Genomic DNA, 144,179 nt, shown 5'->3' with positions numbered 1-144,179 from the left:
TTTCCTCTCAACAATATATTCCAAACCAGTGGACTCCATCAGATAGGCATAGAGACGTTTGCCTTTCAGCACTCGCTCCACACCCTCATCATTGCTTTTGGTAAAGACCGTCATATCCGATTCCATTGCGGCCCACATACGTTGATACGTTGTGAAATTGGATTCCTAAAAAAAACGAAGGGACATTTTTAAGAAGTTCCGAAGGTGAGGATAAAGGGCACAAGCTCACCTTGAAAAAGTTCATGGTACTGCCACCCATAACAGCGCCATATTTAATTTTATTTTGGGCGGCCAAATCCTCGGCCGATTTAATTGAAGAACCCATGCGGGACATGGTCAAAAAGGCAGCCAGATTGGCTGTATAGGAGTTCAACATCATCAAGGCGAAGAACCACCAAATGGCGGTTACCAGGCGGGTTGACGAGGCTCTATAATAAAGAAGTTTTTGTGAGATCCAAAAGACCATTAGGCGGGTTAAAAAAAATACTGAAGCCTTAAAGGTCCATAGGCGTGGATTATCTAAAGAATTTGAAGCAGGGACTTAAAAGCTCACAGACATGGATTTTTTAAGAATTTTTCGACAGGAGTAAAAGGTCCATAGGGATGAATTTTCCAGAGGGTAAAAATGTAAAAAACAATAGGTATAAAGTCCAAAATTTAAATTAGTAGGAGATTTATGGGAGTTGGTTCCAAATCGTGTAAAATTACATGCTAGTTCAGACCACGGCTGCTGAATGACATCGTGTCATATTTCATTTTAGTTTAGACACATGCCACGGCTCCAGTTTGTAGCATAGACACGAATCAAATGTGGAACTGCAGTCACAATCTTATGATCGGTAGTAAAGACACACATCTGGTAGGTGCTGCCGATAATAATTGTAGTAAAGGGTGAATCACAACTGGTGGTCCATGTCTAAGCTACAAATACGAGCTTGAGAGGGAGTTGATTTTTTAAATATTTTTTTCCGAGGCCTATACAAGGCGTGGATTTTTCAAATAATTTTTTCCGAGGCCTACACAAGGAGCAAGGCCTATACAAGGCGTGAATTTTTCAAATAATTTTTTCCGCTGCCTACACAAGGCGCGAGGCCTATACAAGGCGTGAATTTTTCAAAAAAATTTCCCGAGGCCTACTCAAGGGGTGGATTTTTTGCAGGGCCTTCAATTGCATTAAGTGAGGATATTTAAACAACGTTTACTTACTTCGGCAAAATATCACACCCTTGACCCATAATCGAACCCATTGTCAGCCAAGTGGTGTTGGTGATGGTCCATAGATTTTCATATTCCTCCGGCTCCTTACAGGGATGGGGATTTTCCCAATCCTCGGGTGCCATGCGAGCCAAAAAGAATAGTAGCAGGGATACACCTAGATAACCTGTAGCCATATACACCCATACATCCTTCGAAAATGGTAATAAAAATGAAAAGAGATTTGCCGGTTGGACCTCAGGTTTCATATACAGAATACTAATGCCCAGGGTCATAAAGGGTGGCGTGAAATCTACAGCCTTGCGGCGGGCCGAAGTCATGGTCAAGTCACAAATACCCAAATCAGCATTCTGAAAAAAATTACGGATTTGAATTTCAGCTCCAAAAAATTACCCATCCTCTTACCCCATCCAGTAGCTGTCCCACCAGGCCATCCCACTTTTGGGTCTGCTTATTGAATCCACCATAACGGCCATCCGGAGCCAAATGAAATTCGTATTTGAAATTCAAGAGACGGGCAATATTGTCGATCAGATCCAAGCTGTAGCCTTCATAGCGGGCATTGCCCTCAAGAATCTCGCCATCCTTGGCTTCTCTGAAAAGAAAAAAATCCAATAATTAAATAATGTTGGTGATTGATTTCCATCGATACCCACCTCTCCATTAGAAATGGTGCTCCCAAGCGGGACGTAATAATAAAGGTTTTATTCTGCAATTTGGCCCCCACACGTTTGTCGCTATCATCATCGGCACCCAGTAGACTAAAGCCATTAACCGGATCCCAGGTGGATAAATCCAACAGCCCTGTCTGAGTCACCTCCAGGCAGCGAAGGGTGAAAAAACTCCTCTGGCCATATTGATTGAAGTCGATGCGACCAGTAAAGGCTTCATCGGAGCGCTAAAATCAAAATAAAACTAGAAGTTAGGAGACTTCTAAATCCACGCCTTGTGGCCTTTGGTATCCTGACAAAAATTCTTTAAAAATCCACGCCTTGTGGCCTTTGGTATCCTGACAAAAATTCTTTAAAAATCCACGCCTTGTGGCCTTTGGTATCCTGGCAAAAATTCTTTAAAAATCCACTCCTCATGGTCTTTGGTATCCTGGCAAAAATTCTTTAAAAAATCCACGCCTAATGGCCTTTGGTATCCTGGCAAAAATTCTTTAAAAAATCTACGCCTCATGGCCTTTGGTATCCTGGCAAAAAGTCTTTAATAAATCTACGCCTCATGGCCTTTGGTATCCTGCCCAAAAATTCTTTAAAAAATCCACGCCTCATGGCCTTTGGTATCCTGCCCAAAAATTCTTTAAAAAATCCACGCCTCATGGCCTTTGGTATCCTGCCCAAAAATTCTTTAAAAAATCCACGCCTCATGGCCTTTGGTATCCTGCCCAAAAATTCTTTAAAAAATCCACGCCTCATGGCCTTTGGTATCCTGCCCAAAAATTCTTTAAAAAATCCACGCCTCATGGCCTTTGGTATCCTGCCCAAAAATTCTTTAAAAAATCCACGCCTCATGGCCTTTGGTATCCTGGCAAAAATTCTTTAAAAAATCTACGCCTCATGGCCTTTGGTATCCTGCCCAAAAATTCTTTAAAAAATTCACGAAGTAAGGCCTCACTTACCGCCTTGATAAATTCCAAAATCCTTCTCCCCTGAGGCCATGGACGATTTCGTCGACAGGCTATATCGGGTGGGTTAAGTTCCTCAACAATCTCCAGTTCTGCCAGGCCTTTTACAAACATCCAAACAGCATCGCTAAGCAGGACCATGTTGGTCTAAAAAAAATTCAAAATTAGGATCGAGATCTGACCTCTTTGTGAATTTCCCACCTTAATTTGTGTCACATCCACCCTATAAAAGTTCCCCTCCCTCTTCTCACGCTCCTCCCAATCCCGAACCAGATTTCGCAGCTGATAATCGGTGGGATCCATTAGCCGTATAGTAGTTATATTGGCGCCCACATTTTGGATTTGCTGCAGATCCAGGGTATGGGTATCCAAGGTGGGTATGAAAATGCTCTGAAAAAAATAAGCAGAGGATAAAATCGCAATTTAAATGAATCCTCAACTGACCTGATATTCTCCCAACATTTTCAGCTCATCGGCCTGTTTCAGTATCTCCAGTATCTTATCGAGAGAACAATGCAAAATCATACAGTTATCGGTTGAGGTTTTGATACTCTTCAAGAAGGGCCTATAATCGGAATCATCTGGCAATTGTTTGACCGTGGTGGGATTGCTACTTGGCTCTCCTATTTGCAGAATATCCTGCAGCTGTTGTAGTTCCTTTTCGGTTTCATAGACCACCGTAAAGGAACGCCAACCAAAACTCTGCACCGTCTCCGACAGACCCTGGGAGAATTGCAAATTATAGGGGTGGAAATTCAAGGACATACTTCTCAGCGGTTTCTCATCCAAGGCCTCACTGGGTGACCACTCGAAAGTGAAGTGGGGTATTTCCAGGGTGTGACAAATCGAAGCGACGATATCTGGAGATAAAAAAGGGTTTAAAAATTATTTTAAGGATCATCAAAAAGGCCTTGGATCATATATATAGGGCGTGGATTTTTTAGATAATCTTTTTCAAGAGGCCTATATAAGACGTGGATCTTTCAAATAATCTTTTTCTAGAGGCCTATATCAGCCGTGGATCTTTTAAATATTTTTATACCCTTCACCACATTGTGGTACAGGGTATTATGTTCCTTTTGAGAATATGCATAGAATCACTTTCTAAGTCGATTTATGCATGTCCGTCCGTCTGTCCGTCTGTTGGTGTTAAATTGTAAACAAAGCACAGGTCACATATAATCCGATTTGGATGAAATTTGGTACAGGTCAGATTTATATATAGCTCCCATATATATTTTCGTCCGATTTTATGTAAATGGTGCACCAATGTCCCAATATATTCTTCGATTTGCCCGAAATTTGGAACATCTTACTGAATTGAGTCTAGAATGATGTGTGCAAAGTTTCGTGAAAATCGGTTCAGATTTAGATAAAGCTCCCATATATATTTTCGTCCGATTATAGGTAAATGGTTTACCAAAGTCCCTATATATCTTTCGATTTGCACGAAATTTAGCATAGCGTACTGAATTGAGCCTCGAATGCAAAGTTTCATGAAAATCGGTTCAGATTTAGATATAGCTCCCATATATATTTTCGTCTGATTTTACGTCAATGGTGTACCAAGGTCCCTATATATCCTTCGATTTGCACAACATTTGGCATAGCGTACTGAATTAAGTCTAGAACGATGTGTGTAAAATTTCGTGAAAATCGGTTCAGATTTAGATATAGCTCCCATATATATTTTCGTCCGATTTTATGTAAAAGGTGCACCAATGTCCCAATATATCATTCGATTTGCACGAAATTTGGCATAGTGTACTGAATTGAGCCTAGAATGATGTGTGCAAAGCTTCATGAAAATCGGTTCAGATTTCGATAGAGCTCCCATATATATTTTCGTCCGATTTTACGTCAATGGTGTACCAATGTCCCTATATATCCTTCGATTTGCACAACATTTGGCATAGCGTACTGAATTAAGTCTAGAACGATGTGTGTAAAATTTCGTGAAAATCGATTCAGATTTAGATATAGCTCCCATATATATTTTCGTCCGATTTAAGGTAAATAGTGCACCAAAGTTCCTATATATCCTTCGATTTGCACGAAATTTGGCACAGCGAAATGAATAAAGTCTGGAATGATGTGTGTTAAGTTTCGTGACAATCGGTTCCGATTTAGATATATCTCCCATATATATCTTCATCCGATTTAAGGTAAATCGTGTAGCAAAGTCCCTATATATCTTTCGATTTGCACGGAATTTGGCACAGCGTAAAGAATAAGGTCTGGAATGATGTGTGTAAAATTTCGTGAAAATCGGTTCCGATTTAGATATAGCTCCCATATATATTTTCATCCGATTTAAGGTAAATGGTGTACCAAAGTCCCTATATATCTTTCGATTTGCACGAAATTTTGCATAGCGTACTGAATTAGGTCTCGAATGATGTGTGTTAAGTTTCCTGAAAATCGGTTCAGATTTACATATAGCTCCCATATATATTTTCGTCCGATTTAAGGTAAATGGAGTACCAAAGTCCCTATATATCTTTCGATTTACGCGAAATTTGGCACAGCGTAATGACTAAGGTCTGGAATGATGTGTGTTAAGTTTCATGAAAATCGGTTCAGATTTAGATATAGCTCCCATATATATTTTCGTCCGATTTAAGGGGACCCCCCCCCCATTCTCGGGGTCAAAATTTTTGTTGACTTAATTCCAATCTACACTAATTCAAGAATGTCCCTGCAAAATTTCAAGTTAAAATCTCAAGAACTCTTGAAGATATAGCCTATTTATTGTGTCAGTATCAAGTGACGGCTGAAGGGCTTCTCAAACTTTAAACGCGTTTTTCTCTAAACATTTTTTTGCGAATGGCGGGCACGATAACTCAAAAACTAATAATCCAATCGGTTCCAAATTTTGCATCGTTTCTCTGGGAGTGTATAGCTCTCGTATGAACTAGGATAAAGCCAATCGGTGAAGATCTTCCTTATTTTTTAACTTGGTTTTTGGTAAAAAATCGGCGATTTTCCAAAAATATTTTTTCAAAGGTCCGCCATTTTGTTAATTTTAGAGCGAGGTCAATAATCCTAGTTCATACGAGAGCCAGACATGTACTCTTTCAAACACCGTTGGAATTTTCGGATTCCGATGTTCCAGTGAGGAGTTATCATGCCCGCCATCAAAAGTAAGGACTTTTCTTTGATCACAAAAAACAACAACAAAACAACAACAAAAAATTTTTGTAAATTATTTTTCTTCCTTTTTAAATCTTCAAATACATATGTGCAAAGTTACAAACCTTAAAAAGCATTGGTATTCATTTACCAGCCCATTTAAAATCTTAAAAATAAAAAATCGAGAATGGGGGGGTTCCCTTAAGGTAAATAGCCCACCAAAGTCCTTATATACCTATCGATTGGCACGAAATTTGGCACAGAGTAATGAATAAGGTCTGGAATGATGTGTGTTAAGTTTCGTAAAAATCGGTTCAGATTTAGATATAGCTACCATATATATCTTCATCCGATTTAAGGTAAATTGTGTACCAAAATCCCTATATATCTTTCGATTTGCGCGAAATTTGGTTTTTACTAATTTTTTAATGCCTTTTTTTAACTTACCTGAACCACTCCCTTGTATGGGCCCAAATATGCCAATGACACCCTGGGAAATTAAATTACATGCTGAAATTCGGAAATTTTTGTTATACATTTCACAATTAGCTATGTAAGTGTGTGTGTGTGTGCTCAACTTACCTGCCTTTTCCATTAAAAAACTATCCTCAGCATTGGCATAGACCACAACACCCTCCAATTCGAAGCTGCGCTCATTTATATTCGATCTATCAATGGCCGAATGGAAGGCTATCTCCAGATCATCCTGAGGAGCATCCAAAATTATGCCTAAGGATAAAATTTCCATTTTTAGGTGCTGAAGAATTCGAACTTTCAAGAAATTTCCTTACCAATGTTAAATTTAGGTTTGGCCTTGACCAAGATTACGAAAATTAAATAGAGGAAAATTTTGAAAATCTGCATTTTTGAAAGGTATTTTTTTGGGATTTTTTTTTTAATTTTTAAATTTTTTTTTTTTAAATTTTATTTCACAATTTTTTTCGATTTTACATTTTTTTCACCAAATAATTTTTTTATGATGATGTAAACTTTCGATTTCTTCACTAAAAATTTTTTCTACCGTCTGCTGCTGCCTTGCAGCTGTGTGACCGATCGACAAAATAATGTTGCCTCGTCTAAGGCCTAAATTTAAATGAATTTTTTGGTTTTGTCTTGATTATGCTGCCGTTGTTGTCTTGATCAAAATTAATTGACAAAATGCACTTAAAGTGAATTAAATAAAAAATAAAACGAAAATGCCAAAACGGCGAGGGAAATCCGCACAAAGCAGAACGGCAAAGGAAAAAACATGAAACAATGACCCAGAAATCCGCATTTGCTTGGTGTGGCCACCCAAAACCCTTTTTTGTTGTGATCAGCATATTCTAAATAATCAAAGGCAACAACAAAAACAACAACAACAACGAACGGAATGCATTTGGCCAAGGTCCAAAAATCCCCAAACCTCCAACCAACCATCAGAACCCCCACCTCCTCACAATGAATAAAACCAAAACATAATTTATTTTCTCTTTAATTACTCTCACAGAAATCCTCTCCCTCTCTCTCTCTCTCCCTCATATCTTCTTCCTTATAACATGATCATAGAACACCACATGACCATATCTCTCCGAAAAATGCATAGATCGGCTGCAATTTTTACTATATTCCGGCTTATCGATATCGACACAGACTCGCTTGTGATCACCTTTATGCATAAAAATCAAACCATAATGGACATCGTGCTGGACCAGATAATTATCCGAATCATTGTAGATCACCACTCCCTTATGCCAATCGAAAAAACTCAAGTCGCGTGGATTCGGTTTCAATTTCAAACGTTCGGCAAAGACGCCAGCCCAATCGGTGCAATTCTCCTCCTGTAAATTTGCCTCATGCAGACTTTGTTCAAAATCAATATAACCGGATATTTCGAAACCGGTTTTCAAACGGTGTTTCACGAAAATTATTGTCTGGAAGAAAAACAGAAATTTTTTTGGAAATTTTAAATTTTTATAAAAATATATTTGCGGAATAAAAACTAGTAAGGAAGGTAGAAAAGTCGGACTGGGCCGACTATATGATAGTCTTCACCACTTTGGGTTATCGTACATATGTATTCTTACAAATGCATGTCAATGTTCCCTCGAATGAAAAACTTCCTTCTGAAGGGTATATAGGGACTTTAGTGGACTATTTACCTAAAATCGGACGAAAATATATATAGGAGCTATGTCTCAATCTGAACCGATTTTCACGAAACTTTGCACACATTATTCTAGACTTAATTAAGTACGCTAAGCCAAATTTCGTGCAAATCGAACGATATATAGGGACTTTGGTGCACCATTTACATTAAATCGGACGAAAATATATACGGGAGCTATATCCAAATCTGAACCGATATTCAGGACACTTGACACACATAATTCTAGACCAAATTCATTACGCTGTGCCACATTTCGTGCAAATCGAAAGGTATATAGGGACTTTGGGGCACTATTCACCTAAAATCGGACGAGCTATAACTAAATCTGAACCGATTTTCACGAAATTTTACACACATCGTTCTAGACTTAATTTGGTACGTTATGCCAAATTTCGTGCAAATCGAAAGATATATAGAGACTTTGGTACACCATTTACATTAAATCGGACGAAAATATATATTGGAGCTATATCCAAATCTGAACCGAATTTCAGGAAATTTAACACACATCGTTCTAGACTTGATTCGGTAAGTTATGCCAAATTTCGTGCAAATCGAAAGATGTATAGGGAATTTGGTGCACCATTTACATAAAAATCGGGAGAAAATATATATTGGAGCTATATCTAAATCTGAACCGATTTTCGGGAAACTTAACACACATCGTTTTAGACTTAATTTAGTACGATATGCCAAATTTCGTGCAAATCGAAGGATATATAGGTACGTTGGTGCATCATTTACATAAAATCGGACGAACTTATATATGGGAGAAATATCGAAATCTCGACCGATTTTCCCAAAACTCACCACTCATCTTTCTAGACTCAATTAAGTACGCTGTGCCAATCGAGTGATATATAGGGACTTTGGTGCATCATTTACATAAAATCGGACGAACATATATGGGAGCTATATCGAAATCTCGACCGATTTGCCCAAAATTTAACACACATCGTTCTAGACTTAATTTTGTACGCTATACCAAATTTCGAGCAATTCGAAGTATATATAGAGACTTTAGTACACCATTTACCTTAAATCGGACCAAAATGTATATGGGAGATATATCCAAATCTGAACCGATTTTCCTGAAACTTAGAACACATCGTTCTAGACTTAATTCGGTACGTCATGTCAAATTTCGTGCAAATCGAAGTACGTATAGAGACTTTGGTACACCATTTACCGTAGATCGGACGAAAATATATATGGCAGCTATATCCAAATGTGAACCGATTTTCACGAAACTTAACACACATCATTCTAGACCTAATTCATTACGCTGTACCAAATTTCGTGCAAATCGAAAGATATATAGGGACTTTGGTACACCATTTAACATTTCTCAAAAATTTCGTGAAGATTGGTCCATAACTGTGGCCTGTATTAAATCGGGCGAAACTATATACGGGAGCTATATCTAAATCTGAACCGATTTTCAGGAAACTTAACACACATCATTCTAGACCTTATTCATTACGCTGTGCCAAATTTGGTGCAAATCGAAAGATATATAGGGACTTTGGTTCACTATTTACCTTAAATCGGACGAAAATATATATGAGAGCTATAACTAAATCTGAACCGATTTTCACGAAATTTTACACACATCGTTCTAGACTTGATTCGGTAAGTTATGCCAAATTTCGTGCAAATCGAAAGATATATAGGGACTTTAGTGGACTATTTACCTAAAATCGGACGAAAATATATATGGAAGCTATGTCTCAATCTGAACCGATTTTCACGAAATTTTACACACATCGTTCTAGACTTAATTCGGTACGTTATGCCAAATTTCGTGCAAATCAAAAGATATATAGGGACTTTGGTACACCATTTACCTTAAATCGGACGAAAATATATATCGGAGCTATATCTAAATCTGAACCGATTTTCAGGAAACTTTGCACACGTCATTCAAGACTTAATTCAGTACGCTATGCCAAATTTCCTGCAAATCAAAATATATGTAGGGTCTTTGGTACACATTTACCTTAAATCGGACGAAAATATATATGAGAGCTATATCCAAATCTGAACCGATTTTCACGAAACTTGACACACATCATTCTAGACCTAATTCATTACGCTGTACCAAATTTCGTGCAAATCGAAAGATATATAGGGACTTTGGTGCACCATTTACATTAAATCGGACGAAAATATATATGGGAACTATATCTAAATCTGAACCGATTTTCAGGAAACTTAACCTACACAACTAGCACGCCCGATTAGAGGTCAGCAGTACATTTTCCTTACACTGAGATATTTTCCGAATATCTCTAATATTCGGCACTTGTTCATTTCCATTCCCCGTGGTTTGTGTTGTGATGTTCGGTTTATGGAATACAAATTTTGTCATTTTTCACACAAAAGTCAGAGTTCATTTGACCCGCTAAATATTGATCGATCTTTATCAAAACAGGCATGCTTATTCTTCGGCCCGATTCCCTTCTCCATGTAAAAATTCGCGATGTTCGAGCCATAATTGCGGCCTCTAGAACGACCAGAGAATCAAACAAAAATAAAGTTTTAGTCCATTTCATCCCCTAACCGATTAACCGATCTTTACCAAAAACAATAGGAGTCTTCATTGACCAGAACATCATCCATGCTAAATTCCGTGAAAATCGGCCCATAACTGTGGTACCGTTTTTACAAATTATAATGGACAGACGGACGGACGGACACACATGTCTAAATCAACTCATTTAGTCGAGGTATTACGATCGGTATGCTTAAAAGTGGGTCTAGGAACAATATTTTGAGGCGTTGCAAACTCTTGGGGCTGCACAATGTTATAATACCCTGACAACATAGTTGTGTAGGAGGTTTCCAAAACCTCCCTCTGACCCCCCAACTCAAACACCCCCACAGTGGTTCATATAAAATTCAAATTGTACCAAATTTAGTACCATTTAGTACCCATAAATAATAATTCCTTAAACTTAATCCTGAATCTCCATTCCTACACCCCTACAATGATCCTGACTCCAAATTTCATTGTCCCCGTTCTATCGGTTCACCCAAATCCAAATGGTACCAATTATAGTACGATTTAGTACTTTTCGTACACAAAATTTCCAAAGCTATGTACATATCCCAATCCTACTCTCCGGTGGTAATTTTTTTATTTAAATTTTCATGATTCCAGCTCGATGTGTACCTCAAAATTCAAATTGTACCAAATATAGTACCATATAGTACTCTTTGTACGCATGAGTACACGCTTTCAAAACCATCTCCTTACATCAACCCTACTTCTCAACCGACCGTATTCACATTTCAAATTTCAATGTTTTAGTTCTTTCCCTTCACATGCTACGAAATTGTACCAAATTTAGTACATTTTAGTACTAAAAAATCCTTTGCTACATCTATTCTACACTCAACGATGTCGATGGCACTTAAGCATAATTTTACCGATATCATTTTCTGCACATTTGCCCGCTCCCTCTGAGCCATTTCTATTAGCACCGGATCCGTAGATTTCATGCCATCACTAAAAAATATTGTCGACTTCTTAATGGGCCATAGCGACTCCTCGACCGCAGCCTTGTGTTGTTCAAATTGTTCCGGCGTATAAATTTCAGCTGTCGAACGATAACCCAACTCCACCAACATGCGACAAAAGCGGACATTTCGTATAAACCTTATATCACTTCGCGTGACAAAGGTGTCCAAATAGTCCTCATAGGTGGGACAGTCCAGCAGGAACATATCCTGTGCTATTGTACCGGTCATCATGTAGGATTTTTTTTCGAAAATAAAAAATTGAAAAAATTTTGAAATTTGAAGTTTGAGAAAAAAAAAATCTTGACAACAAGAAAAAATTTAATGTTGAAGGGACAGTGGGACAAAGGGGTGATTTTTTCCTAATATCCTCATTATCAAATATTAATGCCTTTGATATTTGGAGGGCGTTGGAGGACCCTCCTCCAATTGCCATTTTATTTATTTCCCCATCGTGTTTGTTTATTATTTACAATTAGCCATTTTTTATTGATTTCAAATCAATTAGCCATCAAATCGTTTACACAAAATTTTAATGGCCACATTGAGAAGAGTGCTTCTCCGAGGAACCCACCTCAGAGTGCGCTTCCTCGAACAAGATCGCATGTAAACAAATTTCGCCATGTCATAACAAGTAAACACATTTTTATGAGGAATTTTCATGTTTCATTGAAAAATGTTTGTTGTTACAGGGCCAGAGTATACATTTGGGTTTAATTTTTTCCTACCAAAAAATTGGTCGGATTTTTTTTTAAGTAAAAAATGTTCGGAATTTTTACACCACAGGGTATTGTGACTTTGTGCATGTACAAAGTACAGGTCGCATTTTTGATTCGAATTGGATGAAAGTTTGCAAAGCTCATTTATTTAGCCCAACGACGAACCCTACTGAAATTGCGAAAAATCGGTTCAGATTTAGATATAGCTCCCATATATATTTTCGTTCGATTTTAGGTAAATGGTGCACAAAAGTCCCTTTATATGGTTCGATTTGCACGAAATTTGGCACAGCGTAAAGAATTAGGTCTAGAACGATGTGTGTTAAGTTTCGTGAAAATCGGTTCAGATTTAGATATACCTCCCATATACATTTTCGTCCGATTTTATGTAAATAGTGCACAAAAGTCCGTATATATCCTTCGATTAGCACGAAATTTGGCACAGCGTACTGAATTAAGTCTAGAAAGATGTGTATTAACTTTCGTAAAAATCGGTTTAGATTTAGATATAGCTCCCATATATGTTTTCGTCCGATTTTAGATAAAAAGTGCACAAAAGTCCTATATATACTTCGATTTTCACGAAATTTGGCATAGCGTATTGAATTAAGTCTAGAATGATGTGTTCTAACTTTCGTGAAAATCGGTTCAGATTTAGATATAGCTCCCATATATATTTTCGGCCGATTTTAGGTAAATTGTGCACCACAGTGTCTATAGATCCTTCGATTTGCACGAAATTTGTCACAGCGTACTGAATTGAGTCTAGAATGATATCTGCTAAGTTTCGTGAAAATCGGTTCGGATTTAGATATAGCTCCCATATATATATTCGTCCGATTTTAGGTAAATAGCCCACCAAAGTCCCTATATATCCTTCGATTTGCACGAAATTTGGCATAGCATACTGAATTAGGTCTAGAATGATATCTGCTAAGTTTCGAGAAAATCGGTTCGGATTTTGATATAGCTCCCATATATATTTTCGTCCGATTTGAGATAAATGGTGTACCAAAGTCACTATAAATCTCTCGATTTACACGAAATTTGATATAGCGTACTAAATTAGGACTAGAGTGATGCGCGTTAAGTTTCGTGAAAATCGGTTCAGATTTAGATATAGCTTTCATATATGTTTTCGTCCGATTTTATGTAAATGGTGCGCCATAGCCCCTATAATTCTCTCGATTTCCACGAAATTTGGCACAGCGTACTGAATTAGCCCTGGAATGATGTATGCAAAGTTTCGTAAAAATCGGTTCAGATTTAAATATAGCTCCCATATATATTTTCGTCCGATTTTATGTAAATGATTCACCAAAGTCCCTATATATCCGTCGATATGCACGAAATTTTGTACAGGGTACTGAATTGAGTCTAGAATGATGTGTGCAAAGTTTCGTGAAAATCGGTTCAAATTTAGATATAGCTCCCATATATATATTCTTCCGATTTAAGGTAAATGGTGTAGAAAAGTCACTTTATATCCTTCGATTTGCAAGAAACTTGGCATAGCGTACTGAATTGAGGCTAGAATGATGTGTGTCAAGTTTCGAGAAAATCGGTTCGGATTTTGATATAGCCTCCTTACATAGTTTTGTCCGATTTTATGTAAATGGTGCACCAAAGTCCCTATAAATCTCTCGATTTGCACGAAATGTTGCACAGCGCGTTGAATTAGGTCTAGAACAATGTGTGTTAAATTTCGTGAAAATCGGTTCAGATTTAGATGTAGCTCCCATATATATTTTCGTCCGGTTTTAGGTAAATAGCGCACCAAAGTTCCTATATATCTTTCGATTTGCACGAAATTTGGCACAGCATACGGTATTAAGTCTAGAAAGATGTGTGTTTAATTTCGTGAAAATCGGTTCATATTTAGATATAGCTCCCATATATATTTTCGTCCGATTTTATGTAAATGGTGCACCAAAGTCCATATATATCATTCGGTTTTCACGAAATTTGGCGTAGCGTACTAAATTAAGTCTGCAATGATGTGTGTTACATTTCATGAAAATCGGTTCAGATTTAGATATAGCTCCAATATATATTTTCTTCCTATTTAATGTAAATTGTGCCCAAAAGTCACTTTATATCCTTCGATTTGCACGAAATTTGGCATAGCATAGTGAATTGAGTCTAGAATGATGTGTGCAAAGTTTCGTAAAAATCGGTTCAGATTTACATATAGCTCCCATATATATTTTCGTACGATTTTATGTAAATGATGCACCAAAGTCCCTATATATCTTTCGATTTTCACGAAATTTGGCAAAGCGTACTGAATTAGGTCTAGAACGATGTGTGTTAAATTTCGTAAAAATCGGTTTAGATTTAGATGTAGCTCCCATATATATTTTCTTCCGATTTGAGGTAAATAGCGCACCAAAGTCCCTATAAATCTCTCGATTTGCACGAAATTTGGCATAGCGTAATGAATGGATTCTAAAATGATGAGTGGTAAATTTCGTAAAAATCGGTTCAGATTTTTTAAAAATTATTTTTAAGGCTCTACAATAAGGCGTAGATTTTTTAAAAGTTGAAAATTATTTTTAGGGCTCGTCTACAAGGTGTGGATTTTTATACGCTACACGACTATGTTGTGAGGGTATTATAGCTTTATGCAGCCCCAAGAGTTTGTGACGCCGAGAAATTTTAGTCCTAGACCCACCTTTAACCCTTTCAGTGTTTTTGTCGAATATATTCGACATTTAAAATTACTCTCTTTCTTTGCGATTTTACGGTTATCCTATGTACCGTTACAATTGACGTTTTTGTTTTTGCTGAAAGACAGACAAAATTGTCCGAGGGTTAAAATAAAAATTGTTTTTTTTTTTCTAAACTCTGCGCCTTTATATGATCTAAAATTTTAAATTTTAGATTTTTATTCCGACAAAAATTTTTTTTGACACTGAAAGGGTTAAGTATATTGATCGTCATATCTCGACTAGCTGAGTCGATCTGGACATGTGTGTCCGTCCGTCTGTCCATTATAATTTGTAAACACGATACAGGCCACAATTATGGGCCATTCTTGAAGAAATTTTGAATGTAGGATGGACTCTGGCCAATGTAGACCCCTATTGTTTTTGGTAAATATCGGTTAATATCTAGGGAATGAAATGGACCAAAAACTTTTTTTGTCTGATTTTCTGATTGCTCCAGACGCCGCAGGGGATTGGGCCAAAGAATAAAAATCGGTCAATATTTAGCTGGTCAAATGGACCATGACTTTTGTGTGAAAAAACGCAAAATTTGTATTCTATGGCGTATATATTTACTCCTGAAGGACACATACCCTAGAAGCCGATATCCGATAAAGGAGTGGTTGACCTTTAACTTGATACTAATTATATTACCGTATGTACTTGGATGTGGGAGTTACACTTAAATATCTACATGTGCTTACGTATTCAGATATTATTCAGTAACGCATTACCACACTAGATGACTGAGAAATAGAGCTGATCACTTTGACATTTTTTATGAGGATCCAGGTATGGCCTATAATTTTCGGTGATGATCAGAAAAAAAATTTGGGATGAAATGGACCGAAAATATAATTTGTGTGTGTGTGTGTGTTTTTTTTTTTTTTGAGTCGATCTATAAGCCACGATCGAAAGCCGAACGTCACAGCACAACCCACGGTTAAAGGCAACTGGACAAGTAATTAGAAGGGCTGTACTCAGTATTAGTAATATTCGGAAAATATGTCAGTGTAAGGAAGAGGGCAAGAAGATGTAACAATCACGAAATATTGCCCAGTCTCGGAATAAAAATCCGCAGAAAGTTAGAGTTGCGTGGGAGTTGTGTAGGGTATCGTATGGTCGGCTTAGTCCAACTATACTGCTCCGCTCACTGGTTTAAAAATTATTTTTTTTAATCATTGACCAAAAAAGTTGGCCGAAATTTTCGACCAAAACCCAAATTAAATTATTGAAAATTGGATTTTTTTCAGTGAGTGAGAGGCCAAACAAAGAAACACGGCGAGTAAAAAAAACACCAACAACAGCAACCAGTCAAAACATATGTCTGCTCTAAAACCGCACACGAGCATCCAAACATATGGACAAACAATTTATGAGTTTTTACAAGAGTTTTTCCCCAAAACGAAAACAAAGCGACAAAAATATTTTCTGATGTTTTTTTTATCTTCTTCTTCATCGTTCGTCAATATTTCTGTTATGAATGCCATCCCGCCGCCAATGGTGCGATCCACCCCCAACCCCAAAAATAAAACACTTTAAAAATTTGTTGTTGATCCAAGAAGTAAAACTAATGACGAAGGCGACAATGAGCAACAACAACACCATCGTGAAAATATGAAAATGGAAAAAATTGTCTTAATGGACAAAAAAAATCATAACGAAAAAAAGAAGAAGAAAAAATGACGGAAAATATGCGGAAAATTCTTCTAAAACACAAATCAGTTGATACGTTAAAGGCGACAAGTTTGGACGGCATTTTTTTCGGGTGTGTGTGAATCGAAAAATAAATGAAAAGGCATTTTTCGAAAGGCCAGTGCATATTTCTCCATTATTTCGTTTTGAGAATAATGAAAATTTAATTTTGAAAAAAAAGAAATATTTTTTACGTAATAAAAATCTATAAAAAAAGTTTTTACAAATTTAAAAAAATTAAAAAAAAAAAGTATTTTACATTCGAAAAAATGTAGACAGTTTTCTCCATAAAAATTCTAAAAAATGCAGCTTTATTGGTATTGGTGTTATCTTCTCTTAATTCTCTGCAATACTCTCAAAATTTCACACGAATTGGTGGTGGAGACCCGGACAACTGTCAAAGTGGGTAAGCGAAAAACAAAACAAAATTTTTTTTTGAATTATTTTTTCCAATCAAAATATAAGGCGTGGATTTTTTAAATAATTTGTTTTCAACATCTATATAAGGCGTGGATTTTTTAAATAATTTTTTCCAACATCTATATAAGGCGTGGATTTTTTTAAATAATTTTTTCCAACATCTATATAAGGCGTGGATTTTTTAAATAATTTTTTCCAACATCTATATAAGGCGTGGATTTTTTAAATAATTTTTTCCAACATCTATATAAGGCGTGGATTTTTAAATAATTTTTTCCAACATCTATATAAGGCGTGGATTTTTAAATAATTTTTTCCAACATCTATATAAGGCGTGGATTTTTAAATAATTTTTTCCAACATCTATATAAGGCGTGGATTTTTAAATAATTTTTTCCAACATCTATATAAGGCGTGGATTTTTTAAATAATTTTTTCCAACATCTATATAAGGCGTGGATTTTTTAAATAATTTTTTCCAACATCTATATAAGGCGTGGATTTTTTAAATAATTTTTTCCAACATCTATATGAGGCGTGGATTTTTTAAATAATTTTTTCCGGCGATCGTGAGCAACAATCTCCTACAGATGTGGGTGTCTTGCAATCTGTAGTCGAAGTAGATAGCTACAAGCACTCAGCCTTCGGGCGACACCAACTCTGAGTTGAGGAACCTCAGGGGAAGAGCAATCTCGACCCAGCCTTCAGAGACAGGAGGAAACTCAACTTCGAACTCTGAGTCTGTTCATAATAATCAGACAATCATAACCGTCTTGGAGAGCCGGAAGAGAAAAGAGGCTGACAAGATGATAGAGGAGGTGAGGTGAGGATATCGCCAAACTCACAACCAGGAAGAAGCAGTTGTCTGGGGCACAAAGGCGCAAGTTGGCCAGAATGAACCGGATGAACAAAAAGGGCGAGATACAGACAAAGGCTCAAAAGGATAAGCCTGAACTTCCCTCCACTTCTGCGGAAGCGGTAAAGAGGATAAAGTCTTCGGATGAGCAGGCGAACCAGAACCAGTAAATAAAGTCCTAAAGTCGGACGGGGCCGACTATATGATATCCTTCACCACTTTGGGTATATTCAAAAGATGAATCCTAACAGACGTCGCATTTTTGAAGCACCATTAAAATGAAATTGGATCCACAAAACATTTCATTCTGCAACCGATACTATTTTTTTTTAATTTAGTCCGATGTAGAACCTATATCTAAATATGAACCGATTTTCAGGAAACTTAACACACATCATTCTAGACCCCATTCATTACGCTGTGCCAAATTTCGTGCAAATCGAAAAATATTTAGGGACTTTTGTGGACCATTTACATTAAATCGGACGAAAATATATATGGGCGCTATATCCAAATCTGAACCAATTTTCAGGAAACTTAACACACATCATTCTAGACCTAATTCATTACGCTGTGCCAAATTTCGTGCAAATAAAAACATACGTAGGGACTTTGGTGGACCATTTACATTAAATCGGACGAAAATATATATGGGAGCTATATCTAAATCTGAACCGATTTTCAGGAAACTTAACACACATCATTCTAGACCTAATTCATTACGCTGTGCCAAATTTCGTGCAAATCGAAAGATATATAGGGACTTTGGTGCACTATTTACCTAAAATCGGATGAAAATATATATGGGAGCTATATCTAAATCTAAACCGATCTTCAGGAAACTTAACACATATGATTCTGGACCTAATTCATTACGCTCTGCCAAATTTCGTGCAAATCGAAAGATACTTAGGGACTTTGGTGGGCCATTTACATTAAATCGGGCGAAAATATATGCGGGAGCTACATCTAAATCCGAACCGATTTTTCCCAATTTCAATAGGGTTCGTCCTTGGGCCAAATAAGTGACCTATGCTAAATTTCATCCAAATCGGATCATAAATGCAACCTGTACTTTGTTCACAAAAATACATGGACGGACAGGCGGACATGCGTAAATCGACTCAGAAAGTGATTATATTCATATTCTCAAAAGGAACCATGGGTCTATCTCGATTCCTTTTGCCTGTTACAAACATATGCACAAAGACATAATACCCTGTACCACAGTGTGGTGAAGGGTATAAAAAGAGCTTCCCGTCGATCGATAGTAAGAGAAAGCCAAGTCAAACCAACGTCAAAGGAGACTGCCACGAGATTCCACTGACGAGGGAAGACGAAGCTGGTTCTTGTATCAGGAAGGCGAGCGCGGAGTCGGAATCTTACGCAAAGACCGGGAATCCCAAAAGGACCAATCGGTATTTGCGAAAGAGGAAGATGACAGCAACATATGGTAAGCAGACGCCGTCTTATGCCCAGGTTGCCAGGAAACGCTATCGAGACGAGCTCTGCTATGCAGTGGAGACCCATAAGGAAGTGTTAAATACCGTCAACAGCAACATCATGGAGTATCTAAGACAAGGAGGGGGCTCTATTGATCTGGATAGCTGCGCTTTCAAAGGGGAGTATCTAATGCTGGTATTTGAAAATCCAAATAACATAGAAGCCCTGAGGAAGATAGTGGCAGGCATTGGACCCATAGATGGAACAATGAAACTCAAGCTGGTGAGGAAAACAGACATTCCTCAACTACAAAAGGCTACTGCCTTTGTCAGAGGTTGGGGCAGCGACTTCGACACGAAACGCATGCTCGAGATCTTCATCCTACAGAACAAGACACTGCATGTGAAGAAGTGGGAAGTCTTCCACAGGGAAGAGAAAGAAGAAGGGACTCTCCTTGTGTTAGGCTTGGACAGGTCTTCAATGGAAAGTCTGGCTAAGACCAAGGGCAAGGCGCACTACGTGTCCAATGCCGTTTATTTTAGAATCGGGAAGGCAAGGATTGGAGACGATGAAGCCAATGAAAACAGCGAGGGGAAAGTACCCAGCAACAAAGAGGAGGGAGCCAAGGAGAAGATCACGGACTGCCAAGAAAACCGGTTACTGGAGGACAATTGATAGAAGTTATCCAGATTAACCACCATCGGAGCGAGACGGCAACCCTGACCCTGATGGAACAAATAATAAAAGGTAAAATACACATCGGACTAATCAAGGAACCTTGGACAATTAAAAACAGGATCTCTGGATTAAGGGTCTCTGGATTGGACATGTGGTGGTATCATCCACCCCTCTTTCCAACCTAACCTAACCATATAAGTAATATTTTATAAAAAAAAAACGATTTCACCCCGAAGTTGAATATTTCTTCGAACGACTCTTACTGTGGGATCGTGAACGGGATCTCGAACGTTTAGAGCATTTCGATCGTTTGGAAACCTTTAAATGTTTCGAATGTTTGGATTGCTTTGATTGTTTCAATTGCTTCGACTGGGATGAAGAACGTCGGGAGGTGGACCTGGGAGCCACTGTTCGTGCGTATCGATGAGATGCGATTCGATTCGATTTCTTCGTGATTCAAACTTAGCTCAGCTTTAAAGGCCTCACCGGGTGTAACCTGAAAATGAAAAATAGATTTGTTTAAAAATTTGGGATTTGTTTAAATCCCCCTGGCTACCTTACCTTCTCCCTCACCGCCACCTTTTGTACATTCCACAAAAACTCCAAGATCCCTATAATAATGGCCAACACAATGCCACCCACCAATACCAAGAAAACACCACCCAATTCGTTCAGAGAAAACTCATCAACATCGATGACCTGCGGATCGGTCTCATCATCATCATTGGTGACATTGTGATTTTTCCACCATTTCTTTTTCAGCTTATACAGCTCATTCGTTTCGCTCAGTTTCAAAATCGAAACACTTATATTTGTAATATAATCGGCGCCCAACTGTACAGTCAGTCCATAATGTTTCTCATCAATTTGATCTCCGATTTGTTGGAGATGGCAATCCCGTTCGGTACTTGTGGTCTCTATCAGGAAGCCATACTTGCCCTCACCTTTCCTCATCCGTTCCACACCCTCTTTATTGGACTTCGTGAAAGCCGAAGGTTCGAAGGATTTCATTTGATTTCAAGCCTTCTTATAATTCGTCAGATTCGACTCGGAAAAGAACAGGTGCTGCCACCTTCCAGGGTGCCAAATTTAATTTCATGTTGATCGATCTCATCCTCCAGGCTCTCGATGGAGGGTTTAATTTCATTACTCAGGACGGCAGCCAAATTGGCGGTGTAAGTACTCAACATCCTTAGGGCAAAGAACCACCACATGGCGGTGAGCATGCACATGGGGGCACCTCTTAAAGAAATCGGAGAAAAAAAGAGATGAGGCCTGAAAATCTCCTGAGGCTGAAATTCTTACCTTGGCAGCAAATCACAACCCTGCTGCATAATGGAACCAATCATAAGCCAGCAGGTGTTACGGGTTCGCCACTTATTTTCTAATACTTTGGGATCCTCGACCAAGGGGTTGGGGTTCTCCCATTCATGGTGGGAAATTCTGTAACCAATAAAAAATTATTTTTAAAAAATCCACGCCTTTGTTAGGGTGTCCAAAAAAAATTCTAACGAAATTTTTTTTAGGTGCCCTATTTTTCAGCGGCGAAGATCAAACCGAACTGGCCTTTGATGAGGCCATACGCCAGCTAAATAATCAAAAATTATTCGAGCTACAGTTCGAAACCATAAAGCGGTATGTGCCGAATGAGGATGATAGCTTGGTGCTGCAGCAGTTGAGTGAGTAAAAGATTCGAACTTTGAGAAAATTCAGGATTTTTTAATCGTTTCCTCCCTTCCAGCCTGTGAACTGCTTGCCCAGGGTGTAGCTGCCATATTTGGCCCCAGCTCCAGGGCCACAACAGGTATAGAAAATTTCAAAATATAAAAAAAGAAATAATAACCTAATACCCTCTGAAATTTTTTTCCAGACATTGTTGCCCTGATAGCCAACAATGCCGGGGTACCCCATCTCCAGTATGATTGGGATATACCCATCGATTTGGAACAGCGTCGCCTCAATCATCAAATGTCTGTCAGTGTGGCCCCAGCCCTGCAGTCTGTGGCCCGTGCCTATTTGGATATTATCCGCAAAGATTATAAATGGAAGAAATTTACCCTCATCTATGAAACGGAACAGGGTAGGAGGACATTTTCCAAAACTTTTTTTTTTGTGAGAACATTTCGATTTTTATTTTTTTTTTCAGGTCTGGCCCGCATCCAGGATCTCATGAACATTGCCGAAGTGAAGAGAGAAAATATCAAGATACGAAATCTAGCCGATTATCAGGATGATCTGCGGGTGTTGTGGAAGGAAATTGAAGAAGATTTCCATGAGCAGCGGCTGATAATGGATTGTGAACCGGAATCACTGGTAATTCTGCTAAATCAGGCCAAGGAGTTTAAGCTATTGGGACCGTTTAGGGTAAGTCCGCAGAACTTCGTTATAGAGATAGGAAGGGAAATTATTTGACTCCTGACACGCCAGACCTTATTTGACGCTCCCTTATCTACTATTTCTCCTCTGTCTTTACCAGAATTGGTTCTTAACCCATTTGGACACCCATAGTTCGGGTCTGCTGCAGGCCAATAATGCCGATTTTAAATCGAACATAACCTCGGTGCGTATCAAAGGCGTCGATGCCAATCCATTTGAAAGGAAGAAGACCCGAATAACAGAAGTTGATGTAAGTTGTATTTTTTGGAGAGGTTCTTAAAGGGTTAATAATTTTTATTTATTTTCCCTTTTAGCAAATTTTGGGCAATCAAACCATGCAACCCACTCTAATGTACGATGCTGTGATCCTCTTTGCCAATGCTGCCCGAAATGTTATAACCAGTGGCAAGGATTTTGTGGAGCCCACAGGCAGCTGTGAGGCGGAGGGTTTATATCCATGGATATTGGGCAAATATATTGTGGGCGAGATGAAGAGGGTGAGTCGGGATGAAATTTTTAAAAAATAATATTTTTTTGAGACTTAATATAGGTGTGGATTTTTTAAAAATATTTTTAATTTTTTTTCTTCAGATATCCGAAGACGATGTTGAGCCACCCTTCAAAACGGAAAATATGCGTATCGATGAGTATGGCCTGAGGACAGAATTCAACCTGGAGATCTATAAGCCCACAATTAACGAACCCTTGGCCACATGGACCCCAGATGGCAATATACAATCGGTGCGACGTGATTTCCAAATCTCCTCATCCTCCTCGGCGGCCGTGCAGGATTTTGCCCAAAGTCGTAGGGTCTACAGGGTGGTCACCCATTTCGAGGAACCCTATTTTATGATGAAGTGGGTGAGCAAATAGCCTAGAAATTTATGGAAAATTACATTAAATCTCCGAACGCCTCCGCCTTTAGGGAAGATGCCGAAAATTTTCGTGGTGATGAAAAATATGAAGGATATGCTGTCGATTTAATACAAAAATTATCCGAACTTATGGAATTCGAATATGAGTTTGTTGTGGTCAATGGTAATGGTAAATTTAATCCGGTGACAAAGGAGTGGGATGGGATTATGAGGTCCCTGATAGATCATGTGAGTTGAAGAGGAGGGGGAAGAAATTATGTGGGAATGATTTTTCCGATTTTTCTTCTAGCGTGCCCAAATCGGTGTCTGCGATCTGACCATTACCCAGCTGCGCCGTAAATATGTAGATTTTACAGTACCCTTTATGCAGCTGGGTATTAGTATCCTGTTTTATAAACCCGATCCGGAGGTCAAGGATATTTTTGCTTTCTTACAACCCTTTGCTAAGGAGGTGTGGATGTATGTCATCCTGACGCAATTGGTGATGACCTTGGCATTTGTTTTTATGGCCAGGTAAGGCGTGAATTTTTTAAACATATTTTTTCGGAGGTCCTAACAAAGGCGTGGATTTTGATTTTTTTACAGAATTTCCCACCACGAATGGGAGAACCCCAACCCCTTGGTCGAGGATCCCGAAGAATTGGAAAATAAGTGGCGTACCCGCAACACCGGCTGGCTTATGATTGGTTCCATTATGCAGCAGGGTTGTGATTTATTGCCAAGGTAAGAATTCCAGCCTCAGGATATTTTCTGGAGATCATCTCTTTCTATTTTTTCTCTCATTTCTGTTAGAGGTGCCCCCATGCGCATGCTCACCGCCATGTGGTGGTTCTTTGCCCTAATGATGTTGAGTACCTATACGGCCAATTTGGCTGCCGTCTTGACAAGCAATAAAATTAAACCCTCAATAGAGAGCCTCGAAGATCTAATCGATCAACATGAAATTAAATTTGGCACCTTGGAGGGTGGCAGCACCTCGCTGTTCTTTTCCGAATCGAATGAGACGAATTATCAAAAGGCTTGGAATCAAATGAAATCTTTCGAACCTTCAGCCTTTACCAAGTCCAATAAGGAGGGTGTGGAAAGGGTGCGAAAAGGTGAGGGCAAATATGCCTTTCTGATGGAGACCACAAGTTTGTCATATAATACGGAACGGGATTGCCATCTCCAACAAATCGGAGATCAAATTGGTGAGAAACATTATGGACTGGCTGTGCCGTTGGGCGCCGATTATCGCACAAATCTAAGTGTTTCGATTTTGAAACTGAGCGAAACGAATGAGCTGTATAAGCTGAAAAAGAAATGGTGGAAAAATCACAATGTCACATGTGATGATGATGAGACCGATCCGCAGGTTATCGATGGTGATGAATTGTCTCTGATCGAATTGGGTGGTGTTTTCTTGGTATTGGTGGGTGGCATTGTGGTGGCCATTATTATAGGGATCTTGGAGTTTTTGTGGAATGTTCAAAAGGTGGCGGTAAGGGAGAAGGTAAGGTTGGCTGGGGATTGAAAAAAATTCAGAAAATTTGAAAAATTATTTTTTTTTATTTTCAGGTCACACCCGGTGAGGCCTTTAAAGCTGAGCTAACTTTCGCCTTGAAATTTTGGATTACCAAGAAACCAAATCGCATCTCATCGATACGCACGAACAGTGATGATACAACCTCAAGGGCTTCAAGGTCCACCTCCCGACGTTCTTCATCTCAGTCGAAGCAATCGAAACAATCCAAACATTCGAAACATTCAAAGGTTTCCAAACGATCGAAACGCTCTAAACGTTCGAGATCACGTTCACGATCCCACAGCAAGAGTCGTTCGAAGAAATATTCAACTTCGGGATGAAATTATTATTTTTTTATAAGACCTCAATTTTTGACTAATAAAAAAAATAAATTTAATTTTTGTTAATTTTTCAAAAAAGTGGTTTTGATTTTTTTTTAATATTTTTTGGAGGCCTTGACAAAGGGGAGGATTTTTAAAAATTGGCATTTCTTAATCCAGAAACCATATTTTTATAAATATATGGGTCCTGAACCAAGGCGATGTCCACTTCAGAGTTCGTGAGGGAGTAATTCGGCGGCTTCGGCCTTGCATTGATGCAGATTAATCTGCAGGATGCCCAGACTTTGCCGCTTTCCTACCCATATTGAGTTTCGGTGGATGTGTTCAGTCGAAACCGTACCCATCCTGAACCGAAGTTAAAATTTCCCTCGCGCTCCTACTTGAGATACGCCTCCCCCGGTGGATCAACTGCTACTCTTGCGACCATCCCTCCATCCTCGTTACAAGGAGTTAGACTGACAACGGTCCAGCTCGATGTAGTGAAGCTGGCATTTTGCAGCGCCAACATTTTCAGCAGGAGTTCCTTGTCCACTGAAGGTGGGGAACCCTGGTTGGGATCTCGGATAGGGAGGCCGCAGCAACATTGGCTCCTTCCCAGAGTACGATCACGGATAGAGTGCACCAAAGCCGCAGCAAGGAAATTGGCTTGTTCATTCCACCCTTCAGAGTGCACCAAAGCCGCCTACGGTTTTCACAAGGAAATCCTTAGATTTCTTGTTCAGGCAGTTGATGACTTTGATACCCTTCTGCATGAAGGCACTGCCAAACTAACAATCCCCTTGGTCCGACCCACAGACGATGTCCGACCGAAGAGCTCCTTCAAAGAGCACCCAATGACTATCACTAATTCTGCCATGAGGATCAGATTTGTCAATGATTGCCACTTGAAGGTCTTCATCAGCGGCTACCTTGGTCGGTCTGTCATATGGCTTACGCTGTCTTTGGCTACGAACCTTGCAGTTTGCCTTTCCAGAGGAAGTTGATGTTGTTTTCTCAGTACTACGCTGTTTCTTCGCCGTTTGTTATCCAGCGACAGCCGCATATGAGGAAGAAGGGTCAGCCAGACGAGGAGTCATCGTTTTCTTGATTGAAGGTTGTGGACCTTCTGAAGAGGGGATGCGCTTCACAGATTTGCTCTGTGGGGCGGAGTTTGCTCTCCCAGTAGACGATGGTTCCTTGCCGGACTTTCCCTTCTTCCTACTTCGACAACTAGTGGATCCACCCAAAACTTTAGCTTCACCTTTGTCGCTAGGCGTAGAATTAGGCTTTGAGGCAGAGCCCTACACACGTTGATCACCCTTATGGGTGAAATTTTGCTTCGGGATGTTCTCAATAGCATGTTTCTGTGTCTTTTGACCTTTTGACTTTTGATTAGAAGTCGGCTTAGCACTTTTGTCAGAGAAAGTGGGCTTCGCCGATTCTACCACTTTGAGGCATATGATGTAGAAGGGTCACCCAAACGAGAAGTCATCGTCTTCTTGGGTGAAGGTTGTGGACCTTCTGAAGAGCGGATGCACTTCACAGATTTGCTCTGTGGAGCGGAATTTGCTCTTCCAGGAGACGATGTTTCCTTGCCGGACTTTCCCTTCATTTTATTGCGACCACTAGTGGATCTACCCAAAACTTTAGCTTCACCTTTGTCGCTAGGCGTAGAATTAGGCTTTGAGACAGAGCCCTACACAAGTTGATCACCCTTATGGGTGAGATTTTGCTTCGCGATGATCTCAATAGTCTTTTCCTGTGCCTTTTGACTAGGGTTCGGCTTCGAGCTGAGCTTCAGATCAGAAGTCGACTTAGCACCTTTGTCAGAGACAGTGGGCTTCGCCGATTCTACCATTTTGTGCGGGCAGTAAAATTCGGGAGGGAGATCCTCTCCCTCTCGACTTCACGATGGTGAGCGTGGTGGGGTGTACCTCCCTCTCCGAAATCAAATTCGCGGCTCGCCCCACGAATTTTCGGAGATACGAAACAGCACGTTTTTAGTGTTTCGAATCAGCTACTACTCCCCAACATTTGAGCCGCTGTCCGTTACTAGAGACAGTGGGCTTCGCCGATTCTACCTGTCCATCTCGAGTTCACGATAGAGAGCGTGCGGATAGATTCTTTCGAACAGCGTTACGAATCTCATCTTACCCTTGATGAGGTGTACCTCACTCTCCGAAATCAAATTCGCGTCTCGGCCCACGAATTTGCGGAGATACGTAACAGCACGTTTGTAGTCTTTCGCATCAGCTACTACTCGGTCCTTCCAATTAATTTGAGCAGATGTACGTTGCTGGGCATCGTCGGACATCGCCTCGCAGATTGCCTCGTATGTTTATTGTCAGCAAGTGCCGACACAGGACCTGTTGTAGTCAGACTTGAAGTCGGTCGGTCAGCAGGGTCTGCGCTTCATTCGCTAATACTACAACCATCCCCCTGTCATCTCGTCATCAGTTAGGGTAAGATTCAGTAGCAGTTCCTCCGGAACTTTACACGAAATTTGGCATAGCGTACTGAATTAAGTTTAAAACGATGTGTTTCGAATTTCGTGAAAATCGGTTCAGATTCCGATATAGCTCCCATATATATTTTCGTCCGATTTTAGGTAAATGGTCCACCAATGTACCTATATATCTTTCGATACGCACGAAATTTGGCACAGCGTAATGAATAAGGTCTAGAATGATGTGTGCGATGTTTCGTGAAAATCGGTTCAGATTTAGATAAAGCTACCATATATATTTTCGTCCGATTTAATGTAAATGGTGCACCAAAGTTCCTATATATCTTTCGATTTACACTTTGGCATGGCATACTGAATTGAGTCTAGAATGATGTGTTGTAAGTTTCGGGAAAATCGGTTCAGATTTCGATATAGCTCCCATATATATTTTCGTCCGATTTAAGGTAAACCCGGTAGTACAAAATGAAAAAATTCGCTGTTGCAAACATAAATTTACTGTGAAACAAATTCATTTCGGGGGGCCCAGCCCCCCTTGGACGCCCCCTTCGTAAGTCCATGGCTCCCATATATATTTTCGTCCGATTTAAGGTAAATGGAGCTCAAAAGTCCCTATATATCTTACGATGTGCACGAAATTTGGCATAGCGTACTAGAACGATGTGTGTTAAATTTTGTAAAAATCGGTTCAGATTTAGATATAGCTCCCATATATATTTTCGTCCGATTTTACGCATGTCCGTCTGTCTGTAGATGTTAAATTGTAAACAAAGTATAGGTCGCACTTATCATCCGATTTGGATAACATTTGGCACAAGTCACTTATTTGGCCCAAGGACGAACCCTATTGAAATTGGGAAAATCGGTTCAGATTTAGTTATAGCTCCCATATATATTTTCGTCCGATTTAAGGTAAATGGTGCACCAAAGTCCCTACATATCTTTCGATTTGCACGAAATTTGGCATAACGTACTGAATTGAGCCTAGAATGATGCCTGCCAAGTTTCGTGAAAATCGGTTCAGATTAAGATATAGCTCCCATATATATTTTCGTCCGATTTTAGGTAAATAGTGCTCCAAAATTCCTTATATCTTTCGATTTGCACGAAATTTAGCACAGCGTAATGAATTAGGTCTAGAATGATGTGTGTTAAATTTCCTGAAAATCGGTTCAGATTTAGGTATAGCTCCCATATATATTTTCATCCGATTTTATGTAAATGGTGCTCCAAAGTTCCTTTATATCCTTCGATTTGCACGAAATTTGGCATGACGAACTGAATTGAGTCTAGAATGATGAGTGGTATGTTTCGGGAAAATCGGTTCAGATTTCTATATAGCTCCCATATATATTTTCGTCCGATTTTATGTAAATGGGGCACCAAAGTCCCTATATATCCTTCTATTTGCCCGAAATTTGGCACAACATAGTGAATTAGGTCTAGAATAATGTGTGTTAAGTTTCGGGCAAATCGGTTCAGATTTAGATATATCTCCCATACATATTTTCGTCCGATTTAAAGTAAATGGTGCACCAAAGTCCCTATATATCCTTCGATTTGCACGAAATTTGGCATGGCGTACTGAATTGAGTCTAGAATGATGAGTGGTAAGTTTCGAGGAAATCGGTTCAGATTTCGATATAGCTCCCATATATATTTTCGTCCGATTTTAGGTAAATAGTGCTACAAAGTTCCTTTTTATCCTTCGATTTGCACGAAATTTGGCACAGAATAATGAATTAGGTCTAGAATGATGTGTGTTAAGTTTCCTGAAAATCGGTTCAGATTTCGATATAGCTCCCATATATATTTTCGTCCGATTTTATGTAAATGGTCCACCAAAGTCCCTACATATCTTTCGATTTGCAGGAAATTTGGCATGGCGTACTGAATTTAGTTTAGAATGATGTGTGTTAAGTTTCGGGAAAATCGGTTCCGATTTCGATATAGCCCCCATATATAGTTTCGTCCGATTTAAGGTAAATGGTGCACCAAAGTCCCTATATATCTTTCGATTTGCACGAAATTTGGCACAACGTAGTGAATTAGGTCTAGAATGATGTGTGTTACGTTTCCTGAAAATCGGTTCAGATTTCGATATAGCTTCTATATAGGACAATATGAAAAATTTAGTATCGGCTGCAGAATGACATGTTTATGGATCCAATTTCATTTTACTGGTCCTTTAAAAATGCGACGTCTGTTAGGATTCATCTGTTGAATATACCCAAAGTGGTGAAGGGTATCATATCATCTGTTGAATATACCCAAAGTGCTGAAGGGTATCATATAGTCGGCCCCGTCCGACTTTACTACTTTCCTTACTGGTTTAAAAATATTTTGGGGGGAGATTTAAAAAAATTATTTAAAAAATCCACGCCTTATGTAGCTGTGGAAAAAAATTATTTAAAAAATCCACGACATTTTCCATCCCCACAAGAGCGTATCGACCTAGTGAGGCAATGTGGGGGACAAACATATTTTGTCGAAATAATGGAAATGACGACAAAACGCCAGACGCTTACCAATACACAGACACGGGAGAAGACACCTTTAGAAGACTTTTTTTTTTATTTAAATAAAATTCCAAAATTTGTTTAAAGGAAAATGAAAAGAAAACAAAACAGAACAGAACAGAACCACAACAATAAAACGCCATCTAAGTTTTTTGTTGGCTGTCATGCCTGAGGGCAATCGTCCGTGGACGTCATCACTGAAGAGACAGACACCCTCAGTCTAAATACGCCATGCTATGTCGATGCTGGACAGTGATCGGTGCACGCATTAAGTGCTGCCTTGTTTAGTTAACGCACGGATACGGATGATGTTGGATCGCTACGAAATTTTAACGGGACGATAAGAAATCGACGAGACGAAAATAAAAAAAATAAATCTATAGAAAAATATTTATGTCGATATTGTTGTTGTTGTTGTCGTGCGTAAAACAATAGTTTTTTGGCTGTGGAAAAAAAGTTTTGAAAAAAATATAAAAAAAATATTTAAAAGAAATTTAAATCGAAAATTGTGAAAAAGTGAGTGGAAATTTATAAAAAGAAAAAATTATACAAAAATTTATTTTTTTTTAATTCAAAAAAATATTTTTAAAAAATGTGAAAAATATCTCCAACTTTCCCAAAAAATATTTTCAAATGAAAAGCATGCTGTTCTAATGGAAAATTCTATGGAAAACACAACCACATATGTAAAAATCAATTTTCAAAAATTTCCAAAAAAAATAATTAAAAAAAAATTCCTCATGAAATGTGAAATTTGAATTTCGAAAAAAAAAAAATTCCCGTGAAAATGAAAGTGTTACTATTTCACCTAATATTGTTCGGAATTTTTATCTGCGAAGCCAATTTTCAAAAATTAAATAAACAAATATTAAATATAGGTAAGGGGATTCGAGGGGAGGTAATCATCCATTAGTAGTCCCCTATAATAATCTGCCACCCTCAATTTCCAGGTGCCATATTTTTCAAAGGTGAATCCGAATTGGAATTGGCCTTCGATACGGCCATCCAAGATATAAATTATCTAAATCCAGAATACCAATTAGAATTTAATCCCATCAAACGGTATTTAAGTGAAGATGACAGCATTATTTTGCAGGAGATGGGTAAGTGATTTGCAAGATACTAATTGATGAAATTCAATAGCTTTTGGATATTGGGGTGTAGTGAAAATATAAGAAAACAAATTAATGGCATTTTACAAAGGCCGTGGATTTTTTAAAATTTATTTGTAAGGGTCATCGATAAAGTGTGGATATTGAAAATTATTTTTTCATGGGTCTATACAAGTCGTGTACCGTTTTCTTGCGAACACTGGTATACCATACATCTCTGTTTTACCCGCAATACCCGAATATACACACAGTTAGAATGAATTCTACGTAAGCTAGAGTAAACACTGGAATAAACTAAGTTCACATGATTTCCAAATGCCTATCCAGAAGAACACCTAAGCACATATGTTTGTCTACAAATTCAATCTGGTTCTGATTTAAAAATACATGAGGGGCTGAAATTATGATTTGCCAAACAAAATCGCTTCAGTTTTACTTGGATTAATTTCAAATGAACTTGTAACGACAAGTTTCCTCTGGTTGCTGGGATATTCTCGCGGGGATAGGGTTCTTCACAGAAAATTTATAATTAAATGACCGAGAGTGAAAATATGTAGTTTCAGCTTTCAAATTCAGAATACTTCGCTTTATTTACTCTTAATATATATACATATATATATAGATCTCCTATACTTAAGTTATTAAAGTCTCCAACGTCTGCTGGTACTGCTCCGATACGGCTGTTGGTTTTACAGGAACTCGGGTTTGCTGGTTCTGGTGATCCGGAGTGGGTTCCGGTCCTTGCTGCTGCTGCAATAAGTCTTGACGTTGTCCAAGGTTTCAACAACCTCTCTATAAAGGCCCGCGACGGCTCTTTATGTCGGTTTTCTCAACACTTTCCGTTCTATAAAGACACACGACGGCTCTTTATTTCGGTTTCACTTAATATCCAGGCCCGGATGTTTATTTTGGGTTTTTCGTTTAAAATCACTTTAGGTTATATAAAGGCCCACGGCGGCTCTTTATTTCGACTTGGTTAATCTTGGTTAATTCACAATCACTATTTCACACTCACCGATATTTTCTCTATTTCTCCGCTGGTGATTTATCCTATTCTCTGCTAGCTTGACCGCTCCTGCTCGCTTGACCGCTTGCCTCTCCCTTTTATACACTCGGTCGCAAATTTCAGGATGCTTCCAGCCGCCTTCACGACGTCGAACCTCTGCTGCCGTATGTACTCACCTCATAATTACCACAATAACCATAACTCTTAAGTACTCTGCACAGACAATGACCATCGATACCTTTAAACTTCTTCATAAAATGTCTTCTCCTATACCTCCACAATGTCTTCAGACCTGACCAAACTAACATCTTACTTTTTTACTTGGCTGGCTTGTTACAGAACGGTTGTTCCATAAGCCGAGCTTAAAAAAGATTTCCAAGCGCGTCGGTCTTGTGCGCAAATCCACCAATTTGGAAGACCACGTTCCAAGATGTTGTTTTCTACTTGGTTTTTCCATCTCATTCGTGGCCTTCCCCTTCGCTTTTGAGCTGGGGCATTCAACAACATGGCCTAGCCACCGTAGTCGCTGCAGCTCAATACGACTGACTATATCGATGTCCGCGTATAAATTGTAAAGCTCGTGGTTCATTCGACGCCGATCTTTCGGAGAAATTTTCTTTCAAACACCCCAAGAGTTGCCTCATCTGCTTGCGCAAGTACCCATGCTTCAGATCCATATAATAGCACGGGTAGTACCAGTGAATTTGTTCTGGCGGGAGGTGGCCTTGTTTCTAAGTGCTTACTTAGACCATAGTAGCATCTGTGGGCCATCACTATCCTTCTCCGAATTTCAAAACTGATATCATTCGTTTTGTTTATGGCGGTACCAAGGTATATAAAATCTTTGACTACCTCGAAGCTTAACTTCTCATGTTCCACAGTTGGTCCGAGTTTGATCTTCTCGCCGTTTACTGCCAAACCCACTTTGGCAGACTCCTTCTCAATTTGTTCAAATTTGGCTGTTACCGTTTTCAGTGTTCTCGCCTACGCCGAGTAGGCGAGTAACATGTGTTGTTTGGTGTACAGAGTGACATATCTGTTCACTTTTGCCTCTCGTGTGACCTTTTCCAGCAGGATGTTAAAAAGGTCACACGACAACCTTGTCACCTTGTCTGAATCCTCGTTCGGTATTATAGGGCTCCGAGTGGTCCTTTCCGACTTTAACTGTTGATCTTGTACCAGTTAAAGTTATCCTGCATAGCCGTATTAATTTTGCAGGAATGCCAAACGCAGACATGGCTTTATACACCTCTGAACGGATAGGGCTGTCGAATGCGGCTTGTCGATGGGTTTTTCGTTAGTTTTTTTTTTAGGATTTGGTGTAGCGTGAAAATCTGGTCAATGGTGGATTGTCAGGCCTGAATTTGCCAGGCATTGGTATGGTCCAATAATGTCATTGACCCATTGGCCTCAGTCGTTCACAATGTACGCTTGATAGCACATTATATGCGACAGGAAGGTGACTTATTCCTCTATAGTTGGTACATAACGACTTGTGTTCTTTTGTTGTGCACGGGACACAGGATGCTGAGGTTCCAATTATTGGGCATGCATTCTTCTAGCCAAATTGTACTAATCAGCTGGTGAATGCTCCTTACCAGCATCTGACCACCAGTCTTGAATAGTTCGGCTGATAACCCATCGGCACCTGCTGCTTTATTGTTCTTTAGCCGATTTATTGCTATTCTGACCTCATGTTGGCTGGGTGGTATACACTCTATACCATCATCTCTTATTGGTTCTGGGGTATCATCTTCACCGCCACTATTTGCAACCAGAAGTTTTTCAAAATGCTCCTTCCAGATCCTCAGCACACTGTCTGTATCTGTCACCGGGTTTCCTTCTTCATCTCTACAGGAGGATGTGTCAGCACCAAAACCTTCGGTTTGGTGTTTTACTCGTTGGTAGAATTTTCGGACCTAATTCTGACTCCTGTACATCTCGATTTGCTCACGTTTTTCTTGTTCTTTCTTGTTTTTTCTGAAAACACGTTTCTCCTCTCTCCTTTTCCCCCGATAATTCTCCATCACGTTACGTGTTGCTACAGTCTGCAGGGTTGCCCTATACGCTGCGTTTTTCACATCAGTAGCATTACGACACTCCTGATCGTTCCATGGGTTTCTTGGTGGTGATTTTGCTGCAGTTTGTAGGGAGTGGGCAATCTTTGCCATTGTGCTTCTATACTATTATCGGGACAAGAAGTGTTTTCTTCAAGCAGATGGGTAAGTTGAGCGGAGTAGGCCTCGGCTACCTCTTGTGTATGCATATTTTTGACGTCGAGTTTTCGTGTTGTGTTAGATCACACCTTTGCTGCTACATTAAGACGGGTGCGTACCTTGGCTGCCACAAGGTAATGGTCCGAATCGATATTAGCTCCTCGGATCGATCGGACGTCTAAAACACTGGATGAATGTCTTCCGTCGATCACAATATGATCAATTTGATTTCTCGTTGCTTGATCAGGAGAAATCCAGGTGGCCTTGTGTATATCGAGATGCTTGAATCTGATGCTGCTAATTACCATATTTTTTGCTGCCGCGAAGTCAATCAACCCCATGCCGTTGTCGGATGTTTCTTCATGGAGCCTGAATTTTCCGACGATGGGGCCAAAGATATTTTCCCTTCCGATTTTTGCATTAAAATCTCCTAGCAGAATTTTAATGTCATGGCCAGGGCAACGGTCATATGCTGTCTTTGGTCTGTTCATCTTTATCTTCGATCGGAGCATGGGTGAAAATGAGGCTGATATAGAAAAACTTCGCTTTTATACGGAATATAGCAATTCGCTCATCTACTGGAGTGAATCTGGGGACGAGGTCTTTTATTCTCCTGTTAGCCATGTATCCGCAGCCAAATTCATGTCTCGTGTCATGACAGCTATAATACAGGACGTAATCGCCTGATTTACTTACGCCTGTCCCTTTCCATCGCATTTCCTGTAAGGCAATAATATCGGCTTTGCACTTCTTGAGTACATCCGCCAAAGCGGACACTGCGTATATTCTGTACAACGTGCAGATCGTGGTCCTGTATGCGTTTGTAGGGGTCGTCAACATTAGGGGGGTTTGGTTTTCTTTTTCTTTGCATTTTCATAGTAGATTGGGGTTTCCCGAGTGTGGGCAACTAACCCGACGCCTCAACCCATTTTTTAATAGTTCTTATGGGTGCAGTCGCGGCACATATTAGTTCACTATTTCATCGGGTGGTGAAAATAGGTACCCCAGCTGGCACCACCGGAGGTCAGTGTCCACAATTGAGATGAAAGAGGGACCAACATAAGCCTGGACTTCGTCATGTTAAAGCCAATAAGAGTCCTTGCTTGGTATCTCTCAATCCCCTACGCCAGCGAAATCTACACGTGCAATATTTCTTTCACTCGGCTGTGAATCCACACTTCTATTCAGGCATAGCGTTGCCAGATTTTTTTAAGTATGTTTCTCAAAAAATTCACGCAATTTGAAGATTTTTTTTAATTTTTTTTCATTACACCCTAATACTCATTTTTAAATATCTTTCTTTGCTAAGTTTAAAATTTCATTGTTTGTTTGTTTTTTCCCTTCTCTTTTAGCCTGCGATTTGCTGAATAATGGGGTGGCCGCCATTATTGGCCCAAGTTCAGCTACTAAAAGCGGTAAGTTTTTTATTTATTTTTAGTTCGGAAAATGGTGGGTGTTTTGGACGGAAAGTAAAATAAACATCGAGACTTAATTTTATTTATTTGTCGTCACACGATTTTATTATGCCGGTGTGGTCATAATTTTGTCTGGTATCAGTCAATCAAAAAATATTGGAATTTTTTCCGCATAGAAAAAAAATCGGTAGAAAATTTTTTTCGCATAGAAAAAAATTCGGTAGAAAATTGTATTCGCATAGAAAAAAATTCGGTAGAAAATTGTATTCGCATAGAAAAAAATTCGGTAGAAAATTTTTTTCGCATAGAAAAAAATTCGGTAGAAAATTTTTTTCGCATAGAAAAAAATTCGGTAGAAAATTTTTTTCGCATAGAAAAAAATTCGGTAGAAAATTTTTTTCGCATAGAAAAAAATTCGGTAGAAAATTTTTTTCGCATAGAAAAAAATTCGGTAGAAAATTTTTTTCGCATAGAAAAAAATTCGGTAGAAAATTTTTTTCGCATAGAAAAAAATTCGGTAGAAAATTTTTTTCGCATCGAAAAAAATTCGGTAGAAAATTTTTTTCGCCTAGAAAAAAATTCGGTAGAAAATTTTTTTTCGCATAGAAAAAAATTCGGTAGAAAATTTTTTTCGCATAGAAAAAAATTCGGTAGAAAATTTTTTTCGCATAGAAAAAAATTCGGTAGAAATTTGTTTTTCGCCTAGAAAAAAATTCGGTAGACAATTTTTTCGCATAGAAAAAAATCGGTAGACAATTTTTTCGCACAGAAAAAAATTCGGTAGAAAATTTTTTTCGCATCGAAAAAATTCCGGTAGAAAATTTTTTTCGCATCAAAAAAAATTCGGTAGAAAATTTTTTTCGTATCGAAAAAAATTCGGTAGAAAATTTTTTTCGCCTAGAAAAAAATTCGGTAGAAAATTTTTTTCGCCTAGAAAAAAATTCGGTAGAAAATTTTTTTCGCCTAGAAAAAAATTCGGTAGAAAAATTTTTTTCGCCTAGAAAAAAATTCGGTAGAAATTTCTATCGATATGGCAATTCCCTCCCCATAAGTGTGACCAGCTATAAACAAATGATCACATGTACACGCATTTGTATGTGTGGGCGTAAAATGAAAACATCAACAAAATGTCATTTTATTTATTTCCCCCATTTCACTTTGTTTCCACTTTTCTAAACACAAACAAATTTTCCGACTTGTTTTCCCCCTCAATTGTATTTCCTTTTCGTACAATGATCCCACCGTGGAAACCACAAACGAAGAAACATTGACGAAAGACAAGCAATAATATTTGACCCAAATTCGGAACATCAAAGGCGAAGGAAAGCACACGAATTAAAATAAACGAGAGAGAGTAATTCCGAATAATGAATGAAATTCTCTCCCTTCAGAAAATTCCTCTCTCTCTCTCCAAAATTTTATTTTCCTCTCTCTCTCTCCCTTTCAGACATTGTCAACGTTTTGTGCAATCTGACGGGGATACCCCATCTGCAATTCGATTGGAATGGCGAAGAGACGGACATGGTTCAGAGTAAATATTTCTATACGATTAATGTGGCGCCATCGGTTAATGTTTTGTCGCAGGCCTACTTAGACATTGTGAAAAATAATCCACTGAATTGGAAAACATTCACCATTGCCTATGAGACCTCATCGGGTGAGTGAGTCATGAGAGAGCGGGAGAGAGGAAAATCTCTTAACAAGTTTTTTCTCTTTCAGATCTATCCCGCATGCAACACCTGTTGGCCTGGAAACAATTTCACAAGTCCGGCATCAAGTTGATACCCTTCAATCGTAACGATGATCTTCGAATTCTCTGGAAACTTATAAAAAATTCTCGAGAGAGAAATGTTCTGATCGATTGTCCGGCGGATATGGCGGTGGGGGTAATGCAGGAGGCCATAAATTTTAATATGACTACGTCATTTAATGTGAGTAAGGAAAAATATAGAAAAAAAAAACTTTTTCGAAATTCGAAAAATAATTTCGAAATTTTTCGAACTTCGAAAAAAGTGGGAAATATTTTTTTCTTACACATAAAATAATTTTTTTTTCAAAATTCGAAAAAAAAAATAATTTCGAACATTCGAAATTCGAAAATAGTTTTTCTTACATTGAAATTAAAGAACTTTTAATATGACTACAAAATTTTAATATGACTATGTCATTTAATGTGAGTAAGGAAAAATATACAAAAAAAAATTAAAAAAAAACTTTATCGAAATTCGAAAAATAATTACGAAATTGGAAAAAATTTCGGAAATATTTTTTTTCGAAGTTCTATAACATTTTTTCTCACACAGAAATAAAATTTTTTTCAAATTTCAAAAAAAATTATTTCGAAAATTCGAATTTTTTTCTTCGAAATTCGAAAATATTTTTTCTTACATTGAAATTAAAGAACTTTAGAAATTTGAAAAATTTTCGAACTTCGAAAATATTTTTTTATATAAGAAAATTAAAAATAATTTTTGGATTTCGAAAACATTTTATTTTCACAATTAAAAAAATTTGACTTAATTTTTTAAAAATATTTCTTGGAGGCGTGGATTTAAAAAAAAAAAATTTTTTTGTGGCGTGGATTTTTTTAAAAATATTTTTTTGAGACTTAATTTTTTAAAAATATTTTTTGGAGACTTAATTTTTTAAAAATATTTTTTGGAGACTTTTTTTTTTGGCGATTTTAATTTTTTTTAAATATTTTTGGGGACTTAATTTTTTAAAAATATTTTTGGGAGACTTTAATTTTTAAAAAATATTTTTTGGAGACTTAATTTTTTTTGGAGACTTAATTTTGAATTTGATTTTCGAAATTCGAAAATATTTTTTCTTACATTGAAATTAAAGATCTTTAGAAATTTGAAAAATTTTCGAACTTCGAAAATTTTTTTATATTCGAAAATTAAAAATAATTTTTGGATTTCGAAAACATTTTTTTTATAATTAAAAAAATTTGACTTAATTTTTTAAAAATATTTCTTGGAGACTTAATTTTTTAAAAATATTTTTTCAAGGTGTGGACTTTTATTTTTAAATAAAAAATATTTTTTTGGAGACTTGAATTTTTTAAAAATATTTTTTGAGACTTAATTTTTTAAAAATATTTTTTGGAGACTTGATTTTTTAAAATTTTTTTTGGAGACTTTATTTTTTTTGAAATATTTTTGGAGACTTAATTTTCTTTTAAATATTTTTTAAGAATTATTTTTTTAAAAATTAATTTTTTAAAAATATTTTTGGGAGACTTTAATTTATTAAAAATATTTTGTGGAGACTTAATTTTTAAATTTTTTTCCTCAATTTTTTATTCTTACCCAGAGCTTCTTCTTTACAAATTTGGATACCCATACAAGTGGCTTGCAATCGCTAATATCGGACAAATTTCTATCGAATGTTACCAGTGTTCGGCTGCGAAGCTATATACCTCCGCCCCAGCATAGTGAAACAGATGTTTTTGATCCGGGAGAAAAGGACTCAATTCGCAGTCTGAAGCAGCAGAATATCTACGATGTCCTGGTGCTATATTATAATGCCCTACAGCAGACCTTTCAACCGGATCCGATACCTCCACCCGAAGGCTCGTGTATGGGTGGTTTTTGGGAATCCGGAAATGATGTCATCGATCGCATGAAAAAGGTAGGAAGAAATTTCACTTTCTTGAGAATCATTTCCAACCTCCAACTCGCTCTCTTCCCATTTTCCAGATGAATTCGAAACACATTGAACCCCATTATAAGACCCAAAAAATGCTCCTAAATCCGCATGGCATACGTGATGACTTCAATTTGGATATCTACGATGCAATGATCGATGAGACCTTGAGTGTCTGGAATAAAAATCATGGCCTTGTGCCCTATGACCATTTAATAGCTAATATGACCAGGAAACCGGTGAAGCCCCGCAAAAAGGGTGATGATGCAGAGAAGCAAAAGAAAAAGGTGAAATATACCGTGGCCACGAGGATTGGAGAACCCTATTTTATGATTCGTGAAGAGCCCGAGGGGGTCCATTTCGAGGGCAATGATCGTTTCAAGGGTTATGTTGTCGATTTAATTTTCGAACTTTCCAAGGATCTACATTTCGATTTTGTCTTCGAACCAGTGCCGGATAATAAATACGGGTCCTATGACCCGGTCACCAATGAATGGGATGGTATTGTTAGGCAGTTAATGGATAATGTAAGGGTGTTATGAAATAAATTTCAATATTTTTTCAAAATGAATTCCAATATTTTTTCAAACTTTAATTTTTCCCCAGCAAGCTCAAATGGGCATTTGTGATTTGACCATAACGCAGGAGCGTCGAACTGTCGTGGACTTCACGGTGCCCTTTATGCAGCTGGGTGTACAAATTCTGTATTCGAAACCCCCACCTCCGAAGAAAGAATTATTTCAATTTCTCGAACCCTTCTCGGTGGAGGTATGGCTTTGCCTGCTGATAGCCCTGCTGCTGATGTCGCTGATTTATGTTTTGCTGGCCAGGTAGGAGAACGGACATCTCAATTGAGGGAAACTTTTTGAAATTGTTATTTCCGATTTTTAGATTTACCCCCGAAGAGTGGCAACCACAGGATGATCCGAATTCCGTGCAGCTGGTCTGGTCACTACGAAATTCCCTGCATTTACATATCAATTCGGTGCTGCAAGTGGGATGTGATATTTTGCCAACGTAAGCAAAATTTTGAAATTGGAATAAAATTAATTTCGAATTTTTTCGAAGCTCAAAAAAATTATCTTCGAATTTTTTCGAAGTTCAAAAAAAATTAATTTTGAAAATTTTCAAAGTTCGAAAAAAATTATTTTCGAAGTTCGAAATTACGAATATTTTCGAAGTTCGAAATTTCGATTTTTTTTTTTTTTTTGAAGTTCGAAAAAGATTTTCCCCAAATTCATTCGAAGTTCGAAAAAAATTTTTTCGGAAACAGTTTTTTTTCGTATAGAAAAAAAAATTCAAAAACAATTTTTTCCGTATAAAAAAAAACTATTATTTTCTATAGAAAAATTCGAAAACAATTTTTTCCGTATGGAAAAAAATCGAAATTAATTTTTTCCGTATAGAAAAAAAATTTGAAAACTATTTTTTTCTGTATAGAAAAAAATTCGAAAACTATTTTTTTTGCGTATAGAAAAAAAATCGAAATTTTTTCCGTATAGAAAAAAAATCGAAAACAATTTTTTCCGTATAGAAAAAAATTCGAAAACCTTTTTTTCCGTATAGAAAACAATTCGAAAACAATTTTTTCGTATAGAAAAAATTTGAAAACAATTTTGTTCGTATAGAAAAAATTCAAAAATATTTTTTTCCGTATAGAAAAAAAATTGAAAACTATTTTTTTCCGTATAGAAAAAAATTCGAAAACTAATTTTTTGCGTATAGAAAAAAAATCGAAAACAATTTTTTTTACGTATACAAAAAAATTCGAACACAATTTTTTTCCGTATAGAAAAAAATTCGAAAACAATTTTTTTCTATACGAAAAAAAAATTCGAAAAATGTTTTTTCCGTATAGAAAATAATTCGAAAATAATTTTTTCGAAATTGGAAAATGTTCGAAATTCGAATTCATTTCCAAAAAATTTTTTGTTTACAAATAAATAAAAAATGTTTTTCAGTGCCAATCACATGCGTCTCTTTACGACCTTTTGGTGGATCTTCGCCCTGCTAATGGCCCAGACATATTTGGCCAAGATGACCTCTTTTATAACCGCTTCCAAAATGGATGGTACCATCCAGAACCTACACGATCTGGTGCAGCAAAATAAAATACAATTTGGCACCATCAAAGGTGGATCGACTTCGCAATTCTTTTCAGAATCGAATGAATCGGAATATCGTTTGGCTTGGAATAAAATGAGAACCTTTAAACCAGAGGCACTGACCAAAGACAATAAAGAGGGCGTGGATCGGGTGCGACATAGCAAAGGACGTTATGCTTTCCTATTGGAGACCCCCAATCTGCAGTACTATGCCAAGCGGCATTGTGACCTTATGCCGATTGGAGATCCATTCGGGGAGAAATTGTACGGGATTGCGGTGCCATTGAGTAAGTAAGGGGGTACCCCTGGATATGGGATCCATATAAGGTTTTTTGTTTTCTTTCAGATGCCCCCTATCGGTCCGAACTGAATGTGGGCATATTGAAGCTCAGCGAACAGGGTTTCCTCTACAAATTGAAACGTGAATGGATTTTCAATAATAATACCGTGCTGTGTGAGGATGAACACAGCGGCAGCCAGGATGGTTCCCAAATGGATATGGAAACGCTGAGAGGCGTATTTCTTGTCCTGCAGTTGGGTATTGGTGTGGCCCTGGTTATTGGGGTGGTGGAATTTATTTGGTATACCTATAAAATGGCTGCCAGGGATAGGGTAAGTTCGAGGCCTTTCCTTATAGGAAGATTTTCACTTAAATGCATATTTTCAGATCCATCCCAAAGAGGCCCTGAAAAAGGATTTCCAATTCTTTTTGCGATTTTGGATTGAAAGGAAACCCCTGACAATGTATAAACGCCATGGTTCAAGTATCCAGTCTAAGGGTTCTCTGCTGCCGGCTTCAACGACCACAGCCACAACAGGAAGTACGTCAACGGAAAAACAAAAGAAAAAAGTCAAACGCAGAAAGAGAGGGGAGCAGTCGGAAAGGGAATAGGGATTCCGCTACTTTCCTTTTTTTTTACTATAAGATTTGTACATACATATATAGACAATTAATGTGATTTAAATATAGTTTTTGAATAAATGGAATTTTTAGAAAAGATATCGAATATCAAAAATATTTTTTTTAATCCACGCTTTGTATAGACCCTTTGAAAAAATTATTTAAAAAATTCACGTCTTGTCGATGACCTTTGAAAAAATTATTTAAAAAATTCACGTCTTGTCGATGACCTTTGAAAAAATTATTTAAAAAATTCACGTCTTGTCGATGACCTTTGAAAAAATTATTTAAAAAATCCACGTCTTGTCGATGACCTTTGAAAAAATTATTTAAAAAATTCACGCCTTGTCGATGACCCTTAAAAAATTGACCCTTGAAAAATTTATTTAAAAAATCCACGCCTTGTCCCAGTTTCAGCCATAGTTTTTAATTTTAGAAGGTTGGTGTCAATGGAAAATATATTCTAAATCGAATTTCATTAGGAGTCCTTGACTAAGTTTAAGCGGAATATTGACTCGATATATGAAAAATAAATATATTTCAATTTCGAACATATTAATGAACATTTATTAAATTTTAAGGTTATGTGTGTTTGAGCTAATTTCACCCATAATTTTTAAATCTAGAAGATTGTGGCCAATGGGAAAGATGTTCTTCATCAAATTTCATTAGGAGTCCCTGACTAAGTGTAAGCGGAATATTGACTATATATATGAAAACTATATTAATTTAAATTCGGTAAATATAACAGAAATTTGTATTATCTTGAATTTTGAGGTTATTTCAGTTTGACTCAATTTGACCCTTAATTTTTAAAACTAGGTGGTAGGTTGCAATGGGAAAATTTTTCTAAATCGAATTTCATTAGGGGTCCCTGACCAAGTGTAAGCGGAATATTGACTCTTTCTATGAAAAATATATCAATTTAAATTTCGAACATATGAAAGTAAATTTATAAGTTAATGAATTTTAAGGCTATGTGGGTTTGTGCAAATTTAACCCATAAATTTTAATTTTAGAAGGTTGTTGTCAATGAAAAATATGTTCTTCATCAAATTTCATTGGGGATCACTGAACAAAAGAAATCGAAATATTAACTCTATATAGAAAAAATATATAAATTTTAATTGGATATATATGCATTTTCTTGGAATGTGTTATTGACTAATATATATGAAAACTATATCAATTTAAATTCGGTAAATATAACAGAATTTATTTGCTTGAATTTTGAGGTTATTTAAGTTTGTCTCAATTTGACCCCTAATTTTTAATAATAGGTGGTTGGTGTCAATGTAAAAATTTTTCGGAATCAAATTCCATTTGGGGTCACTGACCATAAGTAAACGAAATATTGACTCTTTATATGAAAAATATTTCGATTTAAATTTCGAACATAGGAAAGAATATTTAAAAGTTCATGAATTTTAAGGTTATATGAGTGGTAGCAATTTGACCCATAATTTTTAACTTTAGAAGGTTGCGGTCAATGGAAAATATTTTCTTCATCAAATTTCATTAGGGGTCTCGAACATCGGAAAGTGCAATATTTACTCTATATATGAAAAATATATCAACTTTAATTGGATATACATGAAAGGAAATTTACATTTTCTTGAATTTTGAGGTTAAACAGGTTTGTGCCAATTTGATCCATAATTTAAAATTTTAGAAAGTTGGTGTCAATGGAAAACTTGTTCTACATAAAATTTCATCGGCGGTCACTGTACAAAAGAAATTGAAATATTGACTCTATATATGAAAAATATATTAATTTAAATTGGGTAGATATAAAAGTGGATGTTTATTTTCTTGAATTTTAAGGTTAAGTGTGTTTGTACCAATTTGACCCTTAAATTTTAATTTTAGAAGGTTGGTGTCAATGGAAAATATGTTCTTCATTAAATTTCATTAGGGGTCACTGAACAACATAAATTGAAATATTAACTTCGCACATGAAAAATATATCAATTTAAATTGGGTAAATATAACAGAATTTATTATTTTCTTGAATTTTGAGGTTATTTAAGTTTGTCGCAATTTGACCCCTAATTTTTAGTATTAGGTGATTGGTGTCAATGGAAAACTTATTCTACATAAAATTTCATTAGGGGTCCCTGACCAAGTGTAAGCGGAAAATTTACTCCATACAATAAAAATATATTCATTTAAATTTCATTAATAAAAAATTGTATTTATGTATTCTTGAATTTTGAGGTTATTCCGGTTGGTCCCTATTTGAACCATAATTTTTTATATTAGGTGGTTGGTGTTAATGGAAATCTTTTTCTATATCAAATTTCATTAGGGGTCCCTGACCAAGTGTAAGGGAAAAATTTAATCTATATATGACAAATATAGCAAATTAAATTTCAAACATAGGTATTTTCTTGAATATTGAGGTTATTTGGGTTGGTGGCAATTTGACCCATAATTTTCAATGTTGGAAGGTTGGTGTCAATAGAAAAGAAGTTCTTTAGTAAATTTCATTAGGGGTTTCCCCACAAAATAAATTAGAAAATTGAGTCTATATACGAAAAATATAATAATTTAAATTTCGAAAAAAAATATAATTAAAACAAATTTTTTGTTTTTTTTTTCTTTCTCTTTTGTTTGTCCTTCATGAGATACATATATCAATTTATTGCATTTGTTTCTTTTTTTTCAAGTTTGGTTCACACAGTTTTACTTAAAATTTATAAACTAATTTTGGAATATACATGCATACATGTGTAGCGTCTATTGTGATGTTTTTTCTTTAATTATTTAATTTCTAGTTTTATTAAGGTACATTGACATTGATTCCAATGGAAAGAAAGAATATCTATGGCTAAGAATTATTTTTATCAAAAAAAAAATTTTAATTAAAATGGAATGATTTCAAAAGTTTTATTTTGAATGGGGATTGTCACAAATTTTGGGATGATTTTTAGTTTTTACGAAATAAAGAAATTTTTATTTTATTTAGCAAAGAAGGAACAAAAGTAATACCTTTATAGGCTAAAGGCCTTCTTATTATCTTTCTATAGAGGAGAGTTTTTTGTTTTAGTACACAAAATAGTTATTCTTCTAAAATATTTTTCTTTAATATTATTATTGTGTTTTTTTCTAATTTAATTTATTTTTTTTATTTTACACTTAAACATTAGTTTTTTTATTTATTTTAATGTGAAAAAAATTATTAGTGATGAGAGAGTATTTTCTTGTTGACTTTTAATTTCTAAATTGCAACTAATTTGAACTTTATTTGTCATAAATGTTTTAGAATATAGAAGGGGGGAGTAGTAATAGTTATAATAATAATATATTTAACTAAAAATATAAATATATATTTTTGTATTAAATAAATGCTAAATATAAATTTTAAACTAACAATATATATAAATATAGTATCGACAATGTTTATGTTTAAGTATTTTTTTAATGTAGAGTTTTTTACATTTTTTAAATTTTTTTTGGGAGGGAGATACTTTCATTTTTAATAGTTTTTTTTTGTTTCATTTTCTTTTTTTATTTTTAACAAAAATAATTAATAATAATAAATAAAACAATAGCCATGATTCAAATCATTATCATCAATTCATAAAAGAAATAGAGGTCGGTATTTTTTTTGTAAAGCAGCAGCTGCAGCAATCATTTTAAACGTTGCATTTTATTAGCTGTACTTGTTGTTGTATGGTTAGTTGTTGTCATTCCGGATTTCTGTCAATCTTTGGCCGCTATGGCCACTGGGGGGAATTGTCGTTCATCGTACAATTTAGTGGGCGTGTCAATGGCATCACAAAGTTTTCGAAATTTCGCCGAATCTGCTGAAACATGATAGAAAATAAAATTTAGTTATTTTTTTTTTTAATGCCAAAAATATACCAAAAATTAAAATAGGTTTGTGCCAATTGGACGCACAAATCTTCAGTTTAGCAGGAAGTTACCAAAGGAGAAGAAATTATATACAAAATTTTTTTAGGGGTCACCTAACAAAAAAAATCAAAAAGCTACTCTATATCAAAAAATATGTAAAATTAAATTTTGTATATAAACCTAAATAATTTATCTTATTAAAGGTTTCAAATTCATATCAAAATTGACTCAATACTTCAGTTTAGCAGGATGGTGTCAAGAGGTAACTTTTTCTCCATCAAATTTTACTATAAGTCACTGAACAATCGGAACCCAGATTTATGATATATAAAGAGATAATAGCCCCAAACAAATTGTATTTATAAAAAATATTTTGAGGTTATGTGGTTAGGATCAATCTGACCCTTTATTTTTCATCTCAGAAATTTGGTGTCAATGGAAAAACTATTCTAAATCGAATTTCATTAGGAGTCCCTGAACAAAAGAAAGTGAAATATTTGCTCCATATATAAAAAATACTCCAATTTAAATATGAAAAATAAAAAAGGAAATTCACATATTCTTGAATTTCAAGGTTATGTAGGATTTATTAAATTTGAAGCTAAATTTCTAATGTTAGAAGCTTGGTGTCAATGGGAAAGATGTTCTTCATCAAATTTCATAAGGGGTCCCTGACCAAGTGTAAGCGGAATATTGACTCTATATATGGAAAATATATCAATTTTAATTGGATATATGTGAAAGGAAATTTAAATTTTCTAAAATTTTGAGGTTAAGATTATTTGTGCCAATTTGACCCATAATTTTTAATTTTAGAAGGTTGGTGTCAATTGAAAATATATTCTAAATCGAATTTCATAAAGGGTCTCCGAACAAAAGAAAGTGCAATATTTGCTCCATATATGAAAAATACTCCAATTTAAATATGAAAAATAAAAAAGGAAATTCACATATTCTTGAATTTCAAGGTTATGTAGGTTTTATTAAATTTGAAGCTAAATTTCTAATGTTAGAAGCTTGGTGTCAATGGGAAAGATGTTCTTCATCAAATTTCATAAAGGGTCCCTGACCAAGTGCTAGCGGAATATTGACTCTATATATGGAAAATATATCAATTTTAATTGGATATATCTAAAAGGAAATTTACATTTTGTTGAATTTTGAGGTTAAGCTTATTTGTGCCAATTTGACCCATAATTTTTAATTTTAGAAGGTTGGTGTCAATTGAAAATATATTCTAAATCGAATTTCATTAGGGGTCCCCGACTAAGTGTAAGCGGAATATTGACTCTATATATGAAAAATAAATATATTTAAATTTCTAAACACATTAAAGACAATTTATAATTTCTTGAATTTTAAGATTAAGATGTTTTTATTTGGGGTCACTGACCAAGTGTAAGCGGAATATTGACTCTATATATGAAAAATAAATATATTTAAATTTCGAACATATTAAAGAAATTGTATAATTTATTTTGAGGTTATGTGGGTTTTTGCTTATTTGACCCATAATTTTAAATTCTAGAAGGTTGGTGTCAATAGAAAATTGATTGTAAATCGAAATTCATATGGGGTCTCTGAACAAACGAAATTGAAATATTTACTCTATATGTATATGAAAAATAAATTAATTTTAAATGTCTTCTTTTAAAATTAAATTTATATTTTCCTGAATTTTTAGGTTATTTCGATTGGTCCCTGTTTGACCCATAATTTTTAATTCTAGAAGTTTGGTGTCAATTGAAAATTTATTCTAAATCGAATTTCATAAGGGGTCTCTGAATAGATGAAAACGAAAAATTGACTCTATATATGAAAAATATTCAAATTTAAATTTGTTAAAATTTACAAGGGAATTTATTTTTTAATTTAATTATTATCAATTATATACGATTATAGGTAGACAAAAGTAAGTATAAGGAGCTAACGGATGGGTGTGGGGTCAGTCAATACACTTCTCCAGTTTATAACATACTAAAAATATTTTCAATTTTTTTGTGTTTTTTTTACAAAGATCAAATCATAATATGAATCATGGGGGTTTTACATTCTATTATTTATAATTACAAGAACAAAAACAAAAAAGTAATCCTTTAGGCCATAATACCTGTAAGAGTATTCAGCCCGGGTTCGGTACCCTTTAATATGCTGGCATATGAATTATCTGTTGAAGGATCCGGATTTTCAATGATAACACTAACACTGCTCATAGAACTTGATTTGCTATGCGGCGATGAGGAGGCCGAATCCTTGGAATGTGGTGATGTATCGATGGCAGGTGATACCGATGCATCCGATGCTGAGAATCCTGCCGAAGGATTGCTAGTTGGTGTTGAGGGTAAATTTCCCGAAAAGGAAATTTTATCCATGCTATCGGAGAGATTGAGTTCTGTAGGAGGAGGGAGAGAGAAAAAAAGAAAAAAATTATCAATCAAATTCCGATGTATGGACAATTGATTCCCACTTACCAATCACACCCTCCAAAGTGTAGCGTAAATCATGAACCTGCAATAGCTTACAAGGACCACCCTTTTCGCTATTGAATTCGTGAATATATAGGAAACCATCTTCACAGGCCAATAGGAGCCGTAACTCCTTTTGTATGCGTGCCAAACCACAGACATGTTTGAGTCCCGGTTGACCCAATACCGCTGTGGCAAAAGCCCGATCTTGACTTAACACATCGCCAATTTGTGAGGGTATTAAATATGAAGACATAGCCTTGGATAGATAACCGCTCATGGACCAGGAGTTGCTGGAGGTTTGGTTTGTGGCGGAATTCGGTACAGGGGCAGGTGTTTGTTGCTGCTGATGATTGGTGGATGGAGTGGTTGCCGAGGAATTTTCATTATTTGTACTTGATGCCGAGGTTGAAGAGGTAGAGTTTGTAGTGCCAGATGTGGATGTAGTAGTTGCAACTGGGGCCGGGGATTTTTTGGAGTCATCTAAAAGAAAAAGTAGAATTGATTAAAAAAAATATTTCAAAATTTGAATCTCCATCTCCATTCCAACTTACCTATCGAAGCCTTCCTTTCTGCCGCCTCCACGGCCTTTGTGTCAATCTTAAAAATGTGCACGGTCTCCGTATTCGATGAGGCACACAAAAAATCCCCTGTGGTCGAAAAGACCAACGAGGCAATGCGAACACATCGTTTCACACCTCTCCTAAATTCCTGGACCTTTTGACCATTCTTAACACAAAATACCCTTATCACAGTTCCTCGTTCCGAGGCAGTGGCCAACAGAGTCCCACTTGGCGAAAATGCCATAGCCGAAAGGGCCGTATCATGAGCCTTAATTGTCAGTCCCGTTTTCAGTTTATTGGCATTGAAAATTCTCAACTCTCCACTGGTCGTACAAATCGGAAATGCCAAATGGGAATTTAACGACAGCGAACATAGACCCAATTCATTCGGAGCAATATTTTCAATGGAATGTAAAATTTTCATATCACGAATATCATGAATGTGGATACTTTCGGCCAGGCACACGACGAGGCGATAACGATTCATACGAACGCATAGAATATCCGATGGATAGACACAATTACAAATATCCTGTTTCTTTTTGAAATGTAACATTTTCAAACAATTCGGTTTTTGTTGAGTGACCAGCACTACCAGCGAACTATTGAAGAGCCTCTCCACAATTCGTATTTGTTCGGAATTTTCTTTGGCGAAAATCTCGTCGATTTTATCGCTTGCATTGATCGAATACAGGCGAAAACCATCATTGCTCAGGACCGAAATGGAACTGCAAAAGAGAGAGGGAGGGAGAAAGGAATAAATTAATAGGGATTTTTTTTTTAATTGAAAAAAATACAAATTTTTTTTAATTGAAAAAAATACAAATTTTTTTTAATTGAAAAAAATACAAATTTTTTTGAAAAAAAAAATACGATTTTTTTTGAAAAAAAAATAAAAATTTTTTTGAAAAAAAATACGAATTTTTTTGAAAAAAAAATAAAAATTTTTTTGAAAAAAAAAATAAAAATTTTTTTGAAAAAAAAAATAAAATTTTTTTTTAAAAAAAATAAATTTTTTTAAAAAAAAAATAAATTTTTGTTGAAAAAAAAAATAAAATTTTTTAGTCCTCATCTAATGGTAGCTCATTTTTTGATATTTTTTTGGGGACACTTTTTATCCAAATCCGTTGAAATTTGGTTTTAAAAAAAAATAAATTTTTTTTGAAAAAAAAAAAAATAAAATTTTTTTTGAAAAAAAAAATAAAATTTTTTAGTCCTCATCTAATGGTAGCTCATTTTTTGATATTTTGGGGACACTTTTTATCCAAATCCGTTGAAATTTGGTATATTGGGTTATCATTGGTTTACACATTTTCCCACCAAAAATTATCCATATTGGCCTATGTTTAAGGGTAGCTCACATATAAGGGTATGGCAGAAATTTCGATATTTTGAGGAGATTGAGCACGTTTTAAAAGGTTATTGGCCTTAATATTGATATTTTGGGTTCTCATTGGCTGACAAATCTACCCACGAAAAAGTATGAATATTGGAACATTTTTCGGTGTAGTCCAGTCTCATATTATGGTACCCTCATTATTCGGGCACACTTTTTCGATATTTTAGGAATTTGGGTAATATATCATTCAAAATTGATTGTTATTTTCGATATTCTACTTTCCCATCAGACCAATTTATACACAAAGGCTACGCTCGTCTTTTTTGGTTCAAGTTCCCCAGGCCTACTTTCCAACCTAAGTGACCCCCTAAAATATACAGTGAATATTTTGTTTTGTAGAAGGGTTGGGTTCTTCCTACCATGAAAACAATTCATCCCCTAAACGAACTCCTTGGTAATTTCCTGTCTCCTCAAATTTATTCAATTATAGCCCTCTCGGGCTTGCAAAAATTGCCGTAGTGGACGGTATTTCACGTCCCCATGGCGGGGTATTGGTTAAAGTTTTCAACTAGCAATAATCGCACCTCGGTAGAACCTCATTGGTTACGATATCGCCTCTGCGCAAAGCTAACTTCACCATGCACAAAGTGAACATGTTAAGGCAGGCGAAATGCAGACTGAATGAGAATTATACGTGAAGACAAACAGATTCCAAACAGCACAAAATACACTGAACTACACGAAATGTATACAAAGGCATGTATGTACATGACCACAACGAAGCATAACGCACACACACATCAACATTAACATAGCAAAGAAGAAACAACAAAATAACGGCAAACGAGGGTTGTTGATTGTGCAGCCAACCAACCAAGCGACCAAAACAAAGCTGAGCAAGACCCAAACAACAACAACCAGTCAACCAAGCAAACAATCAAATGTGAGCTCATCAAACACACTCACACACACACACACACACAGAGAGAAGTGTGCAGAACAATAACAACAACGACAATAAACAGATGATAGCTAGCAAACAACAACAAACAGATGAAGGTATGTAGGTATCTTCATATTGCCATGGAAAGTAATCGAAGAAAAAAGAAACAGCTGTTGTGCCATGAAAAAACAAATCACGAATGAAGGAATGGAGAAAAACAACAACAAAAATAATGACTATAACAATCAGCTGATATATCAACTGAGTAGAACAGCAGGCTCGGGCAGAGAATAATAAATTCGCGTTGCATTGTCGATGTGTGTGCGTGTGTGTGTCAATGGGTTTTCAGTTGTTTCAATTGAATGTGCATGAGAGTATGCTGTTATTTACTTTCGCAAGAGAGAGCACGCGTGCGGGGTTTTGCCTGATGTGGGAGTAGAAGAGAATTGTAGCATATGGTGTATTCATCACCGATATGACTTTCAGTTAAATCAAGGGAAAGAGGGAATCAACAACAACAACAGGGATGTTCCATATATGGCACAGACATGGGGCAACGTCAGAGATGGGATATTTATTACATTATTACATTATGTTGGAAATTTATGTACCATGTGAGGACGACCTTTCTTGAGCTATTTTTTTTAAAGAAACAAATTCAGGAGATTTCAGAGAAGGTAAAAAATTTACAAAACTTTTTGAGGGCTATTTTTCGTATAGACTTTGGCGCCATTCTTTTCAAGATGTAAAAAATTCACAGAGTCTTACATAAATTTTTGCAATAGAAAACAAAATCGGAAAGCCCTTCGACGCCATTTTTCAAAAAAAAAAAAAAAAAAAAATGGAAAGCCCTTTGGGACTATTTTTAATAAAACAAAATTTGGAGAGTCCCTCTGGGTCATTTTTTGCTACAGATAAAAGTTCGGAGAGCCCCTTTAGGGTTATTCTTTTCGAAAAAATCGCAGATCTCCGTAGGAACACTTTTTCTATGATAAAAAATTTGGGCCTCTTTTTACAGGTTATTTCTTTCTATAGAAAAAATCGGGAGAGCCCTTAGGTGCCATTTTTTTCTATAGCTAAAAAAAATCCGGGCTCCTTTCGGCTATTTTTTCTATGAAAAAAATTGGAGACCCCTTTTTCTTTGAAAACATTAGGAGATACCCTTTCAGGTTATTTTTTCTATGAAAAAAAATAGGACAGCCCTTTTCAGACTATTTTTTTATAAAAAATCGGAACGCTCATAAAGCTTTTTTTCTATTAAAAATAAAAAAATAGAAAAAATTTGGAACTTCTTTCAATCTATTATTTTATAAAAAAAAATAGAAGAAACCCTTTCGGATTATTTTTTTATAAAAATAAAATCGGGAGGTCCTTCAATACATATTTTTTTGCCTTCTTCTTCTGTGGAAAAAATTCAGTGAGCACTTTCTATAGAGAAAGAATTCGGAGAGCCCTTTTTGGTCCTTTAGGACCATTTTTTCTGTAGAAAAAAAATGGAGAACCCTTTGGGACCATTTTTTTCTATAAAAGAAAAAAATCTTAAAAAACGGAAAGGCCCTTTGGGGCCAATTTTTTTAATAAAAAAATCGGAAAGCCATCGATTACAGGCTATTCGTTTGAAAAAAGAAACCAAAATCCTTAAAAATATCGAAAATCGATTATTGCGTCGTTTGAGGTCTACATGGAAATATAGACCGACTCTGCTAATTTTTGGTCGGTAAGATTTCCATCTGATGGGAAAGCAAAATATAATATTAAAAAAAAAGTTGGTTGAATATAGAAGGCAAATTCCGTAGGATATAGAAATTCGGAATGTATCCTTATATGGGTGTCGTCTATGCCTAAACGTGGATCGATATTGATACTTTTTATTGAGGAGATTTTCTACCCAAAGAGAATGCAAAACATAAAATTTCAGCCATTTTGGTTGAAAAACATGTCGGAATTTTTCAAAATACCGAAAATAGGAGGTTCCGTTATATGGAGTTTAAACCAAAAAGTGAACTGATAATCATAATTTTTTGTAGGACAATTTGTTACTCAATGAGAACACAATATACCAAATTACAGCCACATTGATTTTAAAATGTACCCAAAATACCGAATAATGAGGGTGTCGTAATATGAGGACTACTTCAAAAAAATTATCCAATATTCATAATTTTTGGTGGCAAGATTTGTCAACCAATGAGACTCCGAAATACCAAATTACGACCAACTAGTTTGGAAAACATGCTCAATCTCCTCAAAACATCGACATTTCTGACATACCCTTATATGGGAGCTACCCTTAAACAAAGGCCAATATAGATAATTTTTAGTGTGAAGATTTGTCAACCAATGATAACCCGAAATACCAAATTACAATGGATTTGGATGAAAAGTGTGCCCAAACTCCCCAAAATAACGAATAATGAGGGTAACGTACTATGAGGACTACATCGAAAAATGTTGTAATATTCATAATTTTTGGTGGGAAGATTTGCCAAGCAATGAGACTCCAAAATACCAAATTACGGCCAAATTGCTTGGAAAACGGGCCCAAATCTGATCAAAATATCGAAATTTGTACCGTACCTTATATGGGAACTACCCCTAAACATAGGCCAATATAGATAATTTTTTGTGGGAAGATTTGCCAATCAATGATAATCCGAAATATCAAATTACAACGGATTTGGATGAAAAATGTCCCCAAATGTGCCAAAATACCGAATAATGAGAGTACCGTAATATGAGAAGTACAACGAAAAATGTTCGAATATTCATAATTTTTGGTGGGAAGATTTGACAACCAATGAGACTCCGAAATGCCAAAATACAGACAATTTGGTTAAAAAAACGTGCTCAAAATTCGGACATTTGGGTGGTACCAATTAGTACACTGAGTACTAAATAACGTACCCACAATAATATGGTTGCCCACCTCTGTTATTTGCCATTTTACTAATTGATATTTGCAAACAAACAACCACCCAAAAGCACTAAAAACGATTAGAGCGGAATGGGTACGTGACCTGACTAAGATGAGTGGAACATCTGACTACTAGTGGGGCACAGTGGGCTGAAATTAAATAAATTTCTATTTTAACTAATTTATTATATTAAATTCTTCATATTTAAAAAATGTTTAACGATACCAACTAATCGCTTGGAAAACACCCATTAATTACCCTCCTCTATTTATGACCCTCAAAACAGTTCGAAAAAAATTAATTCTGCTTAGAAGTTCAATGGCATTCAAAACCAAATAACAAATTGATTTTTTTATAATTTTTAAAGGTATTGGAAAAAAATGCATTTGCCGATAAGACGTTAGGCTTCTAAACCGAACAAAGAAACAAAGGGGCTATTAAAAATTCTAACAAATATTTTTTTTTTGTGCTAAGCAGGTTGGGACAATCAACCTGCATTTTGGGCAGGGCTGCCATATTTGCCGATTTATCGGCATTTTGACGATTTTTCACTCTAAAAATGGAAAATGCCGATTTTCCGATTTTTGCCTCAAAATTGCCGATATTTCAACAATCGACAAAAATTGTCTAACTTTTTAATTTAATACGGCGTTACCATACAAACATATAAAATTGGCAGCTTTAATCATTATAACTATCGACGACTCCCCGCAGCCGTTTTCAATGGCTTAGAAATCTGCATTGTTTGACAGCATTGTACTCTGTCTAGTTTACATTTTACATCGAATGAGGCAAATCTTTAGACTCCGAGTTTAGGGAGTTAAACTTTCTGAATTTTGAAGAAATTTTTGAAAATGCAGAATATAATTTAAAAAGTTTTTGGAAAAAAATTTCCGACTCCAATTTAGCTTTTCCAGTTTTGTCTAAATTTGTACAAAGAATTATGGTTCTTCCACAGATCTACATTTTTTGTAGATAAATGAATCTTTTATGTTATTTTTTTATACAGAATTGAATTTGTTATCTTTTTTTAGTGTAATAAAAAAATATTGATTTGTTATAAACCAAAAAAATATGAATTTACTTATAAATTATATGCTTCCGATTTTTTGCCGATTTTTTAAAATACAAATGCCGATTATGCCGATTTTTTTCTGAAAAATTGACGATTTTTCATGAAATTTATCTGGCAGCACTGATTATGGGTAGGTATTTGATAAGCTCATCGAATATTAAATAAAAACAAATTGAAATCTTTAAAAATGCAGCAGGTCACTCGGCAGAAGAGGGTTGGGTTTAAAAGTCAGGGTTTATCGTAGAGAGAATTTTCAAAGTCGAACAAGAAATTGATTACAAGGCGGCATAAAGAAATGAGTCAGAATTAAAATTTGTAACAAAAAAATCATTTCAATGAAATTTGCTATAAAAAAAATTTTAATGAAATTTGCTATAAAACTTTTTTTTAAAAATTAGCCAAGAAAAATATTAAAAAAAAATATCTATAAAAACGTAATTTTGAAACAATTTATAAAAAAATATCAAAAAAATGATATAAAAATTAATTTTAAAGAAATTTAAAATTCAATTCAAATACTAAAAGAAATAAATCTCAGAAATAAATTCCTACAAGTTTTTTTTTATATAATTTTGTATAACAAAATTTCCACGAAATTCACTATAAAAAAATTTCCACGAAATTCACTATAAAAAAATTCCACGAAATTTACTATAAAAAATAAATTTGGACGAAATTTACTATAAAAACTAAATTTCGAAGAAATTTCCTATTAAAAATAAATTTTGAAGAAATTTCCTATGAAAAATAAATTTTGAAGAAATTTCCTATGAAAAATAAATTTCGACGAAAATTTACTATACAAAATAAATTTCGACGAAATTTATTATAAAAAATAAATTTCGACAAAATTTACTATAAAAAATAAATTTCGACGAAATTTACTATAAAAAATAAACTTCGACAAAATTTTTCCATAAGAAATAAATTTCGACGAAATTTTCTATAAGAAATAAATTTCGACGAAATTTTCTATAAGATATAAATTTCGACGAAATTTACTATAAAAAATAAATTTCGACGAAAATTACCATAAAAATTAAATTTCACGAAATTTACTATAAGAAATAAATTTCGACAAAAGTTACTATAAAAAATAAATTGCAATGAAATTAACTATATAGAGGAAATAATTTCAATCAAAATTTCTTTAAATTTACTATAAAAATAAATTTCGACGAAATTTACTATAAAAAATAAATTTCAATGAAATTTACTATAAAAAAATTACAGTAGTGTTGGCGGGTTATTTGGGATACCATTTGTATTTTGTTTTTGCAAAATAGTCAGGCTTAATCCCAGTTTGTTGTTTTTATAAAAAACAACTATTTATTAGTGGGGAATGTATGGCATTGTCCGCCGAGGGGTAAGGCAGGGAAGACTATAGTTTCGGATCAGTGGCAAGATCCGAAACTATAGTCTTCCCTGCAACAAACTGGGATAAGCCTGACTATTTTGCAAAAACAAAAAATATAAAAAAATTATTTTAAAAAAATTTGCTATAAAAAATTAAAAAAATGGCTATAAAAATGTAATTTTGAAAAAATTTATAAAAAAAACTATATAAAAAAATTGTATTAAAAATGAATTTTAAAGAAATTTGATATAAAAATTTAAAATTTAATTCAAATACTAAAAGAAATAAATTTCGAGAAGTTTTTTTATTAAATTTACTATAAAAACATAAATTTCCACGAAATTTACTATAAAAATTAAATTTCGAAGAAATTTCCTATGAAAAATAAATTTTGACGAAATTTACTATAAGATATAAATTTCGACGAAATTTACTATAAAAATTAAATTTCGAAGAAATTTTTGCCATAAGAAATAAATTTCGCGAAATTTAATACAAAATTGTCGACAAAAGTTACCATAAAAAATAAATTTCAATGAAAATAAACTATAAAAAAAATAATTTCAATCAAAATTTCTTTAAAATAAATTTCGACGAAATTTACTATAAAAAAATAAATTTGAATGAAATTAACTATAAAAAAAATTAATTTCAATCAAAATTTCTTTAAAAAATAAATTTCGACGAAATGTAGTATAAGAAATAAATTTCGACGAAATTTACTATAAAAAAATTTCATTGAAATTTACTATAAAAAAATAAATTTCGAAGAATTTTACTATAAAAAAAAATAAATTTTGAAGAATTTTGCTTTATAAAATAAATTTCGACGAAAATTTTATAAAAAATAAATTTCGACGAAAATTTTATAAAAAATAAATTTCGACGAAATTTATTTTTTACAGTAAATTTTGTCTAAATTTATTTTCTACAAAATGATTTTTTTTTAGCAAATTTAATCGAAATTTATTTCTTATAGCAAGATTCGTCTTAATTTATTTCTTATAGTAAATTTCATTGAAATTTATTTTTTATTGACAATTTATTAGAAATTTTAGTAAGTTTTGCCAAATTTTATTTTCTATATAATTTTTTAAATCCTACGTTTCAATCACACCCTTTCGTAACACCCTCTTCAATATTTCTGTATAGTATGTATATGTGTGCAATCATTTCACCATTTAAAAAAAATCGATTTTTTCCATTACTGGGCAAAATAGTGATTAACGTCTCCAACAATAACAACAACAACCCTAACCACAACCACCCTGACCACGACATTGCATTGTGGAATTACGCCAAATTGTGATAATGAAATCACGTTAACAGAGGACAAGGCCTTCTCACTCAGTGGGGTATAGGAGGTAGAAAGTAAAACAATAACCTAGACATAATGACTGCCTGTTAATGTCAATGAAACTTTTTACCTGAATTTCAGAATTTTAAACAAAAACATGACTAAGCCCTAGAATATTGGGGAAGGGGTCAATAGTTGTATTATCTTCGAATATAGGTTATTAGAATATAGGTTATTCTAATAGAAATCGTACGATACGACGAGCTATTGTGTTTTTTTACTAGATTAGATTATTTGAAAAGATTATAATGTCCAAAAAAAATCATTATCTCATAAAAAAAAATCATTATCTAATTTAAAAAAAAATTTTGGCTAATTGTTTAATATGCCAAACATAATTTGTTTTTTTTTTTATTAACTGAACAAAAAAGCTGTGACGTACGACAGTATTGATTATTTTTTTTATTTGTTATTTAAACCAAAGACGCAATATTGACTTGTTCTAATGGAATTAATGATTCTTAAGAAAATGCCAACAATTTCCGAAGAATTTTGCTGAAAAAGTAAATTTCGACAAATTTTACAAAAAAAAAAGTCTAATAAATTTGCTATAAAAATAAATCTTTTATAAAAATTTTAGTATTTTTTTCACGAAGCTTAGCAACATCATTCTAGACTTAATTCAGTACACTATGCCAAATTTCGTGCAAATCCAAAGATATTTAGGGACTTTGGTGCACCATTTACCTTAAATCGGACGAAAATATATATAGGAGCTATATCCAAATCTGAACCGATTTTCAGAAAACTTATCATTCTAGACCTAATTCAGTACACTATGCCAAATTTCGTGCAAATCGAAAGCTATTTAGGGACTTTGCTGCACCATTTGTCTTAAATCGGACTAAAATATATATGGGAGCTATATCTAAATCTGAACCGATTTTCACGAAACTTTGCACACATCATTCTAGGCCTAATTCAGTACACTATGCCAAATTTCGTGCAAATCGAAAGCTATTTAGGGACTTTGGTGCACCATTTACCTTAAATCGGACGAAAATATATATGGGAGCTATATCCAAATCTGAACCGATTTTTAGGCAATCTAACACACATCATTCTAGACCTAATTCAGTACACTATGCCAAATTTCGTGCAAATCGAAAGATATTTAGGGACTTTGGTGCACCATTTACCTTAAATCGGACGGAAATATATATGGGAGCTATATTTAAATCTGAACCGATTTTCAGGAAACCTAACACACATCATTCTAGACCTAATTCATTACATTGTGCTAAATTTCGTGCATAGCGAAAGATATATAGGGACTTCAGTGAACTATTTACCTAAAATCGGGCGAAATTATATATGGGAGCTATATCTTAATCTGAACCGATTTCCACGAAACTTTGCACACATCATCCTAGACTTAATTCTGTACACTATGCCAAATTTCGTGCAAATCGAAAGCTATTTAGGGACTTTGGTGCACCATTTACCTTAAATCGGACGAAAATATATATGGGAGCTATATCTAAATCCGAACCGATTTTTTCCAATTTTAATAGGGTTCGTCCTTAGGCCGAATAAGTGACGTATGCCAAATTTCATCCAATTCGGATCATAAATGCGACCTGTAGTTTGTTTACAATTTAACATCTTCAGATGGATGGGCATGGACGGACATGCATAAATAAATTAAACAAAAACATTTTTTGTAAATTTTGTTAAAAAATTTTTGATAAAAATTTTGAAAACTGATTTCTGAAAAAAATAACTAATTTTTTCCAAAAAAAAAAACTATTCGTTCGAACAAAAAAGGCATTTTTTACAGAAAAAATTCTGAATTTCTAAAAAAAATTTATAATTTTTTTCGCACCACCCTGTATGTTTATTGTTGTAATTTTTTTGCATAACCTCGTATTTGCCCCTATAGTTCGCATTTTATTTATTTATTTATTTTTGTTTTTTGTTTGTTTATTTATTTGTTGTTGTTTTATTGTTTACCAAAACACGTTTCAATACCAGGCCATAAACTACTGCGGAAACAATAACAACAACAATAGCAAAAACAAACTTTATAATGATGATAAACAATATGAATGCGAAATAGTTTTAAAATGAAAAAAATACAATAACAACAACAAAAAAAATATTTGGAAAAAAATTGCAAACAATTTTTGGGGGACAACCTAAAAAAATGTTTTAATTAAATAAAAAAAATTAAAAAAATACCAAAATAGAAAAACATTAAAAAAAATTAAAAATATTTGAAAAAAAAAATTTGCAAAAAAAAGTTTGAAAATAAAATATAGAAATTAAATTTAAAAAAATATAAATTAAAAAAAAAACCAAAATATAGCCTACCAAATTACAGCCGATCAATGTGATCAAAACCGGCCAAGCTTTATAATTTTTTTTTGCCCAATGAAACATCTAAATACCAAATTACAACTAATTAATTTGAAAAATGTGTTCATACTCCCCAAAAACCGAAATTTTGGAGGTTACGTTATATGAAGGCTACCCTGAAACTTGGGTCAAAATTGATAAATTTTGGTAGGAAGATTTGAAACCAAATGAGAACCCAAAATACCAAATTACAGGCAAATTGGTGTAACACCCTGCCTATATTCCTTAAAAACGGAAATTTTCGAAGTTACGTTATATGGGAGTCTACCTTGAAAATTCGAACAATATGGGTAATTTTTGGTAGGAAGATTTACCAGCTAATGGGAATCCAAAATACCAAATTACAACCAAATCGTTTGAAAAATGTGCTCAAACTTCACAAAAATCGAAAATTTGGAGGTTACGTTATATGGAGGCTACGATGAAACTTGGTTCAAAATCTATAATTTTTGGTAGGTAGATTTGCCAGTCAATGAGAACCCAAGATACGAAATTTCATCACATTTGGATGAAAACTGTGCCCAAACTATCCAAAAACGGAAATTTTTGAGGTTACGTTATATGGAAGCTACTTTCAAACTTGGGTCAATATTGATAATTTATGGTAGGAAGATTAGTCGTCCAATGAGAACTCAAAATACCAAATTACAACCAAATCGTTTAAAAATGTGCCCAAACTCCCAAAAACAGAAATTTTGGAGGTTACGTTATATGGAGGCTACGTTGAAACTTGGCTCAAAATCGATAATTTTTGGTAGGTAGATTTGCCAGTCAATGAGAAACCAAGATACGAAATTACATCACATTTGGATGGCAACTGTGCCCAAACTATCCAAAAACGGAAATTTTTGAGGTTACGTTATATGGAGGCTATTTTCAAACTTGGGCCAATATTGATAATTTCTGGTAGGAAGATTAGTCGTCCAATGAGAGCTCAAAATACCAAATGACAACCAAATCGGTTGAAAACTCTGCCCATACTAACCAAAAATGGAAATCTTTGAGGTTATATTATGGGGGGTGGACTACCTCGAAACGTAGGTAAATATTGCTAATATTTGCTAGGAAGATTTACCACATAATGATAATCCAAAATACAAAATTATAGTCAATTCGGTGGAAACCCCTGCCTATATTCTCTAAAAACGGAAATTTTCAAAGTTACATTACATGGGGTCTACCTTGAAACTTGGATCAATATCGATAATTTTTGGTAGGAAGATTTGCCAGCCAATGAGAATCAAAAATACTAAATTACAGCCAATTCGGTTGAAAACCCCTGCCCAAATTTCACAAAATCGAACATTTTGGAGGTTCCGAAATATGGAGACTACTTTGAAATTTCGCTCAATCCTCATAATTTTTGGTAGGGAGATTATCAACCCAATGAGAATCCAAAATACCAAACCAATTCGATTGAAAAATGTGCCCAAACTATCCAAAAATGGAAATTTTTGAGGTTACGGAGGCTATCTTGAAACATGGGTCATGTTGATAATTTTTGGCAATTTTCTTTTTTTATATGAGGTGGACATTCAAAATGTCAAAGTCGATCGATCAGGTATTTTATATGGTGGCTATGCCAAATGCATTCAGGTTGGATCGGGTTGGACAAGGTCCTGAGACATAACGAAAATGGGACGTGAACTTTATATGAGTACTATTGTGGGACTTATATTTAAATGATGTGTTGTGCAGACGTTTTATTTATCCACCAAGATCGCGGAATCGAAAATTACAGCAACTTCGTATAGCAAAAAAATATAGTCATGATTAGTCATGCGCCTAATGCACCATTAAATATACCTATAAAGGGGATATACATATATCTTTATATGGTAGCTCTAGCCAAAGAGCGATCGACATATATAATTTTATGTAAGGAAGGTTTTCCAGCGCCATTATGAGACCCAAAATATCGAATTTCAATAACAAAAAAATATTTTTTTGTTTTTGTATAACAACCTTATTTACTATCTCAATTTCAAAACAATAACAAACGCTTCGAATACTACTATCTCACGGAATATTTAAAAATAAAAAATTTTGTTTTATAATTCAATGTTTGACTTGAATAACAAATAAATAAATAATAATAAAATGCAGCGTGAGCACTTGCCAGCTATTCACGTGATTCCGAATGTAATCATCATTACCTCCTCCTCACTGATTTACACTCACTCATCAAATATTATTACTTCCTACTATTTGAACAAAGAAAAAACGTTTTTGCAGTTTTACAACAACAGTAACAAAATAAGCTAGAGATTACATTTTTTAATGCCTACCCTCTATCTACACACCTTTGGACGGTAAAAAGTTCATTAATCCTTGGCCGAATGAGTTGTTGACACAAAGAAATTGTTGACAATAAAATTTAATAATTTATTTATTTATTTTTAATCCAAACATCAAATTACAGTCCACTATCCTCAAAATATCGAAATTTTTGAAACATAGGTCAATATTGATAATTTTTGGTAGCAAGATTTACCGCACAATGAGAATCCAAAAATACCAAATTACGGACAATTTGGTTGAAAACCCGGCTCAAACTCCTCAAAAACGGAAAATTTTGATGTTACGTTAAATGGGAACTACCTTGAAACTTGGGACAATATTGATAATTTTTGGTAGGAAGATTTACCGCACAATGAGAATCCAAAATGCCTAATTACAGTCAATTTGGTTGAAAATCCTACTCAAACTACTCAGAAATTGAAATTATTGAGGTTATGTTAAAAGGGAGCTACATTGAAAAGTGGGCCAATATTTATAAATTTTTGTAGGAAGGTTTACCAGCCAATGAAAATCCTTAATACCGAATTACAGCCAATTCGGTTAGAAAATGTGCCAAAACTCGCCAAAAATGGAAATTTTTGAGGTTATGTTATAGAGAGGCTATCTTGAAACTTGGATCAATATGACTAATTTTTGGTAGGAAGATTTGCTACCTTAAGAGAACCCAAAATATCAAATTACAGTCAATTCGCTTGAAAAATGTGCCTATACTACCCAAAAACGGAACTTTTGGAGGTTATGTTATAGGGAGGCTATCTTGAAACTTGAGACAAAATTTATAAATTTTGGTTGGAAAGTTTGCCAGCCAATGAGAACCCAAAATACCAAATTACAGCCAATTCGGTTGAAACCCATGCTCAAACAAGCCAAAAACGGAAAATTTAAAGGTTATGTTATATGGGGTCTACCTTGAAACATGGGTCAATATAGATAATTTTTGGTAAGAAGATTTGCTACCTTAAGAGAACCCAAAATACCAAATTACAGAAAATTTGGTTGAAAACCCTACTCAAACTACCGCAAAAATTGAAATTATTGAGGTTATGTTAAAAAGGGGCTACCTCGAAAAGTGGGCCAATATTTATAAATTTTTGCTATGAAGATTCGGCAGCCAGTGAAAATCCAAAATATTAAATTACAGCCAATTTAGTTAAAAAATGTGTCCAAACTAACCAAAAATTGGAAATTTTTGAGGTTATGTTATATGGAGGCTACCTTGAAACTTGGATCAAAATTGATAATTATTGGTGAGAAGATTTGTAAGGTAATGAAAACCCAAAATATCAAATTACAGCCAAATCGGTTTCCCAATCACCCCAAAAACGGATGTTTGGAAGCTACCGCTCTATGGGAGCTACCTAGAAATTTGTTTCAATATTGATTATATTTGGTAGAAAGATTTGCAACCCATTGAGAACCACAAATACCAAATTACAGACAATTCGGTTGGAAAATGTGCCAAAACTCCCCAAAAATTTACATTTTTGAGGTTATGTTATAGGGAGGCTATCTTGAAATATGGATCAATATGAATAATTTTTGGTAGGAAGATTTGCTACCTTAAGAGAACCAAAAATACCAAATTACAGTCAGGTTGGTTGAAAAATGTGCCCATACTACCCAAAAACGGAAATTTTGGAGGTTATATGGGGGCTACCTTGAAACATGGGTCAATTTGGATAATTTTTGGTAGCAAGATTTGCCAGTCAATGAGAACCCAAAATATCATATTACAGTCAATTCACTTGAAAAATGTGCCCATACTACCCAAAAATAAAATTTTAGAGGTTATGTTATATGGAGGCTACCTTGAAACTTGAAACAAAATTTATAATTTTTGGTTGGGAAGTTTACCAGCCAATGAGAACCCAAAATACCTAATTACAGTCAATTCGGCTGAAAAATATGCCTAAACTCCCCATAAACGGAAATTTCGGAGGTTACGTTACATGGGGTCTACCTTGAAACATGGGCCAATATTGATAATTTTTGGTAGGAAAATTTTGTACCCAATGAAAACCCAAAATACCAAATTACATGAAATTTGGTTGAAAATTTAAGATTTCTAAAAAATTGTATATGAAAGTAAATTTCCATTTTTTCAATATTTCGCAATTTGTTTTATTACAATTTTTTTTATTTCTTTATTTTTGTTTTTTTTTCTTAGGGAGAAGAATTCTGTTTTGTTTACTCAACTTGTTTTATTAGAAAAAAAATGCTAACCCTTTGTTCGCTTTTAAATAAAATAGCTACGATGGGTGCATGTATGTCTGTCTGTATGTTTGAAAAAGTTGTTGGACAAGAACGTCGGACGCAAAAAAAAAATAATTATTTTTTTATTATTATTTAAGAAGCCAGTAAGCTTCCCGCTGAAAGCTATTCAAACAAAAAACAAATGCTGTTAAATAATGAAATTGCAAAAAAAAAAACATCCGACACTCTCGAAGCAAGAAAAAAAATATTTGCACAAAAAATTAATTATGGCAATTTGTTATGGGGAAGGAAGGGAGAGAGAGAAAAGAGGAAATAGAAAAGCAGAGGGTGTTGAAAAGTTGAATATGATGCTTTGGATGTAATAAAATAAAAATTGCTGCTTCAGACCAAGTTTTTCATATGGACCTATGGTGATTATAAGAAATTCTATTAAAGACGGGATCTTAAAGGCTTCAATCTCTATAAACTCATTAAATTAAATTTGTCCACTTAATTATTTCTTTTTTTTTAAAAAATATATATATTCCAATACCCCCATTTGTTTGTATGTATTCCCCACCCCTCCCCCCTTCCTTTTCAGAATCGATGTACGATTTTTTATATGTCTGTGAACGATTATAAACCAGCTGTTATTTAATATCTACATAAATACACCACTTATTGTTGTTATTAGATTGTGGGCTGATATAATATTGTGGCAAATGGATGGAGGGAGTGAGGGAAAGGTGCGGAATATAGAACAAAAGACTGGCTAAAGATTAAGAAATGATTTGCTGATGATGATGATTTCACATCATTATAAAATGACGCAGTGGTAATCTTAAAATTGCGATATGATATGATAGAGCTTAGTAAGGCAGGGAGAAGATATATAGGATAAAGCTCTAAAATTTTGCACAAATATTGATATTAATCTTAGGAGGTGCATCCGAAAATGTCCCTTTTTGGGAGATTGGGCACAGTTTTCAACCGAATTGGCTGTAATTTGGTATTTTGGGTTCTCAATGACTGAAAAATCTTGCTACCAAAAATTATAAATATTGACCCAAGTTTCAAGATAGCTTCCATATAACATAACCTCAAAAATTTCCGATTTTGGGGAGTATGGACGCGTTTTTTCAACCGAATTGGCCGAAAATTGCTATTTTGGGTTTTCACTGGCTAGCAAATCATGCCACCAAAAATAATCAATATTGAACCAAGTTTCAAGGTAGCCTCCATATAACATAACCTTCAAAAATTTCATTTTTGGGGATTTCATGCAGGGTTTACAACCGATGTGGCTGTATTTTGGTATTTTGAATTCTCATTGGCTGGCAAATCTTCATACCAAAAATTATCAATATTGACACATGTTTCAAAGTAGCCTTCATATAAATTAACCTCCAAAATATCCGTTTTTGAGTATTTTAGGCAGGGTTTTCAACCGAAATGACTGCAATTTGGTATTTGTGGTTCTCATTGGATAGAAAGTCTTCCTCCCAAAAATTATCAGTATTGACCCAAGTTTCAAGGTAACCTCTATATAACATAACCTCCAAAATTTCTGTTTTAGGGGAGTTTGAGCATGATTTTTTAACCGATTTTGCTGCAGATTGGTATTTTGGGGTTTCATTGGCTGGCAAAACTTCCTGCCAAAAATTATCAATATCGACTCAAGATTTATGGTGACCTCCATATAACATAACCTCCAAAATTACAATTTTTGGTTAGCATGGGCAGGGTTTGGTATTTCCGATTCTCATTGGCTGGCAAATATTGCTACCAAAAATCAATTATATTGACCCAAGTTTCAATATATCCATATAACCTAACCTCCAAAATTTTCCTTTTTGGGGAGTTTGAGCAGAATTTTCAACCGAATTGGCTGTAATTTGGTATTTCAGGTTTTCATTGGCTGGCAAATCATTCTACCAAAAATGATCAGTATTGGTCCAAGTTTCAACGTAGCCTCCATATTACCTAACATCCAAAATCTCCCTTTTTGGGAATTTTGGACACATTTTTTAACCGAATTGGCTGTAATTTGGTATTTTGGGTTCTCATTGGGTTGAAAATCTCCTTACGAAAAATTATAAATTTTGTACCAAGTTTCAATTTTGTACCATTCAACATAACCTTCAAAATTACGTTTTTTTTTTTTTTGTTTTTGGAAACGAAATGCCTGTAATGTGGTATTTTGGGTTCCCATTGGCTGGCAAATCTTCCTACAAAAAATTATCAATATTGTCCCAAGTTTCAAGGTAGCCTCCATATAACGTAACCTCCAAAATTTCCGTTTTTGGCTAGTATGGACAGGGTTTTCAAACGAATTGACTCTAATTTGGTATTTGTGGTTCTCATTTGCTGGCAAATCTCCTTACCAAAAATTATAAAAATCGGTCGATTTTTTTATTTTAGATTGAAAATAATTATTTGTTAAACCCATTTGTGTTGGGTTGGAACCATCGGAAAACCTTAATTTTTTTTTTGTCAGCTGTTGGCTGTTTAAAAATTCAGGTGAATCACCCCTAATGACCTGTGATAATGACAACAACCACGACAATCAATCTGAGGGGGTGCTTGCTTGGCACTAGGAGATATCTCCAACAATTTGTAATATAATCCGTCAATGTGTTGTCGGACTGATGGTGGATAGGATAGGGTAGGTGGTGATAGGGGGTAGGTGAAGAAGCCTGCAGTAACACAACCACCACCAGCCACCTTGTTTCCGCTGCCAACCCTTACCCAACAGAAATTCCATGTAGTCAGTCGGGGTTACAAAAAAAAACAACAACCATTTCTCAAAACAACGTAATAACCTTAAGTTTTTTGCCTTCGCGTTGTTGCTGTAGATTCACATAAAAATCGCATACACACATACTCGTCTATATATGAGTGTATTTAACAAATATCAAGGTCACACACAGTATTAGAAAACTTAAATCATCATCATTAGAATCGTATTACAAAACTGGAAAAATTAGCAAAAATATTATTTTAAAATTTCAAAAAAATGTTTCTGATAGCTAAGAATATCGAATAACTTACGTAAAATCTTGATTAAAATTCATTTCATAGCCCCCTTTTTTTGAAGAGGACACTGACGATGAAGTTGGTGTTCCTGTTGTTGTTGTGGTGATGGAATTGCTTGAAGACGACGACATTGTAGTATACCAACAAAAAAAAAACAGAAGATGTGATTTTCCTTTTACTTTTTTTGCAGTGGGTTTTCGTTTTCCTTTCTATTTTTTTTCACTTTCAATTTCAGATTTCACAAAATTTTGGTATCAGCCTTCAATCAATTTTTTTTTTTGCAATTAAATATTATTTATTATGCCCCGGAATAACTTGTCAATTTGTAATTCTTCTTCTACTAGTTGTTATTGCTTTTATTATTGTTTGTTTTTGCAGATTTCTCCTCAATGACAGCAGCAAATTCTGTTTTAAACTTCACTTTTCAACTGCACTTTTACAACTGTGGCACACAGTGAACTAAAAAAACAAAAACAACAAATCAACTTCTAAACAAAAAACACCAAACACAATTTGTTTTGTTTATTTCTGTTCTTTTGTTTGTATTTTAATTTCGTTTCGTCCGTTGCGTTGCGTTGTTTTCAAACCATTCGTTGTCGTTTTAATTCTGTTCTGTTTTGTCTATTTAAATTCTCATTTGGTGTATTATTACTGCTGCTCTCCGTCTCTGCTAACGTCGCCGTCATCAAGTTGTTGTTGCTATTTGCCCGTTTTGCGTCAGAGTAAAAAAAAATGATTGTGTTTTTTGTTTTGGTTTAGTTTTTTGCCTTGCAATTGTTGTTGTTGTTACTGCTACTGTTATTATTGTTCTATACTCTTTTCTGCTTCTCATTCGTTTCTTTGTATGTACTTTGTTCCGTGTTGTGTATTATATTTCATTTGGCTTGTTTTGTTTTGATTTCACAGTTGCAATTGACATTTAATGAGATAGGGTTATGTAGATCGACTTTGGTACTAATCGACAAATGATTTTTTTTTTAATAATTTAAGGGCAACAAACAATAAAAAGGGACAGAATTTGTAGAATTGATGGGATTTGGGCAATTAATGGACAAAAAATACAACTCTGATATTTGAATGTCACCGGCTTTATAGTCGACGAATAGGTGGAATGTGTCGATGTGTTTTTCGTGGGTTTTTTTGCAGGATTTGGCGCAGAGTGAAAATCTGGTCAATGGTGGATTTGCCAGGTCTGAAGCCGCATTGGTATGGTCCAATAATGTCATTGACCATTGACTCGTTAACACAGTACGCTGGATTGCACTTTATATGCGATGGGAAGGAGACTTATTCCTCTATAGTCGGCACATATCGTCTTGTCGCCTTTTTTGTACACGGGACACGGGATGCTGAGATTCGAATCATTGGGCATGCATCCTTCTAGACAAATTGTACTAATCAGCTGGTTCATGCTCCTTACCAGCATCTCGCTACCAGTCTTGAATAGTTCGGCTTGTAACCCATCGGCACTTGCTGCTTTATTATTCTTCAGCCGATTGATTGCTATTCTGACTTCATCTTGGCTAGGTGGTATACACTCTATACCGCTACTATTTGATACCAGAAGTTTTTCAAAATTCTCCTTCCAGGTTCTCAGCACGCTTCCTGTATCTGTCACCAGGTTTCCTTCTTTATCTCTACAGGAGGATGTACCTGCACCAAAGCCTTCGGTTTGGTGTTTTACCCGTTTGTAGAATTTTCGGACTTTTTTCTGACTGTTGTACATCTCGCTCACGTTTTTCTTGCTCTTTCTTTTTTTTTGAAAATACGTTTCTCCTCTCTCCTGTTCTCCCGATAGTTCTCCATCGCATTACATGTTGCTACTGTTCGCATGGTTGCCCTATACGCTGCGTTTTTCATATCAGTAGCATTACGACACTCCCGTCTATCACAACATAATCGATTTGATTTCTCGTTGTTCGATCGAGAGAAATCTAAGTGGCCTTCTGAAGTCTGATGTTTCTTCATGGAGGTTAAATTTTCCGACGGTGGGGCAAAATATATCTTCACTTCCGATTTTTGCATTAAAATCTCCTAGCAGAATTTTAATGTCATTGCCAGGGCAACGATCATATGCTGTTTCATATGCTACGCCACCCAGGTATTCCTGGTTATCATTGGGTAGAGAATTTTCCTTTTTCGCATCAACTACTTCTCGGGCCTTCCCAACATTTGAGCCGATGTCCTTTTCTGGGGTCTCGACAGATTACCCATCGTCGGACATCGCCTCCGTCGCAGATTGCTTCTGAAGTTTGTCGGCAGGGTCTGCGCTTCATTCGTTGATACTACAGCAATCCCCCTGTGTAGACTTGGCTGGGATCATCGTGGTGTCCAGCTCATCATCAGTTAGTGTAAGATTCAGTAGCAGTTCCTTTGGAAGCGTATCCCCACATTGCTCTTCCGGTACCAGTCTGTCTAACTGGTCGAAGAGTTCCTTACTTTGCTCCTGTAGACTATCGCGGATAGTGTTTAGAGTCCCGTGTAGGTCGTCACCTCCCATAACTACAGTCCTGTCAGCCAGAGACTGATTTTCATCAGTCTTGACATGCTCATTTGCCAAAGGAATAGCCGGTTCGGGTAGCCCTCATATAATGGCACCCCCGAATATTCGGTATTTGGACATTATGGACACTCTTTTCAACCGAATTGAAAGCAATTTTTTTGTTGGTTTTGCACCCGGTGGATATATCCTCTATATAACGGTATCACTCATTTCCAGTATTTTGAGGATTTTGGTATTTATTCAGTACGTTGGGGGTTTTGAACACGTTCTCAATCTTCCTACAAAAAATTATCAATATAGGTTAACGCTTAACTACAGCTCTCATGTAATAGTACCACCGCATATTCTCTTTTATCATTCACTTTCTAATTAAATTGTTTTTTTGTTATGATAGGTCAAGAGATTATAATATACCCCCCTCAAATATTTTCTAATGAACACTGCTCATTTATATTTATTCAACACAAATGACGAAATACATTCCTGATGTGAATGTAGCATTACTTTCTAGTCTTCATGTTATCAATTCACTGTGCATTACCCAATTGGAAAAGCGCCGCATTGCCATTGCCGCCATTTGCTATTTAGTGTGACTCGGTTCTTTGACTGCAGCTGCTGTGAGGGTATTTGTAGTGTAAACAATACTGTTCTCATTTAATTTCCATCCCACCTCATTCGTAATATTTCGGATATAACATTTTGAGTTCATCTTTATCGAAAATTTTGTCTTCACAACCACAGTAAAACGATAAAAAACGCTTGAAGTTGTTGTGGATTGCGCTTTGGAGTTTTTGCGTGCGTTAACGAGATAACATAAAAAAACGCTTAACGCGACCATTCTGTTTAGCCCTAGACTTTTCAATATGGAAAGTCGATTAATTGATTAGTCTAAAGTCGATTTACTTATGCCGATGCCTTGCCGCCGTTTGCTATGTCAATTTAGTATGACTCGGTTCTCTGTGTTGGCCACAACACTTTCTTCTTCGATTTTGCTTTTTTTTGTTTTACTTCTCCGATAGAGTTAACGAAAAATTACCTACGAAAATTAAATAAATATTAAAACAAGTGCCTTTATTTATAACATACAATAAATAAGTAAAAAATTTAAGCGCAATTATTAAACAAATAACCGAAAAAACGTAGTAGTGTAACCAAAAAAAAACAAACGCGGCGCTAACACGTAAAGAGAAAAACCAAACCAGCAGCAGACGACAATAAGAAAAAGAAAAAAGTCTTAACCAGACGAACGAGACGAGGAAAAAAGCAGTAGTGTAGAGTAGTTGTTGATTCGGAAAGAAAATGTAAATGGAATTCTGGTGACGCTGCTTAAGAATAACAAGAATTCAAGTTAGAATCGGCCAGCAACGACAACAAAAAATACCACAATTGTTGCTGCCGCTGTGTTAACGTGAGATTCTACCAAAAAAAAAGAAAGAAAGCAACAGCTAGAAGTGTTTTTTGTGGTGTTACGTACATTCCTATATATGTATGTAACTAAGTGTGCGTGTGTGTGCATGTTTAATATTGTGCTGCAGCCAGCCAGTGTTCTTTAGAAATTTTGTGGATTCTTGCCGTGATTCTTAACGTGAACGACACGAAAAAAATAATAGAAATAAAAAAGCCTTACAACAACAATACAAACCACAAAAAACAAAATTCTTCTTGTTTTCTTCATTCAACCTGGAGCAGTGGAAAATCCAACAGCAACACCGTTTAAAAAATGCCATTAAAATTTCTCAAGAAATGTCGACAATATAATGTGACATCGAAAAGTCTTTTTGTTATATCGGTGCATCATTTATTGGGTGAGTAGTGAGAGTGACAATGAGTGTGTGCGTGCGTGATGTTGTTTGCTTTTTTTGTTTTGTTTGTGTATTTTATTTCGTTTATAATGAAGAGATCAATCAATTTGCTGTAAATGAATTGTAATAATGTAGAGGAGGGAGGGTGAGAGAGGCAATAAAATTGTTGAGTGTGGGCGGGGGGAGTTATGATGGCATATGCCATTGTGTCTGTCAGTGTGCACGCTCAAGTATCACTTTGCAATGCAATTAATTAGTAGATGGAGTACTGGGGCTAATTTCATTACTATTCTCTCATTACATTACATTTGATTGTTGTAGATTGTTCCCACCAAGAGCTCTGCTGGCAAAATTAAGGAATGTCGTCTGATCATGTTGTTGCTTACAGTCCATTTATTGTTTTTGTCATTACGCGCCATCCATCCATCGTTCCACTTGACTTTCTTTGTTGTCGTCATCGAAGGGCTAGGGAGAGCGTAGGTGTATGAGAGACAGAGAGAGATAGTTCATTGCTTGCTATGCCATTTTTTTTACAAAAGAACAACAAGTGCATTGACGCGCTTAATTTTTCTTGTTCACCTCTCTCTCACTCTCTCACAAATGCCGTTTGCTTTGTTTTGTTGTTGCATGCACTCCACACAATTGTGTTAAACTAGGCATGCTTACCCATATACGCTACCGTAACTGACGATCGATTGGTAACAATGGTGGGCAAAATTTCTCTTAAAAAATGTTTAAGCGAAATTAAAAACATGAATTATTCTTCGGAATTCATTAAATTTAATATTTTTAAATCATAAATAATATCCAAGGGAGTTCAAAAAATAAATGCATTAAAAATTTTTCGGAAAAAAATTTCATTAATGGTTATTTTTGTTTTAACATCAAAAAATGTTAAGAGAACGCATCAACGCTGGTGTGCAAGTCTGCCCAACTATGATTGGTAAACACATTTTCTCTTTATTTCTCTTTACGTCAGTCGTTTTTTAATGTGAATTCTCAGTTACGCTCGCACACGCTTGCTCTCAATTTAATTTTGCCCAACACTGTGTTAAACTGTGTTGCTGCTGTTACATTGTTGGGCATTTGTCACATTGCAGTCAAATGGCATGCATGCATGATTTGGATAAAGTTGATTGGTTTTGCTACTTTCTGTAAATGAATTGATCTATTTCAAAGTCTTTTGTTGCTTTTTTTTGTTATTGCTGGAATGTAGAGGAAAATACCACCTGTGAGGTATTACATTTTGAATGGAGTTTGGCGTCTTTGTAAGTTGCTTTTGTAAAATATATTTTTAATTATAATGGCAATGGTAGAATTGCAGGCACACTCCAGACAATTTTGTGAGGTTATTTAATGGAGATGTAGAGGAAATGTGGCAATTAGAATTTTTGCGCCAAAAAAGGACCGCATTTGGGAAAATGCCATTTAATAGTGAATTTTGAAAAATGTCATATTATGGGGTATGAATAATCTGGAAGAAACAAGTGCCGCCTTGATTTAATTCTTAGTGTTAGGTGAGTTATTGTGATATTTTTTGGAAACAATTTCAAAAGTTATTTTTAGGTTATAATCAAATTGTGACATCCAGTAGAGAAGGTGAAAGCTATGACTTCATTGCGAAATGTACCCTGAACATGCCCATTTATTGTATTATCATTAAAAAATGTCCGCTCGATGCAAGATTATGAGACAATACCCCAAGTCATTGATGTTCAATAATCAGCATCAGCATAACATCAGTTTTGAAATCCGGAGGAGAATAGTGTTGGCCAACAGATGCTACTATGGTCTGAGTAAGCGACTCAAAAGCATGGCCACCTCTCGCCAGACCAAACTCACACTCTACAAGACGCTGATATTGCCCGTGCAGATGAGGCAGCTCTTGGAGTGTTTGAAAGAAAAATTCTCCGGAAGATTTATGGGCCGATCTGCATCGACGGTGGATAACGTCGTCAAATGAATCGTGAGCTATCTATTCTCGGACATTGACATAGTCAAACGGTTAGAGCTGCAGCGACTACGTTGGCTAGGTCATGTTTTGAAAATGGATGATGAGGATTCCCCCACTCAGAAGGTATATAAAAGCGAGCCAAGTCGTGCCACGGAACACGATCTTTCAATTTGGATAAGACCGACGGGCTTGGAATTTTTTTTTTTGAATCGCGGCTTATGGAACAACCGCAACAGTAATGAGTCTATAATAATGTGTGTTAAGTTTAATCGAAATCGGTACAGATTTTGATATAGCTCCCATGTATAAGTTAGTCCGATTTTGTGAAAATTGCGCTCCAAATTCCTATATTTCCTTCGATTTACACTAAATTACGCATGTCGAGTTACATTGAGCCTAGAATGATGTCTGCTAAGTTTTTCATTGAAATTGGCTTGTTTCCAACCCTACGACAAACTTTGTTTACCCACCCATTTCATAATGACAAGCCCATACAAATGTTGTTAAAAAAAAAAATATGCATTCACTCATCAAAATGATTTCGACGACGTCAATGAACACTGTAAATATTTGGATCGACGGACCGGTAGATAGGCTCGCAGGTTGGCTGCCTGGAAAGCAGTGCAGGTGTTGTGTATTTTATTTGCACACACACATTTTTTCGTCGCAGTCACTGCATTTTCGTGCACATTGTTTTGCTTTTTTTGTGCTGCGCATGCTTAACCAACCATATACAGGTACAGGCAATGAGTGATTGCTCTCTGGCAATCATCGCGCCATCGTCGTCATCTCTTCATCATCATTATTGCATGGAAAACACATAAAAAAACATTTTTGAAATTCCTTTTTTGGGGTGAAATAATCATGAATGCAGTTTTGAATTTCTTTTTCTTTATCACAGAATGAAAGGGAAATGTGAAAAAATATTTATATTTAAAAAAATACTGGTTTATGGTATTTTATTGAAAACATAATTTTCAAAAATGCATGCCTTTGTTGAGCCTTTAAAATACTTACTTACATGGCTAGTGACAGAACTTCCGAGCTTTAAAAAGATTTCCAGGCGCGTCGGTCTTTTGCGCAGTTTTTCCAATTTGAAATACCATTTTCGGCAATGTTGCCTTCCACTTGATCTTTCCATCTTATTCGTGGCCTTCCCCTTTTGCGTGAACCATCAGCTGGTTCGCTTTTATATGCCTTCTGGGCTGGGGCATATTCATCCATTCTCACAACATGACCTGGCCAACATAGTCGTTGAAGATCAATACGTCTAATAAATTCAATATTCATCGTCAAAGCCGATCGGCCCATAGATCTTTCGGAGAATTTTTCCCTCATCAACCTCATTTGCTGGCGTAAGTACCCATGGCTCAGATCCATATAACAGCACGGATAGTATCAGCGGCTTGTAAAGTGTGAGTTTGGTCTGGCGGGAGGTGGCCTTGTTTCTAAACTGCTTACTCAGACCATAGTAGCATCGCTAGCAACCGATGCATCGGTTGACCATCAATATCTATCTCCGAAAAAAATATTATTTTAAAAATCCACGCCTTGTTGGGGTTTGAAAAAATATTATTTTAAAAATCCACGCCTTGTTGGGGTTTGAAAAAATATTATTTTAAAAATCCACGCCTTGTTGGGGTTTGAAAAAATATTATTTTAAAAATCCACGCCTTGTTGGGGTTTGAAAAAATATTATTTTAAAAATCCACGCCTTGTTGGGGTTTGAAAAAATATTCTTTTAAAAATCCACGCCTTGTTGGGGTTTGAAAAAATATTATTTTAAAAATCCACGCCTTGTTGGGGTTTGAAAAAATATTCTTTTAAAAATCCACGCCTTGTTGGGGTTTGAAAAAATATTCTTTTAAAAATCCACGCCTTGTTGGGGTTTGAAAAAATATTCTTTTAAAAATCCACGCCTTGTTGGGGTTTGAAAAAATATTCTTTTAAAAATCCACGCCTTGTTGGGGTTTGAAAAAATATTCTTTTAAAAATCCACGCCTTGTTGGGGTTTGAAAAAATATTATTTTAAAAATCCACGCCTTGTTGGGGTTTGAAAAAATATTATTTTAAAAATCCACGCCTTGTTGGGGTTTGAAAAAATATTATTTTAAAAATCCACGCCTTGTTGGGGTTTGAAAAAATATTCTTTTAAAAATCCACGCCTTGTTGGGGTTTGAAAAAATATTCTTTTAAAAATCCACGCCTTGTTGGGGTTTGAAAAAATATTATTTTAAAAATCCACGCCTTGTTGGGGTTTGAAAAAATATTATTTTAAAAATCCACGCCTTGTTGGGGTTTGAAAAAATATTATTTTAAAAATCCACGCCTTGTTGGGGTTTGAAAAAATATTATTTTAAAAATCCACGCCTTGTTGGGGTTTGAAAAAATATTCTTTTAAAAATCCACGCCTTGTTGGGGTTTGAAAAAATATTATTTTAAAAATCCACGCCTTGTTGGGGTTTGAAAAAATATTATTTTAAAAATCCACGCCTTGTTGGGGTTTGAAAAAATATTCTTTTAAAAATCCACGCCTTGTTGGGGTTTGAAAAAATATTCTTTTAAAAATCCACGCCTTGTTGGGGTTTGAAAAAATATTATTTTAAAAATCCACGCCTTGTTGGGGTTTGAAAAAATATTATTTTAAAAATCCACGCCTTGTTGGGGTTTGAAAAAATATTCTTTTAAAAATCCACGCCTTGTTGGGGTTTGAAAAAATATTCTTTTAAAAATCCACGCCTTGTTGGGGTTTGAAAAAATATTCTTTTAAAAATCCACGCCTTGTTGGGGTTTGAAAAAATATTCTTTTAAAAATCCACGCCTTGTTGGGGTTTGAAAAAATATTCTTTTAAAAATCCACGCCTTGTTGGGGTTTGAAAAAATATTCTTTTAAAAATCCACGCCTTGTTGGGGTTTGAAAAAATATTCTTTTAAAAATCCACGCCTTGTTGGGGTTTGAAAAAATATTCTTTTAAAAATCCACGCCTTGTTGGGGTTTGAAAAAATATTCTTTTAAAAATCCACGCCTTGTTGGGGTTTGAAAAAATATTCTTTTAAAAATCCACGCCTTGTTGGGGTTTGAAAAAATATTCTTTTAAAAATCCACGCCTTGTTGGGGTTTGAAAAAATATTCTTTTAAAAATCCACGCCTTGTTGGTGTTTGAAAAAATATTCTTTTAAAAATCCACGCCTTGTTGGGGTTTGAAAAAATATTCTTTTAAAAATCCACGCCTTGTTGGGGTTTGAAAAAATATTCTTTTAAAAATCCACGCCTTGTTGGGGTTTGAAAAAATATTCTTTTAAAAATCCACGCCTTGTTGGGGTTTGAAAAAATATTATTTTAAAAATCCACGCCTTGTTGGGGTTTGAAAAAATATTCTTTTAAAAATCCACGCCTTGTTGGGGTTTGAAAAAATATTCTTTTAAAAATCCACGCCTTGTTGGGGTTTGAAAAAATATTCTTTTAAAAATCCACGCCTTGTTGGGGTTTGAAAAAATATTCTTTTAAAAATCCACGCCTTGTTGGGGTTTGAAAAAATATTCTTTTAAAAATCCACGCCTTGTTGGGGTTTGAAAAAATATTCTTTTAAAAATCCACGCCTTGTTGGGGTTTGAAAAAATATTCTTTTAAAAATCCACGCCTTGTTGGGGTTTGAAAAAATATTCTTTTAAAAATCCACGCCTTGTTGGGGTTTGAAAAAATATTCTTTTAAAAATCCACGCCTTGTTGGGGTTTGAAAAAATATTCTTTTAAAAATCCACGCCTTGTTGGGGTTTGAAAAAATATTCTTTTAAAAATCCACGCCTTGTTGGGGTTTGAAAAAATATTCTTTTAAAAATCCACGCCTTGTTGGGGTTTGAAAAAATATTCTTTTAAAAATCCACGCCTTGTTGGGGTTTGAAAAAATATTCTTTTAAAAATCCACGCCTTGTTGGGGTTTGAAAAAATATTCTTTTAAAAATCCACGCCTTGTTGGGGTTTGAAAAAATATTCTTTTAAAAATCCACGCCTTGTTGGGGTTTGAAAAAATATTCTTTTAAAAATCCACGCCTTGTTGGGGTTTGAAAAAATATTCTTTTAAAAATCCACGCCTTGTTGGGGTTTGAAAAAATATTCTTTTAAAAATCCACGCCTTGTTGGGGTTTGAAAAAATATTCTTTTAAAAATCCACGCCTTGTTGGGGTTTGAAAAAATATTCTTTTAAAAATCCACGCCTTGTTGGGGTTTGAAAAAATATTCTTTTAAAAATCCACGCCTTGTTGGGGTTTGAAAAAATATTCTTTTAAAAATTCACGCCTTGTTGGGGTTTGAAAAAATATTCTTTTAAAAATTCACGCCTTGTTGGGGTTTGAAAAAATATTCTTTTAAAAATTCACGCCTTGTTGGGGTTTGAAAAAATATTCTTTTAAAAATTCACGCCTTGTTGGGGTTTGAAAAAATATTCTTTTCGAAATCCACGCCTTGTTGGGGTTTGAAAAAAATATTCTTTTAAAAATCCACGCCTTGTTGGGGTTTGAAAAAATATTCTTTTAAAAATCCACGCCTTGTGTAAATGCTATAAACAAAATATTTTTTTAAAGCCACGCCTTTGTTGAGACCTTTAAAAATATTTTTAAGAAATCCACACTTATTGAAAAAATCGGAAGTAAATTATTGCCTCTTTAAGGGCCTTAAAGTCACAACCTTTTAAGGCAAGGCATCTTGTCCGTCATGAATATAATTTTGTCATAATTTTATTACCCATCCAAAACCAAGAAAAAATATGACTATCAGGTTACACATCTCAATTTTGATTTATAAAAAAAAATATTTTTTTTTGACGACATTTTCAATTTCAAACATTCCATATTTTTTTATATTTTCTTCCTACTGGCGTTTTATTTTTTTTATTTAACCATAATTTATCTTTATATGACAAGTTTAGCCGACCATAAAACAAACACAAAATCGAAAAAAAATATTCCATATACCTACCAAAAAATTCAATACACAATAAATATTTAGAATTCTCGAAATTCTCTAATTTGTATGCAAATCGTGTGACAGTGTTGTTGGCCAACCGTGTTCGGTTGGTGGGCTAGCTGGCTGGATGACTGGCTTTTGGTTTTATTACCAATATTTTTTATTGTTTTTGTTGTTGCTGGTCTCACATTTTCCATATTTGTTTTTATATATTTTTTATTTATTTATAAGTTATTAATTACTTTTGTTGGGATTTGCTGTGTGGTGTTAATTGTTTTATAAGAAATAAAATCTCGCTGTGGATAATTTCCTAGCAACCAATAATCGTCGTGATTCAAAGTGTTGTTGTTGTTTTTGTTATTTATTATTACAATTCTTATTAAATATTGTGTGGCAATTTTTATTATAAATATTGTCACCAATTTTGTTTTTAATTTTTTCTTCTGGAATGTCTTGCTGTTACCACTGGGAGACAATATTGTTATGAGATGGTGAGCGGATCAATAATTGGGGTTTAGGTTTAAAATATTCATTGATTTTTTTTAATTCCAAGAAATCGACCCCTATTTGTAGTCCATAAACCATGGCTATTGATGGTCCAAGAAATTTTTTTTTTAATGTTATGGCTTTTGGTGGTCAATTGACAATTTTTATACCCTTCACCACACTGTGGTACAGCAGGGTATTATGTCTTTGTGCATATGTTTGTAACAGACAAAAGGAAACGAGATAGACACGTGGATTCTTTTGAGAATATGCATAGAATCACTTTCTGAGTCGATTTATGCATGTCCGTCCGTCCGCCTGTCCATGTTAAATTGTAAACTAAGTACGGGTCGCATTTTTAATTCGAATTGGATGAAATTTGGCTCAGCTCATTTATTTGGGCCATGGACGAACCCTATTGAAATTGGGAAAAATCGGTGCACCAAAGTTCCTATATATCTTTCGATTTTCACGAAATTTGGCACAGAGTATTGAATTAGGCCTAGAATGATGTGTGTTAAGTTTCCTGAAAAACGGGTCAGATTTCGATATAGCTCCCATATATATTTTCGTCAAATTTATCATTCGATTTGCACGAAATTCGGTATAGGGTACTGAATTGAGTTTAGAACGATGTGTGTCGAATTTCGTAAAAATCGCTTCAGATTTAGATATAGCTCCCATATATATTTTCGTCCGATTTTAGGTAAATATTGCACCAAAGTCCCTATATATCCTTTCATTTGCACGAAATTTGGTATAGCTCACTAAATTGAGTCTAGAATGATGAGTGGTAAGTTTTGGGAAAATCAGTGCAGATTTCGATATAGCTCCCATATGTATTTTCGTCAAATATATCATTCGATTTGCACGAAATTCGGCATAGGGCACTGAATTGAGTCTAGTACGATGTGTGTCGATTTTCGTAAAAATCGCTTCAGATTTAGATATAGCTCCCATATATATTTTCGTCCGATTTTAGGTAAATATAGCACCAAAGTCCCTATATATTCTTCGATTTGCACGAAATATGGCATTGCATACGGAATTGATTCTAGAATGATGTGTGCGCCTGGCCAGTGATGGCAGGCGGAAACTGGGAATCTTACGTTTCCACCAATTCTGTCATAGCGTGGGCTTACTCCAAGATCTTTGGCATATGACCAGTTAGACAGAGTTGAAAGGGCACCCTCCAAAATATCTGTAATTGTCGTTAGAAATTTACAACCAACCAGCAGGACTACATCATCGGCATGGGCTACAACCTTTATCCTAAGACGATCGAACTTCAGCAGTATCTCATTTATCACCAGAAGCCACAAAAGAGGGGATAGTGGTGTGCCTCTGTGACAGATTTCCTCACGGAACTCTCTCCTAAGGATGAGTTGATAATTCTGCTCTCCAGCATTCTATCAATCCATTCTGTTAGAAGTGAAGGGTTACCTGAGCTTACGAGAGCTGAATGGATGGCTTCTAGCTTCACATTGTTAAAAGCTCTCTCAATGTCGAGGAATGCTGCCAAAGTGTAGCCAGAGGACTCCATATTCTTGATGCATCCAACCACCCACCTCATGTAAGGCTGTATCCACTGATTGGGAGTTGCTATGTTTACTTTGGTCAATAGTGTTTCTTGTCTTGTAACCTTTCTAAAGTCTTGAGCAAAAAGGAAGAGAGGCTAATCGGTCGATAATCTTTTGGTAACGTATGACTTGGCTTCCCGGCTTTCGGGATGAAAGTCACTGTTACCTCTTTCCATAGACTAGGTATGTACTATAGAAGTAGACAAGCCCTACTCGTTCATGTGCGTGTTGCAGCATGGCCGGTATTATAACATCTGGACCAGGAGACTTGTAGGGTTGAAAACTATTTATCGCCCATACCAGTTTTGGGTAGCTTATAGTTTTTTCTATCAACTTCTCCTCCTCCCTCGTTCGAACTATATAGGCTGATGCGCACACTGCACACCCTCCCTATTGTCCTTACAACCAGGAAAGTGGGTTGACGATAGAAGATCAAGAGTTTCACTACCAGAGTTTGTCCACGTTTGATCACTTCGCTTAATACTATCTATAGATTTTTGATCTCAACCGTTTTTAGATCTTTATGATCCAGCATTGAGGCTGCTGTTTTTGCTTTGAATTTGCCCCAGTTTGTCTTCCGAGGATTCCTATAAGGCTTCTGTTTACCTCTGGAGGTAGATTTTGGATCTCAACCGTTTTTAGATCTTTATGATCCAGCATTGAGGCTGCTGTTTTTGCTTTGAATTTGCCTCAGTTTGTCTTCCGAGGATTCCTATAAGGCTTCTGTTTACCTCTGGAGGTAGGAATCTGGAAAGATATCAGTCTATGATCCGAAAAGGAGCATTTCTCAGACACCTTGACTTGAAAAAGTATTTTTAAAAATTCCACGCCTTTTTTTAATAAAAATTCTTTTAAAATTTAGATCTAATTTTTATTTTCTCCTTTTCCAGATACCACCACCACAGTCGATTGTACCATCAGTTCGGAAAGTAAAGGTCAAGAATGCCTGGACAATGTCTGCACCCGTTTACTCATACAACAACCGGAATTTTTCGGTTTACGCTATGTGGTCAAGGGTAAAGAAGATGAAATGAAATGGATCGATTTGGAGCGTTCGCTAAGTCGTCAATTGGAAAAATATGCCGCAGGGACGAAAATCTTTTTACGGGTTCGCCACTATGTTACCACTGGGGTGCGGCATTTAAGCGATGAAGTTACCCGTTACTATTATTTCCTCCAGCTAAAAAATGATATATATGAGGGGAAAATTGCCTGCGATATTCGCACGGCCATATTGTTGGCACTGTATTGTCGGCAGGCGGAATACGATAGTTATCAGAGCGATAAACAGAGTAAAGATTATTTGAAAAAGTCATTGGTGTTGCCGAAAAATCTACAAGGTAAGCAGCCATGGTGGTGACAAAGATCCACTCACACATCATGATCAAGATCTTCATAGCCATTATCGATGAGGTGGTGTGGAATAATGATTTGAAATCTACTCTCCTCCTCCCCCCGCCACCCCTTTTTTTGAGTCAATGCAAAATATTTGAAATAGTTTTTAAGTATCTTTTTTTTCTTATCAGATTGAGTTTTTTTGTTTTTATTGTTGCTGCACATGCCATGCCAGATCGGTCGTGCCGTATGGTATTCAAATTTGTACTAACTTCAACGCAAGCCCGCAAAAAATGTTAATTGTTTTATTTATTTATTTACTTACTTATACGCCGATAAGATATGCTTATTTCCCCGTAGAAGAAAAGAAAAATAAATATTTGTCCAATGGCCATATCCGCAACGACGCCACCACCACCACCATTATCATAGAGATAGATAGAGGAGGCGGTAGGTAGGAAGTTGACGCTGGAAGCGCAAGGTGGTGATTCATCAACATTGTTGTGTGCAAAAAAACTTTGTATTTCCTAAAATTGACGTCAAAATACAATAGCAACAACACCTCCACCATCGGCGCAATATGCTATTGTCAGTCAATATGTCTGTGATTTGGCTTCTTGAATAGGATTTATTATACTATGAGCAATCAGCAGAATATCTGAGCTGAAAAGTAGGAGAATTACTAGGAAAAAATGATTCAAAAAAATCCACGCCTTGTTAGTGTTACCTTACCTTTATACAGGTAAAGTTTCTGGATGAGCACGACGTCCGTATTTGAGGAAGAGAGGGTGAGTAGCAGTTCAGCAGCTGCTGCTCTACAGTGATGCAGATTGATCTGCACCACGTTCAACGCTTGCTGCCGTCCGCATATTGTTTTGGAGATGGGAGGCGGAAACAGAGTTTCCCCATTTCATAACAAAGCTCACCCTTATTCTTCCTCAAATATTGCTCTCCCGCAGAATACCGTACCGCTCTTCCTTTCAAACGAGGCGAGAATTCTCCACCTCTTCATCTGAAGGCCGTCGTTCTGCTTCTCCATTATCCTTAGTGTATTCTCCAGCCTCTCAAAAGGTGGTTGTACCGCTACAGCTGCCAGTCTGCTGCCTTCCCAAAGAGGATCCAGGTTGTTAATTGTCTTCTTAAGGAACCTTGACCCCTTTGTATAAGAAGGTCAGGCCAAACTGTAGGCTCTGTCGATCAACCTCGTCGGATAGGAAGAGGTCCTTCAGATGACTGTCGACCAGCAACCATTTATCCTCGCTGATAAACCCGTCAGGGTCAGCTCGGTCAATGATTGCTACTCGTAGATCATTCGGTACCTCCTGTGGAGCAGCAGAGTCGCTGTGTGCTGTTGTAGGTTTCTGGGCTACCTGTTTCGAGACAGCGTGTTTGGCTTTCACCACACAATTACCGCTCTTTGCAGGTTTCTCTTTCGACGCAACAACCGACGCAAACGAAGCAGAGCTTTGTACAACCGACGACTGCGTGGTCTCTTTGCAGCAGGTTGTTGTTGCTCTGAGGACCGTGGGCTGTGGCCGAGATTTGGCATCCGTTGCAACGGCTGCAGAGATATTCCGGGCAGACGCAGGCACCTGCTTCGTGCTCGCTACTTTCGGCGCATTCACTAGCAACTGCCCAATTGTCACAGCCTTGGTTATCGGCTTTGGGAATTCGAGAGATGGTGGATTGGCAGAGGGTGTTTGTGTTTTATCGGTCTTCTTGGAGGCCTTTTTACGGGCTCTCCTTCAGGCCGACTTCGACAGTCCCCTACCTTCCGTCTTTGTGGATGCTAATGTCTGGGACGTCTCTGTACTCAGTTTGCCCTTGAGGGTGCTGAGGGCTTAGAAGTCATAGGCATCAGCTTCCTGGATGTACTAGGGCCACTAACAGATTTCTCCTTCTTTGAAGGGACTACTGTGGTAGTCATAGTACTGGGTCGGGGGATCCTATCAATCAAGAAGTCCCTCTCAATATCATCATCAGTTCCTGGAGAATTTGTGGTTCCTCTTGATTAAAAGGAACTCCTTGTTAGTATCCCCGAAATTTTTTTTTAATTTTTTTTTTCATGTTAGGGTCCCGAAAAAAAATATTTAAAAAATCGACGCCTTTTTAGTGTCTTCGAAAAAATTATTTAAAAATCCACGCCTTGTTAGGGTCCCCAAAAAAAAATATTAAAAAAAAAATCCATGCCTTGTTAGGGCCCCGAAAAAAATTATTTAAAAAAATGTTCTCTTTTTGTCTTTCCAGGTTTGGCAAATGATGACAACCTTTTGGATAGTCTCATACTCGAAGTTCTGCAACAGCATTCGGGTATACAACATTTGACAACATCTCAAGCCGAAGAAATGTATATCCAATGTTGCCAACAGCTGGAAGGCTATGGCGAGGAACGTTTTCAGGCTAAAGATAATCTTGGGAATGATATTAACCTTGGACTGGCCATTAATGGTATGGTTGTGACAGCAGAAAATGGTCGTCAATATTTCCCCTGGAAAGATTTTCACACGGTCACCATTGATAAGCGAACCATACGCATCGAACAAAATAAATCCGATGGTTCGCTGTTTGTGGGCTCCTTCATATTTTCCGAGGCGGATACGGCCCGTTATTTTTGGAAGCTTTGCATAACACAACATAAATTCTTTAAACGTTATATCGATGAGGATTCCTCATCGAGTATGGGTGATGTGGAGAGTGCCAATGGCATATCGATTGGTGGTGGAGCGGAGGCCATTAATTCATCGGCTTTTAGTGGCTATGATTTGAGTGATTCGCGAGAGGATTTATTGCTGGAACAACGTGCCATTTATGTGCCTGGTGCAAATAATTCTGTAACGATTGGTGGTGGCAATGGTGGTTATCAACACGCCACGGGAACACCACAACAAGCTCAGGACTATATATCCTCGGTACAGTCACTGCATCATCAATCGAATAGTCAATTGCCACCACATGGCATGATAAACTCGGCCAACTCATCATCGGCCTTAATGTCTTCCAATATTTCCTTGGCAGCTAGTCATCAATCGGGTAGTGGTGGTGGAAGGACGACAGATAATAATGGGATTAATGGTAGTGCCCTGCATATGCAGGGCGGAGGACATCTTGGTGGTAGTCAATTGGGACAGAGTTGGTTGAGCAAGGTGAGTTGTTTGTCTTAAAAATATTGGATCCCATTTCTTATTAATTTGTTTTCTCGATTTTTTCTAGGAATACTCCCACGATTATGTTTCATCTTCGCAACACCTGTCCAACAGCATTTTGGATACCCGCCTGCAGAGCAGTTCCTGTCAAGATCTAAGCAATAACAACTTACACAGTAGTTCGAGTTTTTTAGGTCACAACAACAATCATCTATTGGCGGCCGATGCCCATGAAAGGGAACGTCTCAAGGCCATGTTGCCAACATATCGCCCGGCACCGGATTATGAAACTGCCGTCCAATTGAAATACCGTTCACCCTCCAATGAATTGTATAATTTAAATCAGCTTCAGTATCAAGCTGCTGCCTTGGCTGCCCATAATTCCGCTGCCGTCTACTATGCCGGGTCCCAGCCGGATGTACATCAAGCTGGTGCTGGTGGTGGAGAGAGTGGTTTAATGTTGGGCCACTTGGCCACACATCGTTATCCAGATGTGGCCCAGCCAGCCCAAGCCATGCATGCCCAATACAATTTAAACGCTGCCTCACAGGTGGCTGGCGGTGGCTCCGCCCAGGGCAATAATGTCTATGTCGATGTTTCGCAGCGTCTGCAAATGATGAGAACGAAACCACCACCTCCCTATCCGGTGAATCGTCTATCGTCCTCATCCACGCCAGATTTGGCAGTGGCCTCACATCGTACCCTATTGGGTTATCGGGCATATGTTTCGGGATCCTCACCTGATTTGGTCTCCAATCGTAATCTATTAAATTCCCAATATCCATATGGTGGGGGTGCAGGTGGCGGTCAACCTTCCGGTTTGGTGGGTGGTCATGGTGGTCAGATAACCACCTCCTCTGGAGCCACAATGTTACATCAATACCCCTATATGGGTCACATGGGCCACTCCCAGTCCTATCTACCACCCCATGGTACATTTGAGAACTTAAATATGATCGAAGAACAGCCATCAATTATGTCACAATTACGGCAATCGGCATTGTCACAGGCTGCTGCGGCAGCTGCCCAGGCGGCTGCCAATAATCAAAATAACTATGAACAAAATTCTTCACCCACATTACCGCCCTCCGGCTATCGTTCTTCATCCGCACAGCAGCAGCAACAGCAGTCGACACAAGCTGCCGGTGTTCTGCAACGTAATGCCATGAATGGTTCCATCGAACCCATATATGAGAATGTGCCACTGCCCCACTATCAGTCATCGTCATCGGTGGTGACACCACCACAACGCAATACCGAACAACGTTCGTCGGGCTCATCATCCACATACAATAGTGAACAGGCGGCAATGCGTAATCGTACGTCTTCCATACAATCGGCACCGGGTGGTATACATCAGCAGCAGCAGCAACCACCAGTGCCGGCAGCACGTCATCACCATTTGCAGCAACAACAACCACAATACCTGCAGCAAGCTCCCGATGAGCCAGATGAAATTTCAATGAACATCAAGAAATTCAGTCATCAGACACAACAAGATCGTGCAGCTAGTACAGATATGCAATTACTGGATCCAACCCCACCGCAGAGAGCAATGCGTGCGGCCTCAGCAGCCCCTGCCATTGGCCAGACCTCCTCCTCAAATAGTCATGATCCCCCCATAACACCCATTAAGGTTACACCTCCCCCCAGGCAGCATAGAAATATGAAAAATTCCTCCTCCTCAACGGTATCGGCTGCAGATCTTCCACCCGCTTCCACTTCTTCACCCATGTCTTCCAGCAACACAACATCCCGATTGCTATCCTCCTCCATGTCACATGAAGACTCATTACAACAACAATTTTCCACAATGAATTTGTCTTCCTCATCATCCCATATGTACAACAGTACCCTGGATACAACCACACAAAGTTCCAGCACCGCCAACTCCTCATCGAAACCGGAGAAACGTAAAAAACGTTGGAATTTCTTGGGCCGTAGTAAAACTCCCGATAAACAAAAATCCGCCACTTTGGGTAGGGAAAAGGCCTCAAATACCACGAAGTTGCAGAAAATTAAATTGGCCCAGGACGATTTGAATTTGCATCATCGTTGGTCAACAGGAGTGCCAAAACTGCAACCGATATCCGGACAATTTTCAAAAGATAAATTGGTAAGTAAATCAATAAAAAAACACAAAAACATTTCAAAATACGAAGTTTTGTAACTCCCCCTTCCTCTCTTGCAGAGCCAAATACTCAACGATAAACTAAATGATTCCCAGCTCTTTATGGAATTCGAAGGCATACCGAAACGTCGTGATATGGCCCGCTATGATTGTGCCCTACTCGAAGAGAATGCCATGAAAAATTCCGATCCCAATTTTCTACCCTATGAAGATAATCGGGTGCGTCTAACGCCTACAATGGAAAATCGGCATGGCTATGTCAATGCCTCGCATATTTCGGTGGGTATTCAGAGCCTCTAAGCCTCCTAAGGTTTTCTAATTTTTCCACTTGATTTTCAGGCCACCGTTGGCAACAAACAACGTTTCTATATTGTGGCCCAATCACCCCATGAAGAGCTAACAACACGCATATTTTGGCAATGCGTCTGGGAAGCGGATGTATATTTAATTGTCCAATTATCGGAAGATTTGAATTATATACCGCCAAATACCAATCAACGAATGGAGTTTGGTCAGGTAAGTCATTTGGAAAACGATTATTTTCACCCATAATTTCCAACATTACAAATTTGGTGTCAATGGGAAACTTTTTCTATATCGAATTTTATTAGGGGTCCCTGCAGAAAAGAAAGCGGAATATTTAATCGATGTATAGAAAATATATCAAATTAAATTTGTTAAATATAAAAGGAAAGCTATATTTTCATGAATTGCAGGGTTATGTAGGTTGGCCTCGATTTGACCCTTAATTTTCAATATTAGAAAGTTGGTGTCAATGAAAAACTTGTTCAATTTCAAATTTCATTAGGGGTACCTGACGAAAAGAAAGTGGAATATTTACTCGGTATATAAAAAATATATCAAATTAAATTTCGTATATAGAAAAAATGCATATTTTCTTGAATTTCATTCCGAATTTTATCCCATATATGAAAAATAAATCAATTTAAAATTCGTATATAGAAAGGAAATTTATTTTTTCTTCAATTTCAAGGTTATGTGGGTCGGTGCCAATTTGGTCCATAATTTGTAGTTTAAAAGGTTTGTGTGAATGGGAAAATATTTCTAAATCGAATTTCATTAGGGGTCCCTGAAGAAAAGAAAGTGGAAAAATTACTCCATATATGAAAAATTTAACAATTAAAATTTCTTTTCTGATACCATGACCCGCCAAATATTTTTTTTAATTTATAAAATCCTCAACCCTGTTGGCCCTTTTCAATTCCTTATAATAATTGCTTCCTCTGTGTTTATACTCTCTTCCATTATAGTTCCAGGTTTATCAGGAATTCTCACAAACTACCGACCGTTGTATAACCAGTAAACTGCGTCTTTATCACATACAATCACGGCGTTATCGTTCCGTATGGCATCTCAACTATACCGATTGGGGTGAACAAAATTGTCCACGTGATGTAAATCATTTTTTGGATTTCCTCGAGGAATTGAATTCGGTGCGTATGGCTTCAATAAATGAAGTACCGCCCGGTCATAATACAAATCCACCAGTTCTGTTGCATTGCCTTGAGGGTGGCGGTCGATCAGGTGTTACATTGACAGCGGACTTGTTGCTCTATACCCTAGATCACAATGAGGTTTGTAAAGAGGATTTTTTTTTTTGATTTCACATCCGGAGGTCTCATGTTTTTTGTTTTGTCTTCCTCTACAGGATTTGGATATACCCCGTGTCATTGGAAATTTACGACATCAACGCGACAATATTATACCATCTTTGGCTCAATATAAATTTATTTATAGTCTGCTCATAACATATCTAAAACGAACGAGATTAATTTGAAATCTGTATTTTCGATTATTTAACTTTATTGTAATTTAAAAAATTTTTGTTCAATTTTTTTTTTGGGATCTTGAAATCCTTTTTGTATACAACGATTTTTTTATACACTACTTATAGCAATATAATTGCATATTGAAATTAGTTTAATTTATTACACTCTATTATTATTATAAAAAATAAGAATTCGAACAATTTTCATTTTCCGTCTTCAATTTTCCTCTCTCTACTACTTTCTACTGGGGTGCTGAAATCTTTGACACCCCCGTATTCTACAAAAAAAGTCCTACTCTGCTTTCATGTATATATACACTATTCATTTTTATTCGAAAAAAAAACAAACTATTCTAAAACAATTTATATATTTTTTTATTATTTATATATATAGCATAGAATGTATGTATTTTTTAATTAATTATATCTTGTTTTCGAGTATCAAAGAAATTTAAAATAGAGTGAAAAAATCCAACAAGTTTAATAGCCAACAGCTTCCATTATCCCCTATCATTATTATTCATTGTTGCAAGAAAAATGTTCATTATTCATCAAGTTCTTTCTTGTTGTTAGTGATTTAAGTTTAAGACAAAAAAGAAACAGAGTTAATAAGCAATTATTTGTGCCTTGTATTACATAAAGAAACACAAACTTTAAGTTTATATTATATATACAATAAAAAATATACAATTAGAAAAAAAATAAAGAATCATAGTTCTTTAAAAATGTGTTTGGGGTTTGGTTACAATTTGACCCATAATTTTCAATTTTAGAAGGTTCATGTCAATGGAAATTTTTTTGTGCATCGAATTTCATTAGGGGTCTCTGAAGAAAAGAAAGTGGAATTTTTACTCTGTATATGAAAATTATATAAATTTAAATTTCGAAAATATTAAAAGATTTAAAACATATATACATATTTGTGCATTTCAAGATTATGTAGGTTGGTCTCAATTTGACCCATAATTTTCAATATTACGAAGTTGGTGTCAATGAAAAACGTGTTCAATTTCAAATTTTATTAGGGGCCCCTGAAGAAAAGAAAGCGAAATATTAACTCGGTATATGACAAATATATTAAATTAAATTTCATATATAGAAGGGAATGCATATTTTTTTTAATTTCAAGGTTATGTGGGTCGGTGCCAATTTGACCCACAATTTCAAATATTAGGAACTTTGTGTCAATGAAAAACTTGTTCAATTTCAAATTTCATTAGGGGACCCTGAAGAAAAAAATAGGAATATTTACTCAGTATATGAAAAATACATCAATTTGAATTTCGTGTATATAAAGAGAATGGGTCTTTTTTTAACTTCAAGGTTATGTGGTTCGGTGCCAATTTGACCCATAATTTTCAATATTAGGAAGTTGGTGTCAATGAAAAAAAAAATGTTCAATTTCAAATTTCATTTGGGGTCCCAGTAGAAAAGAAAGCGGAATATTTACTCGGTATGTGAAAAATATATTAAATTAAATTTCGTATATAAAGAGAATGCATTTTTTGAATAATATGGGTTTTGTGAGTTGGTCTCAATTTGACGCATAATTTTTTATTTTAGAAAGTTGGTGTAAATGGAAAACTTTTTCTAAATCAAATTCCATTAGGAGTCCCTGAAGAAAAGGAAGCAACATGTTTACGCTATATATGAAAAATACATTAATTTAAATTCCCTATATATAAAAACGAATACATATTTTTTTGTTATACATATTTCAAGGTTATGTAGGTTGGTCGCAATTTAACCCCTAATTTGCAATATTAGAAAGTCGGAGTCAATGGAAAACTTTTTCTAAATCAAATTTCATTACGGATCACGGAAGAAAAGAAAGCGGAATATCTGCTCCATATATAAAGAAATAATGAATTTAAATTTCATAAAAGCATATTTTTTTAATTTTATGGTTATGTCCATTTGATCCCAATTTGATTAATAATTTTCAATATTTGGAGGTTGGTGTCAATGGAAAACTTTCTATATCAAATTCCATTAGTGGTCCCTGAAGAAAACAAAGCGGAATATTAACTCTATATATGAAAAATATTCAATTTAAATTTCGTTTATATAACAGGAAATTTTAAGGTTATATTTGTTTTGTTTCAAATTTAAATATTAGGATGTTGGTGTTAATGGAAAACTTTTTCTTGGAAAAATAAAACTCATTGATTTTTTATAAATAATGTTTACTACAGTTTTTGTTTATTTGTTTACCATCAAAAAATGTTTTTAATTAATAAAATGGAAATGTTTTTTCTTTATCCGTTGGGATTTGTTTTTTTAATAAAACTTTTTTTGGATTAAGGGCAAACATTTTTTTGTAAAGCAATATTTAATATTTCCTTTTGTTATTTATCAACATGCAAATATATAATAAAAATTTTTGATTTTTTTTTTTGTTTGTTTTTCAAATAATTTCTCAAGTTATTTGGCAGCTTTTTTTTATAAAGAACAAAAAAAAAAAAAAACAATAGAGAGAAATAAAACTTTTATTTTGAAATTGTTTTTTATTAATGGTGTTTTTTATGATGAATGTAAAGGTAATTACAAAAAGAAAATGTACATAATTAAAATTAAATTTGTTGTTATTTTAATACAATTTAAATTATTGTGTATAATTTAATTTTTCATTTATATAATCTTCATTCGTTTATTTATTTAAAAACTAAAAACAAAACAAAAATTAAAATTAAAGAAATAATTATGACTATGTTGCATTATTCTTCTATAACATATATATATATGAATGATTGGTCGTTGATGGTAGGCATGGATGATAAAGGATGGATGCATGATGTTTTTTTCGACTTAAAATATAATTTAAATTAAATTTGTTTTTATTTTTTTAACATAATATTGTTTTATTTGAGTTTGTTTTTTCAAAGATAAATACAGAATTCAATTCCTTTATTAATTTATAAAAAAATAATTTATATATATATATATATATATATATATATGAATTTCTTATATTTAGGAAAATATCAAGCAAAATATATTTTTATAGCAATATCAAGAGTGGAAGATGGTGGGTGACAATGCTATTGATATAGATTGTCTTACCCTTGGCGGAATTGTTGCCATAATCAAGAGGACCAGTTAGAAAAAAAATTGCATATGTGCATTTGGGCCCAATTTGACCCATAATTTGTTCATTGGGGATCTTGATATAGATTGTCTTACCCTTGGGGAATTGTTGCCATAAACACGAGGACCAGTTAGAAAAAAAATGCATATGTGCATTTGGACCAATTAATTTGTAATATTAGAAAGTTGCTGTCAATGGAAAACTTTTTCTAAATCGAATTTCATTGGGAGTCCCCGAAGAAAAGAAAGCGGTATATTTATGCTATATGTTAAAAATATGTGAATTTAAATTTCGTATATATGAAAAGAAAAGCCTATTTTATGAATTTCAAGGTTATGTAGGTTGGTCCCAATTTGACCCATAATTTGTAATATTAGAAAGTTGCTGTCAATGGGAAACTTTTTCTAAATCGAATTTCATTGGGAGTCCCCAAAGAAAAGAAAGCGGTATATTTATGCTATATGTTAAAAATATTTGAATTTAAATTTCGTATATATGAAAAGAAAAGCCTATTTTATGAATTTCAAGGTTATGTAGGTTGGTCCCAATTTGACCCATAATTTGTAATATCAGAAAGTTTCTGTCAATGAAAAACTTTTTCTAAATCGAATTTCATTAGGGGTCCCTGAAGAAAAGAATGCGGAATATTTACTACATATATGAAAAATATATAAATTTTAATTTCATATATACAAAAGAAAATGTACATTTTCTTGAATTTTAAGGTTATGTAGGTTGGTCCAATTTGACCCATAATTGTAATATTAGAAAGTTGCTGTCAATGGAAAACTTTTTCTAAATCGAATTTCATTAGGGGTTCCTGAAAAAATAAAAGTGGAATATTTACTCTATATATGAAAAATATATGAATTTAAATTCCGTAAATGTAAAAGAAAATTTACATTTTCTTGAAATTCAAGTTGGTCCCAATTTGACCCATAATTTGTAATACTAGGAAGTTGGTGTCAATGGAAGACTTTTTCTGAATAGAATTTTATTAGGGGTCTCTGAAGAAAATAAAGCGAAATACTTTATATAAAAAATATATACATTTAAATTTTCTTGAATTTCAAGGGTATGTAGATTGGTCCCAATTCGACCCATAATTTGTAATATTAGAAAGTTGCTGTCAATGGAAAACTCTTCTATATCGAATTTCATTAGGAGTCCCTGAAGAAGTGATAGCGGTATATTTATTCACAATATGAAAAATATATGAATTTAAATTTCGCATTTTTTTTTTTTTAATTTAGTAAGTGTTAGCTTGTTGCCGTTGATGTTATTTTGAATTTGTGGTCTTGTTAGATTTAACTGGACCTCTCAATTATGGCAAATACCTTCTTCCACTTTTTAGAGGTCTTATTTTTTATTTATTTTTTGCAATGCCCATTTTCTTGGTTTTTGGTTTATCTTTTTTTTGTAATTAATAAAACTTGTAAATATATATATATTTATGTATATTAGACATTTATTTGAGTTTGTTTTTTGTTTTTTTTTTAATTATTGAAAAATATAGAATATATTTAATAAAAATATAAATATATATTTTTTTAAATTACTTTTCACTTTTTTTTTAATATACTTTGTGTGTGTTTTACAATAATAATGCAATAATTTACAACAATAGTTTTTCGTTTTGGTAATTAATTACAAACTTTTACATGATAGATTGAAATGTTAAAGATTTTTTTCTTTTTAATTTGTGTTATGTATATATAAATAAATGTATATTTTTTAAATTTATTTTTATTTTTTAAATATCATTTGATTTAATCTTTTCTGGCGCATATGTATTTTTTTGTAAAGTGTGTATATATTTAGTTTTGTAAATAGAGAGAATATGTCTGTATTTGAGAGTGTAAATAAATTTATTTTGCATTTTGAATTTTTTTTTGTTTGTTTTTCATTTTTCAAATGAAAATCACTTGTACTATTCTTTGTCTTTATTATTTTTTTTTTAATATATGGATGTATGACGTTTCTTTATTGTTTTGTATGTTTGTGTGCTTTATGATAGAAAAAGATGTAATTATTAGAATTATTTGTAGGGAAACAAATGTAATATAATTTTTGGAGACCATATATTGGCTTGGATTTTTTAAAAAATATTTTTTGGAGACTTTAAAATAGGCGTGAAAAATATATTAATTCAAATGAAAATTTTCTTAAATTTTAAGGATATGGGAGTTGGTCCCAATATGACCCATAATTTGTAATTTTTGGTGTCAATTGAAAACTTTTTTTATATCGAATTTTATTAGGGGTCGCTGAACAAAAGAAAGTGGAAAATTTAATATATATATATATATATATTTAATAACCTTGAAATTTATTTTCTTAAATTTCAAGGTTATGTGCGTTTGGTCCAATTTGACCTTTCGGTTAAGTCTCAAAAAAATATATTTAAAAGATCCACGTCTTTTTTCAATTCTTGAAAAAAATCACGACGTCTTTAAAAAATATTTTTATTCCATAAAAAATATTTCGTTTCATGGTGAAGTTCCTTTTCATATCGCTTTAACGAAGTTTAAAATGTCAATAATATTTTTTCGAGATTTTAAGAGATGAATATTGAGTTTTCCGGTTTAATTTAAATTTACGTTTAAATATAATATAACAAATATTTTTAATAATTACATCTTCTTTTATAAAAAATATATATTTTTTGTTTAGAAAAAAAGTTCAAGTAGTTTCCCCTCCCTAAAATCATATATTTTTTTGTGTACTTGATTTGTATTACTGGATGGATAGATGATGGTTGGATAGGAAATGAAGAGGATGGTTTGTTCATCATACCTTACGTCGGGATAGGATCACACAAAAAATATTCACATTTGAATATTCATAATTTTGAAATAATAAAAAAATGAAAAAAAGCTACTGGAATACCGGTGCGATTCAAAATGATACCTCTTATCGAAAACCTCTATGGAAAAAGTTTCAACAAATTTCCAAAATTTTAACCAGATATTCAATTATTGAAATAGTGATCCAAAGTCGATGGCAGGTATGTTCACCTCCTTCAACACTAAATTTACGATAATTTTTATTTGTATTGGTGTAAATAATAAATAAATTAAAAATATGTAACAATATGTAAAAACGTCTAGTCTGTAAAAAGACCACAGGTCACTATAAAAGTCAATTGGTTTGTATAGAGACCAAAGGCCTTTATAGAGACAGATTTGTCTGTATAGAGACCAAAGGTATTTCTATAGACCAATTGATTTGCATAGATATCAATTGGTATTTAAAGACCATTTAAATTGGATAAATCAACATACAAATTTATTTTTTGTGGTTATGAGGTTGGCCCCAATTTGACGCATAATTTTCAATATTAGGAAGTTGGTGCCAATGGAAAACTTTTTCTAAATCAAATTTCATTAGGGGTCGCTGAAGAAATGAAAGCGGAATATTTACTCTATATATAACAAAATATATAAAATTTAAATTTCATATATATAAAAAGGAAATTTACATTTTCTTAAATATCAAGGTTATGTGCGTTTGGTCCAATTTGCCCCATAATTTGTAGTTTTAGAAGGTTGGCTTCAATTGAAAACTTTTTCTTAATCGAATTTTATTAGGGGTAGCTGAACAAAAGAAAGCGGAATATTTACTCCATATATGAAATATATTAATTTACATATGAAATGTATATTAAAGGAAATTTACATTTTCTTAAATTTCAAGGTTATGTGATTTGGAACCAAAATTTTTAATTTTACATTGTTGGTGTCAATGGAAACCCTTTTCTAAATCGAATTTTATTAGGGGTCACTAAAGAGCCATAATTTATATAAAAAAATTAAAAATTAAATTTCATATATATAAAAGTTTTTCTAAAATATCAATTTGTTTGGTCCAATTAGACCCAAATTTGTAATTTTTTTGGTGCCAGTTGAAAACTGTTTCTTTGTTGAATTTTATTAGGGGTTGCTGAACAAAAGAAAGTAAAATATTTACTCTATATAGAAAAAGATATATCAAATTAAATTTCATATACAAAAAAGTAAATTTACATTTTCTTGAATTTCAAGGTTATGTGAGTTGGTCCAAATTTGAGCGATTATTTTTAGTTTTAGAAGGTTGGTGTCAATGGAAACATTTTTCTATATCGTATTTTATTAGGGGTCGCTGAAGAAAAGAAAACGAAAAATTCGCTCTATATAGGGAAAATATACAATTTTTAATTTCATATATAGAAAAGGAAAATTGCATTTTCCTAAATATCAAGGTTATGTGAGTTGTTGCCAATTTGACCCAAAATTTCGAATTTTAGAAGTTTGGTGTCAATGGAAAACTTTCTATATCGTATTTTATTAGAGGTCGCTGAAGAAAAGAAAACGAAAAATTCGCTATATATATGAAAAATATATCAATTTAAATTTCATATATATTTAAAAAAATGTTAAATTTTCTTGAATTTCAAGGTTATGTGAGTTGTTGCCAATTTGACCCATAATTTGTAATTTTAGAATGTTGGTGTCAATGAAAAACTTTTTCTATGTCGTATTTTATTAGGGGTCGCTGAAGAAAAGAAAGCGCAATATTTACTCTATATATGAAATATAAATGAATTTAAATTGCATATATTTTTAAAGAAATGTAAAGACCAATTGGTCTGTATAGAGACCTCGGGTGTTTATAGAGACCTCAGGTCTTTATAGATACCAATTGCTCTGTATAGAGACCTTGGGTATTTGTAGAGACCTAGGGTATTTATAGATACCAATTGCTCTGTATAGAGACCAAAGGTCTTTATTAGCATAATATGGTCTGTATAGAGACCAATTGGTTTGTTTGTTTTATTTTTTTTTAATATTGTTACATATTTAAAATTTATTAATTTTTCAAAAGAAATAAATTAAAAAAAGATTTCGTTATTGTATTTGTTACTTTTTGTTCTTATTGTTTGTTATTTTTTTTATTATTCATAATCATTTAACATTATTATTGTTTGTATATATAGATTATATTTATGTACATGGTACAAGGTATGTGGATAAAGTTTTTTTTTTTTTTGTAATTGAAATAACTAATAAAAAATAATAATAAATTTTATAAAAAAGGGGAGAGAGAGACAGACTCTTACGATAAAAATGAAGGGAGTTATACACACTTTAATAATGAGGGGAAGGGGGATTTTTAAAATATTAAAGTTATATTTTTTTGTGGCGCATTTCGAGTTTTGTTGGCATGATGTTTAATGAAAAATGAGAGGGAGGGGTCGGTCTTGGATTGAAATTTAAAACTCTATGCAAATCAACGATGAGTTTATATATATATTTTTAAAAAAGTTTGTATATATATGTATGTATATAGTTTACTATTTTTTTCTATAAATATATGTATGTTGAAACGAAAATATACAAAGAAGGCATTTTTTGTTTTTGCAAAAAGAGGGAAGTATTTGCTTACATTTTGGCATGGATTTGTTGTTGTTTGTTTGTAATATGATTTGTATATATTTCTGTATGTACGAATGTTTTGTCTTTCTATGTAAATGTACACGTTTTTTTTTCTGCCAGAGGCTTGTTGTGTTTAAGAAAAGTGAGAATTTGATTTGTTTTTGTTTAACTTAAATTAACACTTAGTTTAAGTATAAATTATGTATATATATGTATGTGTGTTTGTTTGTGTGTAGCCTGATTCGAGTTTTTTTGTTTGTTTGCTTGTTTCATTTGTATATGTATTATTATATATAAAAAAAAAATTATTAAAATATAAACATTTTTTTCTTGCAATTTGTTAGGAAATAGTTTGTTGTTGTTCTTGTTTAAAGGTGCTACAAGCCATTATGAGAGAGCACAACTTATTGGTTTATTATAAAAAAATATTGAAATAAAATTTAAAAAATTACGAAGAAGACGAGCGTGGAGGCAAAAAATTGTACATTGGTAAGTCTTTTAAAGGTTATGTTTGTTTCTTTTTTTAGTTATTATTGTTTGTTCAATGTTATAATAAAGTGGTCTTTATATAGTTTTAGATTTGTATTTAGTCTCTCTTCTTCATTTTTTTGTTTAGTGTAAATTTGGCGGAATTTTTTCTTAGTTGTTTGTAAAACTTAATACTAAATTTTCTTTTGTTTTGTTTTTAAATAATAATAGTAATAATACATACATATATTTTTTTACATAATTTCAAAATATATGATATATATACTATATATAGAAAAAAAAGTTACATTAAATACAAAAAAATTATGGTATAGTGGTATAGCTTAAAAAATAATAGAATTTGATAAGTAGTTTGTTTTTGTTTGTAGATATTTTTAAATGTTTCGAGTTTCTCTCATGCTATTGGTTTTCAGACTGTCTGAGGAGGTCCGCCTGCAGACTAATATGTGTGACGACCAGGGATGGGGTTTCTTCACATTTTTTACACCAACGAAAAAAATCCAATCAAATTAATTTTGAATCACATTCATTACCAAAACCAATATATTTCTGGATCCATACACACACACAACCTTAAATAGTGATGATTTTTTTCTAGTTTTTTTTTTCTTATTGACGAAAACATCGAAAAAATTTGGCATATCATTTTTAAACTAAAAAGGAAAAAGAAAAAAATTAGTATTTTTTTTTTAATAAAAAATAAATCTTATTTTCAACTCACCTTTTTTTAATATTTAATAAATAATACATAATTACATAATTTTTTATTGGTTCATAGGTGGCGGCATTGGGCACATGGGACAACCGGCGGGGGCACCTTTAAAGAAAATTCAAAAGAAAAATTCTAGTAAATGGAGAAAAAAGTTGTATTAATAAAAACAATTTAAGGAAAAATTAAAAAAAAAAAACAAAAAAAATAATATAAAAAATGATAAAAAAATAAATAATATTAAAATATAAAAATATTGAAAAGTAATAAAAAATAAATAAAATATAAAAACAATATAGGAAAATAAAATGATAAAAAAAATAAAATAAATAATAAATAAAAAAAATATTGAAAAGTAATGAAAAAATAAATAAAAAATATATAAAAACAATATAGAAAAAAAATAAATAAAAATAAAGTAGAAAAATTAAATTTTTTAAGGAGTAGATTTTTTAAATAAAATTTTTTTTAAGACCCTAACAAGTTGGAGATAATCCACAAGGTGTGCATTTTTGAAAAAATCAAGGTTTTACACCAGGCGTAAATTTGTTAAATAATTTTTTCAAACACCTACACAGTAAGGAAAGTTGTAAAGTCGGACTGGGCCGACTATATGATACCCTTCACAACTTTGGGTATATTCTATACACGTATCCTAAAAGACGTCGTGTTTTTGTTATATATTTATATCTGAACCGATTTCAGGGAAACTTGCCAGAGACTAATTTATATTACTTAAGTACGTTGTGTCATTCGGCCTAGCTATGGATCTTTTCATTAGCAACATTATTCTAGACTTAATTCAGTACCCTATACCAAAATTCGTGCAAATCGAAAGATATATAGGTACTTTGGTACGCCATTTACCTTAAATCGGATGAAACTATGGATATGGGACCTATATCTAAATCGGAACCGATTTTCACGAAATTTAACACACGTCATTCTAGACCTAATTCAGTACGCTATGACAAATTTCGTGCAAATCGAAAGATATATAGGGACTTTGGTGCGCCAATTACATAAAATCGGACGAAAATATATATTGGAGCTATATCTAAAACTGAACCGATTTTCACGAAACTTAGCATATATTATTATAGACGCAATTCAGTACGCTATGCCAGATTTCATGTAAATCGAAAGATATATAGGGTTTTTGGTGCATCAATTACCTTAAATCGGATGAAAATATATATGGGAGCTATATCTAAATCTGAACCGATTTTCACGAAATTTTGCACACATCATTCTAGACTTAATTCAGTACCCTATACCAAAATTAGTGCAAATGAAAAGATATCCAGGGACTATTTACCTAAAATCGGGTGAAACTATATATAACAGCTATATATCTAAATCTGAATCGATTTTCACGAAACTTTGCACACACCTTTCTAGACCTTATTCATTACTCTGTGTCAAATTTCGTGCAAATCGAAAGATATATAGGGACTTTGGTGCGCCAATTACATAAAATCGGACGAAAATATATATTGAAGCTATATCTAAATCTGAACCGATTTTTCCCAATTTCAAAAGGGTTCGTCCTTGGGCCAAACAAATGAGCTGCGCCAATTTTCATCCAATTCGGATCATAAATGCGACCTGTACTTTGTTTACAATTTAACAGACGGACGGATATGCATAAATCGACTCAGGAAGTGAATTCCCTCCCTCATTAGACAACTGTACCCAAAAATTAAAAAGAAAATCAAATTTCCTTTTCTATATCTAAATCTGAACCGATTCAAATAGGGTTCATCCTTGGGCCAAACAAATGAGCCGTGCCAATTTTCATCCAATTCGGATCATAAATGCGACCTATACTTTGTTTACAATTTAACAGAGACAACAAGACGTAGATTTTTTTTCTGAGACCCCAACAAGGCGTAGATTTTTTAAATAATTTTTTCAGGGACCCTAACAAGGCGTAGATTTTGTTAAATAATTTTTCAAGGTCCCTAAGAAGGCGTAGATTTTTTTAAATATTTTTTTTAAATAATGTTTTCAGGGACCCTAACAAGGCGTAGATTTTTTTAAATAATGTTTTCAGGGACCCTAACAAGGCGTAGATTTTTTTGAATATTTTTCTTTAAATATTTTTTTTAAATAATTTTTTTTAGAGATCCTAACAAGGCGTAGATTTTTTAAATAATTTTTTCAGGGATCCTAACAAGGCGTAGATTTTTTTAAATATTTTTTTTATATAATTTTTTCAGGGACCCTAACAAGGCGTAGATTTTTTTAAATATTTTTCTTTAAATATTTTTTTAAATATTTTTTTCAGGGACCCTAACAAGGCGTAGATTTTTTTTAATATTTTTTTTTTTAATTTTTTAAGAGGTCAGAATAAGGCGTACATTTTTTAAAGATTTTTTTCAAAGGTCTACACAAGGCGTAGATTTTTAAAAGATTTTTTTCAAGGGTCTGCACAAGGCCAAGATTTTTTAAATAATTTTTTTAAGGGTATTGAAATTTTTTTTTAATTTATTTCCCCTCTCATTAGACAACTGTACCAAAAAATTAAAAAGAAAATCAAATTTCCTTTTCTGTTTCTTTTTTACCTTTCCTTCATTGTTTGTCGAGGTTTTCTCCCCCACCTCCTCCTTCTCCCCTCCTTCGCTTTACCCAAACTTACCATGCATATTGGAATGTCTATGATTGTGGTGGAGCATTGCTGCAGCTGTGGCATATGGCGGAGGCATGGCCACCGGTGACAATGGTCTACTGTTCATATGTTGGGGCGGTGGTAATGGTGGCGGATGTGGTGAAATGTTACCGCCGCTACCAATACCGCCCACACCCACACCACTACCAGGTTGCTGTGGTGGTGGTGGATACATGGGCATATTTTGTCCTCTCATTAAATATGGAGGTGGCGTTGGTGTCAACGGTGGCTGTTGTTGTTGTTGTGCATTCATTAATTGGGGTGGCGGTGTCGCTGGGTGCTGTAGTTGTTGTTGTTGGTGATGGTGTTGATGTTGTTGCTGTAGTGTATGTAGCTGTGGCGATAATGCACGTGTAGAAGTATTGCACGAATTATTTATATTACGTGGTGTCGACGACGTCGTCGACGCTGCTGCTGCTGCCGTATTCGAGATCTGCTGTAACAGACGGCAATCGGCCGCTGTATAAACAGACGATGAAGAACTTGTATCGTGTTGAGCATACGAAGAGCCATGCCCACTATCATTTGAGGATACCGATCCTGATTTTGATTTATGGAGGAAATTGGAGGAATGGAAAAACACAATTTTCAAGTGGCGAACGAAAACACAGAAGAAAAATAAAATTGGAATTTTTGTTTATTTTTTGTTGTTGTTGTCGTTATTGTTGTTTAATTAGTGTTTATTTTATGTGAGTGTGTGTGTGTTTAGTAAATAAACTATGTAAATGTGTGTGCGTTTGTGTTCAGTGCAAAAGAAAAGTGCATTAGGGAGCAATAGAAATTGAAGCCATTGCAGCGAAAGAGTAGATGAAAGACAGAGAGAGAGAGCTGTTAGAAGCAAAAATGGGCAAGAAATCGATAAAAATGTTATCGAAAAAATTTAAATTTAAAAATTGAGAAAATAATAATTTCTTATCCATCGACTTAAAATATTTATTGATCAACCTTTACATTGAAAAAGTTGTTATTTAAAAATTGAGAAAATAATAATTTCTTATCCATCGACTTAAAATATTTATTGATCAACCTTTACATTGAAAAAATTGTTATCGATAACATTTTCTGTAGAAAATGTTGTTATCGATCAACTTTCAAAATTAAAAAATTTTATCGATCTGCATCGATCGATCACATATTCTACAGTAAATAGTTTTTTATTGCATGGCTTTACATGGAAATATTGTTATCGAATAATCTGTGCAGAAGAAAAGTAGTTATCGATCAATTTTTTCTATAGAAAAGTTGTTATCGATTAATATTCCTGTTGGAAAAGTTATCGATAAAAATTTTTTAATGAAATATTTGTTATCGATTGCAGAAAAAGTTCTTATCGATTAAATTTTCGATAGAAAAGCAAGTTATCGATCAACTTTTTTTGTTGTAAAACTTTTTATCGATCGAGAAATTGTTATTATCGATTAGTTATTTTATAAAAATCTTATTATCGATAAATATTTCTGTAGTTAAGTTAATTATCGATCAACCTTTATTTAATGGAACTAGTTATCGACCGAAAAGAGTTATTATCGATTAGTTATTTTATAAAAATCAAATTATCGATAAATGTTGCAGTAGAAAATGTTATTATTGACAAAATTTTCAGTGGAAAAATATTGTTATCGATTACCTTTTCTAAAGGAAAACAAATTATCGATAAACTGTTTTGCAGTAAAACTTGTTATCGATCGAGAAAATGTCATTATCGAATTGTTAATTTTATAAAAAATCTTATTATCGATAATTATCTCTGTAGAAAAATTAATTATCGATCAACTTTTCTTTAATAGAATATAGTTATCGAACAAAAAAAAATATATATATAGTCGATTTGTCATTTTTTATAATTAGTTATTTTATTTATTAGAAATGTTGTTATCGATTACATTTTCTATAGAAAAACAAACAATTTTATTAGTCGTCAATTTTATTGTAGTAAAACTTGTTATCGATTAATTATTTTATAAGAATCGATTAGTTATTTATGAAAAATCGTATTATCGATACATTTACAATGTTATCGATTACATTTTGTATAGAAAAACAAATTATCGATCAATTTTATTGTAGTAAAACTTGTTATCAGTCGAGAAAATGTTGTTATCGATTAGTTATTTTATAAAAACTCTTATAATCGATAAAAATTTCTTTATGAAAGTTAATTATCGATCAATTTTTTTTTAATAGAATAGAGTTATCGACCGAAAAAAGTTATTATCGATTAATTATTTTATGAAAAATCGTATTATCGATACATTTACAATGTTATCGATTACATTTTCTATAGAAAAACAAGTTATCGATCAACTTTTTTGTAGTAAAACTTGTTATCGGTCGAGAAAATATCGTTATCGATTAGTTATTTTACAAAAAATCTTATTATCGATAAATAAAGTTAATTATCGATCAATTTGTATTAAATAGAATAGAGTTATCGACCGAAAAAAGTTATTATCGATTAGTTATTTCATGAAAAATCGTATTATCGATAACTGTTACTGTAGAAAAAGTTTTTATTGACAAAATTTTCAGTGGAAAAAGTTGTCATCACCTGAAAGGTTTCGTATAAAAATTAAAAAAAAAATAGAAACTCTCTTTGCCGTTCATACCTTCCATTTGAATGTTTTTTTGAAAGAAAATTGTGAGTGTTTGAAAGAAGTGTTGTTGCAGAAAAAATACTTGTTTGTGTAAAGTGTTAGCACCACACCATAAAGAAGTAATGAGGAGGAAGCTCAGGTTTTTTGTTTAGCATTATTATAGGAGAGCCAGCATTAATAAATTGTTGTGCGAAGCAATGTTGTTGTTTTTGTTTTTTTATTGTTCTTCTAAGATACCAACCAACCGACCAAAGCCATTCCAATATGCAGGGGGTTTATTTTTCTACTTTAAAAATATTTGTTGTTGTTTTTTCTAAATTCAATAGCATAAATGGCAAATAGACGACTTACATTATTTTTATTAGTTATTAAAGAAAAAAGTAAAAATAAAAAAAAATAATAAAAACGAAGAAGTAATGGGGGGAAGTGAGGCTAGGGTATTAAAAATAGAGGTTAATAATAATGTGGCTTGCATTCTTAAAAAACGTTACATATAAGTTGTTTAATGCGCTTGTTATTAGCTTTAGAGACCTTCTTCAAAAAGAAATTCAACACAATGGGACAAGAAAATTAGAAAATAGAAAACAAATTGAAAGTTTTAGAGAAGGCCCTGAGACCAGTTCTTTTAGTGCAGAACATTTTTTTTCCTTTATTGTTCCATTGTGATTTTGAAACTTTTGCACAGGTCTTTTTTTTCATTTTTAGTGGATTATTTAAAAAAAAGCTTAGTCAGACACATTCAAAATTTTAAACAAAACCACCTTACCTAATATTTTTGATGTATCTTATATAAATTCGAATTCTTCAAATTAATTATGGGGAGAAGAGTAAAATTTTGCTGTAGCTATTTTATCCATTCTAAAAAGGCTGGAATTTGAAAATTTTGTGGGTATTAAAATTTTGCCGCCATTTAATTTGTTTTTCAGTGTGAAAGAGCAAAGCAGAGAGTAAATAGAATGCATGTACCCTGGCAAATGCCTATAGATTCGATTTATTTTTTTCTTTTAATTTCCAAATGTCCCCCTCAAACGCGAACCTATATCAATATAATTACTACATATGTACACCCTCCTTCCTTTCGATACATGTTATAAAAGCCATGACTATGGAAAAATTATTTTTTAAAAAATCCAAGACTTCATAGTCTGAAAATTTATATTTAAAAAAAAAAAAAAAAAAAAAAAAAACCTCCAACTCCTCTGCGATTTCTTACAACCTGAACAATAACACGTTGTTTTCCATTTTTTTTTATTTTGTTTCGATTTTTTTCTTCTGGTCCGCAGCTAAACTAGAACAAATGTGAGCGTAGCTGGAGATTATCGTTTAAGATAATCATCCCCCCCTTCCTTCCTACTTCTCCTCTAGGCTCCTCATAGCTGACTTGAAGTCAACCAACACACACACACGCAGAGTAAAGTGTGCCCGACAAGACGACCTTGAACTTCTTTTCACATCTAACAACAAGCGCGCAAGCTTTTATTATTTCTAATTAATTGGTACTAAAGCTGTTGTAATAACTACATTTTGTTGCTGTTGTTGTTGTTCTACAGATTTCTTGGTAATGCTAATACTCAACCCATTTACCCAGTATTTTATTACAAGAAAAAAATGTAACTACTTTGGACAGGTTAACCCTCATTGATTAGTGATGGGAGGGAGGGAAGGAGGTCATTTTTTCAGGGTCTTAGAAAAACATATTTTTTTTTAAATCCACGCCTTATATAGACCCTTAAAAAAATTATTTAAGAAATCCACGCCTTATATAGACCCTTAAAAAAATTATTTAAGAAATCCACGCCTTATATAGACCCTTAAAAAAATTATTTAAGAAATCCACGCCTTATATAGACCCTTAAAAAAATTATTTAAGAAATCCACGCCTTATATAGACCCTTAAAAAAATTATTTAAGAAATCCACGCCTTATATAGACCCTTAAAAAAATTATTTAAGAAATCCACGCCTTATATAGACCCTTAAAAAAATTATTTAAGAAATCCACGCCTTATATAGACCCTTAAAAAAATTATTTAAAAAATCCACGCCTTATATAGACCCTTAAAAAAATTATTTAAGAAATCCACGCCTTATATAGACCCTTAAAAAAATTATTTAAGAAATCCACGCCTTATATAGACCCTTAAAAAAATTATTTAAGAAATCCACGCCTTATATAGACCCTTAAAAAAATTATTTAAGAAATCCACGCCTTATATAGACCCTTAAAAAAATTATTTAAAAAATCCACGCCTTATATAGACCCTTAAAAAAATTATTTAAAAAATCCACGCCTTATATAGACCCTTAAAAAAATTATTTAAAAAATCCACGCCTTATATAGACCCTTAAAAAAATTATTTAAAAAATCCACGCCTTATATAGACCCTTAAAAAAATTATTGAAAAAATCCACGCCTTATATAGACCCTTAAAAAAATTATTTAAAAAATCCACGCCTTATATAGACCCTTAAAAAAATTATTGAACAAATCCACGCCTTATATAGACACTTAACAAAATTATTTAAAAAATCCACGCCTTATATAGACCCTTAAAAAAATTATTTAAAAAATCCACGCCTTATATAGACCCTTAAAAAAATTATTTAAAAAATCCACGCCTTATATAGACCCTTAAAAAAATTATTTAAAAAATCCACGCCTTATATAGACCCTTAAAAAAATTATTTAAAAAATCCACGCCTTATATAGACCCTTAAAAAAATTATTTAAAAAATCCACGCCTTATATAGACCCTTAAAAAAATTATTTAAAAAATCCACGCCTTATATAGACCCTTAAAAAAATTATTTAAAAAATCCACGCCTTATATAGACCCTTAAAAAAATTATTTAAAAAATCCACGCCTTATATAGACCCTTAAAAAATTATTTAAAAAATCCACGCCTTATATAGAACCTTAAAAAATTATTTAAAAAATCCACGCCTTATATAGACCCTTGAAAAAATTATATAAAAAATACACGCCTTATATAGACCCTTGAAAAAATTATTTAAAAATCCACGCCTTATATAGAACCTTAAAAAAATTATTTAAAAATCCACGCCTTATATAGACCCCTGAAAAAAATTATTTAAAAAATCCACGCCTTTACAAAATCAGCGCTTCGCTGTTTTCTCAAGAGGTTACCCAGAAACTGATGTATGGCTTTGAAGCCGATGTGAATGGTGTGGAGTCCTCTTGGCCACCAAGCGTAGACTACAAAAATCCCTTTGCTAAAATGAATTTATTGGAAAAAAATGTCACCGGGCTACAGGCCTTAAATTTAAATGACAGCAATGATGCTCTCCTCAATGTGGCATGTTCGGAAAAACATAAATCAGGGAGCCTGAGCAGTGCTTCCTCTTCATCGGGGCCCAATGGTAATGATGGCGCTGCTAGGCTACATCAATCCCAATCAAATCCCGATTTGACATCCCTGCAATATGAAAATAATTCAGCAACATCGACATTAAACGCGGGTGGTTATTTATCAGCTTCGGTGCGCTGACCCTCAGCGGTCACCACAACAGGTAGTTTGGTACCCGAAAATCCAGAACATTTTCTCACAAGGCATTCAAGGCCGATTGAGCTTCTAAATATTTTTTAAAATAAATATACATCAACGACGGCCCATGAGGTGGTTATGTTGGACCTGCAGGAATTTGGCATACACGATCCTAGTTCCCACTTTTCGCTGTATGAGATCAGAGTGGATGAGGGTGGTATGGTGAAACGTTTACCCCATCAATTGCAGAATGTGGCGGAAAGGATTGGCTTTGCAGCGCGTTACTATTTGAAAAAAAAAAAAAAAATTTAGCTACCCTGGTACCCGATTGAATTGACCCTGGAATTGGTACGAGAATCAAATGTCCATTTCCTGCAGCTAAATGCCTATGAATTGGCCATACAGTTGACCCTGCAGGATTTCTCAACATTCCGACAAATTGAATCCACCGAATATATTGATGACCTCTTCGATTTGAATACAAAGTATGGCGTCACAATGCTGAGTAAATTTTCCGAATTGGTTAATCGAGAAATGTTTTGGGTTGTCACAGAGATCTGCAGCGAACATAATATTGTGAGAAGGATGAAAATTGTTAAACAATTTATTAAAATAGCCCGCCATTGCAAGGAGTGTCGGAATTTTAATTCCATGTTTGCCATTATCTCGGGTCTGGGCCATGCCGCCGTCTATCGTCTCCGCCAAACATGGGAGAAGTTACCCTCAAAATATCAAAGGCTATTCAGTGATTTACAAAAGATCTCATGGACACCTCATCGAGGAATATGCCAATATATCACAAAGTGGTATCCTCCGAACTGCTCAATATACATCCCATCATTCCATTTTATTCCATCGTTCGGAAAGATTTAATCTTCATCCATTTAGGTAATGATACCATAATTGAGGATCCAATTAATTTTGAAAAAAAACTGCGCATGATTGCCAAGGAGGTGAGGTTACTGTCGCACCTGTGTTCCCCGCCCTATTATCTACTGGCCTAAAGGATATATTGGAGCTGAATGGTCAATCACCTTCGAATGTCATGTTTTCGTTGAATCAAATCTCCAACTCACAGGGTGTGGTAGTAATCAAAGGCCCATTCTCATTGCAGCAAATACCGGTAATGCCACTATTAAGCCGTGGAAAAAATCCATCACTGCCCCCAATCCCAAGAAAATGTTTGAAGAGGCTCAAATGGTACGAAGGGTCAAAATCTATTTGAATAATTTTAAAATTCATTTTGAATATTTACGCATGATTGCCAAGGAGTTGAGGTTTCCGTCTTACATGTGTTCCTCACCCTATGATCTGCTGGCCATATTGGGGCTAAAAGGACAATCACCATCGAATGCCATGTTTTCCTTGAATCAATCACCCAATTCACAGGGTGATGGTAGTAATCAAGGACTCACTCTCATTACAGTGAATGCTGCCGGTGATGGCACTATTAAGCGAAGGAAAAAATTTACCTCTGCCCCCCAAATCTCAAGAAAATGTTTGAAGAGGCTCAAATGGTACGAAGGGTCAAGGCCTATTTGAATAATTTAAAAAGTAAATGTGAAGATATTTTACATACTCTCTCGTTGGAATGTGAACCGACCAAAAAGTCGAGCGCTGACTTCGAATTTCTCAGGCAATTTTGGGAATATGCCTTCAGTTAAAGGTTATTTAGTGATTGACAAGATCTCTTGAACGCCCTCATCGAGAAATATGCCAAAATATCACCAATTGGTATCCTTCGAAATGCTCAATACCAATATTCAAAATTACAGCCACTGCTGATCATTTTGCAATATTGACCGGCCCTGTAGGTAATACATTATTTAAGGAATACGAGGAGCTTTTTATTTTACTCGATCCAAAAAAGACCACTGTCATTTTTGTGCTGGTGCCTTCGGGCCGAGAAAGATAATATTCAATATTACAGCCACTGGAGATCATTTTGCAATATTGACAGGCCCTGTAGGTAATACATTATTTAAGGAATACGAGGAGCTTTTTGTTTTACTCGATCCAATAAAGACCACTGTCATTTTTGTGCTGCTACTTTCGGGCCGAGACAGACAGCATAGTGTGGTAAATAATACGAACACTATTTTTCCCTGTGCTCAATGTTACGACGATGAAGTCGAAAAGGTGGTCGAGAGTGTCGGAAATGATGGATGTCTCTTGCTCAGTGTCAGTGAAGAATTTGGTGCCGATGATGAGTTATAAATACTCAGCTGATCTCCTCCGGTCCGGGAAGAAGTGACACCATGTTGTGATGAAGTGGAGGCACTCGATGTATGTACCCGGTTCACATTGCAACGATAATTTGTGTAAAATATCTTCATCATTAATGATTTTTAAATTATTCAAATATGCCCTAACCCTTCGTACCATTTGAGCCTCCTCAAACTTTTTCTTGGGATTAAGGGTAGCGGTGGATTTTTTCCGCCGCTTAATGATGGCATTACCGGTATTCGCTTCAATGAAAGTGGGTCCTTGATTACTACTACCACCCTTTGAGGTGGACATTTGATTCAACCAAAACATGACATTCGATGGCAATTGTCCTTTTTGGCTTCAATATGGTTAGTAGATCATAGGACGAAGAACACATGTGAGGCAGCAAGTTCGCCTCCTTGACAATCATGCAAAGTTTTTCAAAGTTAATGACAAGTACTCATTCAAAACATCATTATATGACTTTTCAATTTCTCTATTTCTATTTTTTCCTAATTTTGCTTCCATATGCCGCACATATTGCTTCTTTACTTTGAATCCGGATCTGGAATCTAAACTTATTGTATTGAGAAATTCATTTTTGAATTGCAATTTTACAACGAACTTTCCATCTGTTCGACGATGACTCGGATTTCGCGTAGAAGTCCTAGAAGTTTCTGTAGCAATTGGAACATTACCGATTTCTTCTTGTTACCAAAATTTTCATTAATGTTGAACTAATATCATCTTCAGTATTATTTTATAACTCTATTTTATTTTGTGTGGTTCCTGTTAGGAACCACCCTCCTCATCTCTAATCTAAGGGTTAATTGAAAGAAAAATACCATCTACAAAACCATTAATTTAAATGCTTAAATCTAATATTGAAATAAATTATTTCTAAATATTTGGCATAGAAGCTACGATTTTCTATGGTTAAGTTAGTAGTAGTAGGGAAAATAGGGTAGAATGAATAGCTGGGAAGGAAGAAAAACTACGAAAGAAACCCTCAAAATATTAAAAAAGAAAAGAAGAAGAAAAATACCAAATAGACTACTATTTTGAAATAAAATAATAATAATAAAGAAAATACGAAACTAAGAAAGTGAAAAAAAAAAATAAAAAAAATTAGATTTAAAACTTACCAGAGGTAACAGATTTCCTTAAAGGTAAATCACGAAATGTGGTAACACTACTACTTTCTAAATTTAAATCCACCGAAGGCAAGGGAGGCGGTGGTGCTGGCGTATCCGAATGCGAGCGTTCATGTATCGAACGTACTGGGGGAGGAATCATGGTGGCTGGAGGTGAAAAGAAACAAAACGGAAATTAGTTATACAAAAAAAATATAGAGGTCTTTATAGAGACCCGAGGTCTTTATAAAGATCATTTGGGCTGTATAGAGACCTCCAGGCTTTATAAAGACCAATTGGGCTGTATAGAGACCACATTGAGGTCTGTATACAGCCCAATTAAGGGCTGTATAAAGACCACCGGTTTTGGGATGTATAGAGACCAGAAGGTCTTTATACAGATCTTAATTGGGCTGTATAGAGACCACAGCCCAATTGAGGTCTGTATAAAGACCTGTGGGGTCTCTATACAGCCCAATTGGTTTGTATAAAGACCTGTGGGGTCACTATACAGCCCGATTGGTCTGTATAAACCCCTGTGGGGTGTCTATACAGCCCAAATGGTCTGTATAAAGTCCTGTGGGGTCTCTATACAGCCCATTACGGCTTTATAAAGACCTGTGGGGTCTCTATACAGCCCATTACGGCTTTATAAAGACCTGTCGGGTCTCTATACAGCCCATTACGGCTTTATAAAGACCTGTGGGGTCTATACAGCCTATTAAGGCTTTATAAAGATCTCCGGTCTCTATACAGCCCATTAGGGCTTTATAAAGACCTCAGGTCTCTATACAGCCCATTAGGGCTTTATAAAGACCTCCGGTCTCTATACAGCTCATTAGGGCTTTATAAAGTCCTCCGGTCCCTATACAGCTCATTAGGGCTTTATAAAGACCTCCGGTCTCTATACAGCCCATTAGGGCTTTATAAAGACCTCAGGTCTCTATACAGCCCATTAGGGCTTTATAAAGACTTCCGGTCTCCATATAGCCCATTAGGGTTTTATAAAGACCTCCGGACTCTATACAGCCCATTAGGTCTTTATAGTGACCTCCGGTATCTATACAGCCCATTAGGGCTTTATAAAGACTTCCGGTCTCCATACAGCCCATTAGGGCTTTATAAAGACCTCCAGTCTCTATACAGCCCATTAGAGCTTTATAAAGACCTCCGGTCTCTATATGACCCAACTGGTCTTTATAAGGACCTCCGGTCTCTATACAACCCAAAAAGCTCTATAAATTGAGATTTCACCTACCTGGCATTGAATTACTACTGCCCGGTGTGAGACGTCTGTGTGAGCAAGGACTGGGTGTGGGTGTTGATCCAGAAGCCAATGCCACGGGGACACCGGCCGCATTAAATCCCGCATGACCATGCAGATGAGCATTACTTAGTAGGGGGATATTGCCGGGCAGGGTTGCTGGCGGCCTTGGAAATGGTTGGTGGGGTCGTATCTTTGTCGACTCGGAAAGAGATAAAATTTTTCTTACCGCCTGCGGTGAGGCGGTGCCAAATTTAGGACAATTTGGATTAATGTTACGACGATTATCGCTGGTCGACGATGTCGAAGAAGTGGTCGAGAGGGTTGGCGATGATGGATGTCTCTTCCTCAGCGATAGTGAAGAATTTGGTGCCGATGATGAGTTAGAGGTATGTGAATAAATACTCAGCTGATCTCCTCCGGTGCGGGAGGAGTTGCCACCATGTTGTGATGAGGTGGAGGCACTCGATGTATGAGCCGGTTCACATTCTAGTGAAAACTTGTGCAGAATATCTTCATCATTGATGATTTTTAAATTATTCAAATATGCCTTAACCCTTCGTACCATTTGAGCCTCTTCAAACATTTTCTTGGGATTGGGGGCAGCGGTGGATTTTTTCCTTCGCTTTATGGTGGCATTACCGGCATTCGCTGCAATGAGTGTGGGCCCTTGATTACTACCACCCTGTGAGGTGGACATTTGATTTAACGAAAACATGGCATTCGATGGTGACTGGCCCTTCAGCTCCAATATGGCCAGCAGATCATAGGGTGAGGAGCACATGTGTGACAGCAACCTCACCTCCTTGGCAATCATGCGCAACTTTTCAAAATTAATGAGATCCTCTATAATCGTGTCATTACCCAAATGGATGAAGGTTAAATCTTTCCGAACAATCGGATAAAATGGAATGATGGGATGTTGATTGAGCAGTTCGGAGGATACCAATTGGCGATATTTGGACATATTCCTAGAGGGGTCCATGAGATCTTGTAAATCACTGAATAGCCTTTGATATTTTGAGGGTAATTTCTCCCATGTTTGCCGGAGGCGATAGACTGCGGCATGGCCCAAACCCGAGATAATGGCAAACATGGAATTAAAATTCCGACACTCCTTGCAATGGCGGGCAATTTTAATAAATTGTTTAACAATTTTCATCCTTCGCACAATATTATGTTCGCTGCAGATCTCTGTGACAACCCAAAACATTTCACGATTAACCAATTCGGAAAATTTACTCAGCATTGGGACGCCATATTTCGTTTTCAAATTGAACAGGTCATCAACATATTCGGTGGATTCAATTTGTCGGAATGTTGAGAAATCCTGCAGGGTCAACTGTATGGCCAATTCATAGGCATTTAGCTGCAGGAAATGGACATTTGATTCTCGTACCAATTCCAGGGCCAATTCATCGGGTACCAGGGTTTCCGATATGCCATTTGTTTTCAAGTAGTACCTCGAGGCAAAGCCAATCCTCTCCGCCAAATTTTGCAATTGATCGGGTAGACGCCGTTGTTTCACCATGCCACCCTCACCCACACTGACCTCACACAGCGAAAAGTTGGAGCTGGGATCGTGTATGCCAAATTCCTGCAGGGCCAACATAACCACCTCATGGGCCGTGGTCTCTTTGTTGATTAACAAATATTTACAGGTTTGATCTGCCTTGAAAACCTTCAACACATGTTCCGGATAGTCGGGTACCAAACTTCCGGTGGTCGACACCGCTGAGGGCCTGTGCACCGAGGCTGAGAGATAACTACCCGGGTTTAATGTCGATGTTGCTGAATTATCTTCATATTGCAGGGAGGTCAAATCGGGATTTGATTGCGACTGATATAGCCTACCGCCACCGTTACCATTTGGCCCCGAGGAAGAGGAAGCACTGCTAAGGCTCCCCGATTTATGTTTTTCCGAACATGCTACATTCAGTAGAGCATCACTGCTGTCATTTAAATTCGAGGCCTGCAGCCCGGTGACATTTTTGTGTAACAAATTCATTTTGGCCAATGCTTTTTGTAGTCTACGCTTGGGCGCCAGGGTCATAAAACCTCCACCTTTGGAATCGGCACCTCCACCGCCACCACCATTACCCTGCATACCACCATTGGGATCTTTCTTGCCGGAGGCATTAACCGATTGCAGTAAATTGTTCATGAAATTCGAAGCCATGTTCCCGGAGGATTGTACAGGAGTCCCTGGACTTGGTAGGCCTCTATCCGTTTGATCTTCCCCAGAATGTAGCAACATATCCACCGAACTTAGGCGCACAATGTGTGCCCTATTTGCCGCCGCCGTCATATCATCTGTGGTTGAATCCGCCCTGCCATGTAGCTTGGCCACATCATTGGCACATATCCTTCGAGGACTACGCAGCGATTTAGAACCCAATGCTGCCATATTACCATTGGCCGATCCCATGCCACCTGCACCACCACTCGTACTCATCTCCACAGCCTGCATCATTTCTTTGAAACCCAGCAGATTACTCTTCACCGTTATACTTAAATGTGTCGAACCCATAAGGATCTCCAGGGCTCGCTTACTCGTAACATGTTCAAAACTTTGACCATTCACTTCGTGAATTTGATCGCCACGCTTCAGTCCCGCTTCTTGGGCCTTGGAATCCTTTTCGACATGTGAAATATAAATGCCACAGCCTCCGGTGGGTACACAGGCTCCACGCATTTCATAGCCTCCAATTATGGTAAAATTCAGCGATTCATCGCGTGAGGAACGTGTCAGGGTACACGAACGATTGCGGGCCTTTGCCGCACAGGCAATGTGCAGCAGGCGCAATTGACTTAGCAGATTTTTTCGAGCCAAACCCGCTTCAAATATTTCCAAAAATTCCATCATTTCATGATCGGCCTCGAAGTCCGTAAAATGATTGTTGACCCACAGCAAAACCACGCGGGTGACACGATCTCGGATCTCTTGGGCTGTGGCATGACTGGCAAATTTTCCTGGTACCAATTCCACCCCATTGACATCGGCCTCAAACCAATTCAGCAACTTTTGGGTGACTTCTTGAGAATTTTTAATAAAAATCCTATGGGTCAATAGAAAATCTTCGACATAAAAGGGATCGGTCATTGAATTCTCCTCCACCAATTGTTGTAGCAAACGTTCGGGGGTGCCTCTTATCACCACATGGCCCCTCTTGGCATTACCTGCCGAACTTTGGGCCGTTGCACTACCACCCGCTCCAGTGCCATCATTACTACCAATCTGCCTTAGCTCTGTCACCATTACGACCCTACCCTCTTCATCCTCATGCCGCCGCGTATTCTCCTCACCCTGATGCTGTATCCGATAATAATCCGTCTGGGTGATACACACAAACTGACAATCATCACACTTCGTGCGCATAACACCCTTATGATAGAGTTTATCCATTGTGGGTAGGATGCCAAAGGAATCGCCAACCTGCAATTCTTCACGTTCGCCATTGGCATGTTCAATTTCGACAACACCGTTAATTAGCACGGACCATGAATCCAATTCTTCGCCATCGGACATAACCACTGTTCCCGCTTTGTCGACCACGGCAAAGACCATAACGGAACACAGCGCTCGCCGTACGGCCAATGTAATATTTGTAAAGGCCTTAAGGCCCTGTGTAAATTCGAGCAGAATTTCAACATCTTCTTCGGTTCGCTCGGAGGGATCTTTTTCCAAACAATCACGTACGGCATCGCGGACATTGAGACTCTGGAAAAGGGGAAGGAGAATAGAGGTCCATTAGTAATAAATAACAAAAAATATAAAAATTAGGTTTTTATAAATAAAAAACCGGTTATTTCAGAGATCCGATACAAGAGAGAATTAAAAAAAAAATCAAAAATTTATGTTTACCTCCAAATGATAAAACTTGAGCTAAAATTTGAATATGCCTACAACTGCGATTTTTACCGATTTTTTTTAAACCGTTTCGAACCGGTTTTGATAAAAATAAAAACCGGTTTTTCCAGAACCGCTTCAAAAACATACAAAAATCGTTTTTTTTTCAGAACCGGTTCAAAAAATTCGAAAATTTAATAAAATAAAGAGATAAATGAATTTTCATATTGTTTTAAAGGGTTTAAAAAAAGTTCGAAACAGTTTTGATAAAAATTGAAACCGTTTTTTTAGAACCGCTTTAAAATATCCGAAATTGTGATTGAATGAATACATAATTTAATTCTAAATGAAGATTTGCTATGATTTATTAATTTTGCTATTGTTTTAAAGGATTTCGAAAAACCGTTCGAACCGGTTGTGATAAAAATTAAAACCGGTTTTTTTCAGAACCGGTTCAAAATATTCGAAAATTTAATAGAAGAAAGAGATAAATGTATTTTCATATTGTTTTAAAGGATTTAAAAAAAATTGAAACGGTTTTGATAAAAACAAAAAATTGGTTTTTCGGAACCGCATCAAAATATCCCAAATTTTTATTGAATGTATAGGTAATAAAATTCTAAATGAAGATTTGCTACGCTATGAATTTCATAAAACCGTTTCAACCGGGTTTGAGAAAAAATAAAACCCGGGGTTTTTAGAACCGTTTCAAAATATCTAATATTTTGATTGAATGGATTATCTTTTGAAATTAAATGATTTAAAAACCCGTTCGAACCGGCTTTGATAAATAATGAAAACCGGGTTTTTTCAGAATATCCCACATTTTGATAGAATGTATAGCTAAAGAAATTTTAAATGAAGATTAGCTATAATATATAAAATTTACTATTGTTTATAAGGATTTAAAACAGTTCGAACCGGTTTTAAGAAAAATTAAAACCGGTTTTTTTTTCAGAACCGCTTGAAAATATCCAAATTTCTGATTGAATGAATGGATAACATAATTTAAAGGATAAAGAAAACGTTCAAAACGGTTATGATAAAAATATAAACCGTTTTTTTAGAACAGCTATACCGAACCCTTGAAATGCACCATTCGAACCGGTGCTGACCGTTTGCGGCATTTTACTGCCCATGCTTAAAATTAAAAATTACTAGACTTTTTATTTAAAATGAATTTTTTAATATTTTCTGTAATTAAAATTGATTTTTAAAACTCCCTCGAAACGGGTTTTAAAATGAAACCCCGGCTTATTTTAGAAATCGGGTCCTCCAAGAGAGAATTAAAAAAAATTGAAAAAAATATATATTTTTGTCTCTAAATGATAATAAATGTTACTATAATTCCTATTTTTTTGAACCGGTTTTGATGGAAATAAAAACCGGTTTTTTTGGAACCGGTTCGAAATATCCAAAAATTTAATGAAATATATAATTACATTTAAAATATAAGAAAATCAAACGTTCGAACCGGTTTTGATAAATACTGAAAACCAGATTTTTTCAGAACCGCTTCAAAATATCCCTAATTATAATTGAACGCTTAGATTAAAAATTTAAAGTTTTTTTTTAACATTTATTGTATTAAAATTTAATTTATTTCTAAACCCACTCGAACCGGTTCTAAGATATATTAAAACCGGTTATTATTATTTTTTAATTTAAGGAGATTTTTAAAAAATATTTTTTGGGATGTCCATTGTAATATAATATATATATATATATACCTTTAAAGTATAAGAAAATGACGTTCGAACCGGTTTTGATAAATACTGAAAACGGGGTTTTTCAGAACCGCTTCAAAATATCCCAAATTTTAATTGAACGCTTAGTTTATAAAATTTAATTTTTTTAACATTTATTGTTATTAAAATTTATTTCTCAACCTGCTGGAACCGGTTCTGAGACATATTAAAACCCGGTTATTTTTTTTTAATTTATGGAGATTTTTAAAACATATATTTTCGAGAGGTCCATAGAAATCGTGGATTTCTTAAAAATATTTTTTTCGCGTCCATCGAGGGAGGTCTATAGAAGCCGTGGATTTTTTAAAAATATATTTTTTTCACATCCATCGAGGAAGGTCCATAGAAGGCGTGGATTTTTTAAAAATATTTTTTTCGCGTCCATTGGGGAAGGTCCATGGAAGGCTTAGATTTTTTAAAAATATTTTTTGTCGCGTCCATCGAGGGAGGACCATAGAAGGCGTGGATTTTTTAAAAATATTTTTTTTCGCGTCCATCGAGGGAGGTCCATAGAAGGCTTAGATTTTTTAAAAATATTTTTTCGAGAGCTCCATAGAAGGCTTGGAATTTTTTTCCTTTTTAGTAACCACCAAAGGCATGGACCCTTTTTTAAAAAATATTAAAAAAAAAAATACACGCCTTCTATGGACCTCTCAAAAAATATATTTTTTTTAAATCCAAGCCTATAAGAAATTGAAATTCAAAATTGAATTTTTTTTTTAATTTTTGTTGTCGTATTTTACCCTCCCACCCCATTTCCCAATGCTGTTGTTCTCCTGCAATTGCATGCAGCAACTTCCCATTCATATCGAAAACAAGAACAAATTAATAGATTTCATATCTGTGTTTGGGCTTCATTGATAAATGTACAGAAAAAAAAATTACAACAACTACAACTGAATTTTTTTTTAATCGCCGAACATAAATAGTCGATTTTTCTTACACGACAGTGGTAATTGCCACCGAACCTAACGCCTTATTTGGTGTGACCGCGAGAACTCATTCAGCAATGACGGTGTGACGACGTTCGTTCACATGACACAGCAACCGCCAGAGCTTTTGTGCGTGGTTAATGTTTCTTAGCGTTTTTGTTGTTGTTGTTTCCATATTTTTTTTTTTTTTGTTCTCCATATACCTCTCGTCTCTACCTACATATGTTTAATACAGTTACTATGTTTTTATTTTATTATTACTTTTTGTTACGTTCATTGTCCCACTTTAGGTTAATCTTGGTGTTGGCTGGCTGACTTGTATGACAGGCAGGTTTGGTTGATTGGCGCAGTCGAACGACCGACCAACAACAATAATGTTTTTATTATGAGATTATTATTTTTTATGTTACTTCTGTTGTTGTTGTTTTATTTATAACATAATGTGCGGACGGACCTCTAAGCCACCAACCTACAGCTTGCTGACATTTATGATGTACCGCTGTTGCTACGGATCGCCTGGTGTTGTGGCTCTCCAAAGTCTTCGTCATCAGCTCAATGATGGTTTTTTTCGGAAATTGTTGATGATTTGTCTGTGTGTCGTCCATTGTGTCATGAATTATTTTTCACATGAAATATAGACAAATAGGAGGAAGTTAGGAGGAGAGGAGAAGACAAAGAAGAAAAAGTCATCATCTCCCCACGACTGTCTTCTCTAAGCTCTAGATGCACAATTTTTTTAAACACAGCATCTCTGTAACAGGTTCAAGCTCCCTGCTCGGTTAATGGACATTTTTAAACAGCAGCTTGTTAAGTTATTATATAAATAAAAATAATAACAACAAAAGTTTCAAAAAAAAAAAAAAAAAAAAATCATAAATATTTTTGAAATTACTGCAATTTGTTGTAGTGCAAAAAATATGCCACTAATTGTTGTGATAAGCAGCTGCGTAATATTGTGAAAAAAATGTGAAAATGGATTTAAAACCAGTAAGGAAAGTATTAAAGTCGGACTGGGCCGACTATATGATACCCTTCACCACTTTGGGTATATTCTACATATGTATTCTAACAGCGTTTTTGTTATATATCTATATATCTGAACCGATTTTGGGGAAACTTGCCAGAGACTAATTTATATTACATCAGTACGTTGTGTCAATCGGCCTAGCTATGGATATTTTCACGAAACTTAGCACACGTCATTCTAGACTTAATTCAGTACCCTATACCAAAATTCGTGCAAATCGAATGGACTTTGGACTTTGGTGCATCAATTACCTAAAATCGGGCGAAACTCTATATGGGAGCTATATCTAAATCTGAACCGATTTTCACGAAACTTAGCACACGTCATTCTAGCCTTAATTCAGCACGCTATGACAAATTTCGCGCAAATCGGATAATTTTCAGAGACTTTGGTGCGCCAATTACATAAAATCGGATGAAAATATATATGGGAGCTATATCTAAATCTGAACCGATGTTCACGAAACTTAGCACACGTCATTCTAGACGTAATTCAATACCCTATACCAAAATTCGTGCAAATCGAAAGATATATAGGGACTTTGGAGCACCAATTACCTAAAATCGGGCGAAACTATATATGGGAGCTATATCTAAATCTGAACCGATGTTCACGAAACTTAGCACACGTCATTCTAGACTTAATTCAGTACCCTATACCAAAATTCGTGCAAATCGAATAATTTTCAGAGACTTTGGTGCGCCAATTACATAAAATCGGACGAAAATATATATATGGGAGTTATATCTAAGTCTGAACCGATTTTCACGAAACTTGGTACATGTCATTCTAGACTTAATTCAATACCCTATACCAAAATTCGTGCAAATCGAAAGATATATAGGGACTTTGGTGCACCAATTACCTAAAATCGGGCGAAACTATATATGGGAGCTATATCTAAATTTGGACCGATTTTCATGAAACTTAGCACACATTGTTATAGACACAATCCAGTACGCTATGCCAAATTTCGCGTAAATCGAAAGATATGTAGGGTCTTTGGTGCACCAATTACCTTAAATCGGATGAAGAGCTATATCTAAATCTGAACCGATTTTCACGAAACTTGGCAGACACATCATTCTCAATCTTATTCATTACGCAGTGACAAATTTTGTGCAAATCGAAAGATATATAGGGACATTGGTACACAATTTACCTTAAATCGGACGAATATACATATATATGGGGGCTATATCTAAATCTGAACCGATTTTCGCGAAACTTTGTACACATCATTCTAGACCTTAGTCATTACGCTGTGCTAAATTTCGTGCAAATCGAAAGATATATAGGGACATTGGTGCAGCATTTACGTTAAATCGGGCGAAGTTATATATGGGAGCTATATTTAAATCTGAACCGATTTTTCCCAATTTTAATAGGTTTCGTCCTTGGGCCAAATAAGTGACGTATGTCAAAATTCATCCAAATCGGATCATAAATTCGACCTGTACTTTGTTCACAATTTAACATGGACAGACGGACGGAAATGCATAAATCGACTCAGAAAGTGATTCTATGCATATTCTCAAAAGGATCGTCATATCTCGACTAGCTTAGTCGATCTAGACATGTGTGTGTGTGTGTGTCCGTCCGTCCGTCAGGTCCATTATAATTTGTAAACACGATATAGGCCACAGTTATCGGCCAATCTTCACGAAATGTTGCATGTAAGATAGATTCTGGCCAATGAAGACCCCTATTGTTTTTGAAATGGACCAAATACTTAATTTTTATCGGGGTTTTTGGTCGCTCCAGAGGCCCAAACAGTACGAATTTTTACTTGGAAAAGGGAATTGTGCCAAAGCATAAGCATGCCTGTTTTGTTAAGGAGCGGCCAATACTTAGCGGGTCAAATGGTCCCTGACTTTTGTGTGAAAAATGAGAAAATTTGTATTCTATGGCGAATATATTTACTCCTGAAGGACATAGACCCGAGAAGTTGTTAGTATATCCAAGAGAAGTGATTGGCCTTAAAATCGATAGCAACAATATTGTCGCATGTACTCGGATGTGGGAGTTACACTTAAATATTTACAAGTGCTTACGTGTTCAGATATTATTTTATAGTCCATTACCACACTAGAGGGCGAAAATATAGCGCGGGTCGCTTTGAAATTTTCCATGAGGATCTGGGTGTGGTCAAGGACAAGCCTATTATTTTCGTTGACGATCAGATAATAATTTTGGGATGATGTGGACCGAAAACTTAATTTTTGTGTTTTCTTTTTCGAGTCGATCCATAGTCCACAATTATAAACCGAACATCACAATACAACCCACGGCGAAGGGAATCTGGACAAGTAATTAGAAGGGCTGTATTGAAAATTAGGAATATTCGGACAATATGTCAGTGTAAGGAAGAGGTGCTGTTGACATCCAATCGGGCACAATTTCAAAAAACGGTTGCGCAAAAACATGTGTATACCATGGAAGCAATTGTAGGTGTGTGGATTAATTATCCATCGCTACAACAAAAATCTGCTTTGAAAAGGACTGTTCCCAGAATGAACACAAATGTCGAATTTTGGCAAATTTTAATTTAATTCGCATATGCAAGTTTCGCATCAGGGCGGAATAAATACAAGTTGTCAACATACGACCTTTGTAAAGCCATATAGCCCAATATGCCTGTTGAGCCGCTTAACCAACGGCGAAACGCGTCGTATAATGATGGGTACGTAGGTTCCTCTCCTGGCTTTCCTTTTCATTGCAAAAACTTAGATCATCAAGCTCGACTCGAAAGAGTATAAATAATTACTTAAAAGAGGTTCGGAATAAAAATCGGCAGAGGTTCGAATAAAAATCGGCAGAAAGTTAGAGTTTCGTTGTAGTTATATAGGGTATCGTATGGTCGGCCCCGTCCGACTATATTGCTCCGCTCACTGATTTAAAAATATTTTTTGGAGTAAAAATCCAGGTGTGGATTTTTTAAAAATATTTTTTTGAAAGAAATATTTTTATGAAATAATTCCGTTACGTTTTTGTTTGTGTTTTTTAAATAAAACCTTTGTGGTGAATGATTTAGGTTTTTTGTTGTCAAAATTTATTTCAACATTTTTCCCATCTGGGGGGGTTCATCGCCTTTGATTTATGGGCCTGAATAACCTCAATAACCCTTTTGTCCTCTGACGACTGCCTATTTATTAGTGTACCGCTAAGCGAGCGATTGTTATTATGCGCTCAGCTGCTTTGTGTGTTTCTTTTTTTTTCTCATGGTGTCTCTATTTATTTTTTAATAGTTTGTTTATTTTTCGATTTGCCTTTTTCTATTAGTGGGTCTTTTGTTAGGTTCCTCTTTTTTTATTGTTTTGCATTGTGCGGCGTTGCGGTCGATGTCTGTCTACTGAAATTGTTTAAACTTTCTATTTTACCATTTTGTGTTGCTGTTTGTCAAGCTTATTTAAATTAGTTTACCCATAGTGTCCGACATTCGCCCGTTCGTTCGTTCGGTGGGTTGGTGGCGATTTCGAGTTGTTTGTTTTTCGTGCTGTTGTAAAAAATTGTTTTGCGCGAGACCCTGTGGCCTGGGTCTGTGTGACAAACGTCGTCACTACTTTTTTCGGTGGGTCTGTCTAATTTCACAGGTTTTCAATTTTTTTATTCTCTAATGCATATGGACGGACGGACGTTTGATTGTCTGCTACCGTGCTATGCCCTAGTCACAGTCAGCCAGCTACTTGTTGTAGACAATATAGCGTCGTCGGCATGGGTGTGTAAAATTTGCATGGTCAGCAGGGGAGGACGTAGAATGTTGGCAGGGGATACCTGATACTATGTTGTCGTACACCGGTTTTCATCGCCATTCAACAATAGAATAACAATAGATTGACGTTCTAAATTCTATTTTTTTTTTGTATTTCTGTGAAAAATGCAATTTCGTTTAGGTCTTGTAATTGATAGTCAAGTGTCTATTTTGTTTTTAAATAGATAAAGGAAATTATCTTAAATGTTTTCAATTAAATAATTGTTTTTTTTTTTCTGAGAACTCTAATTTTATTGTTTAAATTAGGTAAAGACAAATATTTTTATTTTTAAACCAGTGAATGGAGCAGTATAGTCGGACGAAGCCGACCATATGATACCCTACACAACTTACACAAAATCTATCTTTCCGTGATACTACATTCTGAGCTTGGGCAATATTTGCACCCTCTTGACCGACTAGAGGTCAACAAATATTACTAATTTTCTGTACCAGCCGTTCTAATTAATTGGATTGTGTTGTGATGTTCGGCTTTCAATTGTGTCCTATAGATCGACTGGAAAAAACACACAAAAATTAAGTTTTCAGTCCGCTTCATCCCAAAATTATTATATGATCATCACCAAAATTATAGGCGTTGTCCTTGAACGTAACTGGAACATCATGGAAAATTTCAAAGCGATCGGCGCTATATTTCCGTCTTCTAGTGTGATAATGGGATACTAAGTCATATATGAATACCTAAGCACCTGTAAACATTTAAGTGTAACTTCCAAAGGTCAACCACTCCCCTTGGATATACGATGAACTACTCGGGTCTATGTTCTTCAGGGGTAAATATATACGCCATAGAATACAAATTTTGTCATTTTTCACACAAAAGTCAGGGTTAATTTGACCGGCTAAATATTGAGCTATTTTAATCAAAACAGACATGATTATTCTTTGGCCCGATCCCTCCTCCTCCATATAAAAATTCACGATGTTTCTGTCATAATTGCGGCCTTTGAAGTGACCAGAAAAACCGACAAAAATTCAATATTTGGTCCATTTCCTCCCCTAAATATCAATCGATCTTTACCAAAAACAAAAGGGGTCTTCATTGGCCAGAACCCATCCTACATGCAAAATTTCGTGAAGATTGATCCATAACTATGGCCTGTAGCGTGTTTACAAATTATATTGGACAGACGGACGGACACACATGTCTAGATCGACTCAGCTAGTCGAGATATGACGATCGGTATGCTTAAAAGTGGGTCTAGGACCAATATTTCGCGGCGTCATAAACTCTTAAGGCTGCACAAATCTATAATACCCTGACAACATAATTGTGTAGGGTATGAAAATCCACGCCTATTGATCGACCTTAAAAAATATTTTTAAAAAATCCACGCCTATTGATCGACCTTAAAAAATATTTTTAAAAAATCCACGCCTATTGATCGACCTTAAAAAATATTTTTAAAAAATCCACGCCTATTGATTGTTGGAATTATTGAATCTCCACGATACGATCGTACAACACACAACACACATGTTGAGTAATTACAGCATGATCGCAGAGTGCGATGCACACTATTTGTACATAGTTGTTGTAGTATTAAGATTTCATGCGTAGTGTGTAAGAAAGAAGTTGTCACTCGTAATAAAGTTCTCAACCAGTAAAGAAGTCTTTCGTTTTATTGAAGCTCCAACACGCATAAAAAGTTATTCCTACAATAGGTTATGGGCCCAGGACACTCGACGGTGAAATTAAAAGTGCATCAGAATAAGGACAACGATAAGGATAATTGGAATTGGAAATAATAGTATTGGACAACGTAAAATTAAGCAAAGTGTACCCCGGACAACTCTTAGGAAACTGAATTGAAAATTAATGGAAATTGAGTTGTGACAAGGAAAGTCAGAGGATCATCGCATTTGGAAAACGGAAAGGCAAAGTTGAGAAATAGCTAATATCAATCTGTGTGATTGAGAGTGTCCAGTGAGAAACATTGAAGTTTATGGAACATTTTGTTAGTTAACTGTGTGTCAGTTATTTCGTGTGTCGAAAGCAAAACAAGCAAAATGTCTTCAATGTATACGATTGAAAAGTTAGAGGAGAATAACTACGAGTCATGGTGTTTGCAGATGAAGGCAGTACTAGTCCACCAAGATCTGTGGGACGTGATCTCCGAGGAGGAGACTCCAGATAAAACTGCAACAGGGAAAATGCGAGATCAGAAGGCGATGGCAACGATCATATTGAGCGTCACTCCTGTCCAGCTTTCTTACATAAAGAGCTGTAAGTCGGCAAGGGAAGCATGGAACAGTCTGAGTGAGGTACATCGACCAAAAGGCCCAGTGAGGAAGGTGTCACTATTTAAGAGGCTGCTCAATATGAGAATGGGGGAAGGCGAAGGAATTCAACAATACCTGTCCGAGTTTACGTCCGTCGTAGACAAGTTGGCTGACACAGGTATCGAGTTGGGCGAAGAGCTGTTAGTTATATTGATCCTCGCCAGTTTGCCAAATAGCTTCGAAAATTTAGTGGTTGCATTGGAATCGCGGGACGATTTACCTAAGCTGTGTGCTCTAAAGGTGAAATTGTCCGAGGAGAGCGAGAGGAGGAAATCATCATTAGCAAATATAAACGATGTGTATTCCAATCAGGCGTTTATGGCTCAACGCACAATGAATAGCAACAACAACAAGGGTACAGTGTGCAATGCGCACAAGCAAAGATTTAGCAACAACAACGCAGGTAGCCGCAAAAACAGATGGGGTGCAAACGAAAATAGAACGCACACACGAAATTTTAGATGTTACAATTGCGGCGACAGAGGCCATTACGCAGTGCAATGCAAAGCAGCGAAAAAGGGCAATGAGCAAGCGTACACAGTCATAAGCAAGAATGACAACAACAACACAAACAAGAACATTTGGTGTTTGGATAGCGGTGCTTCTTCGCATTTATGTAGCGACCGTAATTTGTTTACGCAGTTTCAGCACCACAGTGAAGAGATCTCCCTAGCAAGCAATAAAACGGTACATGCAAAAGGGAAGGGGAGAGTGCTCATAAATGAAGGGGACATCGAGCTCAATGATGTGTTGTTTGTGCCTAACCTGCAGTGTAATTTTATATCGGTAGGCAGAGTAGCGGCAAAACATGAAGTTAAATTTGGAGCAAAATGTGCGCAGATAATAGACAACCAGCGAAGAGTTGTGCTGACCGCTAGAAGGGTTGGAAATTTGTTTTTGTTCAGCGAGCCGAAAAAGAATGTGTTTCTTATGAAAACAAAAACAAATTCAGAGAGGTGCCGTTACGGTCACCAGAATGGGGAGAGCCCTCTTAAACGAAATGCTGATGAAATGAATAAGCTGAATAAGTTTAGAAGAAGACAAACAAGAACAGTTAGGTCAACTATTGTCGATCCCTTGTGAGGGGACAGCATGCAGGAGGAGCATGAATTATTAATCTTAAAATTTAGTATTTAAATACTGTGTGTATTATATTTTGAAATTTTTGTAATGTGTTTACAATAAATAAAGAAATGGTTGAGTTTTGTTTGGGCATGTGTGTATGTGTGTTGAGGAGGAGTGTTGGAATTATTGAATCTCCACGATACGATCGTACAACACACAACACACATGTTGAGTAATTACAGCATGATCGCAGAGTGCGATGCACACTATTTGTACATAGTTGTTGTAGTATTAAGATTTCATGCGTAGTGTGTAAGAAAGAAGTTGTCACTCGTAATAAAGTTCTCAACCAGTAAAGAAGTCTTTCGTTTTATTGAAGCTGCAAACACATCAAAACTTAATCATACAATATTGATCGACCTTAAAAAATATTTTTAAAAAATCCGCGCCTTTGATGGTTACCAAAAAAAATATTTTTAAAAAATCCACGCCTATTGATCGACCTTAAAAAATATTTTTAAAAAATCCACGCCTATTGATCGACCTAAAAAATATTTTTAAAAAATCCACGCCTATTGATCGACCTAAAAAAATATTTTTAAAAAATCCACGCCTATTGATCGACCTAAAAAAATATTTTTAAAAAATCCACGCCTATTGATCGACCTAAAAAATATTTTTAAAAAATCCACGCCTTTGATAGTTACCAAAAAATAGTTTTTAAAATATCCACGCCTTTGATGGTTACCAAAAAAATATTTTTAAAATTCCACGCCTTTGAGGGTTACCAAATTTTTTTTTTATATTTTTAAAAAATCCACGCCTTTTGATGGTCCTTAAAGAATAATTTTAACTCAAAAAAATATATATTTTTTTAATTTCACACTTAATTTATTGTTATATTAATTCTAGAATAATTTAGAGAAATTCCAAATTTGTTTTTCAATTTCAATTAAAAAATCCACGCCTATTGATCGACCTTAAAAAATATTTTTAAAAAATCCCCATCTCTTATAGAGCCCTAAAAAAATATTTTTAAAAAATCCACGCCTATTGATCGACCTAAAAAAATATTTTTAAAAAATCCACGCCTATTGATCGACCTAAAAAATATTTTTAAAAAATCCACGCCTTTGATAGTTACCAAAAAATAGTTTTTAAAATATCCACGCCTTTGATGGTTACCAAAAAAATATTTTTAAAATTCCACGCCTTTGAGGGTTACCAAATTTTTTTTTTATATTTTTAAAAAATCCACGCCTTTTGATGGTCCTTAAAGAATAATTTTAACTCAAAAAAATATATATTTTTTTAATTTCACACTTAATTTATTGTTATATTAATTCTAGAATAATTTAGAGAAATTCCAAATTTGTTTTTCAATTTCTTTTGGTATTTCAACAAAACCCCCCACACAGTGTTCTTTTGCCTTTTAAGCAAACGAGTCAATTCCTTATTCTAACATATCCAAATATGCAATTTTGGAAAAGTGTGTGATAATTTCGTTTTTTTTATAATAAAAAAATCTCCGTTAGGCGGGTTAAAAAATTCATAAATAAAATTTTTTTTTCATTTGCAAATATTTGAAAAAAAGCAATTAACAAAAAAGTTAAGTCCGGCAAGGTGGTACCCTCCTCCATCATGAGATGAAAATTAAATTTAAAAAAAAAATAGATCGACACTTCTACTTGCAGGCCTTATCATGGTAACAGTATGGTAGAAAAATTTGACACCCATAGGAATCCAAAATATAAAATTCTAGGACAATTCGGCTGAAATACGTGATTAAAAATCCTTAAAATACCCAAAATTGTCGGTATACTCTACCATGGGGACTACACCAAAACGTGGAGCGTAATTGATAATTTTTGGTGGACAAAATTTGACACTTAATAAGAGAACAAAATATCATATTATAGCCAATTTGGTCGAAAACGAGGCCTAAATCACAAAAAGGCTGAATATTTACGGGTACCATTATATAGGATATACCCCGAAATTTTTGTCAAAGTTGATAGATTTTGTTAAGAATATGTTTTTCCCAAAGAGAACGCAAAATACTAAATTACACCCAATTCACTTGAAACCGTACCCAAACTCCCGTAAATGCCCAAATTCGGAGGGTACCTTTCAATGGAGGCTACCCTAAAAGTTGGGCAAAATTTGTGCATAAAGACTTGCTACACAATGACAACCCGAAATATCAAAACAGAGTCAATTCGCTAAAAAACCGAACCCAATATCTCCAAAATTCCGAATATTTGAGTTTATTATTATATGCCTCAATGCCAAAACGTTGGCCGATACATTCCATTTTCAATACCAAACATCCAAAGATTAGTAGCAATGTATGTGTAAATTTTCATAGTTCTATCTTGACACCAATGCACAAAATAGTACGATAGCGGTGATGGCTAAACACGTTTTCTCTTTTTCTCTATTTTCGTCAGCCATTTTTGATGACGATCTCTTAGTTACGCTCTCAAATATTTAATCTTAATTTAGTTCTGTTCAACACTGATCTTAAATATTGCAAGATCTATTGTGATTTCATCACCCTCTTTGACTTTCTTTTCATTCTCCAAAATTCTCTCTCTCTCCTAAAAAATTATTTTTAACATTCTATATATCTTATATTTAATATTCCATATGGCCCATATTTGATACCATTATCCCTAGGGATGGTATAAATATCTGTGCCAAATTTCAAAGCTCTAGCTCAAAAATTGTGACCTCCAGCGTAATTTAAACATGTCATCTATTTATTTGCATTGCCAAAACAAAACAGAACACAACAGCTGTCTTTTCCACACTCTCTTCCGGTCACACACAGCAACCCACTTCCTCCCTCTCTCTCTCACTATCTCCCCACATATTATGGATTGTTCATGTTCGTGTCTAATAAAAAGGTAAACAATCATGATATTAATTCTCATTAACGGTTAAACACTCTTTAATAATTCCCTCCCTCTCTCTCTCCCTCTTTCTCTTTATCTCACCCACATAGTAGTTGGAGTGTTCATGTTCGTGTCTAATAATAAAAGGTAAACAACAATGATATTATTTCTCATTAACGGTTAAACACTCTTTGATAATTCCCTCCTTCTCTCTCTCAAAGATCATTCTCTCTCTTGGATTATAACAGAAATATCTTATTTTTAATATATTGTAATAGAAATATAAATATATATACTTACGTCCATAGATTCGGCCAAATCTTCTTCATCAGAATCCACGGTGGATTCCACCAAACCGGAGAAATCAATCTCCTCACCATCCAGTGATGAACCGTAAACGGATGCCATTGTATCACTGCCACTGTATGCTGAACTTGTATCACTTGAATGTGAACCACGATTGCATTTTTGATGCAATTCTGGCCTAGAGGGTGGTTGATACTGTTGTTGTAACAGTAACAGCAATAGCAACAACAGCAGCAACACCAACACAATTATAACAGCATAAACAAAACCACAACGGCAAACATGAACGGACAACCGAAAAAAATACACGAACAAACGAGCAGCAGCAGCAGCAAGTGGGTGGGTAACGGCGGCAGGCATTGTCGTCATTAGCAAATCAACGGCGTCGGCGTCGTCGTCATCATCGTCACCAACATCGTATTTAATTGAAAGGAAGAAGAAGAAAAATATGCAAGAAAAAACGAAAAATAAAAGAGAGGAAATTAAATTAATATTTACAACAACAAAAATGTAAGTGTGTAACAAATGTATGTATGTAAAAAATGTAAAAATATATGTATGTATGTAACAGAAATAATACGTCTGTTTAATACGTGTTGTGTAGTTGCAATAAAGCGAAAAGCGAAGTACATGTGTAATTCCGACTAGCATTCTTTTGTTATTGTTTTTTTGTTCATTTCCCCTTAACAATGAATGGTTGGATGAATGGATGGCATGACAGCCATGAAAGAAAATAACAGCAACAATAATAATAAAATACCAGAGAGAAATGTGTGAAATTCAATCCAAACATTACACCACCAGTACATCTGGTGATGGCCAAGGGAAACTAGTATATACAGTGGGCTCCAAATAAAGGTAAATGATGCTAAAAAAATGATTTTTTCTCGGATTTTAATAAAGAAGTGGTTTCGAGCTATTAAAAAAATTTAAAAAAATTATAAATTGACAAAAAAAGGTAGGAAACGAAAAATACAGTAAGTGTCAAAAAAGGTAAAGAGTTCTAAAAAGAGGTATATTTTTCAGATTTTCATTAAAAATGGTTTCGGACTATTAAAAAAATGTTAGAATGTCATAAATTGACAATAAATGATGGAAACTAAATATACAGTAAGTATCAAATAAAGGTGAAAGGTACAAAAGAGGGATTTTTGAGCGAATTTACTACAGTAAGCGCCAAATAAAGGTAAAAGGTACAAAAATATGGATTTTTCTCGGATTTGCATTAAAAAAATTGTTTTGGGACCATTAACATGTTGAAAACATGTTGACAATTAATGAGGAAAACAAAAAATATACAGCAAGGGCTAAATAAAGGTAATAGGTACAAAATAGGGGACTTTGAGCGGATTTTCATTGAAAAACTTTGTTTCGGACTTAAAAAAATATCAAATTGAAAATTAATAAAATGGAAAAATTTGTTGGGTGTAAATATCTAAAACGTCGTAAATATGTAGAAAACGTATTAAACATGGGTGTAAAAACTGTCGTAAACATGAATTTCAAAGGTGTAAACTAAAAAATCAACATTTATGGATTAAAATTAAATAAAAAGTACATTTTGGCGCACAAAAGAACATTTTCGCATTGGTACACTTTTGGGTGTAAATGTAAAAAAATGTTGTAAACCTGTATTAAATGGGTGTAAACTAAAAAATCGACAGTTTAGGAATTAAATTATAAAAAAAGTACATTTTGCGTCCAAATGAAATTTTAAGTTTGGTACTTTTTGTCGCAAACATGTAAAATAATGTCGTAGAAATGTTTTTAATAGGAGAAAACTGTAAAATAATGGTTGTAAATATCCTAAATCATTCCTAAGCGCCAAATAATGTCATAAATACAATATAAAGTGCGGGTATGTCATTTGGTGTAAATGTAAAAAATGTCAAATAGTTTTTTGTTGGTTGTAAACTTAAAAAATCTCTCAAACTTAAATATAAATAAAAAATAAATAATCAGAGATGGTATGTCATATGGAGTCGATGTCAAAAATGTTACATGCATGATTTTAATGGGTGTAAACTACAAAATTATGGGTGTAAACTTGAAAAATCACTTCTAATATTCGTCTAATGTAAAATATTAAAATAATCAGTGATGGTATGTCATTTGGTGTAAATGTCAAAAATGTCACCTGCATGATTTTAATGGGCGTTGGTTGTAAACTTATCAAAGTCTCTCAAACTTAAATATACATTAATCAGTGATGGTATGGTATAGTGTCGATGTCAAAAATGTCACATGCATGATTTTATTGGGTGTAAATTATTAAATGTTGGGTGTAAACTTCAAAAATCACTTCTAATATTCACCCAATGTAGTACAATTAAACAATCAGTGATGGTATGTCATTTGGTGTAAATGTCGAAAATGTAAAAAAATGTCAAAGAGTTTTTTTATTGGTTGTAAACTTAAAAAATCGTAATTTTAATATGAAATCAAAAATTAATTAATTAGTGATGGTATGTCAATTATTGTAAATGTCAAACAGGTCACATTCACAATTTTAATGGGTGTAAACCCTGAAATGATGGTAGTAAATTCTCAAAATATTTTCTAACGTGGAAATAATTGTAAATAACGACGTTTATGATAAATTACATGGAATTATCCAAGAATGTAAAAATATCGTAAACGTCGTATTCATGTATTTGGTGGTTGTAAACCTCTAAAATTGGTCTTAAGTGTAAAATAAGTCCTTAAATATCATAACTGAACATGTAATCAAAATTATCGAGAATGTCGTAAATGTCGCAAACGTCGTGAAGGCGCTTTTAGTGGGTGTAAACCTCAAAAAAAGTAATTTTCTTTGGAAAATATTTTAGAAAATAATTGTCCCGTAATAAATATTTTCATTTATGTCGCAAATGTCAAAAATGTAACATACTCAATTTTTATTGTTGTAAATTCTGAAAATAGTATCCAACTTACAAATAGTTACGAATAATGTCAAAATTGACAAATTACATGATAATGCATGAATAAAGTACAAATGTCGTAAATGTCGTACTCATGTATTTGTTGGTTGTAAGCCTCTGAAATTGTTTTTAAGTGTGAAATAAGTGCGAAAATGTTATGAGTGACTACATAATCGAAATTATCAATGGTTTCGTAAATGTCGCAAACGTCGTATACACAGCTATAATGGGTGTAAACCTCAAAAATGCTACTTTTCTTTGGAAAATGTTTTTGAAATGCTAAAATTGTTAAGTAATTTATCAACTACAAGCTATTATTTCGGAATGTACGAGTGTCGTAAACGTCGCATTCATGTATTTGTTGGTTGTAAACCTTTGAAATTTTACTTAAGTGTAAAATCGGTTCGAAAATTTTGTAAGTGACCGCATAAGAGAATTTATCAGTGATGTCGTAAATGTCACAAACATCGTACAGACAATTTTAGTGGGTGTAAACCTCAAAAATTTTATTTTTTTTTTTTTTGGAAAATGTATGAGAAATATAAAAATTGTCATCTACGTTGCAAATGTAAAAAATGTAAAATACTCCAGTTTTGTGGTTGTAAACCTGTATTCAATGGGTGTAAACCCTTTAAACGATGCATTATTTCAAATTGAGCTACAAAAAGTCAAAAATGTGAAATTTTTTGTATTTTCGAAAATGTCGAAAACTTCATACATTACTTTTTAAAGGTTGTAAACTTTAAAAATGATCTCCAATATTAAAATAACTTTGAAAATTTTCATATTTGACCACATATATTAATTTTTAAAAAAGGTGTACGTGTCGTAAATGTCGTAAAACCCCTCCTTTATGGTTGTAAACCAGTATTCAAAGGGTGTAAACCCTCGAAACGATGCATGATTTCAAATTGAGTTACAAAAAAGCAAAAATATGAAATATTTTGTATTGTCAAAAATGTCGAAAACCTCGTACACTAATTTTTAAAGGTTGTAAACTTTGAAAATAGTCTCCAATAATAAAATAGAGTTCAAAAATTACATATTTGTTTAAATAAATTGTGTTTTTATAAAAAGTGTACTTGTCGTAAATGTCGTAATAACCTCCTTTGTGGTTGTAAACCTTTATTCAATGGGAATAAACCCTTGGAACGATGTATTATTTCAAATTGAGCTATAAAAAGCGAAAAATGCGAAAATTTCTGTATTGTCAAAAACGTCGTAAACCTCATACACTACTTTTTAAAGGTTGTAAACTTAAAAAAAATGATCTCCAACATTGAAATAACTATGAAAAATTACGTAGTTGATCAAATAAAATAATTTTTTGTGGAAAGCGTACGTGTCGTAAATGTCGTAAACACCTCTCTTGTGGTAGAAAACCTAGCAAAATGACCTCAGTTCATTAATTTATTATCAATTAAGTGATAATTGTCTACCTAATTGAAATTAACTGAAGTCAACTGTGGTAAATAATGGATATTCAAAAAGTAATAGTGAAAGAAGGTTGAGCAGGAAAAAAAGAAATACTGGTTTGAATAAACGACAAATTGTGAATTTGTAAAAGTTGTTGTTGTTTTCCTACTTACATGTTGACGTATATGATGATATGGATCCATTAGTTGTTATTATATGTATATATAGAGGCAGGGGCTGTAGCAGCAATAGTTCAGGCCGTCGTATCGCTATCTTCTTGCTTAGCTAGTTTATGTTGCTTTGGATTTTGCTATGATGATGACTTTTTTCTTCGTAATTTCTTGTTGTTGTTGGGATTTGAAGAAACAATTACATTTGTTGTTGCTGTTTTTATTTTGCAAAATAAATTTTTTAATATGGGAAGATACGCTGCTTATTATCGTCGTCGTCGTTTAAAATGTCCTCCTTTTTTTGCTTGCTGCGAATATTTGTTACACTACTACTGGAAAATTGTTGTGATATGTTTTCTTTTGTTGTTGCATCTGTATGTATGTGGTGTGTGTTTGTTTCTTTGTAAATTTATTATTTGGCGATTAAATAAATTCTACTTTTGCTTTCATTTCGTTATTTGCCTTGTTGTTGTTTTTGTTGTACAGTGAACGGCACAAAGTGGTTGAAACCATTGTTTCCAAAAACATAAATCCTTAATGGTGACATTTATGCTGTTGTTGTGCAGTATTTTCTAATTATTGGTCACGTTCAAAATGTCAGGAGAGTTATCTGGAAAAAAGGTAAGAAATAAATTAAAAATTAGGATATTTGGGCTGATAGGCTTTAAGAGAATTTATTCGTACAAAAGTAAAATAGGTAATTCAAATTGAAAAAAAAATTAAAAAAATTTTCCAGCTACAACAACAACGGAGCGTCAAACTTGTCAGTTTTTTTTCTAGCAACGACGACAATATTTATGGATTTATAAAAAAATACATATTTTCAATTACTTCATTGTTTTAAAATTTTTTTTTTCATAGAATTAAAAAAAAAAATATCCTGATTTTTAATAAAATTTTATTTGACCTTATAAAATTATTTTTTGTGTTTTTTTTTTTAAACCAATAAATCGGAAATAAGATTAAAAAAATAAATTTATTTAAAATCTCTTAAAAACTTCAAAATTTGGATATTTTAGAAATTTCCAAAAAAATAACAAATAAAAAAATGTAATTAATAACAATATAATTTTTCAAGACGATTTTCAAAATTGTTTGATCCAAAATGTTAAGTTTTGTTTCCCTTTTTTTATAATTTTAATTTTTTTAATTTTATTTTTTATTTTAATTTTATTTTTTTTTTAATTTAATTTTATTTTTTTTAATATTATTTTTTTTAATTTTATTATTTTAGGCGTGGGTTTTTTAATTTTATTTTTTTTTTAATTTTATATTTTTTTTAATTTTATTTTTTTTTTAATTTTATTTTTTTTAATTAAAAAAAATCTCAATATTTTTCAAAAAATATATTTTTTGTTAATGTTAAAAAATAAACAATTCATAATTTTTTAAATTATAAATTAATATTATTGTATAATGTATAGTTGATATGTAAATAGTTGATATTTTTTATTCCATTTCAGTTCAAAATTTTGAATTTTTTGTAAATTTATAACAATTTTGAGAAATGAAAATTTTTAATTTTTTTGATAAAAATTGTTGCAATTTTTTATGTCGATGATTTTTTATACTTCACTTCAAAATTTGGTTAATACGGATTTTTTCAAAAAATTCACAATTCAATTTTGTTCATCTCAATTACTCACAAATTTTTCCAATATTTTTTTTTTTTTTCATTACCAAAAAATATATTTTTTCAATATTTTTATTTTTTAAATTTTTTGAACAAAAATGTTAAGTCTCTTGTTGCATTCTTTTTGTTAAGAGACTATAATACTCAATATTTAAACAAAAACTAATTTTGGTAAATATTAAAACGATCTAGAATTTTTTAATTTTTCCTTTTTTAATTTTTATATTTTATTAATTATTATTTTTTTTTAATAATAAAAAAATCATTTATATAAAAATATATTTTTCAGACGACTTATTTTATTGTATTTTTTATTTTGTTTTTTTGTTTTTCTTCGAATTTGTGAAAAAGTTTTTGGCCCCCTCGGCCTTTATTTAGTGACACCTCGGGAAATTTCTTATTAAATTTCAGAAAAAGAAAACTTAGAAATTACATTTCCCCCCGCCATAAAAATAAACAAACAGGAAATAATAATTTCAGCTGAAGAGAAATAAAATTCAAGAATTTATTATTTCCCCCCTCTAGCATGCCATGACAAGCCGATGTAAATAAAAAAAAATATTTTAAAGAAGAAGAACAACAAGAAAATATAACCTAACATTTATGATTGATTTACCATATTGAAAATGATTTCCGATTAATAATAAATAAATAACAAAATTTTCCAGGCGTTACAAAAGGGTATAAAATAATAAAAATAATTATTATATACCTACGACACACAACACATGTAAATATAGACGACGTCGTATAAAAAAAAAAACAACTCCACCCCAAAATAACAACAACGACATCTAGGAAATATGTAATGATGACCAGCTGTGAGGTAGGTGGAAAGTTAGGGGGAGCAAGAGAAATGTTGTTTGTCGAGAGTAAAATGAAAAAAAATGTTGATTATAAACTTGTGTCTATTTATAAAATAATAACAACATAAATACTCGTTTCTGGTTTACTTGTTATGATGTTGTTGTTATTATTGTAAATCCAACTTGTGGCGCGTGCCCGACTCTTTGGCTGCAACTACAACTGACACTGATAATTATTTTTTTCCCTTTTGTTTCAAACTTCCCCATATTGACAGACCTAGACAAGACTGACTATCGATAGAGTGTCATGCATACCCACCTCCTCCTACCTATCTCCATACATTCCACATTCACATTCATTCATTTATTCACTTATTTATTTACTCATCTGTCTTTCTCTTCTTCATTCATCCATTCTTCGTATTTTTATGTGTGCCAGGCCAACCAAACAACATATTTTTTTTCAATTACTTTTTATGTACGCTATCCACAAAATGAAAAGCAACAAAAGAAAGCAGCAACACCAATAACAATAACAAAACGTGTATGAAATTATTTACGTAGTAATTTCTTGTAGGTACTTTTGTAACGGGGCTACTTTAGCCGTACAGCACACTCGTGCACACGGACACATACATATACACACTAACTACAACAAAAGTATGCTACATATTTCTCTTTATTACAATTGATACCTAGTCAAAAACAAAGAATAACAGCTGTCACATAAGGCACGGCAAACATAAAGGTGGTTCTATTTGTAGTGGCCAGGCGGCGGCAGGCAGTGACATCTGCTCCAATTTTTTTTTTTCAAAAAAATTCTATTAAGTATATATTTTATTTCAAATAAAATAAACTATTTGTCAATAAGTAACTAATCCCAGGGCTTATCAAAGACAAGCATGTTTAATCAACTCCTCCCCGATGATCAATACCGTTGATAACACACAGTCGTCTTACACACTATCACATTTCAATGTTCCATCAATGCATGTTTGAATAACTGTGATTGCATGCGTGCATGCCCACTCTCCCACTCACAATGCACTCCAACACTCTCTCTCCCCACATTACTTTGCATAGAAAAGCAAACAGGCAGGCATGCATGCATGTTTGCATATGCCATGCAAGCAAACAGACAGCAGCAAGCAATGTGTTTGTTGTTGTAGCAGCCCTATTGCTTTTACACAACGGGCCGAGTTGGCCGAGTAAGACTCGGGTCGTTTCGGATCGTAGACCCCTCTGTCGTGGAAATGATGTGTTTGTGTTGTTATCTTTGCCATTTGTTGGGAGATTTGTCACATTTAATTATCTCTTTGCATAACTGTGATAATACAAGAGAGAGAGAGAGAGGACTACTACTGTGATACTCTTCAAAACAAAGATAATATGGGGTTATATTTCAAAAGGGAGATAAGTACTTAAAATTCTTTAATGATGCCATATGTTACAAACGTAAGTGTGTGTGTAGGTGGGTGGTGTGGTATGGTGTGGCGTTAAAAATAAACCCTTATTGTTGGTGTTGGTCATTTATAGAAAAATGCATTAGAAAGTGACATTTTTAAATTAGAAGGCCCATAGAGGAGAAGGGAGTTTTAAAATATATGGCGACCATGCTTAATTTCAAAGAGGCCGCCTGCTCGTATAATAAACTCCTATAGGGGTGTGAGAAACTTCAATTACAAATGAAGAGAGCGATCCGTAGGCAATTGACACTGAGAGGGGAATAGGCGAGCCAGGGATGGGAAAATGCAATTCAATGCCGTTGATTTATGTAGACAATTGCGGAAATCTCTGTAACTTTGTTAAAAATTATCCGATTGAGATGTAATAAAATGCATTTTGAAGGAGAATTTTTCTAGTTTCAAATTTAATCGATCGAATAAATATTTTTTTTTTTATTTGGCGTAAAAAATATTTATGAACATTGAGAAAAAATAGGTACAATGCATAACTTCAAAGAGGCCGCCTGCTCACACAATAAACTCCTATAGGGAGTGAGAAACTCCAATTACAAATGAAGAGAGAGAGAGAGCCACAGAGAGAAGAATAGGCGAGCCAGGGATGGGAAAATGCAATTAAACGCCGTTGCATGCATTATGTAGGCAATTGCGGAAATCGCTGTAACTTTGTTAAAAAATATCCGATTGAGATGAAATAAAATGCATTTTAATGGGAAATTTTTCTAATTTCAGATTCAAAACCTATTTATAAATTTGGCGTAAAAAATATTATGGAATATTGAGAAAAATAGGAACATTGCATAATATCAAAGAGGCCGCCTGCTCGAGAGAGAAGAATAGGAGAGCCAGAGATGGGAAAATGCAATTAAACGCCGTTGCATGCATTATGTAGGCAATTGCGGAAATCGCTGTAACTTTGTTAAAAATTATCCGATTGAGATGAAATAAAATGCATTTTAAAGGGGAATTTTTTTTAGTTTTAGGATTTGACAAAAATAAATTGTAGTTTCAAAAAAAAATTGTGTAATTAAATTATTATGAAAATTAAGAAAAAAAATTAAAACAAAAAGGGAGTATAGGTCAGTAGGTCGATTCAGTAACTTATAACTATCCGACAATCGACAATTTTGTCTACACATAAAATCGCTTGCAGTATCGAAAATGTTATTCTGTAAAAATGTAGACAAATTGTCGATAAACTTTCAAAAAGCTTTTAATTTTGAACATTTTGAAAACAAAATACATACAAATTTTGAACAAAACAATGCATGTTCAATATTAAAGAATATTTGTCTATAAGTTAACTTCGAATTTTTTGCTGTTGTTTATTAACAACATTTTTAACAATTGTTGCTAAAAACTGTTATAGAATTAAAATATTGTTTATTTTGTCGTTATAATATTTTATCGATTTGAGAATTGCTTAATTTTGATAGTGAATCGACCCACAGGAATGGGAAAACTTCACTGTTGTATTTCATAGACAATTGCGGAAACTACTATAATTTTGGCAACAAATATCGTATTGAGGTTGAAGTTAAATGCATTTTAATGTGAATTTTTTTTCAGTTTCAGGATCCAAAAAAATCAAATTACAGTTTCAAACAACTTATTTGCAAAAATCGTTTTTAAATATATACTTAACAAAATTAAATAAACATCTATGTTAGAAATACTTCATAAAAAAATACTATCAATAATTATTTTTAAAAATACTATCAATAATTATTTTTAAAAATACTCTCAAAAATTATTTTTAGGAAATACTCTCAAAAATTATTTTTAGGAAATACTCTCAAAAATTATTTTTAGGAAATACTCCCAAAAATTATTTTTAAAAATATAAAACTCTGAATACTTCAAAAAAATATTTTTAAAAATCCTCAATTTTTGACGGATTCCCGACGCTGCTAAGCTAATCCTCTTCTATCTACAGAAGTCTTAATTATTAAATTCATTATTTTAATAAAAAAAAACCCACCACCTTTATCTTCAATGACCAGCCAGCTAATTCCTTCTGACCCTCATCTTCCTTTCCACCCCCTCTGACCACCATATGGTCGGGTCGGCCAGCCGGTCAGTCGATATTATTTTGAAATTGTTATTGCAATTTTTCATGTTTTTTTGTTAGTGTCTAACAACAACAGATGACTGACATTTTAGTTTTGGCTAGCAAGCAATTTAATGAGAGGTGGTGGTGAGATGATGATGGTGGTTGGTTGCTTGATTTTATTGTCAAGAAGTCTTTTGTCCGTCCATTGATCCATAGCCAGCGGCTGTCAAACGCGTGTATCTCAATTTTTTTTCAAAATAAAAGAAATGAAACATTTTGAGAGTAGACGAGTCGATTTTAATATGTGGTTTTGGATTGACGGTTTTAATTTTTGTTGTTATTGATGGAGCTCACATTATTATTTCTTGTCAATGCAACAAAAACACCATCCGCATCTCTGATGTGTTATTTGTCTTTGGTTGCCGGTTTTTTTCTTTTGTCGAATAGTCAAACTTCAATTTCCGGTCTTTTGTTTGGATGGCTAAAATATCTATCTATGTGGACTAGTTGCTGATGATGATGATGGTTTTGTAACACGATTTGTCAATTCTTTGTTTGGAATAGAGCCGAAAAAAATAAAATAAACAACAGCAATTTTACAGAGAGATTTTGAAAATGTTGTTGTTGGCAATTTGTGTAAGACACAACTATGTCGACTAACAATAACAACAACAACAACAATAATAATAAACAAAATTACATAGGTTTTTTACGACTGTGAAGAAGAAGAAAAAACTTACACAGTTACAGAACTCAGAAATGGAACAAGAAATTTCTATTTTTTCGAATTGTAAAAACAGAGAGATTGAAACAGAAAATCAATTACTGGTCATCAAGAGAAAGTGATGTGGACTTGTGGAACTATATATAAGAGTAATAATAGAGGAGTTCTATAAATGCATATACGAAATTTTGCATGTAGGATGGGTTCTGGCCAATGAAGACCCCTATCGTAAAGATCGGTTAATATTTAGGGGAAGAAATGGACAAAACACTTAATTTTTGTCCGGTTTTCTGGTCGCTCCAGAGTCCGCTATTATGGCCCAAACATTGAAAATTTTTACATGGAGAAGGGGATCGAGCCAAAGAAAAAGCATGCCTGTTTTGATAAATAACGGTTAATATTTAGCGGATCAAATGGACCCTGAAAATTTTCTTTGGTGTGAAAATGACAAAATTTTTATTCTATGGCTTGTATATTTACCCCTGAAGGACATAGACCCGAGAAGTTAATATTATATCCAAGAGGAGTGGTTGACCTTTAAATTGATACCATTTATATTGTCGTATGTAATCGGATGTGGGTGTTACACTTAAATATTTACAGGTGCTTACGTATTTATTTAGTAACCCATTACCAAACTGGAGAGCGGAAATATAGCGCTGATCGTTTTGAAATTTTGCATGAGGATCCAGGTATGATCAAGGACAACGTCTGTAATTTTCGGTGATGATCAGATAATAATATTGGGATGAGGTGAACCGAAAACTTAATTTTTTGTATTTTTTTTTTCGATTCGATAAATATCTAGGCCACAATTTAGAGCCGAACATCACAACACAACCCACGGAGAGGGGAATCTGGATAAGTAATTAAGGGCTGACAAGGGCTGTACTGAATATTGGTAATATTTGGAAAATATTTCAGTGTAAGGCAGCACTTCTGAATCTAATCGGGCAAGAGAGTGCAAATATCACGCATAATATGTTTATGAACTATTTATACAATTTTTAGGAACTTTTCATACATTTTTTATGAACTATTCATAATTTTTTATATCCTCCACCATAGTATGGAGGATATATTAATTTTGTTTTTCCGATTGTAACCGGTCGAAATAATCATTTCCGACCCTATAAAGTATATATATTCTTGATCAGCGAAAATTCTAAGACGATCTAGCATTGTCCGTCCGTCCGTCTGCCTGTCTGTTGTAATCACTCTAACATCTAAACGAATTGAGATAGATGGCCAAAATTTTGCATAAAGTCGTATTTTGTCTGCAGGCAGGTCAAGTTCGATGATGGGCTTTATCGGTTCACGTTTAGGCATAGCTCCCATATAAGGGTACCCCCCAATTTTCGGTATTTTTGGGTTCTTGAGCGCATTTTTCAGCCGAATTCGCTGAAATATGCTATATTGGGTTATTATTGGGTACCTAGTGTCTCCACAAAAAATTATAAAAATAGGTCCACTTTTTCTGGTAGCCTCCATATAACGGCACCTCCTCAATTTCAGTATTTTGGGGATTTTGATCGTATTTTTCCGCCGAATTAGCTGTAATTTAGTATTTTGAGTTCTTAATAGGTCCCAAATCTCACCACAAAAAAAATATGGATATAGGTCCATTTTTCGGATAACCTCCATATAAGGGTTCTTGAGCGCGTTTTTCAACCGAATTTGCTGCAAATTGGTATTTTGTAGTTGTATATGGTAAGAAATCTCCCTACCAAAAATTATTAATATTCGCCCCCATTTTGGGGTAGTCCCCACCCGTATAACCCCCTTTTTTATATTAAAATCATTATCTGATTTCTTTCGCGTTTTGAGTTTGGTTCTAAGACTCTGATGTAATCATTTCACCTGCGGAGGATATCGAAATAAAAAAAGTAGAACGTAAAGTTTGATAATGAACTATAACCCGCATTTAGACCTAGTCCCTGTATGGAGGTTCCAGAAGAAG

The 144,179-nt window shown here is 34.6% G+C and overlaps 8 protein-coding genes and 1 non-coding gene across 9 annotated transcripts in view; 3 read left to right on the top strand and 6 right to left on the bottom strand.

Annotated features, from left to right (window-relative positions):
- The window catches only part of LOC133323661 (glutamate receptor ionotropic, kainate 2), a gene marked incomplete at its 3' end in the record, with an annotated part of 7,357 nt that extends 516 nt beyond the window's left edge, over nucleotides 1–6,841 (bottom strand). The window contains exons 1-11 of the mRNA XM_061532582.1: nucleotides 6,769–6,841; nucleotides 6,560–6,706; nucleotides 6,425–6,487; nucleotides 3,290–3,705; nucleotides 3,047–3,235; nucleotides 2,840–2,992; nucleotides 1,872–2,113; nucleotides 1,621–1,810; nucleotides 1,207–1,565; nucleotides 230–428; nucleotides 1–165 (exon numbers count right to left, since the gene is read on the bottom strand). The exon at nucleotides 1–165 is cut by the window's left edge and continues 64 nt beyond it. Coding sequence (XP_061388566.1) covers nucleotides 1–165; nucleotides 230–428; nucleotides 1,207–1,565; nucleotides 1,621–1,810; nucleotides 1,872–2,113; nucleotides 2,840–2,992; nucleotides 3,047–3,235; nucleotides 3,290–3,705; nucleotides 6,425–6,487; nucleotides 6,560–6,706; nucleotides 6,769–6,841 — 2,196 coding nt within the window. The remainder of the gene's footprint in view (nucleotides 166–229; nucleotides 429–1,206; nucleotides 1,566–1,620; nucleotides 1,811–1,871; nucleotides 2,114–2,839; nucleotides 2,993–3,046; nucleotides 3,236–3,289; nucleotides 3,706–6,424; nucleotides 6,488–6,559; nucleotides 6,707–6,768) is intronic.
- A 653-nt stretch (nucleotides 6,842–7,494) lies between these two features.
- LOC133323663 (cilia- and flagella-associated protein 299) lies at nucleotides 7,495–11,873 on the bottom strand. Its single transcript, XM_061532583.1, has 2 exons — nucleotides 11,559–11,873; nucleotides 7,495–7,890 (listed from the first exon to the last, which is right to left on the bottom strand). Exons 1-2 carry the CDS (start codon nucleotides 11,853–11,855, stop codon nucleotides 7,495–7,497), a joined length of 693 nt encoding a protein of 230 aa, XP_061388567.1. The 5' UTR covers nucleotides 11,856–11,873.
- Nucleotides 11,874–20,392: 8,519 nt separating this feature from the next.
- Nucleotides 20,393–21,621, bottom strand: LOC133323660 (glutamate receptor 4-like; the record flags this gene model as incomplete). The annotated part of the gene is given in 5 exon segments (XM_061532581.1): nucleotides 20,393–20,485; nucleotides 20,565–20,663; nucleotides 20,729–21,228; nucleotides 21,231–21,409; nucleotides 21,473–21,621. Coding segments are annotated over 5 exon segments (1,020 nt in total), but the record flags the coding sequence as incomplete, so codon positions are not given.
- Nucleotides 21,622–21,689: 68 nt separating this feature from the next.
- LOC133323659 (glutamate receptor ionotropic, kainate 2) lies at nucleotides 21,690–25,264 on the top strand (the record flags this gene model as incomplete). Its single annotated transcript, XM_061532580.1, has 12 exons — nucleotides 21,690–21,846; nucleotides 21,909–21,971; nucleotides 22,038–22,247; nucleotides 22,314–22,531; nucleotides 22,644–22,793; nucleotides 22,858–23,040; nucleotides 23,135–23,400; nucleotides 23,469–23,646; nucleotides 23,708–23,931; nucleotides 24,004–24,141; nucleotides 24,211–24,910; nucleotides 24,976–25,264. Coding segments are annotated over 12 exons (2,775 nt in total), but the record flags the coding sequence as incomplete, so codon positions are not given.
- Nucleotides 25,265–27,528: 2,264 nt separating this feature from the next.
- Nucleotides 27,529–42,622, top strand: LOC133323658 (glutamate receptor ionotropic, kainate 2). The gene is made up of 12 exons (XM_061532579.1): nucleotides 27,529–27,574; nucleotides 31,176–31,328; nucleotides 35,912–35,974; nucleotides 37,422–37,631; nucleotides 37,694–37,905; nucleotides 39,293–39,610; nucleotides 39,679–40,152; nucleotides 40,232–40,455; nucleotides 40,517–40,642; nucleotides 41,587–42,017; nucleotides 42,077–42,342; nucleotides 42,398–42,622. Exons 1-12 carry the CDS (start codon nucleotides 27,529–27,531, stop codon nucleotides 42,620–42,622), a joined length of 2,748 nt encoding a protein of 915 aa, XP_061388563.1.
- Nucleotides 42,623–46,301: 3,679 nt separating this feature from the next.
- On the bottom strand, nucleotides 46,302–68,468 carry LOC133323657 (WD repeat domain phosphoinositide-interacting protein 2). The gene is made up of 6 exons (XM_061532578.1): nucleotides 68,407–68,468; nucleotides 49,509–50,245; nucleotides 49,418–49,437; nucleotides 48,961–49,297; nucleotides 48,600–48,881; nucleotides 46,302–46,437 (listed from the first exon to the last, which is right to left on the bottom strand). Exons 1-6 carry the CDS (start codon nucleotides 68,427–68,429, stop codon nucleotides 46,337–46,339), a joined length of 1,500 nt encoding a protein of 499 aa, XP_061388562.1. The 5' UTR covers nucleotides 68,430–68,468; the 3' UTR covers nucleotides 46,302–46,336.
- LOC133323664 (U4 spliceosomal RNA) lies at nucleotides 51,346–51,485 on the bottom strand. The gene has a single exon (XR_009754094.1). It is a non-coding gene; the product is annotated as a U4 spliceosomal RNA (small nuclear RNA).
- Nucleotides 68,469–72,570: 4,102 nt separating the features above from the next.
- Nucleotides 72,571–90,088, top strand: LOC133323655 (tyrosine-protein phosphatase non-receptor type 21). Its single transcript, XM_061532575.1, has 8 exons — nucleotides 72,571–72,699; nucleotides 82,570–83,019; nucleotides 85,262–86,157; nucleotides 86,225–88,273; nucleotides 88,349–88,567; nucleotides 88,628–88,804; nucleotides 89,560–89,883; nucleotides 89,958–90,088. The coding sequence occupies exons 1-8, from the start codon at nucleotides 72,615–72,617 to the stop codon at nucleotides 90,084–90,086; spliced, it is 4,329 nt and encodes a 1,442-aa protein (XP_061388559.1). The 5' UTR covers nucleotides 72,571–72,614; the 3' UTR covers nucleotides 90,087–90,088.
- A 9,798-nt stretch (nucleotides 90,089–99,886) lies between these two features.
- On the bottom strand, nucleotides 99,887–135,613 carry LOC133323656 (rap guanine nucleotide exchange factor 2). Its single transcript, XM_061532577.1, has 5 exons — nucleotides 135,544–135,613; nucleotides 131,028–131,228; nucleotides 113,148–116,874; nucleotides 111,902–112,057; nucleotides 99,887–99,912 (listed from the first exon to the last, which is right to left on the bottom strand). Exons 1-5 carry the CDS (start codon nucleotides 135,571–135,573, stop codon nucleotides 99,899–99,901), a joined length of 4,128 nt encoding a protein of 1,375 aa, XP_061388561.1. The 5' UTR covers nucleotides 135,574–135,613; the 3' UTR covers nucleotides 99,887–99,898.
- Nucleotides 135,614–144,179: the final 8,566 nt, after the last annotated feature.

Source organism: Musca vetustissima, unplaced genomic scaffold (genome assembly GCF_032173495.1).
Source record: "Musca vetustissima isolate MV318-11 ecotype Yass unplaced genomic scaffold, APGP_CSIRO_Mvet_v1 utg4424, whole genome shotgun sequence".
In the NCBI taxonomy this organism is placed as follows: domain Eukaryota; kingdom Metazoa; phylum Arthropoda; class Insecta; order Diptera; family Muscidae; genus Musca; species Musca vetustissima.
The sequence above is the reverse complement of the archived record's forward strand: the minus strand, read 5'-3'. Positions and strand labels throughout refer to the sequence as shown.

Bases quoted from the DNA above. Each gene is read 5' to 3' on its own strand.
- LOC133323663 (XM_061532583.1), bottom strand. From the start codon at position 11,855: ATGTTCCTGCTGGACTGTCCCACCTATGAGGACTATTTGGACACCTTT. The intron at 7,891-11,558 runs GTAAAATTATGC...TTTTTCTTCCAG, and splicing joins ATGTGCAGAAAATGATATCG to ACAATAATTTTCGTGAAACA.
- LOC133323658 (XM_061532579.1), top strand. From the start codon at position 27,529: ATGTACGTTGCTGGGCATCGTCGGACATCGCCTCGCAGATTGCCTC. The intron at 35,975-37,421 runs GTAAGTTTTTTA...TCTCCCTTTCAG, and splicing joins AAGTTCAGCTACTAAAAGCG to ACATTGTCAACGTTTTGTGC. The intron at 40,643-41,586 runs GTAAGCAAAATT...AATGTTTTTCAG, and splicing joins GGATGTGATATTTTGCCAAC to TGCCAATCACATGCGTCTCT.
- LOC133323657 (XM_061532578.1), bottom strand. From the start codon at position 68,429: ATGAATTTTAATCAAGATTTTAC. The intron at 49,298-49,417 runs GCCCCAGTTGCA...AATCATCAGCAG, and splicing joins ATGACTCCAAAAAATCCCCG to CAACAAACACCTGCCCCTGT. The intron at 46,438-48,599 runs GTATTATGGCCT...ATGTTTCAGCAG, and splicing joins CGGGCTGAATACTCTTACAG to ATTCGGCGAAATTTCGAAAA.
- LOC133323655 (XM_061532575.1), top strand. From the start codon at position 72,615: ATGCCATTAAAATTTCTCAAGAAATGTCGACAATATAATGTGACATCG. The intron at 88,274-88,348 runs GTAAGTAAATCA...CCTCTCTTGCAG, and splicing joins AATTTTCAAAAGATAAATTG to AGCCAAATACTCAACGATAA. The intron at 88,568-88,627 runs GTGGGTATTCAG...CTTGATTTTCAG, and splicing joins TCAATGCCTCGCATATTTCG to GCCACCGTTGGCAACAAACA.
- LOC133323656 (XM_061532577.1), bottom strand. From the start codon at position 135,573: ATGGATCCATATCATCATATACGTCAACAT. The intron at 131,229-135,543 runs GTAAGTAGGAAA...TTACAACAACAG, and splicing joins ATCATCATATACGTCAACAT to TATCAACCACCCTCTAGGCC. The intron at 116,875-131,027 runs GTAAGTATATAT...CCCCTTTTCCAG, and splicing joins ATTTGGCCGAATCTATGGAC to AGTCTCAATGTCCGCGATGC.